General features: G+C 49.7%; 1 protein-coding gene and 2 long non-coding RNA genes across 4 annotated transcripts; 2 read left to right on the plus strand and 1 right to left on the minus strand.

Moving 5' to 3' along the window:
* Positions 1-7,982: 7,982 nt before the first annotated feature.
* Positions 7,983-20,844, plus strand: PTGER2 (prostaglandin E receptor 2). Its single transcript, XM_039533510.1, has 2 exons — positions 7,983-8,909; positions 19,171-20,844. The coding sequence occupies exons 1-2, from the start codon at positions 8,076-8,078 to the stop codon at positions 19,414-19,416; spliced, it is 1,080 nt and encodes a 359-aa protein (XP_039389444.1). The 5' UTR covers positions 7,983-8,075; the 3' UTR covers positions 19,417-20,844.
* Positions 20,845-55,936: 35,092 nt separating this feature from the next.
* On the minus strand, positions 55,937-91,396 carry LOC120404723. 2 transcript variants are annotated; one of them, XR_005598133.1, is made up of 4 exons: positions 91,335-91,396; positions 66,215-66,333; positions 63,065-63,385; positions 55,937-55,981 (listed from the first exon to the last, which is right to left on the minus strand). It is a non-coding gene; the product is annotated as an uncharacterized LOC120404723 (long non-coding RNA). The 2 variants fall into 2 exon arrangements; XR_005598132.1 differs by lacking the exon at positions 55,937-55,981 and having other exon boundaries at positions 63,046-63,385.
* Positions 91,397-91,581: 185 nt separating this feature from the next.
* Positions 91,582-97,048, plus strand: LOC120404724. Its single transcript, XR_005598134.1, has 2 exons — positions 91,582-91,640; positions 96,842-97,048. It is a non-coding gene; the product is annotated as an uncharacterized LOC120404724 (long non-coding RNA).
* Positions 97,049-133,257: the final 36,209 nt, after the last annotated feature.

The following is a 133,257-nucleotide window of genomic DNA, read 5'->3' on the forward strand; positions in this document are numbered from 1 at the left end:
GCAGAGGCCCTGTTTACTCCTGCCTGAAAATTGCAGTTTGTCCACACCAGAGCCATAACAAGGAATTTTTGCACCCGAGGCAAGGGCCGGCTCCAGGCTCTTCGGCGGCAGGTCCTTCTCTCCGAGATGGACTCAGGGACCTGCCGCCAAATTGCCACCGAAGAATGAATGAAGCAGCAGCGGCAATTCAGCGGTGGGTCCCTGAGTCCCTGTCAGAGGGAAGGACCTGCCGCCGAATTGCCGCCCAAGAAGCGGCGGTGATAGAGCTGCCGCCGAAGTGCCACCGATTGCGGTAGAGCTGCGCCCTTCCGCTTTGCGCGCCCGAGGCAAGTGCCTCACTTGCCTCGCCCTTGTTACGGCACTGGTCCACACTAAGATTTGCATAGGTCCAATGACACAGACAGTTGTGACGGGGGCAAATCCCCACTTGGGAGGGAGCCTGGTTAATTTCATGCTGATTTACGTGACTTTATGCAAATCGCACAAAGATGGAGCATGAAGCTGAGTCTCCCTCCGCCAGCCCCCTCCTTCCCACGTGTGGAAGCCTGGACCAGTGGACAGAGCTCCACTGGGTCTGAACTGGGGGAAGGGTAGAGAATGGGGGTGCAGAGTTGGCTGGTCGCCTCTCTTCAGCACAGGAGTGGGTTAACCCACACCGTGATTTTAAATGTTCAAACAAAATTTCAACTATCATGGAACCTCGGCGAGACACGTGAACATTACACTAGGAACACGGGTACCATGCTCTTAAACCTCAACTTGTCCCAGTCCCGGAGTTCGCCCCATATCTTGTTTCCCGTGTAAAGCTTTTGTAAAAGTGAATGTTTACGGACAAGGCAAAGCACACAACACCGTTTTAATATTTTGCTGTGATGCATTTGTCCAAGTGCAGCTAGGTGATGTCTCACTTGGACAGTAAATAAGGGTTTGTCAACACAAATTGGTAGTGTAGACATGGCCTAAGACTGGCTGCGAAAAGGCCTTGTGAAGGTATAAGGGACACTCTTCCTCTGGCAGCAGGAAATGGAGGGCGGCGGGGGGGACAGCAATACCCTCCAGAAGGCTGAGCGGCCAGTGGCTGAGCACCAGAAGCCTGCTACTAGAGCGACTGTTTTACTAAGGCTCTGAGTTAAAAGCCAGGCCATTTGGGAATGATGAACTAACTGGTGCAAGGGACAGACCTGGGGAAGGGACTACGCCACCTGCACAGCCTTTGAGGGAAGAGTCTGCGAGGTTTTGTTAGGAAGACTTGAAATAAAAAAAACCAACTAACCCTGCTGGGAAACTGCTTGCCTGGATTCTGTGAGAGCGCTCCAGGTAGAATTACCCCAGGGAGTCAGCTGGCTCAGCAAGAGCAATACCTGGTCCGGTAGGAGGAGGGCGCTGTAAGATAGGCCTCAGTCCTTTACAGCGGTGGTTTTCCACCTGTGGTCCGCAGACTGTGTCTGATTTCGAAAGGGGTCTGCACATCCATTCTACATTTTTGTAGGGGTCTGAAAATGAAAAAAGGTGGAAAACCACTGCTTTATGGGACTGTTAAGGCAGGTCAGAACATTGCAACACAAGAGTCCAGTGAAAGTCCCTCACCCAGTCCAGGAAATGGGGGAATGCAAAGCTGAAGGGGATAGCCTGGAGGAACAAGGATCAGCCCTACAGTTTTTGTTGATATCTGGGCAGTCTTAAGTATGTAGAATCATAGAATCTCAGGGTTGGAAGGGACCTCAGGAGGTATCTAGTCCAACCCCCTGCTCAAAGCAGGACCAACACCAACTAAATCAACCCAGCCAGGGCTTTGTCAAGCCTGACCTTAAAAACCTCTAAGGCAGGAGATTCCACCACCTCCCTAGGTAACCCATTCCAGTGCTTCACCACTCTCCGAGTGAAAAAGTTTTTCCTAATATCCAACCTAAACCTCCCTCACTGCAACTTGAGGTCATTGCTGCTTGTTCTGTCATCTGCCACCATAGGCGCCTACTTCTTCTGGCACCAGTGGGTGCTCGACTCCCCCTACCCCCGCCCCGACTCCACCCCAACCCCGCCCCCTCCAACCCTTTCCCCAAAGTCCATGCCCCAACTCCGACTCCTTCCCCAAATCCCCATCCCAGCCCCGCCTCTTCCCCACCTCCTTCCCTGAGTGTGCCGTGGTCCCGCTCCTCCTCCCCTCTGTCCTACAGCTTGTTACGCCATGAAACAGCTGTTTTGCAGCGGCAAGCGCTGGGAGGAGACGCGGGGACGCAGCATGCTCAGGGGATGAGGCAGAGGCAGAGGTGACCTGGGGCTGAGGCCGGGACAGGGAGCTGCTGGCGGATGCAGAGCACCCACCAATTTTTTCCTGTGGGTGCTCCAGCCGAGCTCCATCCTCTTTGGAACCCCCATTCAGGTAGTTGAAGACTGCTATCAAATCCCCCCTCACTCTTCTCTTCTGCAGACTAAATAAGCCCCGTTCCCTCAGCTTCTCCTCGTAAGTCATGTGCCCCAGACCCCTAATCATTTTTGTTGCCCTCTGCTGGATTCTCTCAAATTTGTCCACATCCCTTCTGTAGTGGGGGGACCAAAACTGGACACAATACTCCAAGTGTGGCCTCACCAGTGCTGAATAGAGGGGAATTGTCACTTCCCTCGATCTGCTGGCAATGCTCCTACTAATACAGCCCAATATGCCATTGGCCTTCTTGGCAACGAGGGCACACTGCTGACTCATATCCAGCTTCTCGTCCACTGTAACCCCCAAGTCGTTTTCTGCAGAACTGATGCTTAGCCAGTTGGTCCCTAGCCTGTAACAGTGCATGGGATTCTTCTGTCCTAATTGCAGGACTCTGCACTTGTCCTTGTTGAACCTCATCAGATTTCTTTTGGCCCAATTCTCCAATTTATCAAGGTCACTCTGGACCCTATCCCTACCCTCCAGCGTTTCTACCTCTCCCCCCAGCTTAGTGTCATCTGCAAACTTGTTGAGGGTGCAATTCATCCCATCATCCAAATCATTAATGAAGATGTTGAACAAAATCAGCCCCAGGACTGACCCCTGGGACACTCCGCTTGATAACAGCTGCCAACTAGACATTGAGCCATTGATCACTACCCATTGAGCCCGACAATCTAGCCAGCTTTCAATCCACCTTATAGTCCATTTATCCAATCCATACTTCTTTAACTTGCTGGCAAGAATCCTGTGGGAGACTGTATCAAAAGCTTTGCTAAAGTCAAGATACATCACATCCACTGCTTTCCCCATATCCACAGAGCCAGTTATCTCATCATAGAAGGCAGTCAGGTTGGTCAGGCATGACTTGCCCTTGGTGAATCCATGTTGACTGTTCCTGATCACCTTCCTCTCCTCCAAGTGCTTCAACATGGATTCCTTGAGGACCTGCTCCATGATTTTGCCAGAGAATGAAGTGAGGCTGACCGATCTTTAGTTCCCCGGGTTCTCTTTCTTCCCTTTTTAAAATATGGGCACTATATTTGCCTTTTTCCAAACATCCGGGACCTCCCCCTTTTGCCATGAATTTTCAAAGACAATGGCCAATGGCTCTGCAATCACATCAGCCAACTCCCTCAGCACCCTCGGATGCATTAGATCCAGCCCCATGGCCTTGTGCATGTCCAGCTTTTCTAAATAGTCCTTGACCTGTTCTTTCACCACTGAGGGCTGCTCACCTCCTCCCCATACAGTGCTGCCCAGTGCAGCAGTCTGGGAGCTGACCTTGTCTATGAAGATCGAGGCAAAAAAATTCATTGAGTACTTCAGCTTTTTCTACATCACCTGTCACTAGATTCCCTCCCCCATTCAGTAAGGGGCCCACACTTTCCCTGACCACCTTCTTGTTGCTAACATACCTGTAGAAACCCTTCTTGTTACCCTTCCCATCCCTTGCTAGCTGCAACGCCGATTGTGCTTTGGCCTTCCTCGAGCAACATTTTTATACTCCTCCCTAGCCATCTGTCCAAATTTCCACTTCTTGTAAGCTTCTTTTTTGAGTTTAAGCTCACCGAAGATTTCACTGTTAAGCCAAGCTGGTCGCCTGCCATATTTGCTATTCTTTCTGCACATTGGGTTTGTTCCGGCACCCTCAATAAGACTTCTTTAAAATACAGCCACCTCTCCGGGACTCCTTTTCCCCTCATATTAGCCTCCCAGGGGATCCTGCCCATCAGTTCCAAGGGAGTCAAAGTCTGCTTTTCTGAAGTCCAGCGTCCGTATTCTGCTGCTTTCTTCCTTTTGTCAGGATGCTGAACTCAACCCTCTCATGGTCACTGCTGCTCAGGTTGCCACCCACTTCTCTTTCCCCTACCAATTCTTGCCTGTTTGTGAGCAGCAGGTCAAGAGGAGAACAGCCCCTAGTTGGTTCCTCCAGCACTCGCACAAGGAAGTTGTCCCCAACACTATCCAAAAACCTCCTGGGTTGTCTGTGCATTGCTGTATTGCTTTCCCAGCAGATGCCAGGGTGACTGACGCCCCCCATTAGAACCAGGGCCTGTGATCTGGAAACTTCAGTTAATTGTCCGAAGAAAGCCTTGTCTACCTCATCCTTCTGGTCCGGCAGTCTATAGCACACACCCACCACGTTGCTCTCACCTCTAAACTTAACCCAACATTAAACAACAATAATGGGCATTTGGCTATTGAGTGTATACTAGGATCTGTGAAATGCACAGGAATAGCGGACACTGCCTCAAACGTAATTATTAGACCAGACATGCTAACAATGCTAGGGAATAGGGGATCTAAAATTGAACCTCCTAATTGGTCTCCAATGAAGGCAGTTACTGGGGAACATGTGTAACCCACATGCTTACTTTGCAGAAGTTAGCGGTGTAAATAAGTGAAGGAACAGTGGAGAGGACACACAGTTCTTGGTTTTGTTTTGGGGTACTCTGCCCCTGCAGACTTGCCAGAGCTGGGAGGTGATTTCCATTGTGGGCAAGCAGCCTGGCAGGACACATCCAGGGTCACTTTCTGAGAGTGGAACCAGTGGGAACTCAAGAGAAGGGGGAGGAGTTTATAAAAAGGAGGGGTGGGAGTCAGACAGAAGAATTTAGCAGTGGAATAGTGCATTGACCAGAATGGTCTGCTGAAAGCATTGGGTTCCAGGGACTTTGCCAGCTCATTGGATTTAAACTGAAGGCTCCCACACCCCACCGGAGAAGGTGAGGACTAGAACTGCTGCAGGCTGTGTATGCTGCACACTGTCATTGCAAAGACTCAAGAGGTGTTTCACAGAATCATAGAACTGGAAGGGACCTTGAGAGGTCTAGTCCACTCCCCTGCACTCAAGGCAGGACTAAGTATTATCCCTGCCAGGTGTTTGTCCAACCTGTTCTTAAAAACCCCCAATGATGGAGATTCCACCACCTCCCTAGGCAATTTATCCCAGTGCTTAACCACCCTGACAGTTAGCTGCCCCTCCCTGACCTGGCTTGATTGTTATGTATTTATTTACTTAGGCCAGGGCTGTTACCCCTAACAACTCCAGCTCCGCCCCTGGACAAACACTTAAGCACTGGAGCAGTTCCCAGGATCAGGACTGGGGGTATGTCGGAAAGGTGGCATCCCATCGCCTTCTTTCCATTGGGTGCACCACACAGAGCTCTGAGACTCCCAAAAATTGAGCTCCAATATATTAATCTTTGAATATCTTCACATGCCATGGCATTCTCGGCCCCGGGATAATTGTCTGATCTGGGACGATCCCCCAGACCTAAGGCTTTTCACCTTCTTGACCCAAGAGGCGGTTGCTAGGTTGATGGAAGAATTCTTCTGACGAGCTAGTGCTGTCTGCACTGGGGGTTAGACTCTCCAGGGTGTGAAATCCACACTCCTGAGAGACAAAACTATGCCGATGTAAGTCCCCAGTGTGGACCAGCCCTTTTGCAGCGTATCCCTCTCTTCATCGGAGTGATTCTTGATTTACTCCAGTGTCAAGTGAGATCAGAATCGGGCTGTTTCTCCCTTTGAACTGCCCATTGACATGCTGTGCCAAGCAGTAGAAGCACTCATGTCTAGTCTACACTAGGAAATTAGGTCGGTTTAACTAGGTCGCAAGGAGTGTGAAAAATCCACCTGCTTGAGCGCCGCAGTGACACCGACCTAACCCCTGCTGTGGGCAGCACTAGGAATTCTCCCACTGAGGAGGTGGATTACCTACACCCATGCTACAGCTGTGCCGCTGCAGGGTTTCAAGTGTAGACAAGCTCCTGGTACTTTTTCTATGCCGTTTGCTGAATGCTTGTTGAAGAGCCATCAGTACGAAGAAGTAACCACATACTATTTGTCTTCTGAGAGCCCATGTAGCAGAGCGTTAAGATTTGTACTAGGGACTATAAATGGCCTGGGGTTTATATGTGGATCTCAGCTAGTAAATCTCCGAGGGAGTTTTAAACAAATATCCCTCTGGGACCTGAAGAGTTCCGAAGTGGTCCGGTTTTTTTTAACAAGTCCCAATGGGAGTTGCCAGATGAGTTGATAGTGTGTTAGGTAAGCAGGGAGACAGGCTTCCAGCTGCTTGAGGAAAGTGGTGTCGATGACCTGCAGGTACCAAACATTCAATACTTGAAATTCAAGGGCTGCCCATTCCTTATTCAGCATTCCAGAGCATAGGCTGAAAAACACACCCATGACGGGTCCTACCCCCCCCCCCCCGCCCCCCAAGAAGGTAACAGTGTGAATAGTCTCACAATCACGTGACCTGATCCAGCTCTCTCTTCCTCCCCTGTAAATCAGAAACCACTCCATGGAAGTCAAAGGAATGACTGGGGTCAGGGAGATCAAAACCAGGCTGCAAGGATGCTTAGCTGTGTGAAACAGCACATGTGCAGATCAATGAAACCGTCAATCCCCAGTGAAAACCAGGGCTCCAGTTCTGATGTACTTATACTGGTGTAACTGCGCTGACCTCAGTGAAGTGACCCCTGAAAGCAGGTGAGCCACAGCTGGGATGAGTAGCCCTTTGCTCACTGGGAAGGGAACCCAGGTAGCTTCAGCAACCGGGAGCGCTGGACTGGTATTGAATGGCTCATGGGCGGGTGTAGATGGGAGCAGACCCCTTTCAGGGGATGCGAATGGGGCTTGGAAAGAAAAGCCTGTCTCAGACACCAAGACAAGCCTGTTCTCAGGGCGTTTCCCCATGAGTCCTGCGTGTCAGCCTAGTGTCTGCTGCATGTGCATTTGTGTGTCAGTGCTTCTGTCTGCCTGTCAGTCCACAGTCTGTTGTCCTGGGGGGCGTACGGGGGTGGGGGGTTGCCCTGGGGGTTTGTTCCCTCTCTCATTCTCTCCCTCTGCCCTTTCCAGGCCACTTAGAGAAGAGCCCTGAAGAAACCCCGGTGCATCCCCAGGGCTTGGACGTGAGGGTCACAACTGTCCTGTGGGGACTCCCCGTCGGGAGTGTGGCTGGCTAGCGGCTTGGGATGCAGCAAGGTGGTGAGCCTCCCCTCGGGCTGGGGCGCCGCGTGGAGCCAGGCTGCTGGGCAAGGGGCAGTCCGGCGAGCCAGAGGCTGCGGGTGGGAGGTTGGGGATCCCTTCCCGGCGCGCACCTCAGAGACCCAGCCAGGGAGGGAGCCAGGGCCGCACTCCAGTGCCGCTGGGGAAGGGGCAGGGGCGCAGGGAGCTCCGGCTGTTTGGGAGGAAGGACGCAGCCTCTCCCCGCGCGCAGTGACTGATCTCCACCCGCTGCCCAGAGGTGCTGGGAAGGGAGGAGCGCGCAGGGGGCGGTGGCGGGGCTCCCCGGCTGGGGCAGGGAGGTGCGCAAGGGAGGCGGGGGGGTTCCAGCTGCTGGGAGGGAGGAGCGCGCAGGGGGCGGTGGCGGGGCTCCCCGGATGGGGCAGGGAGGTGTGCAAGGGGGGGCCCCGGGGCTCCAGCTGTTGGGAGGGAGGACGGAGCCTCTCCCCGCACTGCCCCGGCCGGAGGGGGAGGGACCCTGAGCGGCGGGCAGCTGCGCCAGGGGAGGCGGGTCCGAGCTCCAGCTGTTGGCGAGGGAGGAGCTGCGGGCGCCTCTGGCTGCGCGCCGGGGGAGCCCGGTGCGCCTCTGCCTGGTGCTGCGCTCACGTCCCAGTGCCGGGCAGCGGGCGGGCGGAACATGAGCGGGGACGGCTCTGCCCAGCGCTGCGACCACCAGCAGCCGCTGCCGGCGGAGGAGAGCCCGGCCATCAGCGCCGTCATGTTCTCGGCCGGGCTGCTGGGCAACCTGACGGCGCTGGCGCTGCTGGCCCGGCACCGGCTGGGACGGCGCGGCCGGCCGCTCTCCCTCTTCCACGTGCTGGTGACCGTCCTGGTGCTCACCGACCTGCTGGGCACCTGCCTGGTCAGCCCCGTGGTGCTGGCCTCCTACGGCCGCAACCGCACGCTGCTGGCGCTGGCCGAGGGCGGGCGGCTCTGCCTCTACTTCGCCTTCGCCATGAGCTTCTTCGGCCTGGCCACCATGCTGGTGCTGTTCGCCATGGCGCTGGAGCGCTGCCTGGCCCTGGGCCGGCCCTACCTCTACGAGCGCTTCCTCCGCCGCCGCTCGGCGCTGCCGCTGGCCCTGCCGGCCCTCTACGCCCTGGCCGCCGCCTTCTGCGCCCTGCCGCTGCTGGGCTTCGGCCGCTACGTGCAGTACTGCCCGGGCACCTGGTGCTTCATCCAGATGCGCCTAGGGCGCGCCGCGCAGGAGGCCCCCGGCGCCTGGGAGGACGCCTACTCGCTGCTCTACGCCACGCTGCTGCTGCTGCTCATCCTGGCCGTGCTGCTCTGCAACCTGAGCGTCATCCGCAACCTGGTGGGCATGCACCGCCGCGGGCAGACCTCCCGCCGCCTGGCCTCGCTGGAGCAGCCCGCCGGGCGCCGCAGGCTCTCCATGTCCGAGGAGGTGGATCACCTCATCCTGCTGGCCATCATGACCATCACCTTCATCGTCTGCTCCCTGCCCTTCACGGTGAGCGAGGGCAGGGGCCGGGGCCCCTGGATAACTCCTGCCCTGGGGGGACTCCTGCACCTGGGGCCTTCTCCCCTGGCCGCCTCGCTAGCCCTGCCCTGGGGGCGTCCCGCACCTGGGGCCTTCTCCCCCGGCCGCCTCGCTAGCCCTGCCCTGGGGGCGTCCCCCACCTGGGGCCTCCTCCCCCGGCCCCCTCGCTAGCCCTGCCCTGGGGGCGTCCCCCACCTGGGGCCTTCTCCCCCGGCCCCCTCGCTAGCCCTGCCCTGGGGGCGTCCCCGACCTGGGGCCTTCTCCCCCGGCCGCCTCGCTAGCCCTGCCCTGGGGGCGTCCCCGACCTGGGGCCTTCTCCCCCGGCCCCCTCGCTAGCCCTGCCCTGGGGGCCTCCCCCACCTGGGGCCTTCTCCCCCGGCCCCCTCGCTAGCCCTGCCCTGGGGGCCTCCCACACCTGGGGCCGTCTCCCCCCGGCCCCCTCGCTAGCCCTGCCCTGGGGGGACTCCTGCACCTGGGGCCTTCTCCCCCGGCCCCCTCGCTAGCCCCTGCCCTGGGGGGACTCCTGCACCTGGGGCCTTCTCCCCCGGCCCCCTCGCTAGCCCCTGCCCTGGGGGCCTCCTGCACCTGGGGTCTTCTCCCCCGGCCCCCCTCGCTAGCCCCTGCCATGGGGGCCTCCTGCACCTGGGGCCTTCTCCCCCGGCCCCCTCGCTAGCCCTGCCCTGGGGGGCCTCCTGCACTTGGGGCCTTCTCCCCCGGCCCCCTCGCTAGCCCTTCCCTGGGGGCGTCCCCGACTTGGGGCCTTCTACCCCAGCCCCCTCGCTAGCCCCTGCCATGGGGGGCCTCCTGCACTTGGGGCCGTCTCCCCTGGCTCCCTCGCTAGCCCCTGCCTTGGGGGCCTCCAGCACCTGGGGCCGTCTCCCCCGGCCCCCTCGCTAGCCCTGCCCTGGGGGCCTCCCGCACCTGGGGTCTTCTCCCCAGCCCCCCTTGCTAGCCCCTGCCATGGGGGCCTCCCGCACCTGGGGCCTTCTCCCCCCGACCCCCTTGCTAATCCCTCCCCTTGGGGGCCTCCTGCACCTGTCCCTTTTCTTCTCTGCCTGTGGCACATACTAGCCTGGTCTCCTGTGGGCTGTTTGGGTTGTTGGGTTTAGTGTGCTGGTGCTAAGGGTCTGTGAGACACAGGAGGTCAGACTAGATCCATGTTTCTTAGTGACCGGCCCATGGACCGGCCCCGGTCCCTGAGATCAAAAAGGTTGAGAAATACTGGATTAGAAACACTGATCTGGGGTTGGAGGGTTGTCCTTTCTGGATTTAAATTCTGACTCTCCAACAAAATTATTTTTAGTCCCTAAATTAAAAAGAAACCCCTAGAGATGAGGGTGCCAGGCAGCCCCACTGAGTTGCAGGATTAAGGCACAGTAACTCCTCACTTAACGTTCCTGAAAAATGCGACTTTAAGTGAAACGATGTTAAGCGAATCCAATTTCCCCATAAGAATTAATGTAAATGAGGGGGTTAGGTTCCTGGGAAATGTTTTTCACCAGACAAAAGATTATATATATATATTGTGGCAGAGCTCTGACCTTGCTCCTGTGGGTCCTGCGCTTCTAGGCGGTTTATGCTGCCTCAGTGGGTCACTGTGACCCTCCACGTAGCCCTTCTCTCTCTAGGGCCAGGGTTACAGTCTACTGAGCCCTTTTCATCATAGGCCAGCAAGGAGGTTGGTGAGAGAACTCCCACAGTCTCTGTTCAGCCTCCTGTCCTGACAGGGACCTGACTTCCCCTTCCAGGAGCTGTTCCTGTAGTGGTGGGTTGGGGGGAACCCGGGCCCACCCTCTACTCCAGGTTCCAGCCCAGGGACCCTAATGGTAGCAGCTGTTGGCAGCCAACCTTTCACTGCCAGAGTTGCTACATTTCCCTGGGCCACTTCCCCACAGCTCTCCTGCTTCTCCCTTCTTCACCCTTACCTTAGGGCTCCTTTAACAATGGTTTTAGGGTATCTTCAGTAACCAGCCCTTCAGCCGCACTTCCTCTCCTCTGGCTCCCTGGCTGTCCCCTGCCTGACTGGAGTGAGCCCTTTTTATAGTATCAGCAGGGCCTTAATTAGAGTCAGGTGGTCACATTAGCTTAATGGCCTCACCTGACTCTTTGCAGGTTAATTAGAGTCAGGTGTTCCCATTAGCCTGGAGCAGCCCCTGCTCTGGTCAGTCAGGGAACAGAAAACTGTTAATCCAGTGGCCAGTATATCTGCCTTCTGCTATACCCAACTGGCCTGGGTCTATCACAATATATATATATATAATACACACACACAGGGTCTAAGTTTTAAACAATTTAAGACTGGTACACAGTGATGATGATTGTGAAGCTTGGCTGAGGTGGAGGAATCAGAGGGTGGGATATTTCCCTTTCTGCTAAATAATGAATGAGCAATTGGCTGAGCCCTCAACGGTTAACTCTCTCTCTACAAGAGGCAGCAGGAATGGAGGGAGAGATGCGCATTTCCCTTAAGTACACTGCCTTGTTAATTAGATCAGCTTGCTGATAGGCAGCTGTTGCAAGCTCCCTCTGTCCTGAGTCCTGGTCTGTCCCCCCTTCTCTATGGAAGATGGGGTAAGCAGGGTGCAGGAGCAGGAGGTCACCCTGACATTAGCCCCCCTCTTCCTTCCCTCCTCCCTGCACAGCAAGCAGGAGTCTCGGGGAGCAGCTCCAAGGCAGAGGGCAGGAGCAGCACATGGCAGTGGGGGGAGGGACACAGCTGAACTGCAGGCAGCTGCTGCACAGGGAACTTAGGGGAGCTGATGGGGGGCTGCCAGTCCACCCTGGTTCCAAGCCCCCACCAGCTAGCTGCAAGGGGCTGCTCTTCCTGCAAGCAGTGGACAAAGCAGGCGGCTGCCAAACGATGTTAGAAGGGAGCATTACGCAACTTTAAATGAGCATGTGAGGAGTTACTGCACTAGACTAGACTGAAGCACAAAGATCCTTGCTCTGTTCCTGGCTCTGCCCCAGCTTCCCTGACCAAATCTCTTTGGCTACATCTATGCTGCAGTAAAAGACCCGTGGCTCAGGGCTCTGGGACTCTACACTTGTTGTGTAGTCATTTGGGGTCACCCTGGAGCCCACGCTCTGAAACCCCAAGAGGGGAAAGGGTCTCAGAGCCTGGGCTTCAGCTCCGCTAGCCCAAGTCAGCTGATCCGGACTTTGAGATGATGCCGTGGGTTTTTCATCACAGTATTGGCTCTGTGCTTCTGTTTCCTCATCTGTTAAATGGGGAAAGCACTTCTCTAGCTCTCCGGGGACTCGTGAGGATAAATCCACTTTCTGGGAGCTGAGAGATGGTGGTGACAGGGCTCAAGATGCTTTCGCACTAGCGTGGCAGATGCTTGACCGAGGTTGCATGGATCAAGTGTAGGCCTGCGTCGCTGAGGTTACATGCCTGTGCCACTGGCACTGAGCTGTGCCGTTTTGAGGGGGGTAGCAAGGTTGAAGGGGTTGGTGCCGTTGCAAGGAAGGAGTCGAGGTGACGTAGATCAGTGCACTTGCATGTGTCATAGTGAGGGTCACAAATCAGCAGGGCTCCATGACTGTAATTGACGTAACACAGGTCAGTTAAATTGCCAATGTGGAACCGCGGTTGCGTAGATAAATGCAGTTAGGTGAGTGTAGGGATGCCCAAAATCACTGGGGTTGGGTGCACATGGGTTGCTGCGGTGTCAGTGAGCGTGCAGGCATCCGTGCGGTTGAACAAGTTCAAACAAGGATGTAGTCTTGCCCACTGAGCCAAGTTTTCAACTGTGAGGGGAAAGGGTGCCTCAGCAAATACAGACAGACAACAGCCACTGCGCACGCAAACACCCTCACCTGTACACAAATATTAATTTCTATGTGAAAAAGCTGGCTTGCGTGGTGTCCCTGGAGCTGAAGATTGTGTCCATAAACAAAGATATGAGATAGGAGAATATGCTCAACACACTTACAATTCATAAGAACTTTGAGCATATACATTACTTTTGACCTGAAAGCATGAAAATGCTTGATAAAGGTATGTATTTTCCATAGTCGACAGGTAGGGAAACCAAGGCACACTGAGATTAAGTGTTTTGGAGAATGGCAGGTTTGGAAATATAACCCTAGTTTTCTGCCTCCCAAGTTCTAACTGCTACAATGCTGCCTCTCAAAAATATAACCCACGTGACACAAGTAAAGAACTATAACCAATAGTCTGACTTTCTCTTGTCGTTCAAATTAAATAGGACCCCTTAGGAGCTGCCATGTCACTCAACCCTTTACAAGTCGACAATATTCAGATAGTTTGATTCTTCCCACTTTCGAGGGAGCAGATGGTTTGGGTGATTTTTTTCCTTCTGTTTCTCAATTCTTTTTTCCCTGGGAAAAGCAAAACCTGCCCAGACTGGGAATACGGCCAAAGCTAATTTTACATTGACATTAGATTGAGAGCGTTAGATTGACATTATCTTTCATTAGCACTTGGAGAGCTGAAAGGCCCAATGGACAAATTAACCACTGGACATGCTGCACCATTATTTTTGCATTTCAAGAGCGTGATAAAGGAAATGTAATAACATCTAGCAGCCTGTTGTGTTTCCTGTGGTCTTGGACTTGCAGTCATCAGAGCTGCTCCACCACCAATTGATGGGCCTTAAATTTGTTTAGGGGCTTTAGCTCTGCTCCTAATGGTACTTTCCCCCATCTGGCTGAGTCATGTGCAGACATGAGATGTAACTGCTGGTGTGCTTGCGACAGGAATTGTTGGAAGTGTGTATACATTTGCAATGGGTCTGTTTTGGAAAGGAAGGTTTTTGCAGGCTGGTGAGCAGCATAAAGTGATCAGCTAGTTAAAAGTGCTCGATGGTAGAAGTGTAGTTTCTACCAGCCTAGCATTTGTACATAGGATCATTTCATTCGATCAGATATCTAGAAATCCCACTGACTGCCGCAAAGGAGAAATTCAAAATTGGTGTATTATCAGGTGAACAAGCATCATGAGTATGGAGAAGGGGGACACTGGAACTTTCACCTCAGGACACCATGTCCAGGTGCAAGTACCTAGTTCCTATGGCTTTGAGACCAGGAGATTGTCTTTCTGGTCTCCTCTTTCCGTAGAAGAACATAGATATTGCCATAGAACAACAGACCAACTAGCTGTAGCCGCAGGTAGCAGAACAGGTCAGTGGCCAGTGGTGAATCCTTCACAGGAAAGCATATAAACCCTTATAAATGCACCCAGTTGTACAGTAGCATACTTTCTTCCTGACCCTACCTCTTTCTGCCCTGAAGCATGAGGACTGAAAGTCCTAAGTTTATGCAGGTAATGTAATTGTAGATACTCCTCGTATTCCTTGCCATGCCTAATCTTTTTTTAATTAGACACATGTGGATGATGGTTGAATTTAGTGCCCATGAAGGTGATATACCAATAGCTCCAGCTATAATGCCTACCCTGCATAAGCAGTTGTAGGGCAAACTTTCCCAAAAACTAACCAAGTCCTGTGTCATGACATGAGTTCTCAGAACATCTGGTGCATTTAGTGACTAGAATGAGATGATTCAATTCACTTTCAGCTGCAGCATGTACAGGATTTGAACCCAGGTTGCTAGAAGTGAATGGCTAATGCATTAATTGTCTGTCTCAAACTCTTCAGCTCCCTTTTTAACACACAGCTTTAGAAGTTAGATACATCCGGTCTTGCTAAACAGCTCTGGGTTCATGGGGACCAGGACCTGAGACAGAGCAACTGGTGTCACATGAGTAAAATTTGCTGCATCATCTTCCCAGGAAGGATTGTCAGTTCTTCCATAAAGTAGCAAAGAAGCATATTTAAGGAAGTAACTGATTTTGGCAGCCAGACATAGATTCATACAGTGGGTCAGAAACACGCTCATTGATTGCACCTACACACGCTGGTGAAGAGCACTATAGGCAACCTGCCATTAGACTGGATACAGTAATAAATGAGCCCTTAAGCATCTATGGACTTCATTGCATTTTTGGATAAATGAAGTATCCCTTGATACGCTCAGCTCAGGGCTAGCTGTGAAGCTCAGTGATGGATTCATTTTTGTGGTTTCACATGCCCACATCTGGCAGGGGGGAGGGGGAGTGGAAGGGATGTTTTGAACGGGACTAGTCATACTTGTCACAGCTTCTTTAAATACCAAAGCCCGCTGATTGCTTCCTTAGGCATGTGAGGAGGAAAATAGGCTCCCTGAGGCATCTTAAATTGCAGTTGTCTAAAGCTGGTACTGAAAAATCTTCTGGGACTTTGAGGGCAAGCCGAGCCTCTTCCTCAGGCCTTACTTTGGCATCCTCTCCTCATTTTTCTTTTAGCAACTTGACAGTTTTGCGGGGAGTAAAATGTAGGAATGTTCCATTTTGGCCTAAATTCTTGCCACTGGGTTGTCATGATAATGTAGCCCGCTGGCAAATTTAGCACTGCTGGGAGGGATTAGACCGGGGTGGGCAAACTTTTTGGCCTGAGGGCCACATTGAGGTTCCAAGACTGTATGGAGGGCCAGGTAGGAAGGGCTGTGCCTCCCCAAACAGCCTGGCCCCTGCCCCCTATCTTCCCCCTCCCACTTCCTGCCCCCTGACTGGCCCCCTCAGACCCTTTGACCCATCCAACCCCCCCGGCTCCTTGTCCCCTGACCGCCCCGACCCCTATCCACACCCCCACCCTGTGACAGGCCCCATGGGACTCCCACACTTATCCAACCCCCACTGTTCCCCGTCCCCTGACTGCCCCCCGCCCAGAACCTCCACCCCATTCTCCCGCTCCCTGTCCCCTGACTGCCCCCGGGACCCTCTGCCCCTTATCCACCTCCCCGTCCCCTTACCATGCCGCTCAGAGCAGCATGTCCGGCAGTCGTGCTGCCCGGCCAGAGCCAGCCATGCCGCCGCGCTGCCTGGCAGGAGCTCACAGCCCTCTGCCCAGAGCACTGGTGGTACGGTGAGCTGAGGCTGCGGGGCAGGGGGGACAGCATGGGAGGGGCAGGGGGCTGGCTGGCCTCCCTGGCCGGGAGCTCAAGGGCTGGGGGACGGTCCTGCGGGCCGTAGTTTGCCCACCTCTGGATTAGACATTGCTGTTGTGAAACAGACGGGCAGCCTCTCTCCTAGAGCGTGTAATCCCACCTTTAACATCACATTGTTCATGTTGTTGTTTGTAACACTGCACCTAGTGTAACCTGTCGCCCAAGAAATATGCATTTAAAACCCCTAAATTGAAACATGACTGAACTGTCCAAACTCCCCTTAACCCGAGCTGAAATCTCCTGCTGATGGACCTAAAGCCAAAAGACATTAAGCCCATCAAAATGGAGACATGCAAAGATGAAGGTCTGAAGTTATGTCTTTAAATAACCCTTTTGTTATTTGCCATACGTATCAGATCTACAGAAAAAGAAGCCGTGAGCTCTCGGGTATAGGCCTGTGTGTCGGGACAGCCGGGCTTCTGTGGCCAGCTGCGTTGCTGAGTCATTCTGTGACCCAGAGCAAATTTCACCCTCTCTCTGTACAGCTGCGGAGGCAAGGCACAATCAGGAGAACAGCCACCGAGCTTTGTAAAACGCTTCGAAACCTTGGGGTGAAAGCGATACCTAGTTGCAAAGTTTCATTACTAAAACAAGGACTTTTGCAGATGGGACTCTGCATGTGCCATGTACAATGGTAATGGTGCCTAAAAACAGGGCGGGGTGTTCATGCCCTCTTCATTTAATTTCCTGTTTGGGCGGATGTGACGGGTTGGATCACACACACCCCCCCCCCCCCCCGGGAGCTGCCACCTGATGTGCCAAGACTACCTCTGCTCCTGTTTTCCCTGCCAGCTCAGGACTCCAGCACTCTGTGTTGGAGCAGACGAGAGTGTCTGGCTCAGCAAGACAGGGTGCTGGAGTCCTGAGCTGGCAGGGAACAACCTGTCACAGCGGAGTTAGTCTGAAGAGGGATTTATTGAAGTGTATGTGAGTCCTTTCCATATAAATACATAGTGATGGGGAAACAGGCTTCTCTTTAGACTTTTTTCTCCATATGGAAGTTGTGCGACAGAGCAGGTTGCCACAGCTGATCGGTCCACCCTGCCGTTTGGATCCCTGCAGCTACCACACATGTGCAAAGTGTCTGCGTGCTCAAGCATTTTCCAAATAAAGGCTCGGGATCGGTCCTAGGTCCGGTTCCATTCAGTATCTTCATCAGTGATTTAGATAATGGCAGGGAGAGGACACTTACAAAGTCTGCAGATGATACCCAGCTGGGAGGGGTTGCAAGTGCTTTGGAAGATAGGATTAAAATTCAAAATGATCTGGACAAACTGGAGAAATGGTCTGAAGTAAATAGGATGAAATTCAATAAGGACAAATGCAAAGTGCTCCCTTTAGGAAGGAACAATCAGTTGCACACATACAAAAAGGGAAATGACTGCCTAGGAAGGAGCACTGCAGAAAGTGATCTGGGGTCATAGTGGACCATAAGCTAAATATGAGTCAGCTGTGTAACGCTGCTTTTCTCTTTAACAAATATCATTCTGGGAAGTATTAGCAGGAGTGTTGTAAGCAAGACATGAGAAGTCATTCTTCTGCTCTACTCCACACTGATAAGGCTTCAAGGGGACTATTTTGAGCAGTTTTGGGTGCCACATTTCAGGAAAGATGTGGACAAACTGGAGAAAGTCCGGAAAAGAGCAACAAAAATGATTAAATGTCTAGAAAACATGACCTCTGAGGGAAGATTGAAAAAATTGGGTTTGTTTAGTTTGGAGAAAAGACTAAGGAAGAAGGTGATAACCATTTTCAAGTACATAAAAGGTTTGTTACAAGGAGGAGGTAGAAGAATTGCCTCATTAACCTTTGAGGATAGGACAAGAAGCAATGGGCTTAAATTGCACCACAGGCGGTTTAGGTTGGACATTAGGAAAAACTTCCTAGCTGTCAGGGTGGTTCAGCACTGGAACAAATTGCCCAGGGAGGTTGTGGAATCTCCATCATTGGAGGTTTTTAAGAGCAGATAGACAAACACCTGTCAGGGATGGTCTAGATAATACTTAGTCCTGCCTTGAGTGCAGGGGACTGGACTAGATGATCTCTTGAGGTCCCTTCCCGTCCTCCAATTCTATGATTTATCCTTCCTCTCACTACCTGGGGGATAGAAAATGTGTAGGACTATAAAAAAGCCCTAAATCCAATGGTTCTTGTATAACGGGAACATTGATAGAGCTAAACAAGAACAGAATTTTCCATTTCTCAGGAAATTCTTTGAGTTAACCCCCCCCCCCCCCCCCCCCGCATTCTGGAACAAAACTAAAAAAGTTAATTCCCCACAAAAAGAAATTAGGAAAAAATTACTTTCTGGTCGGAACATTTTGTTCCGATTTTGATATTTAAAAAAAGTAGTTTTAAAACAAAATCCAAACATTCTGTTCTGCAAACGTTGAAGTGGAATGCTTCATCACTGTCAAAAAGCTTCCCCACCCTCCACCCCAATTAAATAGATGTGTTTCCGCGAAGTTTCACTTAATAAATCTGCATTTTGCAATGGAAAAATGTGTCGGAAAGTTCCTGATCAGCTCTGTATATTGTATAATGGAGAGAAGCTTGCATTGTGTGAGGCTGCTAATACTCTGCCTGTCCTGTGGATAAAAAGAGAATGTCAGTCTTTAGAGCTAGTCAGGAATTTTTTAATTTATTTTTTAAATGAAAAAAAATCAATTTCTTGAATCCTAAACTGTTAATGAAACAGGGTGGAGTTTGACAAATTTCCTAACTTGAAAAAAGTGTTGAGGAGAAAAAAAAAAGGTTTTGAAATTGTCAGTGTTGTTTTGACATATTCTACCAAAAAAATTGTAGTTTTCCAGTTCAAAATGACTTTTCCTTTTGAAATTTAAACTAATTAGACTGAAAAAGGGTAAAAACATTGAAATGACAAATCTTTGAAATCAACTTTTTGATTTACCCGAAATGAAAAAAAAAATTGGTTTCTCAGTTCACAAATATTTTCAAGATTTTGACTTTTCATCCCAAATCAAGACATGGAAAAAAATTTGAATTCTTGAAAATATTCACGAGGCACAAAAACAGTCTCCCACCCAGTGCTAGTCTTTAGGTCCACCAGCTTGGTATCTCGTTAGAACGAAATTCACTTAAAACAGTCAAAACAAAACATCTGTTGTGAATATAGAAGTTCCTTTGAAGTGGTGTCTTATACTTGTACATCAAAAATATTCCTATGATCAGTCTTGCATTTTATTTTCCTTTTGTTTTACAGATTCGTGCCTATATGAACAAGTTTATGCAAAACGAAGACTATAAGAAGGACCTTCTAGCGCTGAGGTTCTTAGCAATTAATCCAATTATTGACCCGTGGGTGTTTGTCATCCTTAGACCTTCGGTTCTGAGGGTAATCCGTTCTGTACTGTGCTGTCGGATATCCCTAAAGACCCAAGCGAACATGCAGACGACTCCTGCTGCAGAGTCAAAATCTAATAAGCAGATTGACCTTTGCGGGCAGTAGTCCCAGCAGCTTTCAGTGGAAACATCTGGAAGATCATGCTGAAATGACTCCTCAGAGTAATGAACAAACTTAGACGTATAAACACGATGGGAAGCTGTGCTTTTTCGGTTAATAAACAAATAGATTTACTGTCCAATGGATTGAGCTGCAGTCTGGCTGACAAGACACGGCAGGATTTGTCAAAAAGCACAAGGGGAGTCCATTTAAAGTGAGTATTTTCTATTTATGGGACGGCATCCTCAAGGTTAATCAATAACTGGATTTCTGTTGCCACTAGACAGGCACTTTCACGTTGAACTAAAGACTCTAGTGCGTTTGAAACGCTAAGAAGCTAGTGGCTATTTACTGTAAGTCTCGGAGACAAACGTTTTCTCTGACACTGCCTTGTGGTACAGTTTGGTGGGGAGACACAGAAGAGTTAATCATATAGCTTTGGCTTATTGGTTTGTTGCGAAACCCACCGAGTCCTTATCAGCTTAATGGAGGCTTAACTAGCCATTTATCTAACTACTGAAACTGAAGGCTTTAGACCCACCCCGTGTATTTCTGTCTCGGAGATATCTGCATTGCCATGTGCCCTCGTATAACTACAGCCCTGCCCTGGGGTGCAGGGGAGGGCAGGACGGCTAAAGCAAGCGCCGCTTCTTGTCCAAGCGCCCTACAGCTAGGGGGAGAAAAGCCAGCTGGGATCCCGTCTTGGGGCCAGAGCTGTTAGGAGGGGCAGAAGCAGGGTCACAGCTCTCTGCTCCAGAATCCTGATTTCTCGAGCATGGGGGGGGTCATGCTTAATGGTGGGCAAATGTCCGGTGTTGGAGCACTCAGCCCCTCCCCCCCACCTCCTCAACAACCTCTTGGATCAAAGGGCTTTGCTTTGGGCTGCAACCAGATGCCCATCCTCCACCTGTTTGGGCTGGTAGGATAAGGAGCCGAACGTGCATCTAAGCATGCGGCCGGTGCATCCGCTGGGGTGCGGCCTGCTGCCCGTCAGTGCTGGGAGAGGTGGCTGCTTGTGCAGAAGGAAGGAGGCGTCCCATGCCTTCTCTCTAGGGGTTTTCAAGGGGCCCCAACACCTTTGTATTGAAGTGCCTCTTCCCATGCAAGCCTGATACAGCCCTGTGCACGACAGGTCTTTGCAGCCCCTGCTCATAGGCATTTACCATAGAAGGACGGGGAAGAAATACCATGCAAGACACTCATGTAATCATCACATCTCATGCTAGGTAAAGCTGTGAGAATGACGACGGGAAGGCTTAAATATCAGGGGGAAATATTTCACAAGATAGAGACCTTCTAATAGACTGGCTGCTCCAGAGTGGCTGTCCTCACTGTTTCAGAGTGGTAGCCGTGTTAGTCTGTATCAGCAAAAAGAACGAGGCGTCCTTGTGGCACCTTAGAGCGGAAGATCACCGATGGGTTGTAGTTTTCTCAGGAAGGCAGTAGTGTCTCGAAGATAGCTGGGAGTGCTGGTAGCGTAGGGCCTGAGGAGAGAATCTACATAGTCAGACAATCCTGCTGTCAGGGTGCCAATGCCTGAGATGGTGGGGTGTCCAGGATTTCCAGGTGTATGGATCTTGGGTAGCAGATAGAATACCCCTGCTCGGGGCTCTAGGGGTGTGTCTGTGCAGATTTGTTCCTGTGCTTTTTCAGGGACTTTCTTGAGCAGATGGTGCAGTTTGTTACTCACACCTTCTTGTCAACTGTTTGAAATGGGCCATCCTGATTATCACTACAAACGTTTTTTTTCTCCTGCTGATAATAGCCCACCTTAATTGATTACTCTCGTTAGAGTTGGTATGGCAACACCCATTTTTTCATGTCCTCTGTGTGTATATATATCTTCCTACTGTATTTTCCACTCCATGCATCCGATGAAGTGGGTTTTAGCCCTCAAAAGTTTATGCCCAAATAAATTTGTTAGTCTCTAAGGTGCCGCAAGGACTCCTCCTTCTTTGTCCTCACTGTGATTCTAACCAGGAAGCTGCCTTCATTTTACATTATGGGCCTGCTCCCACAGAACTCATGGGGAGCTTTGCCATTGAGTCTGATGGAGGCAGGATAGCTGTCTCCTGTCCAAGCCCACCGTGTGCTGCAAAGACCTTTTTCCTAGCGTGACTGGCCCCGATTCAGTAGAGCACTTACGTTCTCGATGCTTTGCTTAATCAGGGCCCTAAGTTATGTCTTAAAGTCCCTCCTCTGAAAATGATACAGTTTCCCTTAAGCGTCGCATGTAAAGCAGGTTTTCAGACAGACTGTGGTATATTGTAGCTGACGCTGATATAGGGATGTCAGAATAGATCAGCAGCTGTCCTTTTGTCTGCTATGCCAAGGAGGACCCAGAGATTCAGAGAGGGATGGAGAGAAAATTGCCCCAAAAGAATTCCACAGGGTAGACATGAGGGCACATTTTGGAGGGTGGAGCTAAACTGACCCCATAATGCAGAGGATAATGTTAGTTACCTAGGTCCGTAGTTCTCAACCTCTGCCCTAACCAGATCCCCTCCCATTTAATGAGATGACCATGATCCACTGACAACCTAATAATACCCAACTCTTATTCTAGTGCCTTTCCTCAGTAGATTTCAAAGCACTTTACAAAGAAGGTCAGTAACATTTTGCTTACTGGGAAACTGAGGCACTTTTTTTGTTCGTTAAACGTAAGAGGTTATTTTTATATGATAGCGTTATTTCCAATGGTCCAGGGTGTTGCTTTCTACTGAGATTTGTATTTAAATAAAAATGAATTCAGTTTGTCAGGTACGCACTCTCTGCTACGTATATTCTTGTCAATGGTATGTTATCAGGATTGGCTCATCTGTTGTTAGTGGTTTCAGACCAAATTCTGCATTGATTTCACACCCTGTGCAATCCGTGCTGAAGTCCGTGCAAGAGGATCCAAACCCATTAAACTTCAGCTGAGAGTGGCCTTTTCCCCTTCCCTTCTATGGGACCCTCACTGAAGTCAATGGACTTGCTTACACTAGAGATGAATTTGCCAAATGGGATTACCCACGATAACTGGCACATGTTGCTCCACTTTCTTAAAAAACCCCAAAACGTACATGGTATTTTATTGCAAGTGGATCTTGTATATTTAAGAGTTTTATTCCTGTCTAAAAATACTCCAAATGAAAAGATTTGATGCTTTTTGTATTTCTGCATTTGATGTAATGTAAAATTACTATAATAAAAATCATCTTTCCAAAGTAACTGTCTGAATCATATGTGGTTTATGCAGAAGTCACAAGTCAGAAAATAGTCGGTCACATGGATGAAACATGTAGCCTACAGACTAGGTTACAACATAATGGGGGAATAAATAGAAGGAAAAGAAGGTTCAGTATAACATCAAGAACATTCTTGGGAAGGGTGACTAGGTGGGTTTATTCTAGAACTGGGTGGGAAATGGTTTTCCAATCCCTCAAATATTTGAAAATCTGAAGACTCCCACCCCTATCCCCTCCACACACACAATCTCTGATGGAGACACAGTCAATATCTCAAAGATATCAGTGAACCAAAAAAACCAACATTCAGTTGAGGTCAACTGAAATGTTTCATTTCAATAACGTCAGAATGTTTTGTTTAGCTTTTGACTGTTTTTCTTTTAACCTACCTTCGCCTGTAATTAGCTTATATTTAAAAAAAACAAAGCTCTTTCCAATTGGCAAACCAGAAACTTTCATTTTGAAATGTTTTTCCAATTTTTTTTTTTAGTTAGGAGATTCATTGAATCCAAGCCTCTTTTGGAGAAGTTTCAGATATGATGAATTGGCATTTTTAAACATTTTATGAAAAATTCCCCACAAGCTCTTGTTTATTCAGGGTTGAAAGACACAACTTCTGACCAGAACAAAAAATACTAAAACGAAGCAAGCAAGCATGACCGCCCCCTTACCCAGCGGTGTGATTAAATATCTATTTTTCCACAAATGATGTGTCTCCCAAGTTACACAAATAGATTTGATGTTGAGCTGTTTGCTGGACAAGCATTGGAAACGTTGCTTTTCAGGATGGAAAGGACACCAGCCATGAAGGAAATGCTGTTTTGACTCCTCTAATTCCACACATTTGGGGAGACACACACTTTCTCCCCAAATGACTTATTACAATCTAGAACTTTGCATGCCATTCGTAAGATACGAGTAATACTAGAGGGGTTGTGAATTTGGTCTCCTAAAAAGAATTATTGAAGGTCAGGCATTTGATGCTGTTGATTTTTATACAGTCTGAATGGGTGTGAAGAAGGAGAGCCGCTAACAACAGAGATTGAAATAAAAGTCAGCGGTTGTGTAATTTGTCAGTTAGCCACTATCCACAGGAAGTTCTCTAGCCTCTGAAATGTGGGTGGGCAGATGACAGACACGGAATAATATTGCACAAGTGAGATGAAAATCTCTTCCTGGTTTAAGAATAAAAGACTGCACTTAGCTGCTTTGGGGGGAATTATTGCTACCATATTCTTAGCTGTTGTGGAGGTTTCAGTGATAAAACTATGGTATAGATTCAGTGCATAACCTTCATTTTCTGGAGCAGATTTTTAGAAGAGGCTGGAAACATCACACTTACAAAGATCGGCTTCCGCTGGCTGTGATTGGAGCTCTGGCTGCTCTGCACTTCTGGAAATTCAGGCCTCAATAATGACTTGCTCAGGGAAATCTCTAATTTGTGTCTGCAACTGTGGGAAACGCAAACCTGTATTTCAGCACAGGGCCCTCAGGCCTTTGTTTAAAAACATGGCTGTGGGGGGAGAGGGAATGCAAAAATCTTAGAGGTGTCCCACCCCTTTCCCCCAGTATGATGAAAAGCAACATACAGATTTACATTAAGTTCTTGTGTTTTATTAAACTTGCATGGCAGTTATACTGTATCTTTGTACTTTTCATACTGGCATTTCTGGTCTGGTTGCATAATACAGAAGGGTGGGAGGGGATTTCTTTCATAAAAGACGGCATCTGAAATGCAGAGTGTTTGGGCTCCGGAGTAAACTGGTCTGACCAGGTATGTGATGATAAGACCAATGGGGATATAGTGGATAACAAATTGAATATGAGCCAACATGATGCAATTGGAAAAGAAAAAGGCTAGTGGTATTCTGGGGTTTAGTAACAGGAGTGTCATATGTAAGACATGCAAGGTAGTTGACCCTGCTTATTCAGCACTGGTGTGCCCTCACCTGGATGGGCACCGCACTTTAGGAAAGATGGGAACAAACTGGAGAGACTCCAGAAGAAAGCTACAAAACTAATAGAAAAACCTGACCGATGAGGAAAAGTTAATAAAAATGAGGCATGTTTACTCTTGAGAAAAGAAGACGGGGGGGAGGGGGACTGATAACAGTCTGCAGCTACATGAAGGGGTGTTTTAAAGAGGACAGTGATCCAGTGTTCTCCATGTCCACCGAAGGTAGGACAAGAAGTCATGGGGTTAATCTGCAGCAAGGGAGATTTAGCTTAAAGATTAGGGCAATCTTTCTAACTGTCAAGGTCGTTGAGCTCTGGAGCAGGCTTCCAAGGAAGTTGTGGAACCCCCATCGCTGAAGGTTTTTAAGGAGCGGGTGGACAAACCCCTGTCAGGGATGGTCTCGGTATATTTGGTCCTGCCTCAGTGCAGGAGGCTGGGCTAGATGCTCTCTGGAGCAACCCCACCTTGCTATGAAATCTGTTCAGTCGTACAGGTCTCCATCTGCGATGGGGGGTCCCTGGGAGCAGCTGAGCTAAGGGCTTGGGCCAATATCTTTAGTAAGACAAAAGCTTGCTGTAAGTTTTATGTTTGTAAGAAGGATCCAGTCCTGCAAACCACAGACGCAGCCCCTGAAATAGTACTTCCTAACTCCTTGCTATCGGCACCCGTACGTGAAATTCAGGAGTATGTTACAGTTACCCGACGTCCATCTAGCTGTAATGTGGTCAGTTTCCCAGCATGGGAGCACCACACTAGTTCAGGGGCAGAGGAGGGAAACAGGGTGGTGGTAGGAAAAGCTGCAGGACCCCAGATCCACCGCAACACTTCCTGCAAACATGCATTTGTCTCTCTAGTGGTCGGCAGTTCCTTGAAAACCAAGGACCTTCCCTTCTCTGCTACCATTGTAGCAGCTCATTGAGCTGGTTGAAAGGAGCAGCTCCCAGCAATAAATAGATTTTATGACTGGAACAGACCATTGGACCATGGATGGGGCAAAAGATGGCAACATGGCCGCTCCTGTGGCATTTGGGTCAGCTGTGGATTCTCCCGGGTCCCCAGCATCCTGTAGACTTCTGGCGAGGGGAGGATCAGAGTTCCCAGGGGGGGAGAAGAGGCAGCAAAATGCATGTGCATGAGCCAAGCAAAACTATAGAAAGGAAGAGCAGAAAGAGATGGGGGAAAGGAAGAGCTGGGAGCAGCTCTCAGGATGTGGTTGGAGGGTGGAGTCCAAGTACAAACAGAGGAAGGGTGAGAGCCAGTGGGTAAAGTTATTGGGGTTCCTAAGAGCTATTCCAATACAAAGAATAATCCCACCTCTACGCAGGAAGACAAGCAGGTGGAGAGACCATGAAGCTCAACAGTCAAGGTGCAACTCGACCCTGGCAGAGATCATTTTAAGAGGTTACGGGTATGTCTACACAGCAAAGAAAAGCCTGCGGCTGGCCTGGGCCAGCCAATTCGGGCTGCAAGTCTGTTTCGTTGCTGTGTAGACATCCAGACTTGGGCTGGCACCTGGGCTCTAGGACCCTGTGAGTCTACACCACCATGAAACAGCCCCGCAGCCCAAGCCCTGCAAGCGCGAGTCAGTTGGCATGGGCCAGACCTGGGTTTTTCTTTGCAGTGTAGACATAGCCTAAGGTTCTGGTGCAAACGATTCTGGGATGGGGGCGGGGGATGGTCATGTGAGCAGAAGAAAAAAAAATCCCGGTGATTGGCCACAGGAAGTGAAAATGTGAGATTTATTTCTGCAGCCATTACCTCCAACATGTCAATCTGACAATCGCAGGCATGTTCCAGGACAGCCCCTAACTTGCCTTTCCCTGCTACAGGAAGTATATAGTTATTACAGGAATTCCTGCACAATGTCCCTTGCCTGAATTTATACTAATACTGAGCCAATTTTGTCTCCAAGCATGCACGTCCCGCTCCCATTGGCTCCCAGGGCTTTCACATGTGTGTCTGGGAACAGACTTTGGCTCTCCATCCATCACTCTATGTTCTGCCATGAAATCCCACAAGCTACTGGCCTTTCCAAAGGTTTCCATCGCAATTCTAGTTAAACCCACTGGTCTACGGCTTCCTTGTTTGTCTTTTGACTCATTAAGAAGTTACTAAACAAAGCAATGTTTGCAAATTTCCAAATGCCAGGCACTGCGCCTGGAGCTGGTAAACTTTTCAAGACTGTAATTTCACCCGTGTCCTTACTCATTTGTTAGGAATTAATTTGTGACTGATGTTCCCTGGGCCAGGGATTCTGCTTACTTTAAATGCAGCTAATCGTTTGGAAAGTTATTGCATTGCTATCTTTGCTCTACCTTGTGCCTTCTTTCTTGGAGAAAGGAGCCTTTACTTTGGCAGCTTTGTAATGTCTTTGTCTACAGAGGGTATATCAGACTAACTCCCTTGTTTGACAATTCTGCCATCCACTTATTGTATATGGATAAGGAAAAGTTATTTACTTATTCCCATAATATAAGAACTAGGGGTCACCAAATGAAATTAATAGGCAGCAGGTTTAAAACAAAGAAAAGGAAGTTCTTCTTCACGCAGCGCACAGTCAACTTGTGGAACTCCTTGCCTGAGGAGGTTGTGAAGGCTAGGACTATAACAGCGTTTAAAAGAGAACTGGATAAATTCATGGTGGCTAAGTCCATAAATGGCTCTTAGCTAGGATGGGTAAGGAATGGTGTCCCTAGCCTCTGTTTGTCACAGGATGGAGATGGATGGCAGGAAAGAGATCACTTGATCATTGCCTCTTAGGTTCACTCCCTCTGGGGCACCTGGCATTGGCCACTGTCGGTAGACAGGATACTGGGCTGGATGGACCTTTGGTCTGACCCGGTACGGCCGTTCTTATGTTCTTATAGTTGAAATTGCCCTTCCTTTGTAGAAGTTCTCTGCCATGCTTTTCCTTCGGTGCTGGTTTGCTAACTTTCCCAATCATCCTCCCATGCTAGTGTTCTGTAGTTATTAAAATACTTTGTGGCTAGAACTCCTGCGAGACCCTTTATCCCAGGGAAATTAAAATAGCTAAGAGGGTAGTAGAAGCAGTTGGGTAAGTAGGTAAATGTGGATTGTGGTCTCCAGCTCAGAATTTGTAAGGATTGCGACTGCTTGGTTTACCAGCTGAGGATTTCATTTGGAACTGAATTTCAGTCAGTTTCCTCAAACTCATTTTTCATTCTTGGCATGTGTGCTTTTTTTTTTCCCCCTCTCCTTTCCTTTTTAAACACAAATATTTGGGTTAGCTTTGGGGTCTCTGCCCCATTACAGTTTCCAATGTAGAGTTGAGCAGATTAGAAAAATCAGAGGGTATTTTTTCCAATTTCAAGCAGGGTAGGGATCATTTCACACATTCCTTAAAAGCATGTTACTGCCCTTTGTACAGGTAAAACGTCAACCATATTTAGCTCACCTAGCTGGCCTCCTGTTGTTAGAGTAACGTCTGCTCTTGTTGGCAGTTGACTGTACTGTGTAAGAGGACAAGCCCCACCTAACCTACGTCAGGGTTTCCTTCCTTGGGTTTTTTTCTACTCATTTTATTTCCCCATCAGCATGGCAATAGCCTTTTTACAGGCTTCTATTATCCCCATTTCCTGATCCAACTTCCATCTGGCTCAGCCGGTCTAAAACGGATACCATTCACCACTGGACATTTACCACCTGCCGTTGTTAAGTTTAATAAGATTTCCTATTTGAAGATCAGAGACGACTGAAATACAAGGGCAAAAAGAAATAGGCTGGGGGTGATCTTTCTTTTTTTAGAAGAATTCTTAGTATAGTAGCACTTCAGGGTCACTCTCTTTAAACAAATAATTTAAAAAAAAGGGGGGGGGGAATTCTGGCATCACTGAAGCCAGGAGTTCACCCTCTCTCTTTACAAGATAATGTAAACACCTTACTCTTTGGGCTTGTAGGCTGGAGGACAAGTACCACCCCAACATAGGCGTCTGTCCTTAAGGAGGGATAGCTCAGTGGTTTGAGCATTGGTCTGTTAAACCCAGGGTTGTGAGTTCAATCCTTGAGGGGGCCATTTTAGGGATCTGGGGATTGGTCCTGCTTGGAGCAGGGGATTAGACTAAATGACCTCCTGAGGTCCCTTCCAACCCTGATATTCTAAGGTGAAGGTAAATGGTGACCAATAGTTAGGTGCTAAAGAGGACTTTCTTAGCCAAGTCTGTTTTGAATCTGCCTGTTACTTCTTCCCCTCCAGGATTTCTTACCCAGGAAGGGGGAATTTGTAGAGTTGGAGAATTGCCCCCCCCCATTCTGCTCTCATTGTGCATGAGGAGTAACTCCACTCACATCTGCAATCATCATGGTGTAAAACTGGAGGAAGCATGATCGGAATCAGGGCCTTCAAGTCCAACCTTCCCCGGACATTTTCAGTCACAGCTTTATTCACCCAAGCTGCCAATAGAAATGGCGTTTGTGCTCACAGTATTCGCTCACCCAGATGGTCCCGCTGCCTCCTCTCTTGTTTTGCTCATCCCTCCTGCAAACACTTGGACACTAGCGTTTGAGCCTCCTGCTGGGTGGACCAAGGTCTGTGCTGAGTGGCCCTCCATCGGACCTCGCTGGCGGATGGTACGTGTGGCGAGATGGTGGAGAATTTGACAGGGTCCTGGATTCACCAGGTCTTTCTCAGGCCAAGATGACCCTTCACTCTGAACTCGTCTGCTTTTAATCCAACACTCTTGTCACATACACTCCTAGGAACTATAGAAATCCCATTTAGCCCCCGTTACCCCTCCATTTTCCCATATTGCTGGGAGAAGGGTGGCCTTCATATTCCTCCTCTTCTACAGGCCAAGTAATTCTAACTATGTTGTTGGCAACTTGTCTGTCCATATCTGGATAGTTTCTCTGTATCCTTCGTTGTGGTGGTACCTGCCCATCCATGTCAAAAAAACTCACCCCTTCCTGAAATCCCTCAGCTCCTAACCTTGGGCAGCTCACTTAGCCCAAATGCACAAAGGTATTTAGGCTCCTAACGTCCATTGATTTCAATACCTTGAAGGATCTGGGCTTTAAGACTCTGTGCCTCAGTTTCCCCCCCTGTACAATGGGAATAGCAGCACAGCCCTACCTCACAGGGTGTTGTGGGGATAGATACATTAAAGACTGGAACTCTCCAGGATGAGAGATGCATGTATGTGAAGTAGTGCCCATCTCTAAACTCCAGTAGTGCCTATTGAGTTAAACCCTAGTATTCTCCATTTGGAGGCTAATCATTAAAACGCTGCGCAGCAGAAAAGCATCTTAAAACCAGTAAATTCTTCCTGCTCACTATGGACTCCTGGGCCTTTTGATGTCAACTGGTCAGTTGTGGAGCTGGACTGGTCCACAGACGCACAGAGGGGACTAACTGCAGGAAGTAAGTTTTGCTGCTGCTTCTCCAGCCACCATGCTGTGTGGGCACACATCCCAGAATGCAATGCATCATGTAAATCGGGGTCGGCAACCTTTCAGAAGTGATGTGCCAAGTCTTCATTTATTCACTCTAATTTAAGGTTTCGCGTGCCAGTCATACATTTTAACATTTTTAGAAGGTCTCTTTCTATAAGTCTATAATATAGAACTAAACTATTGTTGTATGTAAAGTAAATAAGGTTTTTAAAATGTTTAAGAAGCTTCATTTAAAATTAAATTAAAATGCAGAGCCCCCTGGACTGGTGGCCAGGACCCGGGCAGTGTGAGTGGCACTGAAAATCAGCTTGCGTGCCGCCTTCGGCATGCGTGCCATAGGTTGCCTACCCCTGCTGTAAATCTATGGCTGCGGTAACCAAGACCAGCTACTAGTTGGCACTTGAAATCGCACTTCAATTCAGAAGTCACCGTAAGAAAGAGATTCAAAAGGCAGGAGCCAATTTAACCTTCTCAATTGTCTTCAGTTGTCTTGAGTTGTCTCAATTGTCTTTTTCTTATGCAAGTTGGGAGAGCAGAAAGAACTCAGCAATGCCAGTAACTCACCTCCCTCCTCTCCTATCCTCTCCTGTGAGCAAGGGGAACAGCTCCTCTCCCTCCCAGCTGACCTGGGAAGGGGTGGAGGGTATCCAGCTGCAGCCCGCCCCTCCCCCCCATAAGACCTGGGAGAGTAAGGGTGAAGAACCCCACTAACTGTAAGAGGTTGGACAGGAAGGAGGCAGAAGAGATGGGAGGCTGGGGAGCAGGAACAGAATTGATTTGGGGGCAGAATTAATTGCTGGCAGGGAGACAGGCAGATGTGGGGGTGCTGAAAGACCCCCCCACTCCGATCCCCCGCAAGGCTTTTCAGACCACTATGCATTGGATGCAAACACAAAAACACTCTGATGAAACAGACTGAAGTCCCCATCCCGTCTCCAATTTGCATAAGAAAAATTCTTTCCTGGAAGTGAGTTCCAAGCCTGGGAATAATCAGTCATGTAAGCTACCCAGCCCAATAGGCATGTGATTTCCGTGGCTGAGTGTAAGCCTTAAGCAAGGAAAAATATCAACTCCTTTTTTTTTGTAAAGATGTGAAGGTATTTTATTAATAGATCATTGAGGAAGATAAAAATAGTTAACTCTGCACCACACGCCTGCAAAAGTACTAGCTTTCACTAGCTTCATTCAGGCTCGATTAATCAAGACTATGTTACTCTCAATGGTTTTGCAGCAGTCCGGTTTGTTTAACACCATGTGCCAAGAGATTGCTTTGTTTCTTGGCTTCTTTTCATTTCCATACCATGAAATTGAGCCGGACTCATTAATGAAACCACCAACAATTTCCCTGCTTTTGAAAATAAAAGACACAAGACAAGGGATGGAGAAGACGAATTATGAAGCAAAGTCCTTAGCCCAAGTCAGCAAATGCTTGTTCTGAATCCGGGGAAACAAAGCTTTGGTGTGTGGGCTAAAAAAAAAAAAAAAAAACAAGAAAAGGTTTATTTTAGTTTTTCCATTCCTGCCCCCATATCTTCATTTTCTCTGCTATTGCATATTCAGACAGCCACTCGCCTCCATCAACACCTTATATGTGCTACTGCCAGGGATTTACGTACTCCTGAGGGATTTCTGTGTCAAAATATTAAAAATTCTGCAACAAAAAATTATGTGCACAATATTTTAAAATTCTGAAAATTTCATTTGTCAATAAATAAATGCAGAGGCTCCAGCATGGCACAGGCCACTGGCTGCATTGAGATGGGAGATCACTCCGCAGCCCCCACCTCCCCCGGTACAAGGACTCGGCAGTGAGGCTGCACCTGACCCTGACACAGTGCAAGGGCTGGGCCTGCCCCAGAAACACCCCGGGGCCTTGCCCCTCTGCACCAGGTGTGGGTGAGCAGACTCAGCCCAGCAGGATCCAAGTGTGGAGGGGCTTAGTGTGGGGGGATCCAGGTGTGGGGTGAGAGGTTTCTATGTGGGGCAATCTGGGTGTGGGTGGGCACAGAGGCTTATCGTGGGGTTCCGGGTGCAGGGGCACTGGGACTCTGCAGGGGATTCAGGTGAAGCTGGCTGGGGCTCAGGAGGGAGGGGCTGGGTGTGGGGAGATGGGGCTCGGCGGGGGGATCAATGTGTGGGGCTCAGTGACGGGGTCTGGGTACTGGGGGAATGGGGCTTGGTGGGGTGGGGGTCCAGGTGCAGCTGGCTTGGGATGAGTGGGGTGGGGGTCTGGGTGTGGGGGGCTCAGATGGGTCCAAGTATGGGGGGTAGGGCTTGTCAGGGTGAGGGTTCCATGGGCCTGCTTAATGAGGGAGACCCAGCTACTGTTAAGGGGATGCCGCATGCTGGGCTCCTGCTTCCCCCCAAATCCCCTTTTCTTCTCCATGCCCCTCCCCCTGCCCTATTCCACCCCCCTCTTTCCTTCCCCACTTCCCTCATTTCCCCCACCCCCCTTTCCCAGCCCCACCGTGGGCACTCACTGTTGCACAGAAAACAGGAAGGCTCCCAGCACACAGAACGGGAGCATGACTGGCACTAGGACCCAGGAGGCGGCATTCAGCTGCAGAGTCAGCTGAGCCCAGACACCGCCTCCTTCAGCTGGGCAGCTCTGCGCTTGCTGAAATGAGGGGGGGGGTGTCTCGTAACCCCTGGTGCCCCCCCCCATGCCTCACCTCTTTTTGGAGGGTGGCAATACCCGCCAAAAACTGTGCCCGTGGTCACCCTACCCAGTCTTCCCTATGCCCAGTCCACAGGTGCCACCCCCGCAGCTCCCATTGGCCATGCTTCCCGGCCAGTGGGAGCTGCAGGGGTGCTGTTGGGACAGGGACAGTCTGCAGAACCCCTGGCTGCCCCTACGCATAGGAGCTGGAGGGGGGACATGCCAACTGCTTCCCGGAAGCCACACAGAGGCTAGCAGGGAGTCTGCCAGCCCCACTGCGCGGCACTGCCAACCAGACAGTCAGTGGCCCGGTCAACAGAGCCACGGGATCCCTTTTCGACCAGGTGTTCCCATCAAAAACCGGACACCTGGTCACCCTAGTGCAGGAACTGAAATGACTTTTTTGTAATTGATGAGACTTTGGGTTGAAAGTGGCCCTTTAAGTGAGAAAAAAATTAGTAGACTCCTAAATCCCTTGTCCAACCCCACTTTCACCATATACCTCCCAGGGACACAGGGCTCATTTCAGGCAAAGAGGGAATATTTTTGTGGGAGGCCCTTGATAAAGTTACTAGCTGCACAATATTGGCCGACTCCCAATGTACCAGAAGGCCAAGGAGGTCTTCAGTAGGGACCCATATTGTTCTTGAAAAGCGGGACAGCCAATAAGATCACCTAGGTGTAAACCAACATAGTGCCACTGAAGTTAGAAGAGCTATGCGGCCTCACTCCAGCTGAGGCTGCGGCCTAGCAGTCTGTGACGAATGCTCAGACTACAGCGTATTTCAGAGCTGACCAGAGCATGCTGTTACTGCATTTCACCGTGCCTGCCACCACGTAGCGCATGGAGAACCATTCCCGGGCTGCTTGTTCCACAGCATGCGACTGAACAGTCAGCAATACCAGCTGGATTGCGCTGAGAGAGACCCTCGGGCCGCCAATTGCCCCTGACTCCGCACCAACGGCAGCCCTCCAGTTTCCTGGGTGTTTTGATTTCTGCCGACAAGCAGCCCAAGGGTTCGGCGTACTGTCCCCAACACAGGCAAGTGCATACTAGGTACAGCCGAGCTCAGAACAGGGAGCGAGATAACAAGCAGCAAGGGGATCCAGTCCTGACCCACTCCTAACTGGTATCGCCTTCACTTGACCGTCGCTATGTTGGTTTCCTCTTCGGGACGTGGGCTCAGCTTGCAGCGGTTTTTGAAACCCTGTTCTAAGTTACGGGCTGATCCCTGGGTTTTAACAACCAGGGACCTGCAGGTGCTCTGTGACTAGCGATGTTAAGTTACTCCTTGGCCCATGTTCACAGTCATCCCCTCTTGTTCTGGCTTATTTTTGAGACTTGCGTTCAGAAGGGAATGTGTGGCTGTCCTGATGAGCAGGGCTATTTATCTCACTAGTTGTGGGACTTCCCATTAATCGAGAACTGATGGATTTAGCCTCACACTTCCTCATGAGGTAGGGCAATACTATTATCCCCTTGCACATATTGTCTCCATGTGCCTCAGTTTCCCTCAGTGACTTGCCCAAGGTCACACTGGAAGTCTGTGACAGAGCTGGGAATTTAAACCTAGATCTCCGGAGTTGCAGTCCAGTACCTTAAGGCCATCCTTCCTCCCTCGATGTAGCGTGTCTGACCCCCACTCCCATTCCTACTGTACTGGTTTTGCTTTCCACCTGAGGTTTCTCTTCTGAGTACAGGTAGAGTGAATGCTGATCAGAGCAGAGATTTGGGCCTCTCCATTACCTCAGGCAGCCTCTTAACTGAATCATGACCCACAATAAATATTCAATCCAGAACCAAAAACCCACAAGGTTCCCCTAGTTTGATCTCCTCCTCTCATGTTTAGGCCTCAAATGCAAGTCAGATAAGACAGGATCATCTCAGAAGGCAAGGAAAGAAAAAATGAATTGGCCAGTGTGTTCAGCACTTTATTTAGAATAACGAATGCTCTGGAAATTGCCTCTTTAAAACCATTCCGTTCCCCTCTCCCCCACATTGATCATGTCTAGTTCATCAGCCAGACTTCAATTTTGTCCAATTATCTTTTTTTTTTTTTTAAATCACTGGAACTAAATGAGAACCAGAGACATGAATTAATCAGGATGTTCAACAACTTCAGGAAAACCTACAATGAACCTTTGTTGCATTAGAAAGCTTCTAGACAAATAGTGCAGCGGCAGTCAGGAGACATCATGTAATCAGGGACATCACCCCACAAGGGCTGAAAGCCGGCTGTAGAGGGACTTCGCATGCCAAGGAAGCTCTTATAATTGTGAGCTAGTAAAGCAGAGCAGAGAGGAGCTGTTCGAAATGAAAAACAGCTGTGTTTGGAATTAGGAGCTTTTATATAAGCAAAGCAATACAGTTCCGGATCTGCGGCCGGCCAGTAGCTGGAACACGGGTGGCTCAAGGCATAGCAGAGAGCTCAGAGTGAGTGAAGGGCTGGGGTTTCAGTGTCTGAATTCCTCTGGATTTTCAGAAGGTGACCCCCTTCCCTTCTCCAGCAGACTATTGAGGGTAAAGAGAGGAGAAACTTTCTGCTGCTAAAAAAGACAACGGAGGCTTGATTCTCGCTCACCTCGTTAAGTCAAATGTAAATCCACGGTGTTGTGCTAATGTCACTGGAGATCAGATCTGGCCCAGGTGGTAGCTGTGGTTTCTCCGAGACCTCAAACTCCTTACTTAGTTCTGGCTTGAGCAAAACTTTCTCTAACACCAACTGAGGATTTTGCCCAAGCCAAGGCTGCAGGATTTGGGGAGGGGAGGGCCTGAGTGGCGGCGCGATACTACTGGAGGATCAGCCACATACTAGGGTGATCATCTCCAGGCTGAATAAACCAGCTTCCGGGCCAGCCTACATGCAAAGCGGCCCCACCAAACCGTAAGAGCCGGTCCCCGAGTTTGCACTGAACACCCATCCCCCAAGCCTCCCCCAGAGCAGAACAGAGAATTGCAACCCACACTTTAACTAAAGGGGAGGAATTATTGCCATGGAGGGTGTGACAGAATATGCCTGTGTCCACACCACTGCAATAATTTTTGTACAAGGCATGTCTTGTAAGGGATCATTTGAAAACTCAGTTTGCTGGTCAGTATCATTCTGATAAAATACGTGTATCACTTCTCATACAATGTTGCTAAGATTCCCCTGTATGATGTAGTGAACGCACGTTTCAAACCTCGTAGCCCCACCCAAACTGGGGCTGGCAAACAGGTCTGTCCTAAACAAAGCAACGTGCATTTAAATGCATTTGCATTTAAGCAGTAAACAGTCATCAAGCAGGGAGGGAAATAAAGAAAGCGCAAACAGGTGAGGAAAAGCCAGCAGGGAACATCCTTCCACATAGACTCTGTCTCCTATTGCCCAGCTGGAAATATTTTTTAGAGAGTGACTGAAACTATATAAAGGAGGGACAAACACCCCAAGGCACCCCCTCTCTTCTCCCTTGCCATTGCATTCACTGCACCTGAAGTGACAAAGGAAGCAAGCGTTGGACTATGGGGGAGGGACCCTGCCCTACAGATTTGGTCAGTAAGACCGCTGAAAGCATGTGGTGAGCAGCTTTGCTTGACTCTGATCTGGTTGGTTAGGTAAGTATTAGTGAATGTCTTATCTTTTTTTCTTGTAACCATTTCTGACTTATGCCTCATGACTTGTACTCACTTAAAATCTCTTTCTCTGTACTTAATAAATTTGTTTTACTGTTTTATCTAATCCAGTGTATTTAATTTGAAATGCCTGAATAACTGTTTCAGATAATAAACTGGCATATTATTCCCTTAACGGAATAACAGACTTGAAATATTTGTATTCTCCAGGGGTGGGCTGGGCAGTACAGGACAGACATTTTGGGAGGGGATGGGGAGAAATCCAGGACTGGGGGTGTGCTGGGGTAACCCTGCAGTATAACCCAGGCCAGTGAGAGCCAGAGAGTGTAACCCAGGCATGGCTGGAGAGCTGCAGTTACACACAATCACTCAGTGTGTGGCTTGTATGCTCACAATCACACCATCACTCAGGGGGTGGCTTGTATGCTGGAAGGCTGTTTGTGAACACCCCAGGTGGGAGCTACCACAGCACGGCATTGTAAGACACCCACGGTTGCAGGGCAGGGGTGACCCAGCTACTCATTAGTCTGGATTGTACCCTGGTATGTCACGGAGCGACCCCAGAACTACTATACTAAGGAGCTGCAGTACAACTCGATATAGTAGCTAGGATTGTAAACACCCATTCATTGGGCACTTCACAATGATCTACTTTAGCTTCCTCCAAAACAAAACAGGAAAAAAAACACACAACCAAACAAGATGCCAAAGTCCCTTCGCTCCTTATTCCCTCCTCTCTGTTTGGAAGGTCTTCTGTGATCTCCTGCCAGGGAGTTGTTTTGGGAAAAGTTTGACATTAATCAGACATGGCATTTTGGAAATAGGAGAGATTTTCCAAGAGTTAAAAAAACCCTATCCTTTTGCAGAGTTTTCAAACTGTTGTTGTTATTTTGGAAGGTTGTGGCTCTGAAGAGGGAGGCTCTCTCAGACCCACGCTGTTTGGTTTATTCACGTGTCTTCAGTAATGAGTGTTTCATTACTGTTTTGGAAGGCTGAGTGACTGGCTTTCAAACGTTGAGTACTACATTAGCTCCCCGAGGGAACAGGGTTTGGCAGAATTCAGCAGCTCTGCTGGCGCACAGTGGCACCCTCAGCTCTGCAAGCATTGCTAGTTGCTCTGATTTACGGCGTTTGTCAGTTTCATGAGTCAACCACTCCAGTTCAAGAAGATTGCGAAACACAAGTGGCGCAGCCTGCCTGTGCTTGTAAAGCACAACCACCCAACGGCTTCAGTTCGAGGAAGTCGCACGGTCCGTGGAGATTGCACATCAGCTGCCACAGTCTGCGTCGCTTGGAAGCCCCGTACGGTAAGCTAAGCAACTCTAGGTCAAGGAGATTGGCCAACCACACTGGTAAGCCCATTCAGTCGGAATACAAGCTTTTATATTTCAGGGAGCAACGTCTATTATCCTCATAGCACATCAATTATACAAATTAAACATAACAAACATAGCACAGCAAATTGCAGCCTCTCTAGCAGAATATACGTCAACGAGCTGCAGCATGTGTTCACATACATATTGAGGCATCAAAGTCTAGGAGAGCAGCTTGTGAGGCCTTGCTCTGAACTTTGGAGCTATTAGAGATGTCCTTCTATTAGACGTACCCCTGAAGAGAACACAGACGAAAGGCTTTGTCTACACTTGAGCCTGGTTTTGCTTGTTTAAAAAGCCCAGATGGCAGAGGTAATACCTTTTATTGGCTCAACCTCTGGGGGTGAGAGGGGAAAGCTTTGGTACTTCCACCAAGCTCTTCTTCAGGTCAGAGCAGACCCATTGTGCTCGGTGCTGTACAAACATAATAAAAGGGCGATCAGTTCCTTGGGGGCAGGGACTATTTAAGAATAAGATGAGAGACAGACGGATGTGGACAGATGGGGAGCGCAAGGAAACAGTGAGACAAGATTGAACAAAAAGGATTCCTTGTTTCACTGAGCTAGAGTGTAATAGAGCTTCAGTGGCCAATGTGTTTCTCCACAGAGTAGGTGGTTTTTAAATGCTGCTCAGGAAGGCCTAATGCACAGTGTGGGATGGGATTGAAACTGAAGGATGGATCATGGGCTGGCATAAATCAACACGGACTTCCACAGACCCACGTTCAAGTCTATCTAAGATGCAGAGGCTGCTGGTGTGCAGAGAATACGGTCTGTCATGCCGACCAGTATTACCTCATTGTTGTCTCTTAAGAACACAAGAGCTGCCATACTAAATCAGATCAGGGTCCCTCTTGCCCGAGCGGGAACCATGGCCAATGGGAGCTGTGGCTGGGGGCAGCGCACAGAACCGCCTGGCCCCTCCGCCTAGGGGCCGCAGAGATGTACCGGCTGCTTCCAGGAGCTGCCTGAGGTAAGCCCCACCCACAGCCCGCACCTTCCACCCTCTCCCACACCTTAAGCCCCTCATCCCCATCCCAGAGCCTCGTCCCACATCCCAACTCCCTCATCCCTGGCCTCATCCCAGAGCCTGCACCCCCAGCTCAGAGCCCCCCCTGCACCCAACCGCCTCATCCCTGGCCTGGAGCTGCCCCCCACACCCCAACCCCCCTGTCCCCAGCCCAGAGCCTCCTCCAGCACCCAACTGCCTCATCCCTGGCCTGGAGCCCCACCACACCCCAACCCCATCCCCATCCCAGAGCCTCCTCCCGCACCCAACCGCCTCATCTCCAGCCCGGAGCCTCGTCCCACATCCCTGGCCCCAGCCCAGAGCCTGCAGCCCCAGCTCAGAGCCCCCCCTGCACCCAACCGCCTCATCCCTGGTCTGGAGCTGCCCCCCACACCCCAACCCTCCTGTCCCCAGCTCAGAGACCCCCCCCCGCACCCAACCGCCTCATCCCTGGACTGGTGCCGCCTCCTGCACCCAAACCGCCGTGTCCCCAGCCAAGAGCCTCCTCCCGCACCCAACCGCCTCATTCCTGGCCTGGAGCCCCCTCACGCACCCTAACCCCCCTGTTCCCAGCCCAGAGCCCCCTCCCACACCCAACTGCCTCATTCCTGGCCAGGAGCCCTCTCCTGCACCCAACCTCCTCATCCCCAGCCCAAAGCCGTGTCCCACAGCCCACCTCCCTCATCCCTGGCCCCATCCCAGAGCCTGCACCCCCAGCTCAGAGCCCCCTTCACCCAACCGCCTCATCCCTGGCCTGGAGCCCCCACCCAACCCCTGTCCCCAGCCCAGAGCCCCCTGCACCCAACCGCCTCATCCCTGGCCTGGAGCCCCCTCCTGCACCCCAACCCCCCTGTCCCCAGCCCAGAGCCTCCTCCCGCACCCAACCGCCTCATCCCAAGCCCGGAGCCCCCTCCTGCACCCTAAACCCCTCATTCCAGGCCTGGAGTCCCCCACCCCCACCCCAACCCTCCTGTCCCCAGCCCAGAGCCTCCTCCCACACCCAACTGCCTCATTCCTGGCCTGGAACCCCCTCCCACACCCCAACTCCCCCCGCCCCATCTCAGAACCCCCTCCCAGAGCATGCACCCCCTCTTGCACTCCCAAGCCCTCATCCCTGTCCTCACACCAGATCCTGCACCCCAACCAGAGCCCTCACCCCCCCTGCACCTCAAACTCCTGCCCCAGCCTTGAGCCCCCTCCTGCACCCCAAACCCCTCACCCCCAGCCCCACCCCAGAGCCTGGCCCCCCAGCCATCACCCGCACCCCAGCCCAATGAAAATGAGTAAGGGTGGGGAAATGGAGTGAGTGGGGGCAGGGACTCAGAAGGGGTGGGGCAGGAGGTGGGGCAAGGGTGTTCAGTTTTCTGCAATCAGAAAATTGGCAACCCTAGATCCACCCCCGTCTTCCGCTCCCTGCTTCTGCTAGTCAGAGGTTTAGGGGTGCCCTGAGCCTGGGGTTGTCATACACTTAGATCATAAGCTCCTCGGGGTAGGGACTAGACCTCAGGGCCGGTCTGTGGAAGTCACATTTGCACCAGCCCAGGATCGGTTATAAATCCTGGTTCCGTGGCTTTCTCAAACAGCAGAAGTGAAGCTCTGGATTGAATCTTGGTCCACGGGGCTCAGACTGAAAAGTCATTAAATGGGTAACTTTCAAGTCACAAAAGGGCAAGACCATTTAAAAACGGGCTGCTGGGTTTGAACTGCTTCAACTTTCTCGTGCCACATCACGTTTCCCATCCCATCCCACATGAAGCCTTTCCGATAGCAGCATTTAGAACAGCCTGCTGGATGGAGTAATACGGAGCCTGTACTACAGCTCCAGTGGACTCTCTCAGCGAAACAGGGAATCATGTTTGTTCAATATTGTCTCACTGCTTCCTTGTGCTCCCCATCTGTTGTCTTCTACTTAGATTGTAAGGCCCTTGTGGGCAGGGACGGTCTTTTTGCCCTGCGTTTGTATAGCATCTAATCCAGTGGGCCCTGCTCCATGGCTGGGGCTTTAAACTCTACTACTCCTAATGGGCAGTTTTAAAGGAAAATGGGGACAGACAGAATGAAGGATCAGAGTGAACCCTAGAGGCTGATGCAGCATGGTCAGCTGCTTTGGCAGCCCCGCCCATCTGAAACAGTCAAAAATCCAGAATCAGGGCCCCCAAATCATGAGATTAGCTTACAACTCCTGGGCCTTTTTACAATACAGAATGGATTTGTTGTTCTTTTTATTAACCTGCAGGTTTTCGAAGCTTTGGAGTGCTCACTTCACGTTTTAAAGCACTTCTGCACTGCCAGGCGAGCTAGAGCAGTGGTTCTCCAATGTATTCGATTGTGGCCCCCCCCCCCCCGCTTCTTTGGGTCTGTAGTAGTTTATACCCTCTCCCGCCCCACCCCGCTGCACAAGTACATATACCGATACGTATACTGCTCTGCCTTCAGAGCCAGCCGGGGGCCTGAAGAGCAGTGGAGTGAGGGTGGCATGGTCCGGCATTGTCCCTCTTACTTCTCTGCTGTGGTGGTGGCGGCTCTGCTTTCAGAGCTGGGCACCCAGCCAACAGCCGCAGCTCTCTGCTCTGCCTTGAGAGCTGGGGTGGGGGGGGATGCAGAGAGTGCTGGGCGGCTTCTTCTCACCCCCTCCCTCCCACCCACAATACATTCTGCGCTCACCTCAGGGCGGTGGCGCCCCCAGTTGGAGAGCCTCTGAGCTAGAAATGGGCAGGGTTTTTAAATGAAAGCCAAGACTCTCTTGCTGCCAGGAACCGGGGCTTTAAGAAATACAGCAAAAATTGCAAGACTCAGGGTAAAATCCTGAGAGTTAACAGCCCTGCTTATGAAGCAGCAGCAGGCCAGATTGCACATACATGTGAGCACACACGCACACGTGTACACACACAGTGGCAGGAGACCCTCCATGTGCATGACTCCCATGTGGATGGAGGAGGGGCCCACCCATTCCACAGACCCTGCCGCCATTGGCCAGGTCAGGATCCACAAGTGAAGAGGAGGGAGTCATACCTTGTATAGAGACTGGGCCAGAGTCCCTGTCCTGAGGGGACTCCCCAAGGAAGGGAACGCAGTGGGCGGGTGTATCGCGTGGTATCATGAGGAGGGTGGTGGGGATGGCTGTTGTGGCTGCATTGGTGGTACCAGGGGTGAGGCTCAGACACAACGCGAAGTCATAGGCACCCCGGCTTTCCAAGGATTCCTCAGGATCCATGCAGATCCCTGGGATTCTCCACATCTGGAGGCAGGCCTCCTGGCTTGTCCTGTGTGCGTGATGGGCAAGGGGGCAATCGGCTGCCTCGAAGCAGCAGCAAAGATGAGTCTCCTAGAGATTCCCTCTCCTCTGGCCTCCTCCCTGTGATGGGAGCAATTGTGCCTTTTGCTTGCTGCCCTGCATGGTGGTGCTGGAGTTTAAAATCCTAAGAGATCAAGCTGACTCAGACATGTTACCAAAAAAAAATCAATTTAAGAGTCTGGAGAAATAGTAAAGTCAAAGATCTAATAATAATTAAATGCACGGCAGCCACATCTAATACCTCAGTGTTTCTAACTAAAAATATGCCCAGTTTCCATCCTGTGGAAACAGCCATACAAGGCTACAGAAGCTGCCAGGCAGAGTTGGGGGTTTGTGGGTTTTTTTTAAATTGAATTTGATCCAAAATTTGTGCCACATGATAGAATCTGACTGGATTACAGCCCCTCTGACATCAATGGGAGTTTTGTCCATTTAAGAACAGCCAGATGGGGCTGCAACTTGTCAACAATATCTTACAATAACTTCCTTTCGTACACTTAATGGATTTTTAAATTAAGATGAATAACCTCTTCTGGAATGGAAAAACCCCAAACCAACAAACAGCAAGAGAGCCGAGCCAAGAGCCTGATCCTGCGGACACTTACTGCAATAGCCAGTATAACACCCGGCAGGGAGTATTTGCAGGATTGGGCCCCAAAATATTAACATGACAACTGGGTAGTGCACATCTGTAACCCACACCAGGGCGTGTCATATGTTCCCCTCTTGTGGTTGGTCCAGGCGCAAGGATACAAACATGCTGCTGTTACCAAGTAACAGACTTGCTTCTATTGCTCAAGGGGGAGAGTTCTATGCTTCTACTGCTCAAGGGCCAGGGTTCAAACACTGGTGATGATGATGATGAATGTAGGGAGCAGTTAAACCTCTACAGAAACATTCACAGCAATTTGCAGCTACTCAATCATAGAATCATAGAATATCAGGGTTGGAAGAGACCCCAGGAGATCATCTAGTCCAACCCCCTGCTCAAAGCAGAACCAACCCCGTATCATCCCAGCCAGGGCTTTGCCAAGCCTGACCTTAAAAACCTCTAAGGATGGAGATTCCACCACCTCCCTAGGTAACCCATTCCAGTGCTTCACCACCCTCCTAGTGAAATAGTGTTTCCCAATATCCAACCCAGACCTCCCGCACTGCAACTTGAGACCATTACTTCTTGTTCTGTCATCACAGCCGAGCTCCATCCTGATTGGAGCCCCCCCTTCAGGTAGTTGAAGGCTGCTATCAAATCCCCCCTCACTCTTCTCTTCTGCAGATTAAATAAGACCAGTTCCCTCAGCCTCCCCGTGCAAATCATGTGCCCCAGCCCCCTGATCATTTTTGTTGCCCTCTGCTGGACTCTCTCCAATTTGTCTACATCCCTTCTGTAGTGGGAGCCCCAAAACTGGATGCAATACTCCAGATGTGGCCTCACCAGTGCCAAATAGAGGAGAATAATCACTTCTCTCGATCGGCTGGCAATGCTCCAACTAATGCAGCCCAATATGCCATTAGCCTTGGCATAAGGGCACACTGCTGACTCATATCCAGCTTCTCATCCACTGTAATCCCCTGGTCCTTTTCTGCAGAACTGCTGCTTGCCAGTTGGTCCCCAGCCTGTGCATGGGATTCTTCCGTCCTAAGTGCAGGATTCTGCACTTGTCCTTGTTGAACCTCAGTTTTCTTTTGGCCCAATCCTCCAATTTGTCTAGGTCATTCTGGACCCTATCCCTACCCTCCAGCGTATCTACCTCTCCCCCCAGCTTAGTGTCATCTGCAAACTTGCTGAGGGTGCAATTCATCCCATTATCTAGATCATTAATGAAGATGTTGAACAAAACCGTCCCAAGACCAACCCCTGGGGCACTCCGCTTGATACCAGCTGCTAACTAGACATCGAGCCATTGATCACTATACGTTGAGCCCGACGATCTAGCCAGCTTTTGATCCACCTTATAGTCCATTCATCCAATCCATACTTCTTTAACTTGCTGGCAAGAATCCTGTGGGAGACTGTATCAAAAGCTTTGCTACAGTCAAGTTATATCACATCCACTGCTTTCCCCATATCCACAGAGCCAATTATCTCCTCATAGAAGTCAATCAGGTTGGTCAGGCATGACTTGCCCTTGGTGAATCCATGTTGACTGTTCCTGATCACCTTCCTCTTCTCCAAGTGCTTCAAAATGGATTCCTTGAGGACCAGCTCCATGATTTTTCTGGGGACTGAGGTGAGGCTGACCGGTCTGTAGTTCCCCAGATTCTCCTTCTTCCCTTTTTTAAAGATGGGCACTATATTTGCCTTTTTCCTATTGTCTGGGACTTCCCTCGATCACCAGGAGTTTTCAAAGATAATGGCCAATGGCTCTGCAATCACATCAGCCAACTCCCTCAGCACCCTCGGATGCATTGCGTCCAGCCCCAGGGACTTGTGCATGTCCAGCTTTTCTAAATAGACCTTAACCTGTTCTTTCACCACTGAGGGCTGCTCACCTCCTCCCCATACTGTGCTGCCCTGTGCAGCAGTGTGGGAGCTGACCTTGTTTGTGAAGACAGAGGCAAAAAAAAAAAAAGCATTGAGTACTTCAGCTTTTTTCACATGACCTGTCACTAGGTTGCCTCCCTCATTCAGTAAGGCTGCCACAGTGGTTTTCCATTTCCTGTGCATACTCACAAGTGACTTTAAAAATCCAGAAGACTAAACATTGTCAAGATAACATTAAGCATCTGGCTTTTAAAAAACACTGTAAAAGAAAATGCATAGCAAAGCCTGCTCTATCCGGAGGCACCCTGTGCCCCACACTAATCTCCTATCATCCATGCTCTCTTTTATTAGGTGAGAGCACAAGTCTGTTAACAGCTTCATGAGCTGAGCAACCGTGAGGGAGAATCAGAGTTGCCAACAGACATTTCAAAGATGGCCACATAGAAACCAAATTATTACTGATCACTGCTTGGGCCTGGGTAGTTTTTGGGTCAGATCACCGATTTGCTGGCCAATGGGTGATGAAAGAAAGCCTTTGTAAAATGGGTTTGTTTATTTTAAAGAGACAGTGGACGCACAGGGCCCTTTTTTGGTCAAGAACCGCCCCACGGTTGTTCATACAAATCATAGCCTTGTCCGCACTGTGCAGCTAAAGTTCTTGCCCAAACAAGGACTCTGGAGAGGCACTGGCAAGGTTTCCCTTCGTAGGAAAGTAAAGGACAGATTGTGGGCCAGACCTAAGCTGACTTCAGTGGAACGACACTGATTGATGCCACCTGAGGATCTGGCCCCCCGGGATAGACACTTAACAATGACGGATCTCTGATTGAATTTGCCAGTGCTGTTTCCACTGGCATTGCCTACTCCAAAGAGATCACTCACAGCACTGGCTTGTATGCTTTGTCATTTCTCCACTGTATTTACATGTGTTAATGTGGTGGCGTGAACTGTGACACAGTTTAAGATCAACATTCGTAAAAGGCTCCACTGATTTTGGGTGCCCAGAGGGGCCAAGCAGGCACAGCACCAAAGACAATGAGATCTCTTAGAACACAGCATCTCTTGGGAAAATAAATTAAAATTTTTTTTTTTGTAAATCAGATACTAGGTGTTTCAAGGGCCCGATTAAGACATAGGCACCACAGCTGCTTAACAGGCCCAAGTTAAGCTAGGAAGAGACACCATCAATATTGAGGCAGGACTGTTCTTAGGGCGCCAGCTCCTGGAGTCATGTGATTTTACCAGACTCAGCACTGTCACTTTCTAGCATTCATGGTCACAATGGAAATCTTGAAAATATTAACCCAACCTTAACCCATGCAGAGGTGTCTGCTGGAGTCCGCAGAGAGCCTGAAACAGTAGACTGGAGGAATGAGCTGTCTAGACACCACAAAAGGGTGTTAACTCCCAGACCAGTGCAGCAGAGGGCTCTGGATGTGGCAGAAGGGGAGCAGTGCAGATATGCCCTGACAGCTAAGATGAGCACTGAGAGGCCCCCTGTTGGAACCTGTGACTCTCCAGGAGGGAGAAGAGCCCTGGTCTCTACCCCCACAGTCACACCCACTTCAACAAGGGGCTAGGGTGAGGCATCAGGGCCATGGGGCCTTCATGTTATGGTGTCCCTAGGGCCCCGGATTGCCATAATCCTGCCCCATGAGCACCCACAAAATGAGGCACCAAAACTAGCGACGATGTTTGCCCCAGTCCTTTTCCCACTACGCTGTCAGCACTTGTCACCCAGATGCTTTACGGCACCCAGCTCTAACAGACACAGATTCCAGCCCAGATCATTAGCTGCACAGGGAGAACTTTGCTCCAGCCCACCAGTGCCAAGCAGCCATCAGCCCTGCACATCGGGGCAGTGGAGAATTCTCCCTTCCTTGAGGAGACACTCTAGTAGCATACGGTTTCTTTAACACCACTCTGTCCCCCTGTGACGTTATTGATATAAATGGGGACCATATAGAACATGGGTTGCAACCAAGGTCCTGTAGTGGCACCAAATCCTAAGTAAAGGGGGTCATATAAGGTGTCTAAGACCAGGTTCCGGGTTGCTGGTTATAATTATGCTGTCTGTATGTCTGTATCATTTTTAGTTGAAGTTATGAATGTTGGCTGCCTAGCCTGTTTGATGGCCATTAAGGACCATTAAGGACACAATGGACCCATGGCTCCATTTTGTAAAATTCCACAGTGAAGACAAAAGGATTCTTACACCTGGAAGTCTATATAAGCCTGATGCTTCGTCTCCATTGAAGCTTTACACAAGGGACTGAAGGACCCATCCCAGTGGGTGCAGTTACTGCTGCAAGCCTGAACTAGAACTTTGACATTACTGTATGTAATTGATTGCTTTTAACCAATTCTAAACCTTTAGATTTTAGATTCTAAGGATTGGCAACAGCGTGATTTGTGGGTAAGATCAACTTTTTCTTTTATTGGGGTGTTGGTTTCATCCCCAGGACGAGTGCACTGGTGGTGATGCTGGAATTGCTTGTGTGACTTGTGGTTAGCCAGTGGGGTGAGACCAAAGTCCTTTTTCTGGCTGGTTGGTTTGCTTAGAGGTGGAAAAAACCCCAGCTTGACACTCTCAGTTGGGTCCCGCCAGAATCGCTCCGTCACACCCCCTCACGGTCAGAATAGCTCCTCCGAGGCTATCAGCTAGCCTAGATCCATCCTGGGACGGCTCTGTTTTACGGGACCAGCCCAGTAGCCAGGCAGCCCCAGGACTGGGAAGAAGGAGAAGACCTTCCCTCCCCAAGTTACTCTGATGCAGTCCAGGGACATCCTCAGCACGTTCCCTATTTCTGGGGGCACTCGGAAGTTCATACTCATTTATCCACTTGACAAACACTCTCCTATGACAAACCACAGAGCTAGTTGACCCCTGCCTACAGAACACTCAATACCGCAGGCCTTGCCAGGACAAGCCTTCCTAATGGACTATTCCTAGTGAGACGAGCAGACTGAGTCAGAGATTAGCAAGCCATGGTAGGAAAATGCCTCATCCTAAAAAGAAAGGAAATTACAAGAGTACAATCAGTAGAATGCAAGGAAACCTTTAGCCAGGGCAAAGAGCATCTAAATTTACCTGGAGAGGGAGGCTCCAGAAAACAGCTACATACCAGAAGGTAACTTGGAAAGAGCAAACTAGTCCCACCCACCTGGAAGAGCTTTAAAGAGGGAGCTGCCCTCTGATTGGCTGGCTGCTAGTCAGCTGATCCTGTTGCCTGGCTATAAAAGCTACTTAACAGGCCCAGGTTAAACTAGGAAGAGACACCATCAATATTGAGGCAACGGGCTGATTGTAATAGTTAGTGTCTTTTCGAAGGAAGGCCGGGGGAATACACAAAAATACTCAGGCACCCAGGTCCCTGTTTTGCTTCCACCATGATCCATAAAACTCCTGCTGAGCCCTGTAGGTGCTTAAGATCACTTGGCGCCTAAATTTTTCAGAGTGAAATTTCCCTCAGTGCCTATGTTCCTGCCTCTGGGCATGTTCACTGCTGTCTCTCTCTAGGCGTCCGGAAGGCCTAAGCCCCAGATCGATCCACGAGCCGGGGAAGATGGGCATTCAGCCGCCTAAGTCTAGCAGGCATGCTCGGTGGGCCCCTACCGTGTCAGGTCCCATTCAAAATCCAGTAGCAGGAAGAGGTGGTGCCCACCGTATAACTTTTAGCTCAGTGGTGAGCGTTCTCTCTTGCCCTCTCGCTTGGTGGCCCAATGGCTATTTAAGTATTTATCCACATCACATCACATCACATCACATCATGCTGTGTAGAGCACTCACCTGGGAGGTGGGAGACCCCTTTCTCCCTCTCTGGCAGAGAGGGGGGACTTGAACCTGGGGCTCCCGCATTGCAGATGAGTGCTCTAACCACTCGGGTAAAAGGCGGGTGCTCCTCTGGCTGTTTTGTGGGAAGCTAGGTAGGTACCTAAGTCATTCCTGCAAGACACACCGTAGGCTCCCAAGCTGTCTGACTCCACATGGCAGGTGCCCGTTTGCGGCTCACTACGCAGAGCTAGGCACCTCTCTGCAGCCGGGATTTAGGTGACTATCTCTGAGAGAGGGATGGGGCTTAGCACACACCTTTTCTGGTCAACATCTCCCATTGGGCAGCTTCCCACATGCTGGCATTTGCCAATCACATGCTTAGGCATCTATCTCTCCCCATTCATTGTACAGGGAGCCGACGTGCCTGGCTCAGCTTTGTGGATCACAGTGTTGTTCCTGGGATTTTCTAGGCGCCTAAAAGTTCGGTGCGGTGACGCTCAGTGTTGTAACACCCAAGTCCCTTCACAGATCCCACTTAAGGTTTGATTCTGCTGTAAAGGGTAGCCAGGAAGCTGCTATTAAAAAGAAATACTGGCTAGACAACTCTCCTGTGCATAGATATCTACCTATCTAAGGTACTTACACGGCCTCCCATCACTGTAATATCTGAGCATCTCATTATTATGACTCTATTCATCCCTACAACACTCCTGTGAGGCAGGGCAGCGCTATGACCCTCATTTTACAAATGGGGAGCTGAGCACAGAAAGGCAAAGGCCAAGGGTACGTCTACACTGCATTATAAACTCAGGTCTGTGGGACTCGGGCTTGTGGACTTGATGTTTGCAAGCCTGCAGCTGAGCAGCCGCACTGCATTGTAAACCTGGGTGTCCAGTTGCTGGACCTGGGGCTCACAGCAGTACCAATGCATCCATACTGCACTACACAGACCTTCTGACATGGGTCTGCCACTTGAGCTGCGTCCACACGGCAAAAGAACAGGGCATGGACCTAAATCTCAGTGGGATTAAAGCTCTAACCCCCTCGCCCCAGCAGGGTCCTGAGTGCTTGCTGACACGAGTCAGACTGATTTCTGTGTGTGGCGGGAAGTGGGAGCTTGGGCTTAAACTTGAGTCAGACCCCGGGCTTAGTGTAGCCATGCCATGGTGACTTGCCACGGTCACACAGGTAGTCTGGGCCAGAGCAGGAAAATTAAGCCAGGTCTCCTAAAGCCCAGGCTCCTGCCCTCACCACTAGCCCATCTGTCCTCCAGCTTGGCTCTGGGACTGGTTGACATTTATCGAATTTGGGATTAATTTTTTCCCCCTTCGTTTGTTGGACCAACTCGAGAGCTGCCTGGCACTTTTCATATCTTGATATTTGAAAGACTTGGAAAAAATGGGAAACATCTTTGGGAAAGTTATTTTGATGTAGTGACCAGCTCAACTCAGAACATGGTTTTGTGCATGTGCTACGTACCCAGGCCCCAGGTATAGCTGTAAACCAATGTCTGGCCTGCTACCCTTTTTATTTAAACCAAGTCCCCACCGTGCCCCTCGTACAATGTATTTCCCAACAATCTGAGGCTGCAAGGAGAAAATTAATAGGGACTTGCTACCCCCATGCACCGACTTGCCCCCTCTTGAACTGATCCCTAAGGTTGTTTACTTCTTCTTCCTATTCCTTGAGACCTACTTTTGCCATGGCTCCTCTAAGAACTCAGCCAGTGTTTAGTGACTAGGCGGAGGGGCACTTGAGTCATGTCCGCTCTCTAGCTGACCGTGCGTTTGGTGGAGCTACCCCAGCTGAGGGTCTGGTCCATTTAATGCACATAGGCAAGAAGTTGCTATGAGGAACTTTGAGTTTCCTGCTCTATGTATTGAAATTCCCTCCTCGGTGGATCCTTCCCATACAATAGGGATTCGGTATTTGAAATGGCATCGATCATGATTTCTGAGTCTATTCTGAGATACGGTTTGAAATGCCTCAGAAGTGAACTGTAAGTGGCTTTGCATTGCATTTATCGGAGTGTTTATGTTGGCAGCTGTCACCAGCATAGTCATAGTGCTCTTTGGCTGAACTTTCCTCACGGGCAGTTCCAGGCTCTCTTGCTCTCTCCATATGTTAGTAATGCCCTGTATAAACAAGGAAGTGGGACTCCACGAAGAGTGGTTCTTGCTGTGCTGATGAGGCATGTACAAGGGAGCATGGAAGTAAGCGGCGTTCCCACACTGCTCTGAGAAAAGATATGCACCCTAAATATAGTCCACATTTATCCCCTTTATTGATTACTCAAACAATGATACTCCCTTCTCCAAGCCTGGCCTTTCCCAGCAGGACCTCCTCTCTCCCAGCCTTGAGATCATTCTTCATCAGCTAGATACGCCAACTGTTCCTGGTTGGAGCTAATGAGATCCACCTGCCAGCATGAGCCAGCAGTAACTCCTGGGCATCTTTATGCAAGGCTCTAGCCACCGATCTTAGAATGAGATGCGAGAGAGCCCGGCAAGGGGAAGCTGAGAAAGGCAAAAAACGAGCAGTGGAGATGACCTAGCGAAGGGATTAAAAAAAATAGCAAGCGGTTTTTAGCCATATAAATAGTTCCTCGTCAGGGTTCTAGGACCTGCTGCTACAGGCCACCCCTGTATTGTCTAGTTATTAGACTTATGGCAAAAGTACTGCGAAAGGCAATCACAGTTAAACTTCTTATACTACCCTGGAGAACATGGACAAAAAGAATGAATGAATTTGGCACTTTTACTGACTAGCACCAGCACAAGGCTTTTGCAGGGTATTCTGCTCTGTGATCTTGGTGGGTACTGGGGCCACCAGAACACATACCAATGAACGTCCTCTGGCATCCCAATACGTACCGTCTCATGCTCCATCTCATCTAGAACACCCACCATGGTGGTGCTTGGCTCTGCCCTTCATTAGACACTCACCTTCACGCATCAGACTGTTGCTTAAAGGTGCAGAGAGTTTTCGTATCTCCTCCTTTCGTCTTGGAGGGGGCTGAACTGGATGACCCAAAAGGTACTTCCCTGTCCTATCACTCTGTGATGGGTTCCCCCTCGGGGTGCCACTTGGAACTGGGGTTCCACTGAGCCCGCTTAACCCACCAACCTGGGCTCCCTTTCACACTGTGATGCTGTGATTAGTTTCCAAGCTTACTCTTTCACCAGCACACACACAGATAGGGACACACCCCGCAGCAGCTTCACACACAGATGCTGAGATTAGCTCGGCATGGGAAGGCTTAGCTAAGGCACCTCCCAGTTGCTAAGGCACCCTCCACCCCGGAGTGTAAACCCAGAATTGTACCATCTTGCCCTGCACAGGGAACTGTACAGCATAAGCTCAAAAATTCACTCCCTCCCTCAGTATGGAGAGAGAGATGCAACAGCTTTCTGCCTCCAGTTATAGTTTCCACACATTGGTTTTAGACAAAGTAAAAACTAGTTTATTAACTACAAAAGAGAGATTTTAAATGATTGTAAGTGATAGCAAACCGATCTACACAGTTTATCTTAGAAAATAAACAAAGCTGCAAACTGAACTTAAGGTAGGATATGAATTAGCAAATTCTCACTGAGTGATAAACAGGCTGGCAGATTCTTAAGGCACAAGGTGCCTTGGCTTTCCCAAGTTTTCATACACAGGCTAAAAATGTAGGGCTGTTTGATATGACCAGGTTCATCTCCTTTATTATTCACAAACATTTGTGCCACAGGGTGTGACACAGGGCCAGAAAGGGATGTATTAGTAGATAATGTTGGTGGTTTTGTGTGTTTACAAATATTTTGTTAGAGGTTGACAATGTAACCAAATAGTTCCTGTCTTATCACTGTATTCTGTTAATTCAGAGATCAAAAGACGATATTAACATTTAAATGAACTGAAAACATTGTCATATCACTGTCTTAATTTCTCTTTGAAGTTTGTGGTAAATCACCTGCAAATGGCAGAGATAGACAATTGACTCATGTTAATCGAGGTAGCTAATTACCGGTGAGGTTTAGGAAACAGGAGGTTACTTCAAAGGCACTGTTGTTCACCTGAGGACTGTGTGCTGTCAAGAGGATGCCCAGAACTGTATAAAGGCTCTTGGGACCTGATCCTTTTTATCTCAAATCTGCTTATGTTTCATCAGGGGAAGCCTAAGCCACAAGACTGAGATCTCCAGTCCCATCCGGACCGCCCTGATATTGAATAGTTGGATATTGGACTATAACCTGATGAACTGATTCTGAAAAGGACTCTTTTCAGTTCTAAAGCTCACCATCTCTACTAGGAAACTGACCTAAGGACTCTGTTCATGCCTGTATGTATAATGATCTTTTAATCAATACTCTCTTTTTTCCTTTAAAATAAATTTTAGTTTAGTTAATAAGAATTGATTGTGTGTATTTGGGTAAGATCTGAAATATTCATTGACCTGGTGGGTGATGTGTCCAGTCCTTTGGGATTGGTAGAACTTCTCATATGATGAACAAGATTTTCAGTAATCCTCGCCATATTTAAGTTGTCTGCCTGAGAGGAAGCCCAAGGCTGGGTTGCTTTAAGGGAACTGTGTTTTTGCTTCTGGCATGGGCGCCAGGTTTGTACAATTTTTGGTGGTGCCCAGAACAGGTCCAAGCAGAGCTGTCCTGTCCATAGGACGGACTGGGGCAACTGCCCCAGACCCCGCGCTTTGGGAGGCCTGTGCTTCAGGGGGATGCGGGGTCCAGGGCATCCTGGGGGATTAGCGGGGGGCCTGGCTCCAGCAGCAGCGAGTGACCCAGCCCCAGCCCGCCCTGCTCCGTTCCACCCTGCCCTGCCCTGCCGTCTCCCGGCGTTGCTCGGGGGAGGAGTGGAAGCCAGAAAAAGGCAGGGCAGGGGCTTGGGGAAGAAGAGGGTGGAAAGGGGGCAGAGGTAGGGCAGGGGCAGGGGGTTGGGGGAAGAAGTGGAGAGGGGACGGGTATGGAGCAGGGGCAGGAAGAGGCAGGGCAGAGCAGGGCCACCCTGACTCCGTGTCCTCCTGAAGCACAGGGTCCCCCAAAGCGCGGGGCCCGGGGGGATTGCCCTGGTCTCTCTAGGCAGATACGTGGATTCACAAACAGTCGTGAACATTCTTCCTCCAACGCTGTTTGTTATTCCCGTTAGACTTTTTCAAACTTGGGACTGAAACAATTCCATGCAATTTACAACCGGCCACCTAGCGCAGATAATGAATGAAGAGCAGTCTAAGCAAACAGGTCATGAGCAGCTGAGAATAGGCTATTGGATGGATGGTTTGTCTAGCCAAATTATTCACCAAATACTTTCACTTTATGGGCCAGAGCCTCAGCAGCTGTAAATTGGTGCAGCTCCCTTCAGTGAGGCTCTGGCCAATTCAACACATTTGAAGACACCGCGTTCAGTTCAGGAACAGAAAAAGGGCTTCATTCATCAGGGAAATGATTCACGGTGAGTTTTTCCACCAGCTCTCGTGGGAAAAGCTCCATGAGTCTATCATATTGCACCAGTTGTCAGTTTCAAAAGCTCTTGCATTTGGAGCTCTCACAATATGAGTATTCTGGGAACATTTTCAGTTTTTCCATTTCTCAGTATCAGGGCCAGATCCTCAGCTGTCCATTGACACCAGCTGGGGATCTGATCCTCATTACCATTGATCCCAAGTGCACTGGAGTAAATCAAGAGCTACTCCACTAAGCTCAATGAGGTTTCACAGGTACGCAGCCCTGGGGTTGCTCTAATTTGTGCTGGGAATCAGTGTGACACCCTACAACCAGTCTAGCATTGAGGGAGGCATAAAGGTGGCTTAAAGACCTGGGTTTTCTTCCTCCGCCATCTGTGCCGAGCAGGAGTTCAGTACAGCTGAGAATTGAGCCAAGTCTGGAATTTAAGAGATGGAACTTTTCTTTGGGGAGAAGTGTGGGCAGAGGCTCGATTTGTCACGCTCCTGTCAAAAAAAAAAAAATCGCACCGCAAGTGTTCCAACTTTATCCCGCCTCTAGGCAGCCTAACACAGGAGCTTTGTCACGCTAAACTGGAGCAGTTCTAGTAAATGACGTCGCTGCTCAGTCCGTGGCGGCGCAAATTACAGAGCTGCAGGGCAGGAAGCTCCTGTCTCAGCGTGAAATGTAATTGGAGCCTGCCTATGGGAAGTGCACTGGTAGCATTCCAGTGATACTTGTGTCGGTCGCGTCAAGTCCACTAGGAAATGGCTAGCTCGTATGTAACACCAAACGCATAGTTTCCAGAGTGGTAGCTGTGTTAATCTGTATCAGCAAAAACAACGATGAAGTGGAGTTTAGCCCACGAAAGCTTATGCCCAAATAAACTGATTCGTCTCTAAGGTGCCACAAGGACTCCTCGTTGTTCAAACTCACAGTGGCAAGCAAAGCAGGCTAGTGGCTAGTGGAGTGACAGTTATGAAAGGGTGATGCTGCACCTTTGGCTGTCTAAGCACGCTCTGTGGCTGCAGGGAGAGCAGGTGCTCTGTTCTCAGAGACACCACAGCCTGTGCCAGAGACATGACTCCCAATGCTGTGCACTGATGGAGGCCTCACTCCTGTTCGGGCGCTCTGTAAATAATCTTTGAACTGAGACCTTTGCTCTTTTCTTTAGTGTAATCAGTGTTCATGGCTCCAGTTCAGGAAAGCCGTTCAGCACGTAGTTCAAGTTTAGCCCATGTTGAGGTGCTGGCCTGAGATGCTTCCCTGACCTGGAGCCTAAAATGTATCCACACCCCAGGTAAACCGGGGAGGGATAGCTCAATGGTTTGAGCATTGGCCTGCTAAGCCCACAGTTGTGAGTTCAATCCTTGAGGGGGCCATTTAGGGATCAGAGGCAAAAATCTGTCTGGGGATTAGTCCTGCTTTGAGTAGGGGGTTAGACTAGATGACCTCCTGAGGTCCCTTCCACCCCTGATATTCTGTGTTTCTAAAGCAAGAGCAGCAGCAAACCAAGCCTCTCCACATCATCCTTCCAAGCATGGGACTCTTGTTCTAGTGATAAACCCTTGGGCCAGATTTTCTTCAGCCTTGTATCCTCTCATTAATACCCACCTAAATGAGTGCCTATGCCAGGAGCAAGGTAGAGCATAGTGCCTCAGAGGCATGACCTCTCTTCTGTGTGGCTGCTGAGGCAGCAATGTGCCATCCCATACCCAGCAAAGCCCCAGGCTAGTCCATTGAGTTCAATGTGAACAAGCTGACATGGAGAGAGATGTGTCACGCTGCCTGGAGTGGCTCCCAACCATGAGTGCCTACATCAGGGCGGGCAGACACCGCAAACTGGTGGTATGTTCTGTAATTAGATTTCCCCAAGCCAGTGACAAATGTGAACTCCTCGATCACTGTAAGAGTCACCCCGGAGTCACAGACAGTCCCTTAGACCCTCCAGTCTATCTTGCCACCCAGGCAAGCTGGATTTAGTGATAAATGGTCACTTCCGCTAAAAACCACACAATGTTCAAGTTGCTTCCAGTCCCAAGAGCCCAGTCACTTACCCCAGAACAACCAGTACCCTAGATCTTACACCAAAAGACAACACCTTTAGCTAATCCTATCATAAACCATCGAAAGGTTGATTGACTAGGAAAAAGCAAGAAGAGAGTTATTTACAGGTTAAAGCAAGCAAACACAGACATAAAACAAACGAGTTGCACTCTCAGTCCTAAGCGTGACAGAGTTGTTGTGATCTGGCCATTCAAATTTTCTTTCAGGGTGGACCCAGGAGTAACCCCTGGGAATCTCTGGCTTCAGTTTGGTGTCTCTGGCCCTGTGAGAGTTCAAACAGAGAAGAGATGAAAAAATCCACTATTTTTATTTCCCCCTTCCAGCGTTCACAGGGACGGGGCAGGGGGGAGGCCTGCTGCACATACTTCTCTGTGGGAGGATGGGGCAGTTAAGAAGGCTTTTGTCTTATAATGGGCCACTTAATATTTTTGATAATCCTGAGTGGGTGGGGGGCGGGGGCGAGGATGATTCCCATGCCTGGGTTCACAAGTTCAGAGCGAACATTTTCAAAGTTACAAAGCAAAACGGCCAGATTTCTCGATAGCATGGGATACAGCCATTACACGTGAAATTAATGCATGCAGCAACTTACAAGGCATTTCCTAGAGCAGAGGTGGGCAAATTACCGCTCGCGGGCCACATCCAGCCCACAGAACCCTCATGCCCAGCCCCTGAGCTCCTGGCCCGGGAAGGAAGCCCCCGGCCCCTGCTGTCCTCCCTCCCCCGCAGCCTCACCTCTCCATGCCGCCAGCGCTCTGGCCTGTCGCTCCCGCTGGGCAGCACGGCAGTATGGTTGGCTCCGGCCAGGTGGCGGGGCTGCAAGCCCCTGCTGCTCTGAGCAGCATGGTAAGGGGGCCAGGGCCGGGGGGTTGGATAAGGGGCAGGGAGTCCTGGGGGGCAGTCAGGGGACAGGGAGCAAGAGGCGGTTGGCTGGGGTGGAGGTTCTGCAGGGGGGGCACGGTCAGGGGACAGAGAACAGGGGTAAGTCCCAGGGGGCCTGTCAGGGAGCAGGGGTGTGGATAGGGGGTGGAGTCCCGGGGGAGCGGTTAGGGTCAGAGGGTCCCGGGAGAGGGCAGTCAGGGGACAGGGGTTGGATGGGTCGGGGTTTCTGATGGGGGCAGTCAGGGGGCTGGAAGTGGGCGGGGGCAGATAGGGGGCAGGGGCCAGGCTGTTTGAGGAGGCACAGCCTTCCCTACCAGGCCCTCCATACAGTTTCGCAACCCTGATATGGCCTTTGGGCCAAAAAGTTTGCCCACCCTAGAGTCTAAACCTTCGTATATGATTAATGCCTGTTTTGAACAAACTAACATACAGGTGAGCTGGTTTGGTTTCATGAGTTTGTCAGTTCTTAGCTAACACCTACGGCCTTGGCCAGAGCTGGCACTTGGTTTACCGGCTGTACAATAGGCACAAGCCTGTAGCTTCCTGCAGCCTGTTAAATTGAGAGGGCTGAGTCTAGAGTTGTGATGTTTTCAAAACTTTTGGAGAAAGTGAATAAGTGTTTGGGGCGTGGTCTGGATCCTTGCTGGGCTTAACAAGGCTCATCAGTGACTTGATGGCTGTGAGGGCACTGATTCCTGTGTGCCAAAAACTGGAGCTGCCACATACATGGCACTTCTCTGGCCTGTAAGTGATGCCAGGGAAGCCGCAACGGAGTCAGATTTAAGAGGTGAAAATGCACAAATGGCAGAAAGCCGTTTCCCTGCCACTGCTTGAGACAGCAGCTGTTGCAAAACATGGTGAGCCCAATCCTGCTCGTACTGAATCAGTGGCAAAACGTTCCAGGCTTCGTTAACCACCTTATTAAACCAGCTTGATCTCACCCAATCTCCATTAAAGCTAATGGAGGAACACTGGGATTACTGGAAAATCAGGCCCTCTGACTTCAGTGGGAGCAGGATGGAGCCTGACGTGTGTGTATTAGTGTGACGTTATTGACATGAACTGTAACCATATAGATCATTGTTGCAACCAAGGTCCTATAGTTGCACCAACTCTTGTACAACAGAGGTCAAGTAAGGTGTCTATGGAACGGTTGTAATTTGCTGGTTATGATTATGCTGGCTGTATGTGTGTATAATTTTTGTATTTGAAGTTATGAATATTGGCTATGTACTTGTATCTCAATGTGTTTGATTCTAAATAGAATCAATGAAGCATTTGGTCAGCTTCTTGAGAAAGAACTATTCTGAGTAAGTGCTCAGTCAAGAAACACTTAACTGACAAAGGTCTCTGGGAGATGCCAGTCCACATCTAAGCTTTCCTGGGAATGTTCAAACTAACATGTAAACAATGGCGTCGGCCTGCAAAAAACTGAATCATTCATGGGCATGTGACTTGCCCAGGTGGCTACAAACTCCATCTTGTTGCTGTGATTTTGCACAGAAGAACAAAGGGGTTTCCGCCCACAAGAGAGAGAATATAAAAGGCCCTGGAAGCCCCTCCATTTTGTCTTCAGCTGGCTCAAGAGATGGCCTCTCCACCCCAAAGAGATGCCTGAAAGAAACTGGAACAAAGGTCTGTAACTATGGGAGTGTGAATGATTGCTGGACCCAGGCCATAAGCCACAATGCTGGTCTGAAAAGGACTGGGCCCACACTAGGAAGGAGTCTAGTCTGTGAACAAAGCTTATTGGAACATCTCTGTGGGTGAACTTTACCTGTATTCAGTTTCCTACTATATTAGGCTTAGACTTGCGTGTTTTGTTTTATTTTGCTTGGTGACTTACTTTGTTCTGTCTGTGATTACTTGGAACCACTTAAATCCGACTTTTTATATTTAATAAAATCATTTTTGCTTATTATTGAACCCGGAGTTAGTGACTAATACCGGGGCACCAAACAGGTGTGCATCTCTCTCTGTCAGTGTGATAGAGGGTGGACAATGTATGAGTTTACCCTGTATAAGCTTTATGCAGAGTAAAACAGATTTATCTGGGGTTTAGGTTCCCAGAAAGACTGAATACTGGGTGCTGGGAAAGTCCCTGTTATCTGGGAAGCCCCTCGGCTTAGCGAATCTTAGTTTCTGTGAACTGCACGGGGACATGGCCCAACCTCTTGGTCTGTGCTGGAGCTGACTGGAGTGTCTAACTCAGCAAGACAGGAGTGGAGGGAAGCCTTCTCTGGCAGTGGGGTTTGTTCTCACTGGTATCCCAGCACATCTAGCACCAGTCTTGAGGGAGTTTCTGTGACCCAACCCATCACAATTAGTATTCCACCAATACCACAGGCTGGGTCTACAGTAGACTTACATCAGTATAACTATGTTGCTTGGGGGGGGGGGAAATCCACCCCCCCTGAGCAATGTATTTATACCAACCTAACCCCTGGTGTAGACAGTGCTTTGTTGGCGGGAGAGCGTCTCCGTCCACATTGCTACCGCCTCTTGAGGAGGTGAATTAACTATACCAATGGCAGAAGCTCTCCTGCCTCCACTAACACGCTGCATGGCACTGCTGCATCAGTGCAGCTGAGCCAATGCACCATTTTAAGTGTAGACTTGCCCTTAAATTCTGGCCTTGTTTTGATAATGATACCAGCCTTGTGAAGCACTTAAAAAAACATTTCTTTCAAGCAACGTAGCTTTTAACTAGTCATTTTTTCAGTCAAAAAAATCATTTCTCAAACAAATAATTAACAGCACTTAAATCAACTTCTAAGTAATAATCAAAAAATCAACAAAAAAATTAAAAAATTTTTTTAAAATTAAAAAATATTTATACTTTTAATGGAATAATTTTTTTTTGGAATTTTAATAAATTTCAAATATATTATTTTTTATTACATTTCAAATAATTGTATTTCAATTAATACAAATATTTATTTTTATTTCAAATCATAAAATTTAAATTTAAAAAAAAAAATATTTTATGTTTTTTATTTGCAAATTAAAAAGTTTCTTTTCAATTATCTCTGTCACTTAAACTATGTGCATAACTGTGTTTTTTAACAAATATAAACTACTAAAAACAAAAAGCCAATAAAAAAACAAAACAAGTCTTGTTGTTCAGTTACAAACTCAGTCAGTCTACAAGTATAACACAACATCCTGTTTACATTAAATTTGGTTTACAAATTTTGCACAATGGTGGTGTTGCAACACTGAGAGTGTGTTCATGTGTTCACTTTCTAGATGGTATGGTGTTTCTTGTATGCATATTCAAGAGAGAGATTCAACACCCATTCCATGATTCCCACCATCATCCATCCATGCAGAATGTACAAAGAATGCATTAACCCAATTAGATACTGAACTATGTATTTGACACTGCTCCATTTACCTGATTACTGTTCCTGCTCTGTTTCCACCCATCCCACCCTCCCATTTGTTATATATCACCTGTTATAGCAATCTTGTTTCATCATTTTTGACATTTTTATTTCAAATTTAATTTGAATTACAATTTAGTTCATACTGCCATTTTGAAAGAATTAAAGAAGGTATACCTAACCACTGAGAGGGACAAGGCAATCTTTTCCCAAAAGATTGAAAGGGACAAAGGTGTAGACAATGAAGAAGCATGATTTAAACCAAAAAAAGAGAAAACAGAAAAAAAGAGAACCTAAAACCAAAAAAAAAAAAAAAAAAAAACTCAATGAGTTACATAATGCTGATGAACATAATGAAGTGTGGTCAGTCAGTCAGCAACATGGATATGAATAATGAGAATGAACTGGATCAGTCCACAGCAGATGGTGGTTGAAGCATGATGGGGACAGCATGCTCATATGACTCTGGCATGTAAATACCTCGAGACACAAACTACAGACATAACATGCAAATGCCATCTCCACACAGCACAACAGTGCAACAACAATGCAAAATTATCAAGAGCAAATTTGCAATAACAAATGCAAAAATAAACATGATTTGCTGTCTTGGTAAAGACTTGAACAAGAAGAAAGACTGAAGTTTTTTGAGTTTTGTTTTTTTTTTTTTTGTTTTTTTTTTTTGTTAGTTTTGTTTTACATGATATAGTTTGTTTTGTACATTAATTTGCATAGACTGAAGAATGCTATTTATTTTAGTTTTAAATACATTATTATTTTTTATTTTTTTTTTTTTTTTATTTAAATTTAAATATATTTGTAATGTAAATAAAAATAAATATAATGTATTTGTTGAAAAAAATATAAATAATATAAAAAATAAAAAATAAATAAAAAAAAAAAAAAATAATAAAAAAAATTATTCTTTAATAATGTAATTAATTAAATATTAATATAATTTATTTAATAATTTTTAAAATTTTTTTTAATTTTTTTTATAATTTACTTTTTTCTTATGCTACATAGCCCTCTATAGAAGTGTGGGTGTAGAAAGTTTGTGTTAGTTGTGTTTTTTTGGTTTTTTTGTGTTTTTTTCCAGTGATTGGAGGCCCCCTTTTGGTCCTTTTCAGTTTTTTTTTGTTTTTTCCATTTTTTTTTTTTTTTTTTTTTTTTTTCTTTTTTTTTTTTTTTTTTTGTTTGTTTTGTTTTGTTGGGAAGAAAATCAGTGTTTACCCAAGTACTAAAAACCTCAAAAGTTGGGGTGGGGGGCAAGAGGGGGGGCGGAGCAGGGGGGAGCCCCAGGGCAGCCCACCCCCTGAGCCCCAGCCCTGGCCAGCCAGCCCCAGCGGCAGCCAGCCGGGCAGGCAGGGCGGGCGGGGGGCAGGGCTCTAGCGGGCGGCAGGGGCGCTTCATTTAGCAAATAGGCAGAAACCACTACAAACTGTCTAGCTGTTAAACAATCTTGCATCCATTCATTGCATCCAGGCTTGAATGGCCCCTTAGAATATGATATATACTACTACTATTATGCTAAACAATCTGTTACACATTCGGCAACCTTTCAGAAGTGCTGTGTCATTCTTCATTCATTCATTCTCATAAGCTAAGCATACATGCCAGTCATTTTTTTTATTTTTTAGAGGTCTCTTTTTAGAAGTCCAATATATATAAATAAAAACTATTTGTGTATAGGTTAAAAAATGTTTTTAAATGTTTTTAAAAAAAATTAAAAAATAAATTAAAATGCAGAGGCCCCCAGACAGGCAGAGTGGAGGACCACTGAAAAAGTGCCACTGAAATCAGCTTCAGGCTGCGTGGTGCAGCACACGCCCTGGGTTGCCTACCCTTGCCTACACTTTGCATAGTTCCCAGACCCCAACCAGACCCAGAGACCTGAAAGAAGCTCTCTAGCCTCCAGCAAAAAAGTTCTACAAAAAAAGATGGCGCCTAACCCATTTTTCTTTCATTTCCATTCATCCATCTCTCCATATTATATTATAGCTGGTTTTCTTAGCTTCTCTGCTCTCTAAATGAAGTTCTGGGGTATTAACAAAACAAAGAAAGACCTTCCTTCTTCCACATTTCCTTCCTACAATAATTATAAATAATCTTAGACACTGAAACACTTCATGAAGTGTTTAGTCTGCAGAAGAGAAGAATGAGGTGGGATTTGATAGCCGCTTTCAACTACCTGAAAGGGGGTTCCAAAGAGGAGGGATCTAGACTGTTCTCAGTGGTAGCAGAGGACAGAACAAGGAGTAATGGTCTCAAGTTGCAGTGGGGGAAGTTTAGGTTGGATATTAGGAAAAACTATTTCACTGGGAGGGTGGTGAAGCACTGGAATGGGTTACCTAGGGAGGTGGTGGAATCTCCTTCCTTAGAGGTTTTTAAGGCCGAGCTTGACAAAGCCCTGGCTGGGATGATTTAGTTGGGGATTGGTCCTGCTTCGAGCAGGGGGTTGGACTAGATGACCTCCTGAGGTCCCTGCCAACCCTGATATTCTATGATTCTATGAAACAAGTGAATAATGATGTCTGCGTAACAGTAGAGCAAGATCTAGTAGTCAGAGATTTGTTTTCATGTGTCCGGAGGTTTCCTGGTCTCCTGAAGAGATCTGCAGTGTTTGACCTGCACGGTTAATCAAGCTGTAGTTGGACAACAACATCATGATCTTTGTTATGTTAACAGACAATTTATTGAGGACGTAAACAGATCCGTGTTCATTCCTGATTCCCGGATGCAGTGAGGGCTCAGGTTCCAGGACACCTCCACCCACGAGGATTTACGTTAGCTCAGGCACAATACTTAACTTTCCCCTGCATATTTTCTTCCTTAGAATTAACCATAATCCCTGACCACATGCGCTTGCATAAGCCTGGAGACTGACAGTGGCAATAACTTTCCCCAGGGCAGCATTTCGGTATGCGTTTCCTGTAAGCAAGAGCTACATTAAACACATCAGGCTTCACAAAAAAATGCCCTAGATACGGATGACCTCACTTTTTAAAAAAATGCTTCTTCAGTGGATTGTGGAGGTAAGCAATAAAACCAGAGATGATTGCAGTAATACCAGGTACCTTTATGTCTCAGGCACATTGACCCAGATCCTCAGAGGTATTTCAGCACCTAACTCCCTTTGAAATCATTGGGCCTGCAACTGCAGACAATCTGCTGATTTTTGGATTGTTATTGTATTAATCTTAGTTATCTGTATTGCAACGGAGCCTAGAGACTCCACCCACAATCCACCCATCATTCTACCAGGTGTTCTGAGACAAGCTGGGAGAACAGGATGGACCAGCTCTCGGGGCAGGACTCCAGGAACCATCTTTGTGTTCTGTGTTTGTCCAGCATCTGCACAATGGGTGCTGGTTGATGACCGGGGCTCCTCAGTGCAGCTGCAATACAAATAATACATCATCATAATAATGTACCAGCAGAGTGATACTGATGGTGATGGTGTGCAAATATCAAGGCCCAGATGCCCAAAGGTATGCAGGAGGCACCTAATTCCCATTTCCATCAATGAGATTTAGGGACCTACGTGGATCTGGGCCCAAGTGTATATCTGAACAACATTTCATAAAAATGGTTTTAAAATTTTTAAAGATTAAGTGCCAAGCCACTTAAAACGTTTCTTTTAATGTAAATGCTTTTTTTAAAAAAACAACAGCCTTTCTTCTACAACTGTGAATTATTAATTTTGAAGTCATCATCAGAGCTCAGTGAATTTTTTTTCTAGCAAATAATCTACTCAACAAAGTGAGTCCCCTTTTCTGTTTGTGAATTAGTCCAAAGTGCTTGAACAGATTTCAGCCTGCACATGGTTGGCAAACTAGTTTTTTCTTTTCCTATTTGAGAACTGGTCACAGACAGAATTGGTTTAGACATAGGTGTAGAAGGATTAGAGTTTTGTTGGTAAACTTTGATTTCACTGTACACACACAAACTGCCAGAAAAATATTTCCATTAATAATAATTTAAATTTACAGATCATAGAATCACAGACTTTAAGGTCAGAAGGGACCATTATGATCATCTAGTCTCACCTCCTGCACAATGCAGGCCACAGAATCTCACCCACCCACTCCTGTATCAAACCTATGTCTGAGTTATTGAAGTCCTCAAATCGTGGTTTAAAGACTTCAAGGTGCAGAGAACCTTCCAGCAAGTGACCCATGCCCAAGGCTGCAGAGGAAGGTGAAAAACCCCCAGGGCTTCTGCCAATCTGCCCTGGAGGAAAATTCCTTCCCGACCCCAAATATAGCGATCAGCTAAACCCTGAGCATGTGGGCAAGACTCACCAGCCAGCACCCAGGAAAGAATTCTCTGTAGTAACTCAGATCCCGCCCCATCTAACATCCTATCACAGACCATTGGGCATATTTACCGCTAGTAGTCAAAGACGAATTAATTGCCAAAATTAAGCTATCCCATTATACCATCCCCTCCATAAACTTATCAAGCTCAGTCTTGAAGCCAGATATGTCTTTTGCCCCCACTGCTCCCCTTGGAAGGCTGTTCCAGAACTTCACTCCTCTGATGGTTAGAAACCTTCATCTAATTTCAAGTCTAAAATTCCTGATAGCCAGTTTATATCCATTTGTTCTTCTGTCCACATTGGTACTGAGCTTAAATAATTCCTCTCCCTCCCAGGTATTTATTCCGCTGATATATTTATAGACAGCAATCAGATCTCCCCTCAGCCTTCTTTTGGTTAGGCTAAACAAGCCAACCAAGATAAATCCCACTTGAGCACTTCTTAGAGGTTGATTTAAGGATCTTTACTTTGTATATTTTGCCATGTGGTATTGACAGTTTGTGTTTTAACACCTATAAAGCTTTAATTTTGTTGTCAACATCAGTAACTAATTATTGTCTGACCCTTCCCCGTCATTTCTCACAGCTGTTAAAATTTAAATTGATAAAAATAAAAAAGCCTAAAAATAAACATTGATTTTTATCAATTGAAATAATTTTAAAAAATTGAATTCTGCCACATCAAACGGCTTTCCATTATTCCAAAGGGCTTGAACATATTTCAGCCTACAGTGGCTTGCAACCTATTTGATTCAACAGTTCCTTCAGCTATTCATTATTTATTATATTTAGTTCCTCTAGTTTCATGGTAGTTTCAGCTCCTTCATTGCATAGATTTAGGACAAATTTTGAAGGAAAGAATAATTAATGAGATAGGGTAAATTGGATAAAATGCAGCCTGAGTTTACCAATGGTAGATGGTTCCAGACTAACCTGGTACCTTTGACAAGATCATTGATATTTTTTAGACAAGGGAAATGTGATAGATCTAATCTAGACCAGCTGAGCACTTGATGGAGTATCACTAGGAAAACTGTTAGTTAAACTGGGGAAGGTGGGGAATTGTAAGGTGAGTGTGGAACTTGCCAAAGGGGAGATGATAACAGATCGTGCTGAAATTGATTTGGAGGGAGGTTACTAGTGGAGTTCCTCAAGGATCAGTTTGGGACTGATCTTATTTAATATTTTCATTAATGACCTTGGCACAAAAAGTAGGAGTGAAATTTGTTGATGACAAAGTTGAGAGGCATTGTCAATATTCAGAGGGGTATCCGTGTTAGTCTGGATCTGTAAAAGCGGCAAAGAGTCCTGTGGCACCTTATAGACTAACAAACGTATTGGAGCATGAGCTTTCGTGGGTGAATACCCACTTCATCGGATGCAGTGGGTATTGACCCACGAAAGCTCATGCTCCAATACGTTCATTAGTCTATAAGGTGCCACAGGACTCTTTGCCGCTTTTTTGTCAATATTGAGGCGGATCGGAAGAACTGGATGACCTTGAGACATGGAGTAATAGAAATGGGATGAACTTCAATAGTACAAAGTTCATGCATTTACAGACTAATAACAGGAATATAAACTGGGGGCTCTTCAGCAGGAACCAAGAAAGGAGGCGAGAGACATAGGTGTATTATTTCTCTGGCTTTGACAATTGCAGTCTTGCCTGGCTCGCATTCATTCCGAATGCTGTTGCAAAGATCATTTTCCTAATCCATCACTGATCATGTTACCCCACTCGCTCCCCCTTTAAACATAAGCTCCTTATCTTCACTTGCAAGGCCCTTCATGACCTGCCCCCACTCTCCCTATCTTATCTCATTCGGTATCAAAGGCTCAGCTCCCACCTCCCCACAGCCCAGGGTGCCAGCCTCCATCACCCACTTGTTACAGTATCAAACACGCACTTTCATGCCTCCTCCGATGCTGTTCCTCACGCTTGGGAGGATCTCTCCATAAACATCCGCAAAACCGACTCATTGGGCGTCTTTAAATCCCTCCTGAAAACTCTCCTTTGCGGTGCTGCCTACAAAAAAGTTGACAACAGTTAAGCTGTTGGTGCCGTGTGCAATGAGACCGCTGTCAATCATACTGACCAATACTGTCTCATCGTTGTACTCCCCGATCACTCTGTATCCACTTGTTGCTTGTCTCATACTTAGACAGCAAGCTTTTTGTAGCAGGAACCACAATTTTGTACAGCACCTAGCACAACTACCCATGACTGGGGCTCCTGGGCACTACAATGATGCAAATAATAATAAATATCAATGTGATGCAGCCATGAAAAAGGCAAATATGAGCCTAGGCTGGATGAGGTGAGGTATTTCCTGGAGAAACAGGCAAGTTTTAATGCCATTGTACAAGGCATTGGCAAGACCTGCTCTGGAACACTGTGTACAATCCTGGTCACCCGTGTTGAAGAAAGATGAATTCAAACTGGACCAGGTGCAGAGAAGCGCTCCTAGGCTGATCCGGGGACAGGCGGGCCTATCTTACTAGAAGGGCTGAAGGATATATCGACTCTGCATCCTGGAGCAAGCCCTCCCATCCTGGGTGCACCGCCTTGTGCTAGCAGAGCTTGCCTAGCATGCTAAAAATACAACATCTCTCTGGTGCTTTGACAGCGCGACTGGGACTGGAGCTCAGGCTCTCGAGCAAGGGTGCAGGGGGGGCACTTATAATATTCAAAAATCTACTGGGGCCCAGAAACCCAGCTCAGGAGAGAGTTTATCTGCACTCAGAAGCCAGGAACATTTGTTGGCAAGATCCTTCCCAGACAGCAATTCAGGAAGGCTCTGCAGAACAGCAGCTGGGGCGTGTTAGAAGCAAATGTTAATACTAGCATTTGAATTGTTTCCTTTTGAGAGTCCAGCTCGAATTGGCTCTCCAAAGAGCCTACGACCCCATTCTGACCTCACAGTGGAGTAAGTCAATGGGCCTCAGGGAGTCACTCCTGATTTTCACCATGTGAATGAGAGCAGAATCAAGCCCTAACTGGAAAGCATTGTGCCAATTCTCATATTATGATTTTTTTTTTTAAAGATCCTACCAAGTTGCTGCACCCAGGGACATAGTCTCTCCACTTATGTCTAAGCAACCCCCCTATGAGCTAGACTGTGCTGTTAGTGTCGCTGCTGTGATGGGGTCCTGTCAATGAGAAATTGCAGTAGAGTTTCTTCACCAAGTGGAATTAAATAAGAACGGCCATACTGGGTCAGACCAATGGTCCATCTAGCCCAGTATCCTGTCTACCGACAGTGGCCACTGCCAGGTGCTTCAGAGGGAATGAACAGAACAGGTGATCATCAAGTGATCCATCCCCTGTTGCCCATTCCCAGCTTCTGGCAAACAGAGGCTAGGGACACCATCCCTGCCCATCCTGGCTAATAGCCATTGATGGACCTATCCTCCATGAACTTATCTAGTTCTTTTTTTAACCCTGTTATGGTTTTGGCCTTCACAACATCCCCTGGAACAGAGTTCCACAGGTTGACTGTGCGTTGTGTGATAAAGTACTGCCTTATGTTTGTTTTAAACCTGCTGCCAATTAATTTAATTGGTTGACCCCTAGTTCTTGTGTTATGTGAAGGAGTAAATAACATTTCCTTATTCGCTTTCTCCACACCAGTCATGATTTTATAAACCTCCATCATACCCCCCTTAGTCGACTCTTTTCCAAGCTGAAAAGTCCCAGTCTTTTTAATCTCTCCTCATATGGAAGCTGCTTCATACCCCTAATCATTTTTGTTGCCCTTCTCTGAATCGTTTCCTTTTTTTTTTTTTTTTGAGATGGGGAGACCAGATCTGCACCAGTATTCAAGATGGATTTATATAACAGCATTATGATATTTTCTGTCTTATTATCTATCCCTTTCCTAACGGTTCCTAACATTTCCAGGGTTCATGGTGTGCCATAAAATAGGGGAAAAGAGTACCTCACTCCTGAAATACTAAAAAAACAACCCTGGTGGTATTACTTGCTTTGACACTCTTGTGGGCCAGGAGAGATCATACCAAGAAGGTGACACAACTTCAAGATGAGGGATTCTAAAAATATGAGGAAGTTCATTACAATCAGCCTGAAGAGGAGATAGGACTCTGAGATGGCCCACACCAAATCTCAGCTCCAAACACTTTTGGCTTTGTGGGTGCTGAAAATCCAAACAGAGTCAGATCCAAGTTGCTCTTTGTAATAGCCCAGACCAATCCCCCAGTCCTGGACCACAAGGCCTTTCAAAATACACATCCAAGTGTTGCCATTGGATCCTCTCTCTGGTCGGAATTAGGGCTGGCCAGAAAACACACATTCCATTTGGTGAAAAATTTCTAAATTTCAACATTAGCTTTTGTTCCACATCAGAATGAACACAAGATCTTTAGGAAATTTTCACAAAAAAAGTGTGGGAGAAAGATTTCCCTCCAGCCAATAGCCGAGTGGTTAGGGTATTCATCTGGGATATGGAAGACCCATGTCTGAGTCCTTGAGCTACCTGATTTGAAGCAAGGAATTAAACCTGGGTCACCCATGTGCTACAACCACCAGGCTATTGACTATTTTAGGTTTACTCTCTCACACCAGAAACTCCATCCTGGACCTGAGAAACCTTCCCAGCAAAAGTTATGTCGAAATAGATGTGTTTCCAGGAGCACTTTCTATTCTGCCAAATTGGCATTTTTCCAATGAAAAAAAACATTTAATTAAAAATGTCCCGATCAATTTTATTCTGAGTTAAATTCCATGGAACTCAGGATGGATGTTGCTTAATAAAAGCATACTGGAGGCAAAGAAGGCATGCCCTGACCCAGAACAACAAAAAGGAAATAGCAGAGGAAACATAAGAGTGCGGTTAAACGGCTGTATTCAGTATTTTTACAAACATCCAGGCCATGTGCTGCAGTGTTAATGGCATAAAAAATTAGCATGGGAGGATAAGATGGAGAGTGACGATTAACAAGACAGGGAGGGAATGTGAACAGCTGATAGCTGATCTAAAGATGTAAAGATACAAAGACAAATAGCAGAGAGTCCTGTGGCACCTTGCAGACGTATTGGAGCATGAGCTTTCGTGGGTGAATTCCCACATCATCAGACGCATGTAGTGGAAGTTTCCAGAGGCAGGTATAAATATGCAGGCAAGAATCAGGCTAGAGATAACGAGGTTAGTTCAATCAGGGAGGATGAGGCCCCCTTCTAGCAGTTGAGCCCCTCTGCTATGTACATCGGCCAAACTGGACAGTCTCTACGGAAAAGGATAAATGGACACAAATCAGATATTAGGAATGGCAATATACAAAAACCTGTAGGAGAACACTTCAACCTCCCTGGCCACACAATAGCAGATCTTAAGGTGCCCATCCTGCAGCAAAAAAACTTCAGGACCAGACTTCAGAGAGAAACTGCTGAGCTTCAGTTCATCTGCAAATTTGACACCATCAGTTCAGGATTAAACAAAGACTGTGAATGGCTTGCCAACTACAAAACCAGTTTCTCCTCCCTTGGTTTTCACACCTCATCTGCTAGAAGAGGGCCTCATCCTCCCTGATTGAACTAACCTCATTATCTCCAGCCTGCTTCTTGCTTGCATATATATACCTGCCCCTGGAAATTTCCACTACTTGCATCTCACGAAGTGGGTATTCACCCACGAAAGCTCATGCTCCAAAACTTCTGTTAGTCTATAGGGTGCCACAGGACTCTTTGCTGCTTTTACATAACCAGACAGTCCTTCAGTGAGAGACGGATACTCAGAGGCTAGGTGGGCTGGTGCCAGAATTGGAATATGCGTCCCATCTATCACCCCTCCGCAGTTAGAGAAACCCATTTGTGCTAAGCCAGCCACAGTGTCATGCACGTTACCCAGAGTCACGGTTCTTCTGAGCAGGATGCGATTAATGGCCCTGCAAACTTGCATCAACATGATTCCAACAGTTAACTTCCCCACTCCAAACTGGTTAGCGACTGATCAGTAGCTGTCTGGAGTTGCCAGCTTCCAGATTGCAATAGTCACCCGCTTCTCCACTGGCAGGGCAGCTCTCAATCTCGTGTCCTTGCGCTGCAGGGTGCGGGCGAGCTCCTCACACAGTCCCATGAAAGTGGCTTTTCTCATGCGAAAGTTCTGCAGCCACTGCTCGGCATCCCAGACTTGCATGACGATGTGTTTCCACCACTCAGTGCTTGTTTTCCGAGCCCCAAAGTGCCGTTCCACAGTGGTGAGATGTCCGTGAATGCCACAAGCAATCTCGTGTCGTATGCGTTACTCGAGTTGATATCATCATCATCGAAGTCCTCGCTGTCACTTGGGATCTAAAGGAATAACTCGACTGCCAAACGTGATGTGCTGGCGAGACTTGTCAGCATATTCCTCAGCAGTCCGGGCTCCATTCCCGCAGACCGAAAGGGAAGACAGAGCGTGCAGTACAAAAAACATTGAAAGATGGCGCCAATTGTGGACAGAAGCAGAGGGGTTGCTGGGATGCGAACCGATGCATCATGGGGCGTTGGGACAGGACCCAGAATGCCCTGCCCCCTTCCCACAAGCCACAGCACCAGAATGGGAAGCTCTCTGGGATAGCTGCCCACAATGCACCGCTCCCAATGCTGCTGCAAGTGCCACAGATGTGGCCACGCCAGTGTGCTTGCAGCTGTCAGTGTGGACAGACTGCAGCACTTTCCCTACTGCGCTCTATGAAGGCTGGTTTAACTCAAAGCGCTCTACATTTGCAAGTGTAACCATGCCCTCTGATACTGGCCATTCTCTGCCCACTGTTAATGTCATAAATGTGTCACTGTTCATGGAGGAAAGTGGGAGTAAGACGTCTCCTTTGAGCAGTACACATGTGATTTGTATTTTAATCTCTGACTGGGCCAGATCCTCAGCTGTGTAAGTCTGCATAGCTCCATTGCAGTCCCACCATTGCAATGGAGCCATGCCAATTTACATCAGCTGAAGATCTGGCCCAGAGCTTTCTCCTACATCAAAAAAGACAACCTACCTACCGGAATGACTTCTCAGAGTGGCCAGCCAAACCAAATCAGAGACAGAGCATGACAGGCAACGTAGGTCATTATAGACCAAAGAGAGGTTAATTGAACTCTTCCCTCATTATGCCAAGGGCATGTGGGAAGTGACACCTTTCTAACATTCCCATGACCTTGCCTACAGAAGAGCTGATTACAGCATATGTGCAGAAAACCACACAGAGGTTGGTTCATCTGCCAAGACATTCCAGGACTTGAGACTCATTGCGAGAAGGGAATATGAACAGTAGACTGAGCCCTGATGAGTGATTTTTTTTCTTTTTGAAGGCATCCATAAATCATCATTCGTTTCTCATTAGCACTCCATACCCCACCCAAGGACAGCCAGGAAAAAGCCAACATGTGAGAACATCTATCCAAGCTCCTTCGCTATCGCAGGAAATAGTTTTTGTTTAATCCTGGGGGAATGCTTGAAGTTCAGCCATCAGAAGTTGGCATGGCCATGCTGTTGCCTGAGCTATGTCATCACAGGCTCCAAATCCGGCATTTGGCTACTCGTTACTTTGCCCTCACCGACTTCCTGGGAATCAGTTCAGGAGGAAACCAAGTTACAGGCTTGAGACGCTTGCAAATGTACATTCATTACTTCTTTTAAAAGAAATAACTCTGCACATAAATTGACAAAGCCAAGAAAAAATAAAGAATTCTCTACTAACTGGAGTGGAAGAAAATGCTGCTAAATATAGAACTCACCAGAGCCCGGCTGACTCCTGTGAGTGGATCCTCGGTTGGCGGCACAGCTTCACTGAAGACAGTGGATGAAGTCAATGGGGCTGTGATGGTTTATACCAGTGGAGGTTCCGGCCCAGTGGTTCTGCTAGCCCATACTGGCATTCTAGATCTGCGGGCCCTGATTCTGCTCACCTTTACACCAGAATGAATTAGGAATAATTCTGCTGAAGTCAATAGGTTCAGGCCAATACGTGACATCCCAGTTTTAAAGATGAAGCCAGGCTGCTTGCAGTTATAGTTGATGATGTATAGGTCCAATGCACCCCAAACCAATCACTGAGAGGTTCTGAAGTCAAGAGGGACTTTTAAGTGCACAAGGAATACAGGATTGAGGCCTAGGCTAGCAACTGAGGAGATTCAAGATGGCTGACACCATATCAGGATTTTAGGGCAGGCTGGTTAGGGAGACTTTTCCTTCTATGGAAAGCTCCACAGTGCAGCAGCATGTCACAGGGAAGAAATCAGGCTCTTTGAGGTGAACGTCTCTTAGAGAGAAGTCTGGACAACTCAGATCATCCATAGAAGAGTCTGCAAAGAAAACCAACACCCTACATGTTGCCTCCTGCCAGGTTCCTTTGGCAACAATGGCTCCTTCCAGATGCTTTAGCAAAACTTTATTAATCAGTCCCAGTCGAGAAAAATCTGATATAAATCAGTTACTCATTATTGCTGCAGCTGTTCCTATGAAGAGCGGTAACTGCAAGGACTATTGGTTCACAGAGCTAATAAACAATAATATTTGCTGGAGTCAATGTTAACCTTTTTATTATTATTATTACTCCTATTCGGTGAGAGCAGGTACATTTGTGCAAGGCTGAAGATTAAAGTCCTGTTTTTTTACAACCATCATTCCCAGGACGTGGACCACCAGTGATCCACTCAGACGGTGGTGGTGGTGGAATGTGGAAAGATGCTGATCATGCAGGCTCCTCTTCCTTGTTTCCAGCAGCTAAGCCACATTTAAAGAAGTTAAATAGTACCTCCAATACTTTCCTAATAATATTTTTCCATGCGAACAATTGCTGCAGTTGTCACCATCCCAGATGGGAGAGAGGTGGGGTCTGTGTGATCGTGAATGGGAGTGTCTATCAGATATTTTTTATTAAGATGTTGTCTGTGTCATGGAAAGGTTAGAGAATGCCAGTCTTACACGCGGGTGGCCAGATTTTCAAAATAGCTTGACACCCAGCATCTCCCTATGGTACTTGTGAAAGTCTGGCTGACCTCTGGAAAAATCCTGCTCTGGTTGCAGGTGCTCGATTCTTCTGGAAATTCTGGCCTATGGACCTGACCTGCTTCTCACTGATTTCAAGGGCCTACAATCAAGCCCTACATCAGAGAGCTGCTTCCAGGACTTGCTATTAGCAACCTTCAGATGTAGATAGTGCCAAATTATCTGCTGTAGAAAGGTACCATACAACTTCCTCTCCCCAGACACCAGAGGATTCATTTGCTTTGCTCTAAGGGAATTAGGGACAGCACAGAATTTATGACCATGTGATTCTGTTCTTCATAGTCATTGTGATGAATCACTCTTTATACATGGACTTTGATTAGAAGAAAAGACAACATTTCACAACCTGTTTCATTTCTACAAAGATTGCAATCAAGATACTGGAACAAATTATTAAACAATCAATGTGTAAACACCTGGCAGATAATAGGATACTAAGGAATAGCCAGCATGGATTTGTCAAGAACAAATCATGCCAAACCTATGTCATTTTCTTCTTTGACAGGGTTACTGGGTGGGTGGATTGGGGTGGGAAGCAGTATATGTGATATATCTTGATTTTAGTGAGGCTTTGGACACAGTCACTGTGAGTCGATGCAACGGTGTCCCCTCTGGCCAGGTTGGGGGCATAGCACCTGAGTGATCACAACCTGGTAGGTCTGTTAGTCTATTCCTGGTGCCCAGGAATCTGAAACCTCCCTCTGCTCTTAAGTCCATCAGTAGGTTAATAGAGGAACTGAGACCCGCCCACTCCACTGGGTTCCAGCTCAGGGCCCTCAAGCTCATGGGCGGTGGGTATAATAGACCAGAAGAGTCTAAGCCTCTGCTGATGCAGCCACCGCCAACTGCCGCCGGACGGTGGTTCTGCCTCTTCCCCACCCTGCTGGGAGTGGGCTTCCGCAGGAAGTTTTTGCTTATTTATTATGCATCATGCAGGTTCCTGGGCAGTTGAGGAGGAGGTATCTGCTGCTCAGCCTCCCGGGTCCCTTGGACTCCCCAGGGTGATTACCCAGGGAGATACCACTTCCTCAGCCACCCGGGAACCTGCATGGCACATATAAAAGACCAGCGTTCTATGCCGGACACTGCCTGGCCGCTCCTCTCCAGCACTCCACCCTCCTCTCCGGAGATCCCCACCACCACCACTCACCAGTTCCTCCTCTCCTTCCCCTGTCCCCGCTTGGCCCCCCTGCTGCATCCCTCCTCTCCTCACCCCCTCCCCGCTCAGCCCCCCCACCACCGCTCACATCCCTCCTCTCCTCACCCCCTCCCCGCTCAGCCCCCCCACCACCGCTCACATCCCTCCTCTCCTCACCCCCACCCCGCTCAGCCCCCCCCACCGCTCACATCCTCCTCTCACCCCCTCCCCGCTCAGCCCCCACCACCGCTCACATCCCTCCTCTCACCCCCCTCCCCGCTCAGCCCCACCACAACCCTCCTCTCCTCACCTCACCCCCTCCTCATTCAGCCCCTCCATCTCCGCTCACCACATCCCTCCTCTCCTCCCCAGTCCCCACTCAGCCCCCACCTCCGCTCACATCCTCCTGACCCGCTCCCCGCTCAGCCCCCCCACGGCCGCTCACCACATCCCTCCTCTCCTCCCCACTCAGCCACCTCCGCTCACCACATCCCTCCTCTCCTCACCTCCTCCCCACTCAGCCCCCACCACCGCCGCTCACTGCATCTCTCCTCTCCTTACGCCCCTCGCTCAGTTCCCCACCGCCACTCACCACATCCCTCCTCTCCTCCGCCCATCCCCGCTCAGGCCCCCAACCTCCGCTCACATCCCTCCTCTCCTCACCCCCTTCTCACTCAGTCCACCCCGCCACATCCCTCCTCTCCTTGCCCCTCCTCGCTCAGACCCCCACTGCCGCTCACCACATCCCTCCTCTCCTCCTCCCATCCCTGCTTGGCCCCCACCTCTGCTCATCACATCCCTCCTCTCCTTACCCCTCCCCACTCAGTCCCCCTCCGCCGCTTGCCACATATCTCCTCTCCTCACCCCTCCCCACTCAGTCCCCCTCCGCCGCTTGCCACATATCTCCTCTCCTCACCCCCTCCTCACTTAGTCCCCCCCCGCCACATCCTTTCTCTCCTCACCTCCTCCCCACTCAGCCCCCCGTTGTGTGGCTAGAAGTTGCAACATTAAAGATATGCCACATATGGTAATGGCTCGACCTATCACCTGTAAGATCCTCCCACCTCCGAGCACCGGAAGGATGCCTATCTCTGGGGAAATGAGGGGTTTAGCTTTATTAGGAACTGGGGAAGCTTTTGGGAGATGGGGAGCTTATATAGGAAGGATGGGCTCCACCTAAACCAAAATGGAACCAGATTGCTGGCGCTTAAAATTAAAAAGGTCGTAGAACAGTTTTTAAACTAAGGGCTGGGGAAAGCCGACAGGTGCGGAGGAACATGTGGTTCGGACATCCCTTAGGGGAAGATCTATACATGGAGATTCCCTATGTCCTAATAAGGAGGAGAGGATGGAAAATGATAAAATACAGGAAAGATCTGATGAGAAACAGTCAAATGAAAAAAAGTCCCATTCAATTATGTCATGCAATAGGGGAAAGCCAAAAAATAACAAGTTTTTAAAATGCTTATATACCAATGCTAGAAATATAAATAATAAGATGGGTGAACTAGAGTGCCTAGTATTAAATAAGGATATTGATATAATAGGCATCACAGAAACCTGGTGGAATGAGGATAATCAGTGCGACACAGTAATACCAGGGTACAAAATATATCGGAAGGACAGAACAGGTTGTGCTGGTGCAGGAGTGGCACTATATGTGAAAGAAAGAGTAGAATCAAATGAAGTAAAAATCTTAAATGAACTAATTTGTACTATAGAATCTCTATGGATAGTAATTCCATGCTTGAAAAATAAGAATATAGCAGTAGGGCTATATTACAAACCACCTGACCAGGGTGGTGTTAATGACTCTGAAATGCTCAGGGAGATTAGAGAGGCTATTAAAATAAAAAAACTCAATACTAATAATGGAGGATTTCAACTATCCCCATATTGACTGGGTACGTGTCATCTCAGGAAGAGATGCTGAGATAAAGTTTCTTGACAAATGACTGCTTCTTGGAGCAGCTAGTCCTGGAACCCACCAGAGGAAAGGCAATTCTTGATTTAGTCCTAAGTGGAGCACAGGATCAGGTCCAAGAGGTGAATATAGCTGGACCACTTGGTAATAGTGATCATAATATAATTAAATTTAACATCCTTGTGGCAGGGAAAACACCACAGCAGCCCAACACTAGCATTTAATTTCAGAAAGGGGAACTACACAAAAATGAGGTTAGTGAAACAGAAATTAAAAAGTACAGTACTAAAAGTAAAGTCCCTGCAAGCTGCGTGCAAACTTTTTAAAGACACCATAATAGAGCCACCATAATTATAGCACAATAGACGACCTCTTCACTCCAAACCAACTACTAGAGCGTTCAAGGGAATATAAGTTCCCTTTGTGCATTGCCTTCGTGGACTACAAAAAGGCGTTTGACAGCGTAGACACTAATGCCGTTCTTGAAGCTCTTTCAGAACAGGGCATCAGTGCGAAATATATCACATTACTAAAGGAAGTGAACTCTGGCTGCAGCAGGGACATATCGCTGTTTGATACTCCCCTCCGAATCCCCATCGAGAAAGGTGTGAAACAAGGAGATACAGTTTCACCAAAATTATTCCCAGCCTGTCTTGAATTGGTTTTTCGACACGCAGACTTGAAAGGTGGGATTAATATCAACGGTGAGCAGCTAAACCATCTCAGGTTCGCAGATGATATAGTGCCGATAGCCGAAAATACAGCCCAGCTTGAGAGAATGCTTAAAGAACTGAATGTGAAAAGTAGTCAAGTCGGATTAAAAATGAATCGGTCAAAAACGAAATACATGAGCTCATATGCTCTACCAAGAGTCCAAATAACTCTTGGAGGAGAGCAGATCCAAGAGGTTGATAAATACGTTTATTTCGGCCAGGAAGTCAACATACTCCACAATCAGAAAGGCGAACTGTCGTGCAGAAAAAAGGCTGGATGGTGCGCATTCAATGACATCAAGGACATCCTCCAATGAAAGATCAGCAACTGGTGCAAATTTTTTCAACTTGACTGTGCTTCCAGGGATTTTATATGGCAGGTAAACATGGTCGCTGACAAAGACTGAAGAACAGCAATTGTCTGTCACACAGAGGGTGATGGAAGGAAAAATTTTGGGCATTTTGCTCCGCGATCACATCCCCAACAAAATAATTAGGCAGCAGGCTGGAGTGCGAGACGTTGTTGTTGAAAGCAGGCTCAGCAAAATGCGGTGGGTGGGACATGTGGCCTGACTCAGCAACAACAGATGGACCGCAGCTATATCCAAGTGGTATCCACGAGAACAGAAACAGCCACGTGGTCGGCCTCCAAAGAGGTGGGATGATTTCCTAACAAGGAGACATGGACAAGCATGGCGAAGGATGGCCAGAGCAAGAGAAGATTGGAAGACATGTTGTGATCAGCTCAGTCTCAACTGATGAAGAACAGACAGGGTAAGCAGTCTACACATAATAGAGGCTCAACTTAACTGTATACCCCAATTTAAAAAACATAGTAAGAGAACCAGAAATGAGCCACTCTGGTTAAACAACAAAGTAAAAGAAGCAGTGAGAGGCAAAAAGGCATCCTTTAAAAAGTGGAAGATAAATCCTAATGGGGAAAACAGAAAATAAACTCTGGAAAATGAAGTGTAAAAATATAATTAGAAAGACCAAAAAAGAATTTGAAGAACAGCTAGCCAAAGACTCCAAAAGAAATAGCAAAAAATTTTTAAATACATCAGAAGCAGAAAGCCTGCTATACAACCAGTGGGGCCACTGGACGATTGAGATGCTAAAGGAGCACTCAAAGACGATAAGGCCATTGCGGAGAAATTAAATGAATTCTTTGCATCGGTCTTCACTGTTGAGGATGTGATGGAGATTCCCAAACCTGAGCCATTCTTTTTAGGTGATAGATCTGAGGAACTGTCCCAAATTGAAGTGTCATTAGAGGAAGTTTTGGAACAAATTGATAAACTAAACAGTAATAAGTCTCCAGGACCTGATGGTATTCACCCAAGAGTTCTGAAGGAACTCAGCTGTAAAATTGCAGGACTACTAACTGTCATCTGTAACCTATCATTTAAATCAGCTTCTGTACCAAATGACTGGAGGATAGCTAATGTGACCCCAATTTTTAAAAAGGGCTCCAGAGGTGACCCTGGCAACTACAGGCCAGTAAGCCTCACTTCAGTACTGTGCAAATTGGTCGAAACTATTGTAAACAACAAAATTGTCAGACACAGAAATGAACATAATTTGTTGGGAAAGAGTCAACATGGTTTTTGTAAAGAGAAATCATACCTCACCGATCTACTAGAATTCTTTGAGGGGGTCAACAAGCATGTGGACAAGGGGGGATCCAATGGATATAGTGTATTTAGATTTGCAGAAAGCCTTTGACAAGGTCCCTCACCAAAGGCTCTTATGCAAAATAAGCAGTCATGGGATAAGAGGGAAGCTTAAAGTAACTGGTTAAAAGATAGGAAACAAAGGGTAGGACTAAATGGTCAGTTTTCAGAATGGAGAGAGGTAAATAGTGGTGTCCCCCAGGGATCTGTACTGGGCCCAGTCCTATTCAACATATTCATAAATGATCTGGAAAAAGGGGTAAAAGGTGAGGTGGCAAAATTTGGAGATGATATAAAACTACTCAAGATAGTTAAGTCCCAGGCAGACTGCGAAGAGCTACAAAAGGACCTGTCAACTGGGTAACAAAATGGCAGATGAAATTCAGCATTGATAAATGCAAAGTAATGCACATTGGAAAACATAATCCTAACTATACATAAACAATGATGGGGTCTAAATTAGCTGTTACTATTCCAGAAAGATCTTGGAGTCATTGTGGATAGTTCTCTGAAATCATCCACTCAATGTGCAGCAGCAGTCAAAAAAGCAAACAGAATGTTGGGAATCATCAAGAAAGGGATAGATAATAAGACAGAAAATACCATATTGCCTCTGTATAAATCCATGGTACGCCCACACCTTGAATACTGCTTGCAGATGTGGTCACCCCATCTCAAAAAAGATATATTGGAATTGGAAAAGGTTCAAAAAAGGGCAACAAAAATGATTAGGGTATAGAACGGCTTCCATATGAGGAGAGATTGATAAGATTGGAACTTTTCAGCTTGGAAAAGAGGCAACTACAGGGGGATATAATAGAGGTCTATAAAATCATGAGTGGTGTAGAGAAAGTAAATAAGGAAGTGTTATTTACTCCTTCTCATAATATAAGAACAAGGGGTCACCAAATGAAATTAATAGATAGCAGGTTTAAAACAAACACAAGAAAGTATTTTTTCATGCAATGCACTGTTAACCTCTGGAACTCCTTGCTGGAGGGTGTTGTGAAGGCCAATACTATAACGGGGTTCCAAAGGGAGCTAGATAGATTCATGGAAGATAAGTCCATAAATGGCTATTAGCCAGGATGGGCAGGAATGGTGTCCCTAGCCTCTGTTTGCCAGAAGCTGGGATTGGGTGACAGGGCATGGATCACTTGATGATAACCTGATTATTCATTCCCTTTGGGGCACCTGCCATTGGCCACTGTCAGAGGACGGGATACTGGGCTTGATGGACCTTTGGTCTGACCCAATATGGACGTTCTTATGTTATTTTTTTTACACCACAGAACATAAAACACCTTACACCCCCACTCGCCACATCCCTCATCTCCTCATCCCACCCCCTCCCCGCTGCATGAGCAGGGAGGCAGTGGGAGAAGAGGAGGGATGCACATGGCGATCGGTGGCGGGGGGGCTGAGCGGGGAGGACGGGGGATGGAGAGAAGGGCCGCACATGGCGATCAGTGGCGGGGGGTTGTGCTGGGTGGATGGGGAGAAGGAGAGGAGGAACGCGTGGCGCTGGGGGGGATGGGGGAAGGAGAGGAGGGACGCATGTGGCGAGTGGCGGTGGGGGGGATGGAGCAAGGAGAGGAGGAACGCATGTGGCGAGTGGGGCTGGGGGGGATGGGGGGAAGGAGAGGAGGGACGCATGTGGCGAGTGGTGCTGGGGGGATGGGGAAGGAGAGGAGGGACGATGTGGCGAGTGGCGGCGGGGATGGGGGAAGGAGAGGAGGGACGCATGTGGCGAGTGGCGCTGGGGGACGGGGGAAGGAGAGGAGGGACGATGTGGCGAGTGGCGGTGGGGATGGAGCAAGGAGAGGAGGAACGCATGTGGCGAGTGGCGCTGGGGGATGGGGAAGGAGAGGAGGGACGATGTGGCGAGTGGTGCTGGGGATGGGGAAGGAGAGGAGGGACGCATGTGGCGAGTGGCGGCGGGGGATGGGGGAAGGAGAGGAGGGACGGATGTGGCGAGTGGCGCTGGGGGACGGGGGAAGGAGAGGAGGGACGATGTGGCGAGTGGCGGTGGGGATGGAGCAAGGAGAGGAGGAACGCATGTGGTGAGTGGCGCTGGGGATGGGGAAGGAGAGAGGAACGCATGTGGCGAGTGGCGCTGGGGGATGGGGAAGGAGAGGAGGGACGATGTGGCGAGTGGTGCTGGGGGATGGGGAAGGAGAGGAGGAACGCATGTGGCGAGTGGTGCTGGGGATGGGGGAAGGAGAGGAGGGACGCATGTGGCGAGTGGCGGCGGGGGATGGGGAAGGAGAGGAGGGACGCATGTGGCGAGTGGCGCTGGGGGACGGGGAAGGAGAGGAGGGACGATGTGGCGAGTGGCGGTGGGGACGGGGGAAGGAGAGGAGGAACGCATGTGGCGAGTGGCGGGGGGGATGGGGAAGGAGAGGAGGGACGCATGTGGCGAGTGGCGCGGGGATGGGGGAAGGAGAGGAGGAACGATGTGGCGAGTGGCGCTGGGGATGGAGGGAAGGAGAGGAGGGACGCATGTGGCGAGTGGCGCGGGGATGGGGGAAGGAGAGGAGGGACGCATGTGGCGAGTGGCGCTGGGGATGGGGAAGGAGAGGAGGGACGATGTGGCGAGTGGCGCTGGGGATGGGGAAGGAGAGGAGGGACGCATGTGGCGAGTGGCGCTGGGGACGGGGAGAAGGAGAGGAGGGACGCATGTGGCGAGGGGGACGGGGGAAGGAGAGGAGGGACGCATGTGGCGAGTGGCGCGGGGATGGGGAAGGAGAGGAGGGACGATGTGGCGAGTGGCGCGGGGGCGGGGAAGGAGAGGAGGGACGCATGTGGCGAGTGGCGATGGGGAAGGAGAGGAGGGACGCATGTGGCGAGTGGCGCTGGGGGGGACGGGGAGAAGGAGAGGAGGAACGCATGTGGCGAGTGGCGGGCGATGGGGGAAGGAGAGGAGGCGCATGTGGCGTGTGGCGCGGGGGATGGGGAAGGAGAGGAGGAACGCATGTGGCGAGTGGCGCTGGGGGAATGGGGAAGGAGAGGAGGCATGTGGCAGTGGCGCGGGGATGGGGAGAAGGAGAGGAGGACGCATGTGGCGAGTGGCGGCGGGGGGGCATGGGGAGAAGGAGAGGAGGACGCATGTGGCGAGTGGCGGTGGGGGGGATGGGGAGAAGGAGAGGAGGAACGCATGTGGCGAGTGGCGCGGGGATGGGGGAAGGAGAGGAGGAACGCATGTGGCGAGTGGCGCGGGGGGATGGGGAAGGAGAGGAGGAACGCATGGCGAGTGGCGCGGGGATGGGGGAAGGAGAGGAGGGACGCATGTGACGAGTGGCGCTGGGGATGGGGAAGGAGAGGAGGGACGCATGTGGCGTGTGGCGTTGGGGGGTATGGGGAGAAGGAGAGGAGGGACGCATGTGGCGAGTGGCGCTGGGGATGGGGAGAAGGAGAGGAACGCATGTGGCGAGTGGCACGGGGATGGGGAGAAGGAGAGGAGGAACATGTGGCGAGTGGCGCTGGGGGGATGGGGAAGGAGAGGAGGAACGCATGTGGCGAGTGGCGCTGGGGGATGGGGGAAGGAGAGGAGGGACGCATGTGGCGAGTGGCACTGGGGGGGATGGGGGGAAGAGAAGAGGAACGCATTGGCGAGTGGCGCTGGGGGATGGGGGAAGGAGAGGAGGAACATGTGGCGAGTGGCGCTGGGAGGGATGGGGAAGGAGAGGAGGGACGCATGTGGCGAGTGGCGCTGGGGATGGGGAAGGAGAGGAGGGACGCATGTGGCGAGTGGCGCTGCGGGGATGGGGAAGGAGAGGAGGGACGCATGTGGCGAGTGGCGGGGATGGGGAAGGAGAGGAGGGACGCATGTGGCGAGTGGCGCGGGGATGGGGAAAGGAGAGGAGGGACGCATGTGACGAGTGGCGCTGGGGGATGGGGAAGGAGAGGAGGGACGCTTGTGGCGAGTGGCACTGGGGGGGTTGGGGGAAGGAGAGGAGGAACGCATGTGGCGAGTGGCGCTGGGGATGGGGAAGGAGAGGAGGAACGCATGTGGCGAGTGGCGCTGGGGGATGGGGGAAGGAGAGGAGGGACGATGTGGCGAGTGGCGCTGGGGGATGGGGAAGGAGAGGAGGGACGATGTGGCGAGTGGCGCGGGGGATGGGGAGAAGGAGAGGAGGAACGCATGTGGCGAGTGGCGGGGGATGGGGGAAGGAGGAGGAACGCATGTGGCGAGTGGCGGCGGGGGATGGGGAAGGAGAGGAGGGACGCATGTGACGAGTGGCGCTGGGGGGGGATGGGGGGAAGGAGAGGAGGGACGCATGTGGCGAGTGGCGGCGGGGGGGATGGGGAGAAGGAGAGGAGGGACGCATGTGGCGAGTGGCGCTGGGGGGGATGGGGGGAAGGAGAGGAGGAACGCATGTGGCGAGTGGCACGGGGGATGGGGAGAAGGAGAGGAGGAACATGTGGCGAGTGGCGCTGGGGATGGGGAAGGAGAGGAGGAACGCATGTGGCGAGTGGCGCTGGGGGGATGGGGACGGAGAGGAGGGACGCATGTGGCGAGTGGCGGTGGGGGATGGGGAGAAGGAGAGGAGGAACGCATGTGGCGAGTGGCGCTGGGTGGGATGGGGGAAGGAGAGGAGGAACGCATGTGGCGAGTGGCGCTGGGAGGATGGGGGAAGGAGAGGAGGGACGCATGTGGCGAGTGGCGCGGGGGATGGGGGAAGGAGAGGAGGGACGATGTGGCGAGTGGCGCTGGGGGATGGGGGAAGGAGAGGAGGGACGCATGTGGCGAGTGGCGCTGCGGGGATGGGGAAGGAGAGGAGGGACGCATGTGGCGAGTGGCGGCGGGGATGGGGGAAGGAGAGGAGGGACGCATGTGGCGAGTGGCGCGGGGGGGGATGGGGGAAAGGAGAGGAGGGACGCATGTGACGAGTGGCGCTGGGGATGGGGAAGGAGAGGAGGGACGCATGTGGCGAGTGGCGGCGGGGGATGGGGAGAAGGAGAGGAGGAACGCATGTGGTGAGTGGCGCTGGGGGATGGGGGAAGGAGAGGAGGAACGCATGTGGCGAGTGGCGCTGGGGGGATGGGGAAGGAGAGGAGGAACGCATGTGGCGAGTGGCGCTGGGGATGGGGGAAGGAGAGGAGGAACGCATGTGGCGAGTGGCGCTGGGGGATGGGGGAAGGAGAGGAGGGACGCATGTGGCGAGTGGCACGGGGGGAGATGGGGGGAAGGAGAGGAGGAACGCATGTGGCGAGTGGCGCTGGGGGGGATGGGGGAAGGAGAGGAGGGACGCAAGTGACGAGTGGCGCTGGGGATGGGGAAGGAGAGAGGAACGCATGTGGTGAGTGGCGCTGGGGGATGGGGAAGGAGAGGAGGAACGCATGTGGCGAGTGGCGCTGGGGGATGGGGGAAGGAGAGGAGGAACGATGGCGAGTGGCGGGGGGGACGGGGCGAAGGAGAGGAGGAACGCATGTGGCGAGTGGCGCTGGGGGATGGGGGAAGGAGAGGAGGGACGCATGTGGCGAGTGGCGCGGGGGATGGGGAGAAGGAGAGGAGGAACGCATGTGGCGAGTGGCGCGGGGATGGGGAAGGAGAGCAGGAACGCATGTGGCGAGTGGCGGGGGGATGGGGAAGGAGAGGAGGGACGCATGTGACGAGTGGCGCTGGGGATGGGGAAGGAGAGGAGGGACGCATGTGGCGAGTGGCACGGGGGGGGAGGGGGAGAAGGAGAGGAGGGACGCATGTGGCGAGTGGCGCTGGGGGGGATGGGGAGAAGGAGAGGAGGAACGCATGTGGCGAGTGGCGGCGGGGGGGCTGGGGAGAAGGAGAGGAGGAACGCATGTGGCGAGTGGCGCTGGGGGATGGGGAAGGAGAAGAGGAACATGTGGCGAGTGGCGCTGGGGATGGGGGAAGGAGAGGAGGGACGCATGTGGCGAGTGGCGGCGGGGGGGATGGGGAGAAGGAGAGGAGGAACGCATGTGGCGAGTGGCGCTGGGGATGGGGGAAGGAGAGGAGGAACGCATGTGGCGAGTGGCGGTGGGAGGGATGGGGGGAAGGAGAGGAGGGACGCATGTGGCGAGTGGCGCTGGGGGGGGATGGGGGAAGGAGAGGAGGGACGCATGTGGCGAGTGGCGCGGGGCAGGGATGGGGGGAAGGAGAGGAGGGACGCATGTGGCGAGTGGCGCTGGGGGATGGGGAAGGAGAGGAGGGACGCATGTGGCGAGTGGCGGCGGGGGGATGGGGAAGGAGAGGAGGGACGCATGTGGCGAGTGGCGCGGGGATGGGGAAAGGAGAGGAGGGACGCATGTGACGAGTGGCGCTGGGGGATGGGGAAGGAGAGGAGGGACGCATGTGGCGAGTGGCGTCGGGGATGGGGAGAAGGAGAGGAGGAACGCATGTGGTGAGTGGCGCTGGGGGATGGGGAAGGAGAGGAGGAACGCATGTGGCGAGTGGCGCTGGGGATGGGGGAAGGAGAGGAGGAACGCATGTGGTGAGTGGCGCTGGGGGATGGGGAAGGAGAGGAGGAACGCATGTGGCGAGTGGCGCGGGGGGGATGGGGGAAGGAGAGGAGGGACGCATGTGGCGAGTGGCACGGGGGAGATGGGGAAGGAGAGGAGGAACGCATGTGGCGAGTGGCGCTGGGGGGATGGGGAAGGAGAGGAGGGACGCATGTGGCGAGTGGCGCTGGGGATGGGGAAGGAGAGGAGGGACGCATGTGGCGTGTGGCGCGGGGGGGATGGGGGAAGGAGAGGAGGGACGCATGTGGCGAGTGGCACGGGGGGGATGGGGAGAAGGAGAGGAGGGACGCATGTGGCGAGTGGCACGGGGGGGATGGGGAGAAGGAGAGGAGGAACGCATGTGGCAAGTGGCGCTGGGGGATGGGGAAGGAGAGGAGGGACGCATGTGGCGAGTGGCACGGGGATGGGGAGAAGGAGAGGAGGAACGCATGTGGCGAGTGGCGCTGGGGATGGGGAAGGAGAGGAGGGACGCATGTGGCGAGTGGCACGGGGGGGATGGGGAGAAGGAGAGGAGGGACGCATGTGGCGAGTGGCACGGGGGGGATGGGGAGAAGGAGAGGAGGAACGCATGTGGCAAGTGGCAGCGGGGGCAGAACGAAGCAGGGATGGGGGAAGGAGAGGAGGGATGCACACCATGAGCGGGACCTGGGGCGGGCGGGGCTGGGGATGGGGATGCTGGCGGAAGAGGCAGGACAGGGAGCTAGTCTCCCCAAGGGGAAGCTTCACCTGTCGCCCATGCTCAACCTAGATAAGCTGGATCAGAGTTCATTGACTCCGGCTGTGCTCTGAGCTCCTTCCTGCCTTCCCCTGGGTCTCTGCAGGCTCTTCAGCCTGGAGGTCTGGTCATCTCTTTCCAGGGTGTTGTCCCTGGGCAGCTCCTTCAACAGCTTCCTGGCAGGAGGTCCCTTCTCCAGCCTGCTCACTCCTCTGGTGTCTGCCCTGCCCAGCTGGTTCTCAGCCCTTTTATCCTCCCAGCTGCGGTGAGGCTCCCAATCAGCAGTGGCTGTGTTAACCCTTTGGTTGCTGGATCAGCGTGGGGTACGTGACAGTCCCACGTTACATTCTCCTAAGCAAACTAGAGAACTGCGGTCTACGTGAAATTGCTTACTATATAGGGTGACCAAATGTCCTGATTTTATAGGGACAGTCCCGATTTTGGGGTCTTTTTCTTATATAGATCCTCAGTGGTTTGAGCATTGGCCTGCTAAAGCCAGGGTTGTGAGTTCAATCCTATTAAACATTTATGCCTAATTTCCAGTCTGAATTGGTCTAGCTTCAACTTCCAGCTGCTGGGGAGTGGTATTCCTTTCTCTGATAGACTGAAGAGCTCATTAAATAGTTGTTCCCCATGTAGGTCCCAACTCCCTTTTCCGTTCTCTGCAGCAGGACCTCACACCAGCTGCTTCTGCCGCTCCATGAAAATCTTTTCTGCTGCTTCTTCCCTTTCTCCACCTTCACTCTCCACTTCACTCCAGAAGGGACCCAGCGTCCTCCTGAGCTCTCACATACATAGGCATTATAGCTGAAACCCCTTGGATACAGCGACAGCTCTGTGAAGCTCTCTGCTACGACCACGGTGCCCAGAATGACCCTGCTGGTACAGGACAGGGCGGACCTGGCTGGATATGAGGATACTCTTTGCTGAAGAGTTTGGACCCAGACAGACCCAGCAATCCTTCTGCACTACATCACCTTGGAGACTGTCCCTGGTCCTGTCCAGGGCTATGCACCCAGGGAACAGGCTTCAGCAAATGTCTGACTGATGACACTGTAACCCTGTGTGGAGCTCTGTCCCCCTCTGAGTCTGTTCCCAGCCAAGGCTTACAGAGCCTTTCAGCTCAGATACTAGAAGTTCCTGCTTTCACGTCCCAGGTTCAGGTCCTGCTGTCCCCAGCAGTGTCCCAGTGGTCCTATTCAGAAAAATGAGGCCAGCTCTCTCCTCTTAGGAAGTGCGTCTCAAAATGACTCCCCCACCCCTGATGCGTCAGTTCGGAAGTACCCCACTTCTGAAGGGCTTTCAGTCAGCACTGTCGGTCCCAGAGGCAAGGTTACACGGGGTCTAGCTCCTTGAAGAAAACCACAGCATGTTTGCGTGCAAGACACAGTCACAAGTCAGCTTGGATACAAATAGAAAAGCCCATATGCACAGATTCTGGCTCTGCAACAGAGAGAGGTGGTTGAAATATGGAGCTGCCTTGCATAATCTTCTGGCCTTAATATCAGCTCATCCCACTGCCGTTACACCTTCCTGACGGCTCGCTGCTTTTACGCTGCTTCCCACACTCGTCACGCCGCCTTGTTCCCTCCTTCAGCCTCCTTACAACACTGCGCAGACCGCTGCTGCCTCTGCTGGGCATTGTAATAACAGCCTCTGAGGTCTGCTAAGGCCGCATATTGCTCGAGGCTCCCTCCCCCCCAAGGGACACAGGTTTATAAACAAAAGGCCAGATTCACCCACCTGGGTTCCATCCGTGGAAACCTGGGGGCTCCCAGTAGCGACAAGCCAGCTGGAGCAGAGGGCGCAGCCGTACCAGCCACCTGCAACTCCCACCCTGCTGAAGAGCTCATTGGGGGAGCTCAAGGCGTGGGCGGGGCTGGCCAGTGAGGGGGCCCAGGGAGAGCCCCCAGGAAATGAGCTGATTTAGCCCATCTCCAAAGGTGCCCGAGACAGCCTGGCTCCTGGGGTGTGGAATCCTGGCTGGAGCTAAAGCTGCCCTCGTCTCGCAGAGCTGTGGCCACCCCGTGGTCCTGGGGAGGAATCACGGCTTGGGTGCAGAGAGTTGGGGCTGCTCCCCACAAGGGTGTGGGGCTTTCACCACCCATTGCTCACAGGGGGCGTATTCAAGCCCTATGTGTTTGCACTCATGCTGCTGGGATGTCTGGGTAGGTGGCTTCTTTCCCTGGTAAGCGAGATGTGTGGGCCCTCGGGCAGGATTAGCTCATGATCTTCGCCTGCCTGTGTTTATTCCTGTTAAATACTCATCCCTGCTCAGGGTCATGCTAATAGCCAAAGCAGCAGCATGCAAGCCTGCTCGCTCCCAAACAGCAGCGCAGGGGTCACTCCCGAGGTTCAAGTAAACAAGTTCTCTGTCCTCATTCCACCCTTCCCAGTTTCCAAGTCTCTTGCTATTCAGGCTGGATTGGCTTGACCAAGACCTCTCCCAGCTGCAGGTCTCTGCTGGCATGAAACTCGCCCTGATCCATTCAGGGCTTCGTGCTCAGACTTCTGTTCTTGTGTTATACCTGCTTTGACCATACGATGGTGAGGATTAGATAGGCAGATGCCCTCATGTCAGTCTAGTGCTGCTGGGTCTTGATGCACAGAGATGTCCTCTCTTAAAAACCCAAGATGTCCTCTCTTAAAAAGCTCGGGTCCATGCTGCTTACTGTCCACCTCACAAGTTAGAAACAAAGGATCCTTGTACTCTTTCCAGTTACGCCCTGTTTGATATCGGTGCAGCCTACTTGTTCTACTAGAGGAGGAGGAATCTGGAAAGGCCCCCGTCTTTATAGATTTCTTCCCAGTGTGTATGAGATGTGTCTTTATAATGTGGTAAGTGTAGCAGTGGTACAAGCTAGGAAAGATGGTCCAGTGGTTAGCAGGCTACACTGGGCTGTAAGAGACCGCGCTTCAGTTCCCTGCCCTGCTCCATGCTGCCTGTATGATCTTGAGCAAATCACTTAGTCTCTTTCTGCCTCAGTTTCCCCATTGGTACAATGGGGATAATAGCACTGCCCTTCCTCATGGGGTGCTGTGGGGACAAATTTTAAAGACTGTGAGGTGCTCCAACCCTGTGGCGATGGAGGCCAGAGAAGTACTTACTCCAGACAGGTATGATGTAACTTCTGCCATACCACCAAACAGACTGCCTTTTTAGGCATGACTAGGATGAAGCAAGATGTTTGGAATCTGCCATAAAATGATCTGAACCCAGAGGGTTTTGAGTTACTAACTCACATTGCATCAGAGCACCCTTCTTCCCACAGCACTTTATAAACTATTAATAAATATCTGACCACACTAACTGTAGCAATTTTTTTTTTTTTTACACAGATCCCATCGGCTGTTTTTGGATCACATAACCAGAAAAGGTCACACACTGTTGCTGCATCAGGGAAATACTTGACTTTCAGTGTCATTCTACTAGTGGAGGGAGGAAACCCTTGTTGTCAGTAGTAGGTAGCTGGGGCAGGCTACAATTCTCTTTCCCACCGGCAGAGGAAGCAGCCAGCACTGCAGACAAAAGCCAGACACCTCCAACATCTCATGCCAGAGTGAGAGCCAGACCAAGGGAGCTCAGACACCTTCCCTGGCAAAAAGGCTGCTAGATTTCCCCCCAGGCCTCTCCTCTACTCAGCCCCTGCTTTGAAGGGGTGTCATGGGGTGGGGGAGGAGAGGAGTCCCCAGTGACTGGACCTTTCTGGCCTCTGTGCCAGCAAAGCTGGGATAAAGGGGCTGCTAGTGTTCCAGTGAACTGGACCCATACAGTGATGAAGAATAGCTGTAGCAGTACAAAAATTGTTCGGGCAACTCAGAGCAGTTGTATTCCCTGGGAGTACGAGGCAGAGATTTTCAGACACCCCCACGGAATCAGGCACAGCCATCAGTCACAATGGGTCCTTTGGGAGTTTCTGAAAACCGCCCCCCTACGTCATGTTTCGAAGTGGACTGGATGTCAGGCTGACAGTGTCACTTTAAGCACTCACCTGTCATCCCACACACACTCGCCCTAATTTACCGACAGCCATCGTCTCGTTAAAGTGAACTTTCAAAACAAAACAGGCAAACACGCTAGTCCTCAAAGAGGGAGCTGTCCATGGCAGCTTACAGACACATGCCTGTTGCATTTGGGGAAGGGAGAAAAGAATCTACCCTCGCCAAACCCAAAAATCTCAGAAGGAATTTTGCTCATCCTTAGCAGAATCCACTCTCCAGAAGACACCAAGCATAGAAAATTTCAGCCTGAAAGGTAAATGATTCCTAGTTTCCGAGGCCAGAAAGGACCACTGCGATCCTTCTAGTCCAGTGGTTCTCAAACTTTTGTACTGGTGACCCCTTTCAGACAGCAAGCCTCGGAGTGCGACCCCCCCCTTATAAATTAAAAACACTTTTTTTTATATTTAACACTATTATAAATGCTGGAGGCAAAACACGGTTTGGGGGCAGAGACTAACAGCTCACGACTCCCCCCCCCCGCATAATAACCTTGCAACCCCTTGAGAGCTCCCGGACCCCAGTTTGAGAACCCCTGTTCTAGTCTGACCTCCTGTATCACACAGGCCAGAGAACTGCCCCAAATAATTCCTAGAGCAGAGCTTTTTGAAAAACATCCAATCCCAATGTAAAAATTGTCAGTGATCAAGAATCCATCACGACCCTTGGTAAATTGTCCCAATGGTTAATTACGCTCACCCTTAAAAATGTGCACCTTTTTTCCAGTCTAGCTCGAATTTGTCTAGCTCGACCTTCCAGCCATTGGATCATGTTAGATCTTTCCCTGCTAGCTTGAAGAGCCCATTATTAAATATTTCTTCCCCATGTAGATACTTATGGACTGTGATCAAGACACCCCTTAATCTCTTTGTTAAACAAAACAGACTGAGCTCTTTCAGTCCACCACCAAGGCACATTTTCTATCCTTCAATAATTCTTGTGGCTCTTCTCTGGACCTTCTCCAACTTATCAACATCCTTCCGAAAGGTTTGCTGCTTTGCAATTTCAGAACAAGGCCTTCAGAGTTCCTACTACAGGCGCCCTACAAATCCTATTTCCAATCCCTGTTTGTGTCCCTTCTGGTTGAGCTTGCTCTTCTCTGTCTCGGATGTGCCTTCATTAAAGCCTGCATTCACAAGTTTGTTGCTTCGGCCTACATCGCTTCCACCCCCGAAGCGCATCCCCTCGTAGGTGGGGATGAGGAGTCGGACTCGGAAGTTTAGGTTTTCGGCCTAACTATTTCGGCCAGGGCACGGGGGCATGTTGAGATGAGTTCCTGTCTGCATCCTGTAAAACTTGCCCATACCGGTATTGCCCTGGCCTCTTCTTTTGTCATTCAGTGTTGAACGCATTCTAAGACAATATGCATTTCCTCACCTTTTGGGGGCGAAGCCAGACTTTAAGGCACCTGCTCCCCTACATGGTGTTAACTTTGCTTGTGCCAATCAGAAACGGACACAAACAGGTTTTGGGCCCCGTCCCCTATGACACTTCTATGATGTCATAGTTGGTACTTTAGGCCTGCCTGCCATGTGCAGGCAGGGAGAGGAGAAAGAAAAACGAATCCTGTGTATCCTGTGTACACCCGTAACCGAGCCTGATCACCTCGAAGCCTCTCTCTCAGCTCACGTGTTTCAAACAGAGCTTCTACGTTTGCCGGTCGTTATGCGTTGGTTTGTATTTGTAAGTATCAGTTATTACTAAATGCTGCATCTTTGGGCTTGTCTACACTACAGGACTATTTCGAATCTACTTAAGTCGAATTTGTGGATTCGACCTTAATAAGTCGAATTTGTGTATCCATACTAAATACACAAATTCGAACTTCTGAGTCCACATTCACGGGGCCAGCTTCGACTTTGGAAGCGGTGCACTGTGGGAAGCTATCCCACAGTTCCCGCACTCCCCGCTGCCCATTGAATTAGGGATTTCCCCCAATGCATGCTGGGGAAAATGTGTCGTCATTGAACCGTCAATCACGCCTCCTGTCTTCCTTGAAAGCGCCGGGCGGAAATCTGTTCGCGCTCTTGTCTGGTCGGTTACAGCTGGACGCCACAGCACTGCGAGCATGGAGCCCGCTGCGATCATCGCTGCACTTATGGCCGTTGTCAACTCCTCGCACGTTATCGTACACCTCTTCCACAGTCAGATGCTGAGAAACCGGGCGAGGAGGCTCCGGCAGCACGGTGAGGAGAGTGGCGCAGACCTCTCAGAAAGCAGGGTACGCCGGGCAGTGGAGATCATGGTGGCAATGGGTCAAGTTCATGGTGTGGAACGGCGATTCTGGGCCCGGGAAACAAGCACAGACTGGTGGGACCGCATAGTGCTGCAGGTCTGGGATGACACAGAGTGGCTGCGAAACTTCAGGATGCGTAAGGGCACTTTCCTTGAACTGTGTGACTTGCTGTCCCCTGCCCTGAAGCGCAAGGACACAAGGATGCGAGCAGCCCTGAGTGTGCAGAAGCGAGTGGCCATAGCCCTCTGGAAACTTGCCACGCCAGACAGTAGCGAACCACTTTGGCGTGGGCAAATCTACCGTGGGGATTGCTGTCATTGAAGTAGCCCACGCAATCGTTGAGCAACTGCTCTCAAAGGTAGTGACTCTCGGAAATGTCCAGGTCATCATAGATGGCTTCGCCGCGATGGGATTCCCAAACTGCGGTGGGGCTATAGATGGGACTCACATCCCTATCCTGGCACCAGCCCACCAGGCCAGCGAGTACATTAACCGAAAGGGCTACTTTTCGATGGTGCTGCAAGCTGTGGTGGACCATAGGGGACGTTTTACCAACATCAACGTCGGGTGGGCGGGCAAGGTTCATGACGCGCGTGTGTTCAGGAACTCTGGTCTGTTTAGACGCCTCCAGGCAGGCACTTTCTTCCCGGACCACAAAATAACGGTTGGGGATGTGCAGATGCCTACAGTGATCCTCGGGGACCCGGCCTACCCGCTAATGCCCTGGCTCATGAAGCCCTATACAGGCGCCGTTGACAGTGAAAAGGAACTCTTCAACTACCGGCTGAGCAAGTGCAGAATGGTGGTGGAGTGTGCTTTCGGACGTCTCAAGGGGAGATGGCGGACCTTACTGACTCGCTCGGACATCAGCGAAAAGAATATCCCCGTAGTTATTGCTGCATGCTGTGTGCTGCACAATCTGTGTGAGAGCAAGGGCGAGACCTTTTTGGCCACTTGGGAGGCTGAGGCAAATCGCCTGGCTGCTGTTTACGATCAGCCAGACACCCGTGCTGAGAGAATATCCCAGCGGGAAGCGATATGCATCAGGGAGGCTTTGAAAGCGAGTTTCCTCGGAGAGCAGGGTAACCTGTGACTGTCCACTTGATTTTAAGAGAGCCTGATCATAAACCAAGTTTCCCCCACTTCCGAAGGACGTTTTAAAACTAAGGACATGTTTTAGTAATTAATAATAAATCTTTCGTTACTTTGCATTTCTCTTTCTTCGTTGAAACATGGAAGCATTCTGTGCTGGTTAAGGTGTGCACTGATGGGTGGGTTTGCAGGAAGGGGCGAGGGGTGCCATCTTTGGATCGGGGTTAACATGACGGCTGTGGGTTTGGGCGTTGGAAGGGGTGAGGGGTGGGGAAGGGTGAGTATCTGCCCCTGGATGAGGTCTCTTTTTGGGGCTCAGGGCACCGGGAGGATCGTGACTACGGTCCAAGTGCATGTGAAGGAAGCCTGCCTTTACATTCGGGATGGCAGGCACCAGGACCCTGAACAAGCATACACATCAAGGAAAGACCCGGGGCAGCATACACCACACAGACTGTCCCTGGTGCCTAGTGACTGCAGTCTGTGTGTGCCCTGCAGTTGACCCTGCAGCCAAGTCTGTACCATGGCACTGTGGGCTATGCAGTGAAATTACAAATCCCCCCCCCCCCACGCAGAAGAACAGAAAGTCTTCTGACACCAGAAACGTGACGGAAACAGTCAGTAACACCAAACCGCTTTTAATAATGTAGTACACAGTGGGGGGTTTGAACTTGGAGTTGGGACTGGTTGATGCTGTAAGGAAAGAGCTTGTACAAATTTACAGCGCGAGAGTTGTCTCGAACATTATCGGTGTGCTGCGGTGCAGGGACAGTTCTCACGGCCCCTACCGCCCCTCCGTCTTGTCACTTTGGGTGAGGGGGGGACAGGACTTCTTGGCGTTGGAGGGCGGTTGCAGATGCACTGCAGGGGGGCTCTCTCCTCCTGACTGCGGTCTTGCAGAACATCTACAAGGCGCCAGAGCGTGTCCGTTTGCTCCCTCATTAGACCAAGCAGCGTTTGAGTCGCCTGCTGGTCTTCCTGCCGCCACCTATCCTCCCGTTCCAGGTGTGTGCGATGCTGCTGACACAGGCTCTCCCTCGACTGTCTCTGCTCTGCCGCCTCCGCTCTGGAGCTGGCCATCAGTTCCTGGAACATGTCGTCCCTAGTCTTTTTCTTTCGGCGTCTAATCTGAGCCAGCCTTTGCGTGGGGATGCCGGGCAGTCCGGGAAGGAGCCAAGCTGTGTGATGCGAAAAAGTAGGTGATTTCCTTGAACAAATACATGTTTGCCAACAGTAAACACAGTCTAGTCAGTTTCAGTTAAGACGACCAAACAGGGAACCAAGTCTCAGGAGATCTCGGAACTAGTCCGAGATTTCGGAATACGCTCTCATTGGCGGCGCGATTGCACTTGATAGCGCAAGCGAGAGAGACAGCTGCATCCCTCTTGCACAAAGTCCTGGTAAGCCTTACAGTACAGAGTGCTTATCAGTTAGTGCTTAGCTGTGCTCTCCTGCTGGAGGCAATGTGCAAAGCAGAAAAGATGACCGTTTTGCGGCACCTCCCGCCAGTGAACGGGAAAGATCCCTGTATGCTTTTCCTCTGTGGCCTGCAACACGTGGCTGTTAAGCGAGGGTCATTCTTATGCAAAGTAAAACTCCGTTAAGCGAGAGTCATTCTTATGCAAAGTAAAAGTCTACCATGCACAATAGTAACAGTACACTAATTCCACTAATTAGATGCAGCACTTCCACAACGACATCACCCTGAGGCGTGTCAGGAGGACTCAGAGAGAGCGGATGCTCACAGAAGCCCTGCACAGACCAGGACCATACGCTGCCATGCTCGTCGAGGCGATGGTCCCCCTTTACCTGAGGATGGCCTGGCGCGGAAGAGTGTGCTTCAACGGAGCACCCAACAAGGCACCTCTACCACGGAACCTCCTGCTGAGGCTTTTCCAGCTGCTCTCTGAGAGCTTTTTTGAACTGTCCCCAGAGGACTATTGCTCCATTGCTGTATGTGTAGACCTGCTGTTTGTATAGTTTCATATTTAAAATTTTTTATATAGTATTTCTATTTTTTATATATATCCCTGTTTCTTAAAAAAATAAATGTTTCCCTGTTTGTAGCACTTACCGCCTGATCCTTCCCCTGATTCCGAGTCCGGGTTAACGGGCGGGGACGGTTGGTAGGGGATCTCTGTGAGGGTGATGAAGAGATCCTGGCTGTCAGGGAAAGCGGGAGTGGGTTCGATGTCGCCTGCGCCGTCCTCAAAAGACCCTTCCTCATCTTCCCCATCGGCGAACAGGGAGGAGGAACTGTCCCGGTACACTATTCCGTCCTCGGAGTCCACCGTCACTGGTGGGGCACTGGTGGCAGACCCACCTAGAATGGCATGCAGTGCCTCGTAGAAGCGGCATGTCTGGGGCTGGGCTCGGGCGTCCGCTTGCCGCTCTGACTTTTTGATACCCTTGTCTTAGGTCCTTCACTTTCACGCGGCACTGCATCGCATCCCGGCTGTATCCTTTGTCTTTCATGGCTTTAGAGACCTTCTCGAAGGTCTTCGCGTTCCGCTTGTTGGAGCGCAGCTCCGAGAGCACAGACTCCTCGCCCCACACAGCGATCAGATCCTGGACTTCCCGGTCACTCCATGCTGGGGACCTCTTTCTATTCTGGGATTGCCCAGACTCCTCTGCTGGAGAGCTCTGCATCGTTGCTGGTGCTGCGGAGCTCGCCCCGATGTGCAACCAGAACGTCAGATTCAAACCGCCCAGACAGGAAAATGAATTCAAATTTTCGCGGGTCATTTCCTGTGTGGCTGGCCAGAGAATCCAAGCTCGGACTGCTGTCCAGAGCGTCAACAGAGTGGTGCACTGTGGGATAGCTCCCGGAGCTGCTAAGTTCGATTAGCATCCACACCAAGCCTAATTTGAGCTAGCAAGTGCGAATTTAGCGTTACTCCACCTGCCGGGGTGGAGTACCAAATTCGAACTAAAGAGCCCTCTAGTTCGAATTAAATGGCCTCCTGGTGTGGACGGTTGAGCGGTTAGTTCGAATTAACGCTGATAAATTCGAATTAAAGTCCTAGTGTAGACCAGGCCTCAGTTTATAAATATTGTTAGTAGATATTTTAGTCATTGTGTGTTTTAAGTTTCATTAACTCTATTAGCTAATCATATGCTCCTCCCTTACCCCTTGTAATTATCCCCAATAAAACTTTAAATTGATTAATTTTAGTGTGTGTGTGTGTGTCTGCAGTTTGCATCGTGACCCATACTCTCCTTGCATCCCTTACCAATATAGTCTGTTGCCACGTGCAGCCTGGTAAATAACAGGCCTGCATTTTCTTTTGCCCCTGCGAGTCCGTGGCAATCTACAGGCACATTTTCTATCCTTTAATAATTCTTGTGGCTCTTCTCTGGACCTTTCTCCAACTTATCAACATCCTTCCGAAAGGTTTGCTGCTTTGCAATTTCAGAACAAGGCCTTCAGAGTTCCTACTACAGGAATTGGCTAAACAGCCCTAAGGGGTTTTTAATTGATGCTATAAGAAAGATAACCCGAGCGGCTTGCTAAGTGTTGCAGAGACATTATAACAAGCTATTTCTTTCACTTTAGCACTTAAGAAAGGTTTGCCCTGGAATGAAAGCTGTGGCTGCAGACCGGCAGAGGGTGAACCGTCTGCTTCGGAGAGTGTGGTGACAGCAGAAGAGAAAGAACAGTGAAAGCAAAGGCCTTGCCAAAGAGCAATTACTGAAAACAAACAAGCGCAGTACAAGATTTTTCAGCTGTCAATTTCCATTAAAGCTCACCCCTGTGTTATCAGCCCTATCAGCTTTAAACCTCAGCCTGTTGTGGCCGCTATTGAGAAACTAGACAGTATTATACACAGATCTCTGGTTTTCTTTAAGGGGAAGTTATGCTGGAGGAAATTGCCATGTAGGATCCATTCAATGCTCCATTTAGCACAGTTTCCTGCCTGCAATAGTGGCCAGTGCCAGCTGCTTCTGAGTAACGCACAAGGAACCCTGTAATGGACCTGCTGTAACGATGCTGGTTCTGGCGGGACCCAACTGCGAGTGCCAATTCAGGACAAATTGCTTAAAACAGGGCAGTCACAACCCAAGGCTGGGGTTTTTTTACCTCTAAGGCAAACCAAACCAGCCAGACCAAGAAGACTTTGTTTTCACCCCCCTGGCTAACCACAAGTCACACAAGCAATTCCCTTAGACACTCCAGTTTCCCAGTATCACCACCAGCGCCTCTCGTATGGGGACAAATGGTTATGAAAACCAACACCCCAGTAAAAGAAAAAAGTTTCTCTTGATCCCAAAGGATCAAGCCCCAGACCCAGGTCAATATAGAAATCAGATCTTACCCACAAATCACAGTGTTGCCAATCCTTTAGAATCTAAAATCTAAAGGTTTATTCATAAAAGGAAAAAGATATGGATGAGAGCTAGAATTGGTTAAATGAAATCAATTACATACAGTAATGGCAAAGTTCTTGGTTCAGGCTTGTAGCGGTGATAGAATAAACTGCAGGATCAAATCAAGTCTCTGGAATATATCCACAGCTGGGATGGATCAACAGTCCTTTGTTCAGAGCTTCCGTTTGTAGCAAAGTCCCTCCAGAGGCAAGAAGCAGGATTGAAGACAAGATAGAGATGAGGCATCAGCCTTTTATAGTCTTTTCCAGGTGTAATTACACCTCTTTGTTCTTACTGTGGAAAATTACAGCAAAATGGAGTCTGGAGTCACATGGGCAAGTCCCTGCATTCTTTGCTGAGTTACAAGGCGTATCTGCCTCCTCTCAATGTGTGAGTTGTATAGTTGATGGTCCTTAATGGGCCATCAAGCAGGCTAGGCAGAGCTAACACCAACTTGTCTGAGATGTTTCCCAGAAGCACAGTGTAAGTTTGAAATACAGACAGTATAGAGCCAATATGGGGATCGAAGTGAAAATCCAGAGGTGGATAAGGAGCTGGTTAAAGGGGAGACTGCAGAGGGTAGTATTGAAGGGGGAACTGTCCGGTTGGAGGGGGGTTACCAGTGGAGTTCCTCAAGGCTCGGTTTTGGGTCCGATTTTATTCAATCTATTTATTGCTGACCTGGGAACCAAGAGTAGGAGTGGGCTGATAAAGTTTGCGGATGACACCAAGTTGGGGGGTATTGTCAATTCGGAAGAGGATCGGGATATTCTCCAGGGAGATTTAGATGACCTTGTAAACTGGAGTATTAGTAACAGGATGAAATTCAATAGTGAGAAGTGTAAGGTTATGCATTTAGGGATGTCTAACAAGAACTTTAGTTATAAGCTGGGGACGCACCAGTTGGAAGTAACGGAGGAGGAGAAGGACCTAGGAGTCCTGGTTGATCGCAAGATGACTATGAGTAGGCAATGTGATGTGGCCGTTTAAAAGCTAATGGTCTTGGGTTGCATTAGGCGAGGTATTTCTAGTAGGGATAAGGAGGTGCTAGTCCGTTATATAAGTCCGTTATGAGCGCTAGTGAGACCTCATTTGGAGTATTGTGTGCAGTTTTGGTCTCCCATGTTTAAGAAGGATGAATTCAAACTAGAACAGGTACAAAGAAGGGCCACTAGAATGATCCGAGGAATGGAAGGCCTTCGTATGAAAGGAGACTTGAGGAGCTCGGTTTGTTTTCCTTAACCAAAAGAAGGATGAGAGGAGATATGATTACACTCTTTAAATATATCAGAGGATAAATACCAGGAAGGAGAAGAATTATTTCAGCTCAGTGCTAATGTGGACACGAGGACGAACGGATATAAACTGTCAGTCAGGAAATTCAGGCTTGAAATTAGACGAAGGTTTCTAACCATCAGGAGTGCAATACTGGAACAGTCTACCGAGGGAAACAGTGGGGCGAAGGACCTCCACGACTTTAAGATTAAGCTAGATAAGTTTATGGAGGGGATGGTATGATAGGATAACGGGCTTAGTCAATAGGTCAATTATGTGCCTGGTATGATGTAACCTTTTCCAGAGGGTTTGGCTGGAGAGTCTTGCCCGCATGCTCGGGGTTCAGCTGACCGCCATATTTGGGGTCGGGAAGGAATTTTCCTCCAGGGAAGATTGGCTATGGCCCTGGAGGTTTTTCGCCTTCCTCCGAATGGGGCAGGTTTCACTTGCTAGGGAGTGGGTGGATCGGCTTATGTGGCCTGCATCTTGCAGGAGGTCAGACTAGATGATCATAATGGTCCCTTCTGATCTTGAATTCTATGATTCTATGATTCTATGAATATTCATAACTTCAACTACAAAATTGATGCACACATACAGACAGCATAATCATAACCAGCAACCCATAACCTGGTCTTAGACACCTTATATGACCCCCTTTATACAACATTTGGTGCCACTACAGGACTTTGGTCGCAATCATGTTCTATATGGTCCCAGTTCAAATCAATAATTTGACACCTGCATATAGGAAGAAACTTTCCTCCAAACCAGGACATTTATTTTAGGCCATGTCTACACTGCTTAGTAAGCCTAGGGCTGTGAGACTCACACCTGCAGACTCAGTGTTTCCAAGCCCATGGTTTGAGTTTGCCAACATATCCAGCCGAGCCATTTCTGGATCACATGCTCCCAGCAGCTGGAGACAGCAACATGGATCCCAGCTTGGTGGAAGAACTTCTTCAGCCCACATTGTCAGTCCGATTTCAGGGGTCGAGCAGAGCATCTCTGAGATGCAGGTGGACAGTGGTATCTGATCTGCTGAAGGCCACTCTCAGAGGGGGACATTGGCATGCCAGCCATGACCCCTCTGACACTGCTCCTGCTTGCTGCCATAGCTGCACATTACCCATAAGTAGACCAGTGCCTCTAGGGCAGGCCACAAGCATAGGATGGGGGGATCACATCGTCATGCAGACCTGAGATGACCAGCAGTGGCCCCAGAGCATGGGCGGTGGGTATAAGAGATTTGGGGAGGATATGCCGAATGCAGCGCACCTCCCTTTAGAGGCCTGCCGGCCCGCCACCTTCAAAACCCCACTGCCGGAAGCTCCCAAGAAGTGGAAGCGCCACCAGTGCCCAGACCGTGGCCCCACCCACGCTCCACCCGCGGGTTGCTATAGCCATCTGGAGGCTGGCTACTCCAGACTGCTACAGGTCTGTTGCTAACCAGTTTGGCATTGGCACGTCAGCTGTGGGAATTGTTATGGTGGAGAGTTTCATCGGGACTCTGATGAGCTCCTGAAATAATTGCTGGCTTTGAGAGCACGGGCTTTCCATGCCGTGGTCACTGACGGGACTCATGGGCCCATTCTTTGCCTTCCACAAAGAGCACGTGGGTACAGCACCACAACGGGTTTGAGCGACATGGCAATTTCCTGCAATACCCTGGACAAACCTTACTGAATTCAGTTGAAGTATTTTAGCAGTTTGCTGTATTAAAAACGCAAATGTTTGTGTATTATTGTGGGATTGTGTGGAACATCTGTAGGAGGCAGACATGGCTAACGTAAGCCCTGGGAAGAGTCACGAGCTTCGAAGGACTCCTGTAAACAATGTGCCAGAAAAGAATGAACTTTTAGTTGAATGGGTTTCCTAGGAAAGACTTGTGGGGGAGGGACAGGCAACTTCTCACCTCCGGACCCGAACTTTTGAAGCTATGCCCTGAGAAGAAACCCATTGTCTGCTGCTCACCTCTTCCCAAGGGTCCAAGATCAGACTGTGTAAAAGAGTGACTCACCGATCCATGGGGGTGCTTGTACTGAGCTGTTATGATCTTGTGACCCCAGAAAAACCCCTAGGTGGAGTTGGAAGAAATTACTCCTACCAGAGCCCTTGCTGGAGCTGAAGGTGTTCTCTGGTAAGTTTATTAGCATACAAGTAGGTTCTTTAATTGTTTTAATGATTTCTCTATAATGCTTTCACCGTAAGAATAAACGTGCTTGCTTAGAAAGAGCTCAGGAGTAAATTACGCTGTTTATAGCCTCTGAGGAGAAGACAAAGCAGGCCTGCTTAGGCGGTCTGACTTTCTGGAGAGCTCACAATGGAGGCAGGGAACTGTGCAGCCTGGAAAAACCCTGGTCAGGGAGGATAGAGATGCAGGTCTCTCCCCAAGAGAGGTGACAGCCGAGGAGCCTGGAGTCTAGTGTAGTTGCCCTTGCTGGACCACGACAGGTGCAGTTGCTCTGAATTGTGACAGTTTGCCCTATGCAAGGAGCACATGAGTACATCAGCCGCAAAGGGCACTACTCCATCATGATGCAGGCCCTGGTCAACCAGAGATGCAAATTCACAGATACTAATGTGGGGTGCTTCCAGCTCCTGGGAATCAAGTGAGACATTTGGAGATGGATGAGCTGGGAAACACAGGCTTAGGGGGTTGTGGGACAGCACTGGCCGACTTTCCAGACCTGAGTCTGGCTACCTGGACTGGAGCTGCAGCTGCACTCAACCCAGGGCTGGCGCTTCCACTAGGCGACCCTAGGCGGTCACCTAGGGCATCAGGATTTGCAGGACGGCATTTCACTGCCCTCGGCAGAAATTTGGCGGCGGGTCCTTCACTTGCTCCGGGACCCGCCGCCAAAGTGCCCCGAAGAGACGGAGCGGAAGGACCCCCCGCCGCCGAATGCTCAGAGGAGGAGCGTGGCCACCTAGGGTGGCAAAAACCCTGGCTCGGCTTCTGACTCGACCTGCATTCTAGCAGGACGATGGCCTGGCCCCAGATCACTGGCCTGCAGGCCCAAATCTTGAGGACTCTCTGGCCTGACTCAGCCCAATCTGTGTGTGGGTGCCAGTGGAGCATTCAGCGCCCAGGTTTCCTGTGTAGCGTAGACAGACCCAGATTAGCTGCCTCTTCCAAGAAGTCGCAGCGTCAAATACACAAGAACCAAGCCAGTTTCACAGCAGCTTATTCACAAGGGTGAAATTGCCATGAATCCAGTCAGCAGTTTCACTGCTGAGCTACTTTCCCCAGAGACCTTCTGACAGAAAGCCATGAACAGCCCCCGGGACAGACAATGGAGCTGGTCACAATCTCCTTTCCTCACTCAGCAGACAGGAAGTGCTGGCTTTCAGCACTGGAGGAAAAGCTCCTTCTACTTTCCAGTAACCACATTAGCAGATCTTCACATATTTCCAGACCCAGCGGCTGCTCCCAACAGATGAAGCCCCTAGCAATGTCCAGGGACAGCATTTGGGTACCAGTCCCAACAACCTGCCCAGCAGCAGGGATAGATGCTGGGGTTCTCCCCAGGGCACTGGGTGATATTAGCCTGTAGTTGTTCAGCTCTCTTGCTACCAGGCACAAAATCCTGGGACCTCCTGAAGTCAGTGGGAGTTTTGCCAATGATATCAATGGAGCTGGGATTTCACCCCAGGCATCTGGCAAATGTAACGGCAAGCAGAAGCATCCTGTGTGGGAAAGCCGAACGAATTAGGCAATGAAGCAGCTGCAAATCCCAGCAGCTGCATCCCTGAAAAGGCACGAGAGGGCCATACATGTGGGTATAGGACCCATAGGCAGGACACATACACGGCCTCACTCACTGCATTCCACTCGGGTGGTGTTGTCACATATGACACACCCAACCTCAGAATAAATGTTTTCTTTTGTGGCTGGATGCCTCATGCCTATGTCACTTGGAAGGTCGGGTGAGTCACCCTCCGCCCCCATCACATCCCAGCAAGCGGGAGCTGTAAGACAGGATGCAGGGGTGAAGCCAGAGCCAGGTGGGGCGGGGGGGGGGCCTAAGGAGATAAACAGCACTGGCAGCAGGAGATGCGTGTTCAGGATATTAACCTTCACTAATCAGGAAGCATATAAAGACGAGAGAGGCGGTTTTGCTTAAGTGCCAGCAGATCAAATACAAGCAGCTGAAGAAGGCGCTAAAACAGACTGTGCAGGGAAGGTAGCAGTGTATTTTGGGGATACACTGGCCATGCCAACAGCCTAGTTCAAAGTAAAACAACCACCTCCAGCTACTGTGAAGATCATGGTGTGTAATTATAGAAATCAGCAGGCTCTGTTATAACAGCATCTCAGTCAGCCCACGCCCACCTCCCCACACCTCTCTGCGCCTCCGGCTTACTCTGCTGTGTGGACTGAAATAACCCAGTTTGCCACTGACTAGTGCCAAGTTCCCCTCCAAGGCAGGAGGATCTAGCGGTGGCAACAAACCATTGTTTCACAAGAGCCATAGCGGTTCCCCTCCCCCCAACCTTTGTATTATTTGTGGTCGGCTCTGCCCTGTTGCATCAAAGGGACAGTATTTTCGGAGTGCTGGCTGCTGTGACCTTTGCTTAGCTGGTTGGGAAAGAGAGGAATTTCACAGCTTGTTAAACTCCTGAGCAGATGACATCTCACTCTCTTCTTATCTAGTCACGTTGCTAGGGCCCTGCCAAATTCATGGCTGTGAAAAACATGTCATGGACCATGAAATCAGACCTCTCCATGAAATCTAATTGTAGGGGAGGGGCAGGGCTGGGGAAGCGCCCGCTGGGGGCTCCTAATCCAACTGCTAGTCCCCTCTGGGCTGGGGAAGGCTGAAACAGACGCTTCCCCTGCACAGCTGCTCTGGGGAGGAGATCAGACCCACCTCTTGGAACCTACCCCAGCTGCAGGAAGTTGCTGGAGGTGGGTCTGATCTCCCCTATGCTGCTGGGACGAGTGCCTCAGCCAGGGGCTCCTAACTGTGAGTCCTGGCCGGGCTGAGGCGGGACAGGACTTGCTCCTCCCTGGCATGGCCACACTTGGAGGGAGATCAGACCCACCTTCAGGTCCCTCCTGCAGTTGCAGGAAGCGCCAGGACTGGGCAGCAGCCCAAGAGGTATAGAACAGGGCAATTGGAAGCGCTCCACCCTGTTTTACCTTCCTGGCTTCTGTGAAAGTAGATTCGATTTCTCCTCTTTACTATGGCTTGATTGATGCGTAATGTATCCCCAGCCCCATTCATTTGCATACTTCCAGTTAGAAATGAGCAGCCCATTTGCAGCAAGTAATTTCTTCCTGTTTTTTTTGGGGGGGGGGTTGCCTTTTAATCGAGTTTTGCCTATTTTTCTGTTTGCAAATTGTCCATGAGCAGCTTGTGGTTTTTTCCCCAAATGCTCAGAAAGTTTTGGCAACTGGTTCTTGGCTTGCAGCTCTGCCATGAGCATTTTCCTGTGAGTTCACAATATCCAAAATTCAAGCAGTGGTTAGCTTTCATTGGACACCAGGTGGGCGGGAGGAAGGAAGGGGGAAGATGCCACATACGATTGTCCCCATTCCCTTATCGAATGAACATTTCAGCCTTATATTGCCAAGGCAAATACTGATTCACTAGAACATTCCCCGCAGTTAACAAAGAAAGGAGGAAGATTCATTTTGAAAGGCAGACTTTAGCTGGGCTTCTCAGATCTAGATCTTCCCCTGATTTTCATATCAGCCATCTGCCTGTCTCCCCTCGCTTTGCACTCTGGCTACCTGTAGGGAATTTTTCTGCAGTAACCTCCCAGATCTATTTCCACTAAGCATCTTTCTTTGAGAGAGAGACAGTCAGTTAACACCTCAGATGAGCTCCTGTCAGCAAACGGTCCCATTAGCTATTTCTGGCTGGGCTGCCTCTTAATTACACTCTGAGTGGAGGTTCTCACCAGATTACAACTCAGCAAAAAGTCTGTCTGCCCTGTGAAAGCTGTGGTGACTTCACTCTTCCAGGCTTTCTCTCTTACCCACCCATCTTTCTAGATCTCTGATGTCTCTGGCAGTCAGGGGTGGGTTTAGGGATTTTGCCGCCCCAAGCACGGCAGGCGGGCTGCCTCCGGCGGTTTGCCTGCGGAGGGTCCGCTGGTCCCGCGTCTTCGGCGGACCTGCCACAGGCGTGCCTGCGGGAGGTCCTCCGAAGCCACGGCACCGGCGGACCCTCCGCAGGCAAACCGCCAGAGGCAGCCTGCCGGCCACCCTCATACCACCAGCAGAGCGCCCCCTGCGGCTTGCCGTCCCCAGCACACGCTTGGCATGCTGGGGCCTGGAGCCGCCCCTGCTGGCAGTTGACAGGCATCAATGTCTTTCCCCCAATCCCAGCCAACTTTTGCTCTGGTTTTCAGCCACACTGTGATGGGGTGTTTACCCGCCCCCCTTGCCCTGAAAGGCTTGAGGCAATAAGCACTGACCCTGTGGGTGCTGGAGCACCCACGAGGAAAAAACGAGGGGTGCTGAGCACCCAGTGGCTGCCCCCCATATCAGCTCCCTCCCTACCCCTCAGTGTTTACTGCCTGCCAGGAGGCCCCTCTGATCAGTGCCTCCTCCTCCCTCCCCGCACCGCGATCAGCTGTTTTGTGGTGTGCAGGAGGCTTTGGCAGGGAGGGGGAAGAGTGAGGGCAGGGTGTGCTGGGGGCAGAGGATGGAACAGGGTGGGAAGAGGTGAGGTGGGGGCAGGAAGAGATGGGGCAGGGGTGGAGTGGGGGCAGAGCTGGGGTCAAGCACCCCCCACTCCCCAAGCCCATTAGAAAGTCAGCGCCTGCGATTGAGGTGGAGTGAGAAGGGGCTGAATGACCCCAACAGGCCATGGCTGAGGGGAATCAGGTGGCTTAGCAACCCCCTGCCTGAATGAGGAAGCCCAGTTGAGGAGGAACAAGCCGGGCTGGGACTATAAAGGCAGGACAGTGGCAGGCGAAAGGGGGAGTAAGACAATCTGCAGTTACTCCCTGGGAGGAGGGGGGAGTGTTTGGAGGCTACAGGGACAGGTACCCCCCAGTTACTCCCTGGGAGGAGCGGGGCTGGCAAACCCAGAGAAGGGGGAGGGCCAGATGGGAAGGACAGGGCTCCGGGAGAGGCAGTAAGGTCGAAGAGGGAACGGACCTTGGCTGCTGACTAGACGGTCACTGAGCTGGAGTCGGAAGGGGGCAGGCCTGGGTTCCCTTGCCAGCCAGTGAGGGAGCGGCGCTACGTGGCAGTGAATGGGGAGACGCCCGGGGTTGTTGATGGAGACTTTGGTACCCTAGCAGGGGAAAATAGCGAGCCAGCCGGAGGGCTGAGTCCCAGAGAGGCAGCTGCAGCTGGTGGAGTCCACAGGCAGAGAGACAGTATGCAGCTGTGGGAAGGGGTACTGACCTGGCGAGCTATTCCCCAGAGCGGCCAGGGGGAGGCGCCATCCTAGCACCCCATCACACACACCTACGTCAATTCATTGGTCTGCTGCCCTGCCCGAATGCAGGAGCGAATACGGGGGCGTCTGTACAGGGGGAGTGACTCCTGATTGGCTGTAAGCTGGTGGGGGCAAGGCTGCAATCAGGGCCTGGGAGTGACAGGCTCCTACCGCTTACAGGAATCAGGAACTGATGTCTTAGGCTCCCATCATGGCAGCAGCAGGAGGTAGCTGCGGGCGGGGGGAAGGGCCAGATAGCTCTGTGGGCAGTGAGGGAGTAGCATCCTCTCAGCCTAGTTCATAGAGCAGCAGGGATTTTGGGGGGTGAGGTTTCAAGGACCGTTTCCCCCCACCCCAGGAGAGGGGTACTTGTCCCCCACCCACAAGAGCCCCAGCTACAGGATGAAAGGCTGGAGTTACTGCAAATGGAAAATTGGTCACAACTGTTCAGATGCTTCCCCGGGGCAGGGCTCCAGGGGACACACGTGGTAGCAGCCGCCGGGATGTCCTGCTGCCTGTCAGCACTCACAGCTGGAAGCCCTCCAGGGGCAGCCTAAGCTCCTGGCAGGATCCGGAAAGTCCCATTAAAATGGAAGCAGCAGCCGGTATCGCCAGCCCCAGACATTTACAGAGCACGAGTCGCCCCCTGCCAAATCGTGAGATTTGAAAATAAATAAGTATGTAAAGTTGGGGGTCTTTTGAATTGCCTCTGGGAGTTTTAGCCTGTAGGGGAGGGTCACATTTTCCAGCTTTTCTCTGCAACTATGAGGCTAGAAATTTCCTTTTCGTTTTTCAAATGAAAGCCAAGAGTCTGGTGTAAATCACAGGACTCCAGGAGCTGGTGCCTGAACAGAAAACACCAAACAGCCTGGCAGTTGACCACTCCGAGGTACCGTGGTGCTATCCCTTGTTTCGCAGCACATCCCAATTGCTTTGGCTCCCCACTCCACACACCATTTTATAAGTGTACAGGGCAGTTCTGCTGGTGGCCAGGGAAGGAGACAGGGGGTGTGATATTGACTTTATTACCAGCTGGCCCTCGGGCACGGATTCTTGGCAAGAGAGCTCAGAGGTGAATGCAGAACGGCATGGCCTAATACTGAAGCAAAGGCTCAACCTGAGGCAGCTGCTCCAGATTCTGCTGTTTATAACAATATGCGTCCCTCCATTGGGAGTGAGATAGCAACCATCTGCTCACATCCCGCATGTAAGAGATGGGACAGGCTGAAAAGCCCCTTGGGAGGCAAAAAATAAAGCCAGACATTCCTGCAAGTAACGCGGCTTCCCCCTGCTTTCTTCCCAGGGGTCTTGCTCCTGAGAGACAAGACAGAGGAAAGTTCATTTGAAGCCAGAAAGGGGCTTGGGGGCGGGGCATTCAGTGATCCCTGCTGCAAAGCACTATCCCCCTCTACTGGGCATCTGCTCCTATGATGCATCAGCGCAGAGAGCAGATGAAACAAATATTCGAGCCAGCTAGTGGCCTATATGGTTGCCAAGAATCCACGCCAAGGTTTAGATTGATATGCAATTCTGTAGGCACCTGCCCTGCGTTCTGCTCAGAACTTCAAATACACTATGCAAAATACAATAGCTAGGACAGCTCATTCCCTTTGAGCCCATCATAGAATCATAGGAGTGGAAGGGCCCTTGAGAGGTCATCTAGTCCAGTCCTTTGCACTCATGGCAGGACAATATTATCTAGACCATCCCTGACAGCTGTTTGTCTAACCTGCTCTTAGAAACCTCAAACAATGGAGATTCCACAACCTTCCTAAGCAATTTATTCCAGTGCTTAACCACTCTGACAGTTAGGAAGTTTTTCCTAATGTCCAACCTAAACCTCCCTTGCTGCAATTTAAGCCCATTGCTTCTTGTCCTGTCCTCAGAGGTTAAGGAGAACAATTTATCTCCCTCCTCCTTGTAACAACCTTTTATGTACTTGAAAACTGTTATCATGTCCCCTCTCAGACTTCTCTTCTCCAGACTAAACAAACCCATTTTTTTCAATCTTCCTTTATAGGTCATGTTTTCTAGACCTTTATTCATTTTTGAGGGGTCGTGGATCAGCATTCATGTCGCACTCCCGGGGCCGGGGAAACTAATGATCCAACTGTGGACCAAATTCAGTGATGAATCCTGGTCACATGCCACCTGAGGCACGTTGCGCATACGCTAAGAAGAATAATTTTTGTTGCTCTCCTTGGGACTTTCTCCAATTTGTCCACATCTTTCCTGAAATGTGGTGCCCAGAACTGCACACAATACTCCAGTTGAGGCCTAATCAGCGTGAACTAGAGCAGAATTACTTCTTGTAGATATTGATATAGATCCTGTTGTTTGCATTGGTGTTTAGCTATGTTGGTCCCAGGATATTAAAGAGACAAGATGGGTGAGATAATCTCTCTTATTTTTAAGCCCCCCACAGGCCAGGACCTACCAACTCAAAGCAGCACCAGACCCTGCCAGAACAGATGCAAAACCTGCAGCCATATCTCCACTGCTGGGATGATCAATACCCTCCCAATGCCCCTTTCAAGACCCTTGGCTTCTACATATGCCTGTCACAACATGTGGTGCACACATCCGGTGGACTAAATGCCACAATAACTATGTGGGTAAAACCACTGTGCTCTCAGATGAGCTCACTAAGAAAACTGATAAAAGACAAAACCACCCTATCACAGGTGGGCAAACAGTTGTCACAAAGCGATCACCCCCAATTTGAGCTCTCGGTCCTCATCCTCAAAGGAATCCTGCAAAGCGCCTTCAAAAGACGAGCCTGGGAGCTTAAATTCGTAACTTTGCTGGACACTAAAAATCTTGGCGTGAATAAAGACACTGGATTTATGGCTTATTACAACAATCTGTATTGCACTACCCTCCACCTTCTTGCCCCATGACTGCAGGGGTGTTAACAGGTGACTCTGCCTTGAATTGTCTCTTACAATGTGTTAACTGCTTTTGCAAAAGAACCTGTTCCACCTTGTGTTTAGCTGTGACGCCTCATCTACACTCCATACTTTGGTATAACTACATTGCTCAGAGGTGTGAAAAATCCACCCCCCTGAGTAGTTATACCAAGCTTCACCTCTGGCGTAGACAGCGCTATGGCGGCAGGAGAGCTCCGCCCGCTGACATAGCTACCGCCTCTCGCAGAGTTATTAACCCAACAGGAGAGGTCTCGCCTGTCTGCTTAGAGCATCTTCACCAGAAGCGCTACTGTGGTGCTCCTGCCTTGTATACCTTCCCCAGACCTGAAGAGCTGCGTGTGACTCGAAAGCTGCTCTCTCTCACCACCAGCAATTCATCCAGCAAAAGGTATTACCTCACCCCCTTGTCTTTCTATAGATAGAGGTACCCACAGAGACGTACCCGCACCCTTATCCCTTCCCCAACAGCCTGGGGACAAGATGGACTTGGCAGCCTGGACTTTGAACAACCCTGGGTCCTGATGGGCCCAGGCCAAACGACTTCCACCCCTGAGGAGTGCTGCCCCCTGCTGCTCCTAGGAGAGACCTGCAGCTCCAGTTCTCTGCTGTGGCACTATGGCCCAGGGAGAGAGGCGGTCGGTCAGGTAACCAGGTCCCAGCCTAACCCCAATGCCTTGAATTCCACCCAGGAGCTTACTGGGGGCCAGTGCAGACTGCAGAGTACTAGTGTAATGGGATCCCGAAGCAACCTGCTGTTTAGTGAGTGGGCTGCACCATGCGGCGCACACGACACCAATCTAACCTCCTGGCAACAAGGGCAGGGATGACTGGGGCCAGCCCTGTATGAGAGAGGACAGATCTCAGGCTCATATCCAATGAAGCCCTCGTGGCCACAACTGCTACCTGGGCAGCCAGGCTCTCGCACGCCCAAGCTGCACTCCCACTCCTGTACTGCAAAGGGCAGCTGCGCTCTCGTCTCAGGGCGTGTGGGGGAAGGGCGGGTGCCACCACAAATTCTGCTAGCTCTCCCAGTCGATTCCCCACCATGCTCAATCTCATCCCAGTCCTGCCGGCATTAAGGCTCAGCTGGTTGGGCTTCACCCATGCCCTGAAATCCAATCTGGCTAAAGGTTTTCAATAACACCTCCCTGCCCCCCCGCCCCGCGTCAGTCACGGACCTACTCGTTCCAATCGCCCGTCCTGCTCAGATGTGGCACTGTCAGGACAGGATAAAGAACTGTCAATGATTCCTGACACGACAGGGCCTGATTCTCAGCAGGGCTGAGCACCCAGAGCTTCCATTGACTCCAGTTGCAGTCGTGGGTGCTCAGCACGTCTGAAAATCAGGCCCCAAGGGTCAGATCCCCAAGGGTATTTCAGCACCTAACTCCCACTGATTTCAGCAGACGCCCATTTCAACGAAATCAGGGGGAGTGTGGTGCTGAAATATCTTTGAGGATCTGTGCCCATGTAACTGCCTGATCCAATGCCCTAAGAATCAGCGGGGAGCTCCCCATTGATTTTAATGGACATTGCATTGGGTCTTGGAAGAATTCAATGTAAACAATCTAGGGGAAGTCTTTGCACATTGTATTCGCCAGCATATTCAGTATTGGACTAAACCAAGCAGGAAGCCTATTGCAAACTATATTCTTTCAGAAGCTACATCAACATGATAGGGTACAATGACAGTCGAAATAATTAAAGACTTTCAATTTCTGCTGATGAATAGATGCCAAGCTAATGTTGGATGGATTGCATAGTTCCCATGGGATAATTCCAAGAACTAAATTTGTCTTAAGCTGGCCAGAACCACCAAGTGAACTTTTAAACTATAATGAATGGAGAAAGGATCTGATTTTCATATTAACTATCAGACCCAATACAATCATTGGAAACCACCAACATTTCAAGAAGCTGACACATCCAAAGACTTATCTTAAGAAAACTATTTGTGCGGTGGAGGAGGGACACAGACCTGGTCTTGGGAAATAGATTTTCCTTGTAGTTTAGGAGTAAATTGCTAACAGAAAAAACTAAGAGCCAGATCCGCATCTGAAATAAGTTGGCGTTGATTTTCGTCAAGCTATACCAATTGAGGGTCTGGCCCCAGAGTTTTATTTTTGGAAAAGTGGGATAAAGCTTTTAAAATTTTATTTTTTTTTATTGCAAACTACTTACAATAGACCAAGTGCCTGGCTTCTCGTTTTAAAACTGAAACATTCCTTTGCCAAAAGAACTCTACACTACGTTGGCCTTTTTGGTAGACAACGGCAGGACGAAGTTCATCAGCACCATTTAATTCCTCCAACTTTCAGTTGAGTCTAGATGGCAGCTGTCAGCCACAGGGTAGGCCTACACTGCCATCTCCAGGTGCTGACATACCCACGTTGGCTCTAGCTACCTCGGGTACTGGAGCAGTGACGGCAGGGCAGCTTGGGCTGAAGCACGTGGTGCCATGGCTTCATTCCTCTGGTACCTGAGCTTGGCTCTGTCTACTCAAGCTGCAATCACACCTGGTGCCAGCAGCGGAGACGTCCCCTCAGTAACAGGAAGGATTGAGTGAGTGAGTTGAACTAAGGGCAGTCTCTGTCATTGGGTTTCTACCAACGGAGATTGGCCACAATGAAAATCGGGCATCCCAAGCTAAAAGCTGAGATTCCAAACGAGGAGCAGAGCCAGTTACCTGGCAGTGCTGGGGGCTAGCGCTGGGTTAGGACAGAAGAGGCTTTTAAATGAAATTGTGTTAATAGACGGGCCGGATCCTCAGCTTGTGTAATTTGATGTCGCTCCATTGAAGTCAGTGGAGTGACGCTGATTCACACCAGCTAAGGATCTGGCCCATTTATTCTTCATGTTGAAGTCTGGTAGCCATTGTATCCCCTTGATTAATCACTCTCTTAGCCCTAATTTCCCCCCATTAGCGTTAGCCCTATGCTTTTCTGATTCTTGCCAAGTCCCTGCTGCAGTTTCTAACTATCGCTTCCTTTGTCCAAGACATCCCTACAGGACCCCCCGGCGACAAAACGTCCAGGAGATTGAAACCCATATGGGAAGATGAAAAGGTGATTTACCTCAGCCTATCACTCGATTGCTTCCCTCTGGTTTGCCCTGGTACCGAACTGAGCAGCTCTCTGTAATATTGAAGCTACACCCTGATCTGACCTGCTCCCTGCAGGTTAATGGGGACATCTTTGTTTCTTTCCAAGATTTCTTCAATCCCAGGTTCTTTCACTTCAGCTTCCACGCTGACGCTTGCACTCCAATTTCAAAAACCCAGTTGCACCAATTGTGAATACACGTTGCACTCCAGTTGTGATGTTATTGATATAAATTGGGACCATATAGAACATGGGTTGCAACCAAGGTCCTGTAGTGGCACCAAATCTTAGGTAAAGGGGGTCATATAAGGTGTCTAAGACCAGGTTATGGGTTGCTGGTTATGATTATGCTGTCTGTGTGCATGTATCATTTTTAGTTGAAGTTATGTATATTGGCTCTATACTGTCTGTATTTCAAGTTGGTGATGTGCTTCTGGGTGATATCCCAGACAAGTTGGTGTTAGCTCTGCTTAGCCTGCTTGATGGCCCATTAAGGACCATCAGCTACACAATTGACCCATGGAGAGAAGGCAGGCACGCCTTATGACTCAGCGAAGTATGCAGGGACTGGCCCATATGACTCCAGACTCCATTTTGCTGTAATTTTCCACACTGGGGATAAAAAGGTTCTTACACCTGGAAAAGCCTATATAAGGCTGATGCATCATCTCCATCTTGTCTTCAACCCTGCTTCTTACCTCTGGAGGGACTTTGCTACAAACTGAAGCTCTGAACAAAGGACTGAATGACCCATCCCAGCGGGGGATGTTCTCTAGAGACTTGATTTGAACCTGCTGTTTATGCCATCACTGCTGCAAGCCTGAACTAAAAAGTTTGCCATTACTGTATGTAATTGATTCCATTTAACCAATTCTACCTCTCATCTCTACCTTTTTCCCTTTGTAAATAAACCTTTAGATTTTAGATTCTAAAAGATTGGCAACAGCGTGATTTGTGGGTAAGATCTGATGTGTATATTGACCTGGGTCTGGGGCTTGGTCCTTTGGGATCGAGAGAACCTTTTTCTTTTATTGGGGTGTTGGTTTTCATAACCATTCATCCCCAGGACGAGTGCACTGGTGGTGATACTGGAGTGTCTAAGGAAATTGCTTGTGTGACTTGTGGTTAGCCAGTGGGGTGAAACCAAAGTCCTTTTTGTCTGGCTGGTTTGGTTTGCCTTAGAGGTGGAAAAACCCCAGCCTAGGGCTGTGACTGCCCTGTTTGAGCAATTGGTCCTGATTTGGAACTCTCAGTTGGGTCCCGCCAGAACTGCCTCGTCACACCAGTCTCAGGCCCCAGTTCAAGGGCCCAATCAGCTAGTCAGAGCTTTACGTGACATAAGCTCTGTCCACCTAGAATTGCTCCTGCAGCTAGTTGCAGCATGAAGCTGGAGGCTGCTGCGTTCAATAATCAGTCCCTCTGTGGTTTATAGGTAGCTGTCAAGGGGGACTTTGGAGAAAGACTTCCCCAGACCAAGGAAATTGCAGGGCTGGGGTGGGGAAATTTCAAAGACAAATCATATCCCTTGACTCCATAGCCACCTAGGGGCAGGTTCAGCCCCCAGCCTAACTTGCAATATCTTAAGGGCTTCCCTAAGTCATGCTAGCTCGCTAGGGAGCATGCTACAGACTAGTGATGGTCAGAAAGCAAGGGGCTCTCGCCACAACCCCTCCCCCTGCCCCAGGGTTCCAGGAGTGGGTGGCACAGACTCAGCTCTCCGCCAGCCAGGAACTCCCCTTGGCAGGGTTGGGGCATTCCTGGCTGCCCCTGGAAGGCAGCTTTCGATTGCATTACCTGGGCAGCGCAAACAGCCTGATAGAGGCTGAGAATCTAACCTCACCTGACAAGTTCTGATCTCACTTAGGGCTTGGCTACACTTACAAGTTGCAGCACTGGGAGTTACAGCGCTGGTCATGCAGCTGTGTAGGGCCAGCGCTGGAGTGTGGCCACACTTGCAGCACTTTCCAGCGCTGTATTGAGAGGTGCATTGTGGGCAGCTATCCCACAGAGCACCTCATCCCATTTTGGCGCTGAGTATTGTGGGAAGGGGAAGGAAGTGTGCGGGTCATTCCGCTTCCTGTTTGCCAGCGCCCCGTGGTGCATCGCTTCACATCCCAGCATTCACTCTTTCCGGCAGCGTTTGGCGCCATTGTGAGTGTCTTTCTGTTTTACTCTCTGTGTGAATCGCGATTTCTGTGGCAAATGGAGCCCGAGCTGCTGAGGACTGTGCTGATGAGTGTCGCCAGCACAACACGTTTGGCAGTCGAGCTATTCCTTCAGCTCCAAAGTGACAGTGAGGAGTCTGACGATGATATCGATATCGATTCTCCTGCCGCGTGTGACACCAAAGTGCTTGTGGCATTCACAGAAATGCTCAGCACCGTTGAACGCCGCTTTTGGGCTCGGGAAACAAGCACTGAGTGGTGGGATCACATCGTCATGGAAGTCTGGGATGACGAGCAGTGGCTGCAGAACTTTCGTATGAGAAAAGCCACTTTCATGGGACTGTGTGCTGAGCTTGCCCCCACTCTGCGGCGCAAGGACACAAGATTGAGAGCTGCCCTGACGGTGGAAAAGCGGGTGGCTATTGCAATCTGGGAAGCTGGCAACTCCAGACAGCTACCGGTCGGTCGGGAACCAGTTTGGTGTGGGAAAGTCGACCGTGGGAATCGTTTTGATGCAAGTTTGCAAGGCAATTAATCGCATCCTGCTAAGAAAGACCGTGACTCTGGGAGCGTGCAGGACATTGTGGATGGCTTTGCACAAATGGGTTTCCCTAACTGTGGAGGGGCGATAGATGGGACGCATGTTCCTCTTCTGCCCCACCTGGCATCAGAGTACGTTAATCGTAAGGGGTATTTCTCTATGGTTCTCCAGGCGCTTGTGGATCACCGCGGGCGTTTCATTGACATTTACACAGGCTGGCCTGGAAAGGTGCATGATGCACGCATCTTTCGGAACAGTGGCCTGTTCAGGAAGATGCAGGCAGGGACTTTTTTCCCAGACAGGAAGATCACAGTAGGGGATGTCAAAATGCCCACTGTGATCCTTGGAGACCCCGCGTACCCGTTACTGCCTTGGCTCATGAAACCCTATACAGAGAAGCTTGACAGGAGCAAGGACCGGTTCAACTACAGGCTGAGCCGGTGCAGAATGACTGTGGAGTGTGCTTTTGGGCGTTTAAAAGCCCGCTGGAGATGTCTGTATGGGAAGCTAGACTTGGGGGAAAGCAGCATCCCCGCGGTTATATGCGCTTGCTGTACCCTCCATAATATTTGTGAAGGGAAGGGTGAAACATTCAGTGAGGCATGGACCACCGAGGTTCAAGTCCTGGAGGCTGAATATGCACAGCCAGAGAGCAGGGCTAATAGAGAGGCCCAGCACAGGGCTACAAGGATTAGGGATGCCTTGAGGGAAGAATTTGAGGCTGAAAGCCAACAGTAATGTTTGCTGCCTTGCATGGGAGTGAATTGCACTGCTTACACTGTTATTCAATTATCCATAATAATAATATGATTTGCAGTGCCTCTTTCTTTACTGGGCTAAGGTATCTTTCACTATCTTCTATAATAAAGACTGTTTTCAAAGCCAAGAATTGTTTTATTGAAAAGAAAAAAACTTCCTTGACAGACAGACAGACACACAACATTTCATGAACACAAGAGGGCAGGGGTGTGGGTTGGTGAACTGTACAGTCACAAGTTTGCATATGTCCTGTCTGGATTGCTGTTTAATGAATCCTGCACTTCAGGGTGCATATACTGCATGGTGATGGGGGTTGAATGCAGAGGGTAAGGGTGGTAGGTATCAGGGCTGGTTGGTGAGCGTACAGGTGTTGGAGGCAGCTGGTGGTGGTAAGAACCTGGATGCTGGACTTGAGGGTGGGGAAGTTGAAGTCCAGACATAGCAGCTGGTGCTTATCTCTGTAGCGGGATGGATCCCAAGCAGCCCTGGCCCTTGGGGAGCTCAACTCTGGATGCAAACTCGGCAGCTCACTCTCTTCCTTCCAGCCGGCCAGCAGAACCATCTGCAGGGGAGCTGCGGGGAAATGAAACTCCCCAGCCCATGTCGCATTCAGCTGCAATTGCATCCTTGAAGCTCTTAAGAGTGAGCATATCTGGGGGAAATATTTCAAATGCAACATTTGCCCAGTGCAAAGGGGCCTGTTTTCAAACTCAGAATATTTTGTGAAAAAAAAATGTTTTTTTTAATTTCTCATTTTTTGCTGACAAATCTGGAAAAAAATAGGGGGAGGGTTGTTTTGTTTTTCCATCTCCCTTCCCCGTTCCTTCAGTGGCAAAATGGACAATAATAATATATAGCTCTTACATAGCACTTTTCAGCAGTAGATCTCAAAGCACTTCACAAGCCCTAGAGACATAAGATGGGTGAGGCAATATTTTATTGGACCAACTTCTGTAGGGGAGAAAGAGACAAGCTTTTGAGTTTCCACAGAGCTCTCCTTCAGGTCACACTCATTAGTACATTTATCCTCACAACCCCTGCTCTGAAGTGGGCAGTGTTATTACCCCATTGTACAGATGGGGAAACTGAGGCAGAGAGCAGCTCAGTGACTCGCCCAAGATTATTCAGGAAGTCTGTGGCAAAGCAGGGAACTGAACCTGGGTCTCCCACGTCATAGGCCAGTACCTCAATAAGAAAAGGGAAAATCACAGAAATTGTCAGGAATTTTCACAAAAAATTTGGAATGAACGAGAGTTGGTTCCTTTCTAAAACCTGTGGAATGCAAATGACTGGGATTTTTGGTGGACTTTTCCCTCCTCTAATGCCACACCTTCTGGGGAACTGAACATATTCTTACAGCCAACAAATGTCAGACACATTAGTAGATCATAAAGTTAATTTTTTCCAGTACATCATTTACCACAGGGCGGGAGGCAACCTGCTGTGATGAACACTGACTAAAATGCCACTCTAGCCTCCTGTTTGTTTATGAAGGTCACCGCTGCTGTGACTTCATTACCGACTGTCACGGTAGGTTCTTCAGAGCGTGCATTGAAGAGAAAGGTCCCTCGGAGAAAGAGGTGGATTTTAGCACTTAAGAAACCGCAGATCCTGTCACCCCTGCCTGCCAGGAAACCGTTAAGGGTTCCTCAACCTCTGTGCAAAATTCACATATGGCTGCCTGCCCCAAAGGACAAAATTATATGTCTGAGACCAAAAAAACCTAAGCCAGACTGCAAGGATGAATCTGATTTGGGGTTAGCCAGAGCAGTAAAGTGCCTGTAGTGATTGTTCTGCACTCTGTCCATTAACAGGGCCAGATCTGTTTTTCTCCTCCACATTGGAGCTCATTAGTGCAATCGTCTCGTCTCATTAAAACACATCATGACCTAGGTTTCAAAATAGTCTTTCCTTTTTTGACGTTTGGGTTTTTCCACAATTTTCCCCCTGGAGAAATACTTGCATTTTTTATTTTTATTTTTTGGCAGGGGAGGGAGGTATGATTTATATTTTTAAGTAAGAGGGAAGAACAGCAAAGCCAGAAAAGTTCTGTTTGAAGGCTGAGGAGCAGGGGGGAGATTCTCAGTTCATTTACGCCAGTCTCGCCAGCTTATGCTAGCTGAAAATCCGGCCCCAAATTTCAAGAGGTGTTTATCACCCAGTGCCCAGCTTAAAGTTACGCACGGTAAGAACTGCTCTGGCTTGAAAAATCAGGTCATTTAAAATATATATTAAAGAGACAGCGCTCACAGGTATTCAGATCCTCGGCTGGTATAAATGATTAGAGCTTGAATCTGGCCCTCAGGTTAGAAAGAACAATGCTCACTGGTGAAATATACCTGCTCCTGCTGCTTTATGGTTCAGAGTATGCATATCTTACCAGGAGAAGTCTGAAACAATTCACAATCCTGGTTCTGGTTTTACCCTCCCTGTCTCCTCTCAATTGCCCAAGCCCATTGCAGATGACATGACTGAGGTGTCACTTTCCAGCCATCCCGAAAAGGATACCACACTCGCTCCTTGATTAACGAGATCCCTGGACTCCGGTTACTAGGACTAGTGATGTGTCCGGTAGCACTGGGCAATCTTTTCACATGCATATGGCATGAGCAGGCAGTGGACTGCTTCCTCTAGGAGAAAGACACCACAGCTCCCTTGCTCCGGATGGGTTCAGCTTCCGAGGGACTTGCAACTAGGAGGAGGGTGGAGCAGAAAAGTGGATAGGGATGGTGAAACGTTTCGGGTGCAATTCAGACCAGTCAGAGGTTGAGTCACTGCCTGTCCTGTAATATTGGGGATCTTAAATGCTCCGCTGCTCAGACTCACAGCCCACACACTACCTGCCAGCAGACAAGCATGCAGTACCCCGAGGGGCTGGGTGCTGGGCACCCCTCATTCCGCACTCAGCCCCCAGCAGCCTGCCTACAACAGCCCCTGGTTACTACTCACAGGGTGACCCCAACACACCCCCGGTCCTGAACAGGGCCGCCCAGAGGATTCTGGGGGCCCGGGGTCTTCGGCGGCGGGGGGCCCTTCCGTTCCGGGACCCGCCGCCGAAGTGCCCCGAAGACCCGCGGCGGGCGACCCCACTGCCGAATTACCGCCGAAGCGGGACCCGCCGCCAAAGTGCAGCCCGGTCTTTGGCGGTAATTCGGCGGTGGGGGCCCCCCGCCGCGGGTCTTTGGGGCACTTCGGCAGCGGGTCCCGGAACGGAAGGGCCCCCCGCCGCCGAATTGCCGCCGAAGACCGAGCTGAACTTCGGCGGTGGGTCCCGCTCCATCTTCGGCGGTAATTCGCCAGTGGGGGCTCCTTCCTCCCCAGAGCGGAAGGACCCCCCGACGGCGAAGACCAGGAGCGTAAGAAGCTCCTGCGCCCGGCCCCGCAAGAGTTTTCCGGGCCCCCCGGAGCGAGTGAAGGACCCCGCTCCAGGGGCCCCGAAAAACTCTCGTGGGGGCCCCTGTGGGGCTCGGGGCCTGGGGCAAATTGCCCCTCTTGCCCCCCCTCTCTGGGCGGCCCTGGTCCTGAATTTCTCCCAAACCGTCTACCCTGAAGTATCCAGCCCTCTCCTGGAACACTCCGAGAAGCAGATAAGGTTCGTTTCTCCTTTAAAGAGACACATGCACCACTTATCACTTTGGAGTTCACAATCACTTCAATTCAAATACAGCGCTGGGTCCATTAAGGTTCAGTGATAGCAAATAGACGGGATTGATGGTAGACCAGGTTACACAAACAAACGTTAAAATAGGCTTTCTAATGGCTAAGACCTAATAAGCTATAGTCTTTGCTCAAAGTAGTTTTCTCAGTTATTCTATGCCCAACATGGCTGACCAGACCCCCTGGCCAGGAGTCAATGCATGGAGAACAAAGTGCTTGGTTCCTTTGTCTCCTCAGGGGCAGGATGAAGATGGAGTCTCTCTCTCTCTGTGTCCTTTATATCCCCAAAGGGATTGTCTTTGTCCTAAAAGTCGGGAAGGCCTCCTGGAGATTCAGTCTCCTGTGTCTCTTTGGGGTGCATGAGCCGTGTTAATTCTCTGTCTCGCGAGTTTGGTCTCAGGATAACCTGAGTTATCGCTGGTTTAACTTGACGGCTTTGTTTACTGCCAATATGTAAACTGAGGTAAATCCACCTGCCTTTGTCTAGGACAAACTGATTTGTTACCTGTACCGAGGCCAGGCCGGCTGGTCTGAAATGTGTTCTAGTAGCATCACGCAGAGCCAGTTCCTAACTGTACACATACCAGTGTTACGTATTTATTACAATGGTGTCGTTGACCAGGTGTTAGTTTTCCTAGGATACTTCACAAGGCTTTTTCTGTACCGACAGCATGGCAGGGACGTGCAGGGTTTGAATGCAGGGAGCCTGGGGTCACGGGTGACTCAGTTCAACAGGGGGCCCAGAGCAGTAGGGGGGCCTAGCTTGGGAGAGGCAGGTAACTGGGGAGGGAGCAGGGTGCCTGGAAGGATTAAGGGCAGTGGGGGGCTCCTGGGACTGGGGAGCCAGTGCTCAGCACGGTCGGGGTGGGAGAGCTGGAATGTCGGGGGTGAGAGGCCAGGGGAAGCAAAGAACAAGGAAAGCTGAAGAGGAGGTGGGGCTGGGAAAAGGGTGAGGGGAGAGGACGCAGCAGGGAGCCCAGCCAGCTGGCCACCTTGTGCCAGGTACTGTCCACCGAGTCCATGAGGCGCTGGGCCATAGCACCCCGCCACACCTGGCAGTCACGAGCTAGCCGCCAAACAGAGACAGACACCACCAGGGGACCATGGTGCACCATCAAACAGGTTTGTGAACAAGGGCACATCACCCACAAAATAACTCTCAGCTACGGTCACTTCCTCAAGTCAGCCTGAGCCAGAGGACTCAGCAAACCAGGGCCGCTCCAGTGCTGACCAGAGGAAGTGGAGTGAACAGGCTGTGAATGTTCAGTGCAAGAAAGCCACATGGTAGTTGACTAACCTCAGCTATGAGCTGTTTCTGTTTCTCAGGGAGACTGAAGGTCTCTGAGGGCAGGATGGGTAACCCAGCTGGCTGCCTTTCCAAGCTCTCCCTTCAAGCTCAGCCAGGGAGTCATGTAACCCTGCACATCCCTGTTACGAGTGGGATGTATTATCAAAGAATGATGAGTCATCATCACTTAACTACAGACCTCCATTCACTACACATCAACTGAAAGAGCGTCTGTTTCCCCGAAAGATAGACCTGAACCGAAACCTGGGATCCCAGCATCTCCAGACTTTGGATCTACTTCTGGGTCAGAACTTTGATCTTCATCAGGCCTATCTCTAGTCTCCAGAACTGGTACAATTTACCTCTGGCTGCCACATCCCATAAAACCACCAAATATCCTCACAGCGACCCTGAGCAGTGACGTTGAAACCAAAACATGCAACCATGTGTAGCCTGTGCCAGGCCCCTTGTCGCCCTCCCACACGGGGAGAAGAGAAACAGTGAGGAGGCCTGGTCACAACACGCTGCACTGTGGCTATACCCAGCTAGCAGTCCCCTGGGGCCTGTTGCCATGTGGCATAGGTTTGAGAACCCTCTAAGTTGCAAACTCAGCCAAGGACAGGGCTGGGCAGAGAATCAGGGATATGTACTTAGCTCCCTGACAGCTTGTCTTATGGCCCTAAAATCTCATGCTTCAGGGCTTTAGCCGGTCACCTGTAGAGGTCAGGAAGGGATTTCCCCACCGCCACTGTGTTTTGGGGCAGGGGGGAAGTTTGTGGGCAGGAGGGTGTTGTCTCCCTCCTTGATTTTAGTAGGGATTGACACAGTCCCACATGGTTTTCTCATAAGCAAAGTAGGGAAATGTGGTCTAGATGAAATTACTATAAAGTGGGTGCACCACTGGCTGAAAAACTGTACTCAAAGAGCAATTCTCAGTGGTTCGCTGTCCCACTGGGAGGGTGTATTTAATGAGGGTCCCACATGGGTCTGTCCTGGGTCCAGTACTCAACATTTTTATTAATGATTTGGGAATGTGCTTATGAAATTTCTGGATGACATCAAGCCGGGAGGAGTCACAAGCACTTTGGAGGACAGGCTGAAAATTCAAAATGACCTTGATAAACTGGAGAATTGGTCTGCAATCAACGAGATGAAATTCAATAAAGACAAGAGCAAAGTACTTCACTTAGGAAAGAAAAAAAATCAAAGGCGTGGTTACAACATGAGGAATAAGAGGCTGGGGGGTAGTAGTGCTGAAAAGGATCTGGGGGTTATAGTGGATCACAAATTGAATATGAGCCAATGATGTGATGCATCTGGTTCTTTTACCCTATTGACAAAGAGATCAGAAGATCCTTTGCTCTCCCCATATAAACAATATTTTACCATGTTAACACAGGCCTCAGCAGGGCCAGACCTAAGCTAAACAGTGCTTTCCTTGGCCCTCCCTGGACCACAACTTTCATCCCTCTTCATGCTGGGGAGACAAGGGGGACTCCTTCCCACCCCCACTTAAGCACCAGCCGGGTCTCCTAAACAAGTACAGGGGCCAGACTATTGAACATCACCAGAACAAGGTTATTAACAGCCCATCCAGCCACCATCCAATACAGGCTCTGCAAACTGCCTGCTCGACGCAGGTGCTGCTCCGTGGCAGAACAACACAGAGCATCATAAGCAGGTTCCAAAGCTCCAGGGGCTGGACATTCAATTGTCTCTTGTCCCTAAAAGCAGCCACCATCTCTGCAGCTCAGCTGTTAGGTCACTCTCAGAGCAGCTGGAGGAAGCGTATGCAGCAACCATCCAACGAGCACGAGTAAGTTGTGGATGAAACAAAATAAAACTGACTTTGGCTTTCATCTTTGCCAGCCTCTTAACCGGGAAACCGAACAATAATTGCCAGGGTTAAAAACATGTACACGCTTGCCCTTTGTATTCACTGGGCCCATTATATTCACTGGCTTGCCTTTATGATATTTAGTTGCTTCTGTTATATTCGCTGTAATGCAAGAACCCTGCAGGCCTGTATCCTGTAAGACAGTGGTCCCCAACCTTTTTGGCTGGCAGGCGCCAGCTGAAGGACCACTGCGGCGGTGGAGCACCCGCCGAAATGCTGCCAAATTTTGGCAGCATTTCGGCGGCGATGCCTCTCGATGACGCCGCTTGCCATCGACAAGTGACATTATCAAGAGGCGTCCTCGCCGAAATTTGGGAGCGACGCCTCTCGATGACGTCACTTGTCGACGGCAAGCGGCGTCAGCGAGAGGCGTCCCTGCCGAAATTCGGGGGCGACGCCTCTCGATGACATCACTTGTCGGTGACAAGTGTCGTCATCTAGAGGCGTCCCCGCCGAAATGCCGCTGAAATTCGGCGGCATTTCGGCGGGTGCTATCCGGGGGGCCAGGACGCGGGCGCATTAAGATGCCCCCGCGGGTGCCATGGCGCCCGCAGGCACCGCATTGGGGACCACTGCTGTAAGATATTAGCTGGAGCATAGGTTAGCACACGTGTGGCTAAGTAGGCCATAACCCTGGACACAGATCAATGGTCACCTTTAGTTTTTGGGAACTAAAGAGAGCTTTAAAAGCAGCAAAGAATCCTGTGGCACCTTATAGACTAACAGACGTTTTGCAGTATGAGCTTTCGTGGGTGAATACCCACTTCTTCGGATGCAAGTAGTGGAAATCTTGTTCAATGGTAGGAGTTAGAATATTCCCATCAGTGCGACCGCAAGGAACATGGAAGTAATAACCTCAAATCCGCGTAAGCAAGGGGTGACGGGTAGTATCATGCGCTGAAATGGCAGTCACATGTATCAATACGTACACCGCAGTATTACATTGGTGAAAAGCTAAATATGGGCAGAGAGGATAAGCACGAGAAGGTGATGCTCTGGCCCTAGAACAGGGCAGTCACCATGTGGTCTGCGGCTGTTCTTCCCTGGGCCTCCTCCATTGCCGTCTGTTTCTCTACCACTTGGCCCCTCAAACTCATTGGGGAACTTGGACTGTTGGACACTGTGGCGTGCCAGAGACAGGGCTGATCCCTTTGCCTCCTATCACAAGGTCTTCAGCTAAGGGTGCAATTCTAAGAGCTTGTGCATAGAATGCTACCGCAGATCACCCTGATCCTGTATTCTCTCTATCTCGTTATGTGGCTTGGGTCTGTTCTGGCTTTATCCATTATTGTACTAAAGGGATCTCAGATTTTACTTTGCCCTCAGTGTGAGTGTCCCTGTCATCTATCCTGAGACTCCATAGTGTGACGTCTGGGTAGTCTGATTCTGGGGGAAGAACCGGATCACAGTCAGGTCAATTGACCATTCATCTAACATTAGCAATGTTAAAAAGGGTCAAGCAACAAGCAAAAATCACCAAAGGAAAACAGAGCAGATGCATTTTCCTGTTTCTGTACAAGGCCCTTTGAGATGCTGGGATGGGAGGGCCCATATTATAACCTAGGCTGGCAAATGAAAGATCAGCTGATATCAGTCAATGGGTGAGAGCTTTTCACCACTGGCCATTGCCGTGCAGTCATGACTAGGACAGAAATCAAAATCAGTTTCTTTCCCCTGACAGACCTGTGTGATTCTGTGGATATTAACCCTCCCTTCCTCTCCCTACCCTCCCAAACACACACCCCACCCCTCACAACTCCTCTGTCACTACAAGTTGATTTTCAAACCTACTGTATCCATAGTCCCTTCACAAGAACATTGGTTTCCAGCCTCGTGCTTGCTTTGCTAGTTTGGTCATAGCAATTAATGGAGTGGGAACAATATTGCCAGAGATCATGTTTGGTACCTGTGTTACTGTCACGGGATGCTGTACTCACCGGAGCAGCGCCTCCTTCTGGCTGTGTCTGGGGTTTAGCTCTGCCAGGTTGACGCCCCTTCCTGCGGTCATATTCCATCATTCTCTCTCTGTCTTGCTTGCTCAGGTCTCAACTGCTCCTGCTTCGTGGCTTTGCTCTCCAGCCAAGTCACTGTAGTTTTCCCCTCCTGGGGAAGTGCATGGATCAGTCTCTCAGGACCCCATTGTCCCAGGCAGTCTTCCCATTCACTGCCCCTTACCAGTGCCCCTTCTCCAATGGCTGACAGGGGAACCCAGGCTCGCCCTCTACACTGGGTTCCAGGGACCTCACAACACGCGACCAAGGTCTGAGCCGTCCTACATCTCACTGCTGTATCCCTGGTCTACGTCCTACTTTGCCTTCGCTCCCCTGAGAGTGACTGCAGCCTCTCTCTCTGCAGCCCCTTTCTGTGCTTTGCTCCTGGGCTTTATACCAGCCCCTCCTGTTCCTGTCACAGAATCATAGAATACCAGGGTTGGAAGGGACCTCAGGAGGTATCTAGTCCAACCCCCTGCTCAAAGCAGGACCAACCCCAGCTAAATCATCCCAGCCAGGGCTTTGTCAAGCCGGGCCTTAAAAACCTCTAAGGAAGGAGATTCCACCACCTCCCTAGGTAACCCATTCCAGTGCTTCACCACCCTCCTAGTGAAATAGTGTTTCCTAATATCCAACCTAGACCTCCCCCACTGCAACCTGAGACCATTGCTCCTTGTTCTGTCATCTGCCACCTCTGAGAACAGTCTAGATCCATCCTCTTTGGAACCCCCCTTCAGGTAATTGAAGGCTGCTATCAAATCCCCCCTCATTCTTCTCTTCTGACCAGCTGAGCCTCATTTCTAATTATCCTCTTTGCACCTGGCTTCTCCTCCAGATGAAGCCTAGGTAATTAATTGGCCCACCTAGCCACCTTAACCTCTTCAGGCCTCGTGTGGGGTAGACACCCCATCACAAGTACCAAAGCACCTAGGAAGCCCCAATTATGCACCAGGCTCCCATTGTGCTAACGACAGGAGAACCCCTTCCCCCAAGGGGTGCTTGATATCACTAATCACGCTGCTGAACAGACATAGCGAAGGACAACACAGTACAGAGTTGCAGCCGGCTCTGACGACTCAGCGCCAGTGACGGTGTTTCTAACCGTGTGACCAAGACACGGAACTGCGAACAGAAACGGCCTTTCTTGGGCCACCATCCCAGTATAAAGAAATGGACGTCCATGGGCGGCAGGTATAATAGGCCAGGGGAGGCTCAGCCTCCCCTGGTGCTGCCGCGGACACCGGACCCCCACTTGCGGGCCTTGGGGGGGAAGTTTTTTATTTATTATGCCCCATGCAGGTTCCAGGGACTCCAGGGAGATGACTGATGAATCCAGGAAGCTGAGTAGCAGATACCACAGTGGTTCCCAAACTTTAACAACCTGTGAACCCCTTTCACTAAAATGTCAAGTCTCGTGAACCCCCTCCTAAAAATGAATATTTCCAGGGATTTTTCTCCTTTACCTGAGTATGAATTATAAAAGCAGTGATCTTGGAAATACAAAATTTTGTTTTATGACATGCTTATTACACACTATTATTAATTATTATTTATCATTAAAGTATTTACATTACATTATGAAAATGGCAACACTCTTCCAAGATCTCACTTTCGTAGCTTGTATCACTCTGAATACGCCTGTTATAAGACAAGGCTCCTATGTTTCATCACAGAATATCACAGTTGGAAGGAACATCAGGAGGTCATCTAGTCCAACCCACTGCTCAAAGCAGGACCAATTCCCAGACAGATTTTTGCCCCAGATCCCCAAGTGGCCCCCTTAAGGATTGAACTCACAATCCTGGGTTTAGCAGGCCAATGCTCAAACCACTGAACTATCCCTCAAGGAGCATCAGATGTGCAACAGCAGGAAGGTATTTAAGAAGCCAACTCAAAGAGTTCCTCCTACACAAGCATTCAGGGCTTGAGCAGTCCAGGCAAACAACACATGTTACAGCAAAGCTTAAACTTGTTCTTCATAATAATTTTAAAAACAATACTAGCTGCCTATTTAATTTTAAAAACAGCAAAAAATATCCGCCTCCCTTTCCGTTTCTAAAAAGGAGTCTTGAAGTTTAGATCTCCTCAGTGTGATAGAGATGCTTGCTTTGATCTGCTTAGCTCTTGGAAGTCCAGGGGCTCCGGGCTGCTGGCCTCGTGCTGCCCGGGGTCCCTAGGAACAGCTCTGTCCGCCATTACGGAATGTTTTCCTGAGAACCCCCTGTAACATTTCATGAACCCCCAGGGGTTCACAAACCCCAGTTTGGGAACCACTGAGATACCACTTCCTCAGCCGCCCTGGAACCTGCATGGGGCATATGAAAAGCTTCTTCGGACAAGAGCAAGAGGCTTTTCCCTGCAGCGGCTTGCGGTATGGGGATGGGAGGCGCGGTTGCGGCTGGCCCAGGGCTCCACCGTGCAGGTGGGGCAGGGCTCGGGGCTTCGGCCAGCCAAGGGCTCCTCCGGCCGAGGGTGGGCCGCTCCGGGCAGGGGGAGTGTCTCAAAACTCCAGCCACAGGAGCGGACAGGGAGTCTCAGGGCTCTGGCCACAGGGTGGGCAAGCGGGCGGAAGGGGTGGAGCTGGGGCTAGCCTCCCAAATGGGGGGCTCCACCTGCCGCCCATGTGGACTTCCCCCACCCCACCCCACCCTTGCAATCAGTTATAACACAACAATTTGGCTATAGCGGTAGGTCTACTAGGAACGCATTCTGTAAATGATATGCAAGTCACCGTTCGTTTACTTAACAAGGTACTGAGTGAAAGATGATGTCTGCTTGCTGAAGATCAACAAAAACAGGCCTATGGGGAAGGCTGACACTGATCAGTCCCTAGTTAGCTGAGAAGATCTCTAGTACTCAGATGTGCTAAGCGAGGGTGGCCAGAGGTCCCTATATTATTGGGACCATCCTGCTATTCGGGGGCTTTGTCTTATATGGACAACTATGCCTCCCCCCCCCCAAAAAAAAGTGTCCCAATTTTTCACACTTGCTCTGTGGTCACCCTCTGCTAAGCTAATAGAAATAAATCAGGCTCTTTAATGGGTGATGTGACAGAGAGGGGAGGTCTGTGTCGAACTGTGAACCCCAGCATGTTTGGTGAACTCTGTGTTGGCCATTTGGTGTGCTCACTGCCAGTCTGAGTTGTCAAAGCAGCCTGGCCTGACAAGGCCAATCTATTCCTGCTCAGAAGGAGTGAGGAGATCCATCAAGGGCCATCAACACTGATTGTCTCTTCCCTACTGGCGTATCCACAAGAACAATTCTCCTGGCTGGGAGAAGTTCTCAACCTGTGCACATGGCCAATGGGTTCAGAGACTCTATTTAGGGGGGAATATGCTCTCTGTGAAGGGGTGGGACACTCACCACCACCTGCCAGAAGACTGCACAGAGGGAAGAGAAGACAGGTGGGGTCTGCCGAAGCCTGAATACTGACCAGGTCTCTCAGGCTCCCAGAAGGGGTGAGATCAGACACATGGAGGTGGCATCTCAGGACTGTTTGTTGTTTTTCCAAAGATCTGTAACTCTGTTTACAGTAAAGTGCCGGTGGTGCAAAATCCCTTTGCTAAGCCGGCATTCCTTGCTCACCTGCCACGCTGTCCCAGAAGGGGTTAATTGAGAAACCCAGCGCCCACAGCAAAGTGGACCTCTGGACACAAATAAGCACCTTATTCCAACACCCATGATCCTTCCACATCCCCACCCCACTCTCCTTCCTACTTTTCCCTCTTTTCTCATTCTTTTACCCTCCACTTCCCATCTCTTCCTCCTCCCCAGGGATGCTGGCTCTGCATGCCAGGCATTCAGCTGGCACAGGCGAGATCTATCCCATAGACTCAGAAATGTAGGGCTGGACAAGATCTCAAAAGGTCACCTCGTCCACGCCCCTGTACTGAGCCAGGATGAGGTATATCACATTCAATGGTGCACAGTAAAATGGCCGATGAAATTCAATGTTGATAAATGCAAATTAATGCACATCGGAAACCATCGTCCCAGCTATACATATAAAATGGTGGGGTCTAAATGAGCTGTTACAACTCCAGAAAGATCTGGGAGGCATCATGGATAGTTCTCTGAAAACATCTGCTCCATGTGCGGCAGCAGTCGAGAAAGTGAACAGAATGGTAGGAACCATTAGGAAAGGGATAGATAATAAGACAGAAAATATCATATTTCCACTATATAAATTTATGGTACGCCCACGCCTTGAACATTGTGTGCAGTTCTGTCGCCCCATCTCAAAAAAGATATATTGGGATTGGAAAAGGTTCAGAAAAAGGCAACAAAAGGGATTAAGGGTCTGGAACAGCTCCCATATGAGGAGAGATTAATAGGACTGGGACTTTTCAGTTTGGAAAAGAGATGACTAAAGGAGGATATGACAGAGGTCTATAAATTTATGAATGGCGTGGCAACAGTGAATGAGGAAGTGTTATTTACTCCTTCTCATAACACAAGAATCAATTGTGTTATGAGAATAAATTAATTGGCAGCCGGTTTCAAACAAACAAAAGTATTTCTTCATACCACACACAGTCAATCTGTAGAACTCATTGCCAGGAGATGTTGTGAAGGTCAAAACTATACCAGGGTTCAAAAAAAGTAGTAGATAAGTTCATGAAGGATCGATCTATCAATGGCAATTAGCCAAGATGATTAGAGATGCAACCCTTTGCTCTGGGTGACCCTAGCCTCTGACTGCCAGAAGCTGGAAATGGACAACAGGGGATGGATCACTTGATGATTACCTGTTCTGTTCATTCTCTCTGAAGCACCTGGCACTGGCCACTGTTGGAAGATAGGATACTGGGCTAGATGGCCCACTGGTCTGACCCAGTATGGTCTTTCTTGTTTTATAGTTCCCTGGCATTGTAAAGCTCATGATGGTGCCAATAGCACAGCCTGCTTGTGAGCAGAGATGGACACCCTAGCTGTAGTGGTGCAGAATGAGGTAGAAGACAACTGGGAGATATTTTAATCAAAAGCAGGGGTGTAAAGGATCTGGGTTCAGAGAGGCCTCCAGGATGGGGAAAGGGAGTAGGCTGATCTGGAGTAATGTTCCCCTGCTAAGCAAGGAGCTCTGCTCCACATGGTTACACTGCTACTCCCCTGTGGTTCAGAAAAGCTGGGCGGGGAGGAGGGGGACAGATTGGACTCCCTTGCCATCTCCCATTGGCATGAGATCTCTAAAGCCTCCAAGCAACGGTACCTGACAGTCAGTGAAGCGAGACAGAAACGCAAAGTGCTGACTCAGCCAGGCCAGCAACGGGGAGAGGTCTCCAGCTCATTGGGTGGAACGCAAATCTCACTTGTGTACAACGGTCTCCATGGTTTTAAAGTGGTTTTATCCAATGCAAGAGTTGGGATCTCAGCAGGAGGCCAATGCAGGGTATCCTTCGTACGGTAATTGGGACGTGCTGAGCTCACGATGGGTAGGCCTGGTGACAGGGCTGGGCTGGGCTAGGGAATAGACTGTAATACAGACTCAGCACACGGAGTCCTCAGGCCAATTTAAAGGGGAAAGTCAACAGACCCCAGATACTGAAACTCCAGTTCATTTCAAGGTCCCGCTCCCAGGCTCTCTGTTCTGGAAAGCAGTTATCATAGAATCACAGAATCGCAGGACTGGACAGGACCTCGAGAGGTCAGCTAGTCCTCTTCTCTGCGCTCCTGGCAGGACTAAGTATTATCTAGACCATCCCTGACAGGTGTTGGTTTAACCTGCTCTTTAAAAACCTCCAATGATAGAAATTCCACAGCCTCCCTAAGCAATTTATTCCAGTGCTTAACCACCCTGACAATTAGGAAGTTTTTCCTAACGTCCAACCTAAACCTCCCTTGCTGCAATTTAAGCCCATTGCTTCTTGTTCTATCCTCAGAGGTTAAGGAGAACAATTTTTCTCCCTCCTCCTTGTAACAACCTTTTATGGACTTGAAAACAGTTATTATGTCCCCTCTCAATCTTCTCTTCTCCAGACTAAACAAATCCAGTATTTTCAATCTTCCCTCAGAGGTCATGTTTTCTAGACCTTTAATCATTTTTGTTGCTCTTCTCTGGACTTTCTCCAATTTGTCCACATCTTTCCTGAAATGTGGCACCCAGAACTGGACACAATACTCCAGCTGAGGCTGGAGTAAAGCAGAAGAATTACTTCTCATGTCTTGCTTACAATACTCCTGCTAATACGTCCCAGAATGATGTTTGCTTTTTTTTGCAACATTGTTGACTCATATTTAGCTTGTGATCCACTGTAAGCCCCAGATCCCTTTCTGCACTACTCCTTCCTAGGCAGTCATTTCCCATTTTGTATGTGTGCAACTGGTTCTTCCTTCCTAAATGGAGTACTTTGCATTTGTCCTTATTGCATTTCATCCTATTTACTTCAGACCATTTCTCCAGTTTGTCCAGATCATTTTGAATTTTAATCCTGTCCTCCAAAGCACTTGCAACTCCGCCCAGCTTGGTATTGTCTGCAAACTTGGTAAGTGTACTCTCCTCTCCATGCCATTAGCTAAATCACTGATGAAGACATTGAACAGAACCGGACCAAGAACTGATCCCTGAAGGACCACTCTTGACATGCCCTTCCAGCATGACTGTGAACACTGAAAACTACTCTCTGGGAACAGTTTTCCAACCAGTTCTGCACCCACCTTGTAGTAATTCCATCTAGGTTGTATTTCCCTAGTTTGTTTATGAGCAGGTCATGCGAGACAGTATCAAAAGCCTTACTAAAGTCAAGATATACCACATCTGCCGCTTCCCCCCATCCACAAGGCTTGCTAGCCTGTCAAAGAAAGCTATCGGGTTGGTTTGACACGCTTTGTTCTGGTGATGGAAGGTGCGCTCCAAGAGCAAATTGGGATCCGGGTGCCGTGCTAAAGCAAACCAGCAGGGGTAGTCTGAACTCAAAGGAGGACAAAAAATAGCCTGTTTCCTCCACTGAGGCTGAACCAGCAGGCCTAACTCATTGGTAATGTCCAGACCATTTACGAGAGAAAAGATTACAATGCACATGAAGAGAAGGTGATCGATAGCACTCCAAGCTTTCCCTGCAAAACCAGTCACCCTATGCCAGAGTAAAGGAAGCCTGGGACTGCTGATGCTTTCCATGCCTTTGATATGCCTGCCCAACCAATTACTCCTGGAAAGCTCTTTAAACATGGAGAGCACAATGTAAGTGCCAAGTATGATCACTCCTTCCTGGAACAAGTGCTTCTGCAACTGCTTTCCCCTGCCTGTCTCTGGAAAAGAAATCCCCACCACATTGTACAAGCAAGCAGAGGCCTTTTCAAATGTCTAACAAATGGGCTCAAAATGGTGTTTGAGCCCAGAGACTCAAACAGACCAATCAGGTGCTGGAGGGACTTTAATAGATACTTTTGCCAGGTAAGTTGATTTTCATTTTATGAGGATCACATCATTCCTTTTGCATATTATGTATTTTATCCTCTGACTCTCACCTTCATCTCAGTTCAAAGACACAAAGGAATGCTCCCGACTGGATGAAAGTTACCAGCTTTATTATGTCCCAGGAAACTGCACACAGTCAAAAAAGAAAAAAGTGTTCACTGAAAAGACCTGAAAGGTCAATATCACATGTCTCAGGCGCACATAATATCAAGTCACAATGCCCTACACATGCAATTCTCAAACACGACATCCTGGAAAATACAGATCTGCGGCTTAAACAGATGAAATTACACTTTAATATTCAATGTTCAAGAAGGAAACGGATAGAATTGATGCTCACTGTAGTTGTGCTTCATTTAACTTAAATGCGTCAATACACACATCACACAAAGCCAACACACACAACCTCATTCCATTCCCTTGACACATACAGTGCACTGAAAAGGATTTCTGTTTTGAAACACGACATGGATTCATTCTGTATCTCTCTTAATGCTATTCCATTGCAATGTAAGCCCAGAAATAGCAGAACTTGAGTGAGCCGACGCTGGGTTTGTTAAAAACTTGAGCATCTCCACTCATTTGTAACCCTGGTTAGGAATTGTTGAATCCTGGGTCCCAACCTAGGGCTCCTGCATCTACACTGCATTATGTGTGCCCAAGTCCAACCACCCATATCCCAAAATTCCTAGCATCCTCCCCAAATAAGGGGCGATTCTAGCCCTTTGTTCGTGGTGCAGCATGGGAAAACTTGACTGTCCAGAGAACAAAGAAAGTTGGCCTGTGGGATACTTTTGGCAGACTCCCAGAGCACGAGTCCGGTGGGGTTGTGTCTATACTGCAAAGGAATACGGCTAGAACCCTGCATCCCAGCTTGACTCAGGCTCAGACCCTACATCCCTGGGGGGCTCCTGGGACCCTGAGTCTGAGCTTTGGACTAGCGTGATTTGTGTTTAGACAGAAGGGGAGTTAGCCTTGAGCCTGAGTCTGGACCCTGGGGTTACACTGCCGTGTAGACGTACTAAGGATTCAAGACCTCTTCCTCTTCCTGCAAACACAGTATTTTTTTCACTCAAAACCACCTGAATGGCTTGGGTTTGTCAATGATTTTTTTCTCTTGCTGCTGTGTCCATCCATTATCCTTCCCTGGGATTGCTTCAGACACAAAGCAAATACATTCATG

The sequence above is a fragment of the Mauremys reevesii genome, linkage group 4, assembly GCF_016161935.1.
Source record: "Mauremys reevesii isolate NIE-2019 linkage group 4, ASM1616193v1, whole genome shotgun sequence".
Lineage (NCBI taxonomy): Eukaryota > Metazoa > Chordata > Testudines > Geoemydidae > Mauremys > Mauremys reevesii.

Coding starts and splice junctions, on each gene's coding strand:
- PTGER2 (XM_039533510.1), top strand. CDS start 8,076: ATGAGCGGGGACGGCTCTGCCCAGCGCTGCGACCACCAGCAGCCGCTG. Junction 8,910..19,170: donor TCTGCTCCCTGCCCTTCACG/GTGAGCGAGGGC, acceptor TTTGTTTTACAG/ATTCGTGCCTATATGAACAA.